The sequence below is a fragment of the Rhineura floridana genome, chromosome 1 (genome assembly GCF_030035675.1).
Source record: "Rhineura floridana isolate rRhiFlo1 chromosome 1, rRhiFlo1.hap2, whole genome shotgun sequence".
NCBI classification, from domain to species: Eukaryota; Metazoa; Chordata; class Lepidosauria; order Squamata; family Rhineuridae; genus Rhineura; species Rhineura floridana.
In genome coordinates this window covers 1813394-1955974 of record NC_084480.1, presented here as the reverse complement: position 1 = coordinate 1955974, position 142581 = coordinate 1813394, and the positions used below count along the sequence as shown (strand labels likewise).

The following is a 142581-nucleotide window of genomic DNA, read 5'->3' as shown; positions in this document are numbered from 1 at the left end:
CAATTTAGTGTCGTCAGCAAACTTGGCCACTTCACTGCTCACTCCTAATTCTAGGTCATTAATGAACAAGTTGAAAAGTACAGGTCCCAATACCGATCCTTGAGGGACTCCACTTTCTACAGCCCTCCATTGGGAGAACTGTCCGTTTATTCCTACTCTCTGCTTTCTGCTTCTTAACCAATTCCTTATCCACAAGAGGACCTCTCCTCTTATTCCATGACTGCTAAGCTTCCTCAGAAGCCTTTGGTGAGGTACCTTGTCAAACGCTTTTTGAAAGTCTAAGTACACTATGTCCACTGGATCACCTCTATCTATATGCTTGTTGACACTCTCAAAGAATTCTAATAGGTTACTGAGACAGGACTTTCCCTTGCAGAAGCCATGCTGGCTCTGCTTCAGCAAGGCTTGTTCTTCTATGTGCTTAGTTAATCTAGCTTTAATAATACTTTCTACCAGTTTTCCAGGGACAGAAGTTAAGCTAACTGGCCTGTAATTTCCGGGATCCCCTCTGGATCCCTTTTTGAAGATTGGCGTTACATTTGCCACTTTCCAGTCCTCAGGCACGGAGGAGGACCCAAGGGACAAGTTACATATTTTAGTTAGCAGATCAGCAATTTCACCTTTGAGTTCTTTGAGAACTCTCGGGTGGATGCCATCCGGGCCCAGTGATTTGTCAGTTTTTATATTGTCCATTAAGCTTAGAACTTCCTCTCTCGTTACCACTATTTGTCTCAGTTCCTCAGAATCCCTTCCTGCAAATGTTAGTTCAGGTTCAGGGATCTGCCCTATATCTTCCACTGTGAAGACAGATGCAAAAAATTCATTTAGCTTCTCTGCAATCTCCTGATCGTTCTTTAGTACACCTTTGACTCCCTTATCATCCAAGGGTCCAATTGTCTCCCTAGATGGTCTCCTGCTTTGAATGTATTTATAGAATTTTTTGTTGTTGGTTTTTATGTTCTTAGCAATGTGCTCCTCAAATTCTTTTTTAGCATCCCTTATTGTCTTCTTGCATTTATTTTGCCAGAGTTTGTGTTCTTTTTTATTTTCTTCATTCGGACAGATGACTGGATCCCTTTGTTAGATGCATCCCATGCTGTCTTGAACCCAGTGAGGCTCTTTGGTGTCCATTTAAAACTTTTCCACCTATTATTGTTGTTGTTGTTGTTTAGATATATTGTCCGCCCTTCACCCAAAGATCCCAAAGCGCATCACAACAGTTTTCAAATACATCATTGAAAACAGTTAAAAGCAAGCTAAAATCACAACGTCACAAAAAATAGGGTGGGTCCTAAAAACAGTCCCCTGCTTGTCTGCACAGCAGCATGTGTATGTGTGGAGGGGAGGATTGTGCTCTGTGCACAGGGAAGGGTACTGCCCATCCTCACAGGGAAGGAGAGCCAGTGTGCACCCTCATTGCCATGCTTCCCACACTGCAAGGACTGCAGGACTGGATTTTCCTCAAGAAAAAATCCTTGTAGTTTTATGATTACTAATAGTTAATTATACAAATGACAAGGATTTTTCCTTGAGGAATATTGGCAACCGGGGGAGGGGGGAGGTTAAGGGTTGGAGATACTGGAGCAGACAGCCTTAGCAGGAGGCAGACTGGAGAGACCCCCCTTTTGGTCCTGCATCGCCCACGTTCCACAGAGATCCCAGCAACCCCTTCACCCGCCTTCCTGTGCGCCAGGCAGGGATGATTATTTGACAGCCTGCTGAGGGTGGCGGACTGGCTCCTAATCACAGGCGCAATTAGAGGCTGTAATTTCAGGTTCATTAGAGGAATTCCTTAATCAACAATGCAATTACGTTGGCAGGCCTTAGAGGAGGGAAAGCACTGACTAAGTAGCAAGAGGAAAGCAGAAGAAAAGGATCCCTTGGCATCAGGCACTCTTCCCTTAGCATTACAGAGAGATGCCTCCAAAGGCTCTCATCCACTGTTTGTCCCCATCACCTGGTATTCAGAAACAGATTGTCGGGGAACATGGAGTTTCCATTAAGCCACAGATAGTGCACTCTCTCTTTCTCCCTCCCAGACTTTGTCTAATCCCTTTTCTTAAAAAGCCATCTAAACTAGTGCCTGTTGCCACATCTTGTCGCTGTTAATTGGCTTGCGCATTGTATGAAACAGGACCTCTGGATAACACACCACCTGGCCTGCAGGCAGGATAAGCCCTTTCCCACACACCCTTCCTCCCCCTGAGGCTCGCAGCTATACAGCCCAGGACCAAACAGCTCCCCATGGGATGCCTGGTTTATAGCCTGCTGGTGCTGTGCAGTTGCTAGTTCCAGTGTTAGCTGGGACCCTATGAGGACAGGAGGGGGAGGCAGTCATTTGGGCTCATAAGAGTCAGTGATGGCCACCAGCTTGGGTGGACTTAAAAGAGGATTAAACAAATTCATAGAGGACAAAGCTATCGATGGCTACTAGCCAGGATGGCTATGCTCTGCCTCCACCGTCAGAGGCAGTATGCTTTTGGATATGAGTTGCTGGAAACCGCAGGAAAAGAGAGTGCTCTGGCTCTCAGGCTGCCCGTGGGTATCTGGTTGGCCACTGTTGGAAGCCTAATGCTGGACTAGATTGGCCACTGGCCTGATCCAGCAGGCTCTTCTTATGTTCACCAATGACTGCTGTGGAAGGGCTCAATGTTTTTGGCAGGCATGACTCTTAGGATAGGATTCCGACCAAGGCCTGCTCCTCCACTACCGACTCCACCTGATTTCCACCTTTCCGAACATTAGAAGAGGCTGCTGGATCAGGCCCAAAGGGGCCATCCGGTCCAGTGTCTTGTTCTCACACTGGCCGGCCAGAAACCTGTGGGAAGCCCCAAAGCAAGGCCATGAGACCATGGAGGGAGAGCATAGTCATTCTGGTGAGCAGCCATTGATAGCCTTATCCTTCATGAATTGTCTAGTCCTCTTCTAAAGCCATCCAAGCTGGTGGTCGTCACTCCTCTTTGGGGAATGAATCCCACAGCTGAACTATGTGCTGTGTGGAGAAGCACTTTCTTTTGTCCGCTCTGAATCTTCCAGCATTCGTGTGCTGGTAGAATCCCACTAGCCTAAATGTTACATCAGTGAGAGGCTACTGCCTGTGCTGGCATAATTTTTGTTGGCAGCACAGCTTTTGAGGAGCAATTCTACCCACCCAGCAGATATAAGCCATGGTTAGGATTTCTCTGTAATTCACCCACCTTGGCTTTGAGGTTTCTGTTAACTAGCTTAGCATTGTTGGTTTCTGCTGCGGCCAGAGTTCTCACTGGGACAAAGAAATTTGACCATATAACACCTGTCCTGGCGCAGCTGCACTGGCTACCGATATGTTTCCGGGCCAGATTCAAAGTGTTGGTTCTTACCTATAAAGCCCTAAACGGCATCGGACCGCAATACCTGATGGAGCGCCTCTCTCGCTATGTACCTACCCGTTCAGTACGCTCGACGTCGAAGGCCCTTCTCCGGGTCCCAACCCATAAAGAGGCCCGGAGATCAACAACTAGATCTAGGGCCTTCTCGGTGGTGGCCCCCGAACTATGGAATGCCCTCCCAGACGAGATACGCCTGGCGCCTTCTCTGTTATCTTTTCGGCGCCAGGTAAAAACTTACCTTTTCGCCCAGGCTTTTTAAATTTTGTAAATTTTTAAATATTTTAAATTTAACATTCTAAACTTAATATGATCTTAATTTATAAATCTCAATGGCAATTTTATTAATGTTTTATAATTGTACTATATATATATATTTTTTCCACACTTGCTCATATTTTAATTGTGATTTTATTTGTTGTACACCGCCCTGAGAGCTTTCTGCTATAGGGCGGTCTAGAAATGTAATTAAATAAATAAATAAAATAAATAAATTTATGCCTCCCAAAGTAGATAGATAGATAGATTGAGTTTATTACGGTGCATAGACCAGTTTAAAATACAAGGTAAAAATACACAAAAGAATAGAGAAATTCAACCAGTCGTTTTCTCAGTTTTACAGTTAATACAAAATATAATGGTTAAAAGAAATTCAGGTTAAAATCAGTGCTGTGTTATTTGGCCAGTAGTCAAATTCCTTCTGGAGTGTATGGCAGCAGCACAAAGGCTAGCCTCCCAAAGTGTCTTTCTGGGTGTGTGATTTCCATGTGACTGCTTTTTTAATGGCTGTTTTTATTTGTTTGTGCACTGATTGTCAACCTCTGGCCTGTCTCCGTTTAGAGAGAGCCATCCCAGAGGGAAGTCTTTCCAAACCAGATGTTTGTCTGTTGCCTGGAGCTTTCTCCATGGAGCTGAGGCTCCTCTCATTGTCCTCCCCGAGGCATCTGGATTAGGGTTGCCAGGTTCATGGCCTGAGACTGATCCTGTATCTTTAGGAGTAGAGGAAGTCAACCAAGTGCAGGTGTTCTTGCAACCCTGTAATGGGAAAAACCACAAGGTGGAATTCTCCCTCCCCCATCCACAACTTCTAAAGATACAAAAGACCTCTTGGTTGCCAGGCCCGGCCTCCAAGAGGTCTTCTGCTGTGCAGGGGAAAGGGAGAATTCCACCTTGTGGTTTTTCCCATTACTGTGTGGCAAGAACACCTGCACTTGGTTGACTTTCTCTTCTCCCTAATCTGGATATTGGCCCAAGCACTCTATGCTGCAAGCAAGAAAACACCTCCTGCCCCTGCTTCTCTCCCCCCTTTTCCTGCTAGCTTCTCTTCTGTTTCCCAGGGAGCCACAGCAGGCCCCCTGCCTTGCACGCAGAAGGCCTTCAGTCCCCGCGGGCACCACCAGGGCCAGCTCCAGAGAGGCTCCCAATCTGACACCTTGGAGACCTGCTGCCAGTCAGTGTGGACAATACTGGGCCAAGGGACCAAAGGTCTGACTCAGTCTAAGGCAGCTTTGAACGCTTCTGCATTCTCGTTAACTCTTCGTTTCTGTGATTCTGTCAGATTTCGGCTGAACATTAAGAAAAACGTCCTAACAGTTAGAGTGGTACGACAGTGGAACCAATGACTTAGGGAGGTGGTGGGCTCTCCAACACTGGAGGCCTTAAGAGGCAGCTGGACAGCCGCCTGTTGGGGATGCTTTAATTTGGATTTCTATATTGAGCAGGAGGTTGGACTCATAGAATCGTAGAGTTGGAAGGGGCCTATAAGGCCATCAGGTCCAACTCCCTGCTCAATGCAGGAATCCAAATTAAAGCATCCCCGACAGGTAGATTTGATGGTCTAATAGACCCCTTCCAACTCTACAGTTCACTGATTCCCCCACCCTGATGCAGAGCCCTTCAAGCAGTTGGAATGAGCAAACTGACATGTTCCCCCTGTAAAAGGGAGATGTTCCTTCTGACTAGTATTTGGGGAATATCTCTATGTACCTGTTTACAGTGATGTAACTTCCTAATGGGTGGGTTAGTTACCTGGCTTCCTCCTCCTTTGTCTGGTTGTATTGTAGATTCCTGCACATTCCATTAAGCTTGAGAGAAGCATCCACATGCTTCTCTTCCAAGATGACCATTATGATGGACTAAGACTTCTACCTTTTCTAACTAAGCTAGAGCCTATGTTTCCTGAACATATGAAAGGTCGTGAGTAGATATTCTTTATACTTTTTACCAAAGAAGACCATCTCTGTTGTTTATTTTATTCAACTAGTGTGCATGAGGAATGGTGGGCTGGTTTATTCTCATTCTGCTCTTTGTGTTTATATCTCTGCTAAGAAGTAAAACTACAAAACTATTCCTATTTCATTTAAAAACCAAACACAAGCTAAGCAAGAAGATTCAAGAAAAGGCCAGCATTTGTAGCGTTAGGGCCACAAATCTGTGTAGCTTACAGCAGCCACACCAGCACCAGGTAGCCCCTGGTGCTGGTGGAGTCTTGGTCTGTTAGTGTAAAGGTTGCTAAGCTGGTGTTTTACTCACCACACCCCTACCTGATTTACAGAGCACTGCAGTTTACCAATAATAAAGGATTTTCAGAGCCATCGCATCTCCCCAGCTGACATAATTCAACAACAGCATTCCTTTGTTAATGAATGTTTTGATTAGTTAATAGTAAATGCACGCAAATTCTGGCTTATTCCAGAACTATGAATCCCAGCAACTTGAGTGGGGTTAAGCTAGGTTGTTGCATTAAAGGCTAAGAGCCTCTTTTGGAGATTACACAATAAAACAAGGAAGTATAGCCATAAAAGAAATGGCAATCTTAAAAGATTTAAAATGCAAAATGCAAATCATAAACAAAACCCACATGTGGGATGTGAAGCAAGGATGGCCAGCTCTTTGCATCAGAAATTCTGGTGCTGGGACAGGGTCTGGAACGGTGCCAAGAGCAGAGCTGGGAACAGCAGGGGGACGAGAGGGATAGCACAGCCAGAAACCCTCATTCACAGACGTAGAGCTGTTTTAAAAAGCCACCAGCTTGCAAGTGAACTGGCTTTTGGGGAAGGAGGGTAGCGCAGGGTCAGGCTGGATAGCATGTGGAAGAATGGCCATGGCCCAGTGGTAGAGCACCTGCTTTGCATGGAGAAGGTCCCAGGTTCAATCCCAAGTGCAGGAAAGACCCCTTCCCAAGGCCCTAGAGAGCCCCAGCCATTCAGTGCAGAGAGTGCTAGGAGGCCCAGTGGTCTGACTCACTATAAGATAGCTCACACTTGGACCTGGCTCTGCTGGAGACTCTGGTGTGAACCCAGCTTACACGGCTTGGGACCACAATACCTGATGGAACGCCTCTCCCAACACAAACCCACCCGTACACTATGCTCAACATCCAAGGCCCTCCTCCGGGTGCCTACTCCGAGGGAAGCTCAGAGGATGGCAACAAGGGAGAGGGCCTTCTCAGTGGTGGCCCCCAAATTATGGAACTATGGGGCAGTATACAAATGTAATAAATAATAATAATAACAACCCCCAGGATGGAAGCATCCTCTAAGTAATTTCAACCCACCATCAGCAAGAACAAAAGAGCCTGTTTGATCAGGCCAAGGAGGCCCACTTAGTCCAACATCCTGTTCTCACAGTGGCCAGCCAAATGCCCATTATGGGAAAAGGCCCCCAAGCAGGACCTGAGTGCAAGAGCTCTCTTCCCGCCTGCAGTCTCCAGCAACTGGTATTCAGATGCATGCCACCTCCGACTGTAGAGGCAGAGTACAGCTTAACTATGCACTGTGTGTGTGTGTGTGTTTTGGCACATGAGCCCTTGGCTCTCTGTGTACACTTTCTCTACAGAACAAATGCATGTTGAGTGACGCCACCAGCCATGCAGCAAAAGTCTCTGGGGATTTGGCGTCTCCTCCCTCCTTTCCCTCTCCCCATCCAGGCCTTTCATTCCAGCCATGTGTACAGCCATCATTCAGTGCCTCTGTAAGCCCCACCTGTGTCTGTTCAAGGCCTTCACCGAATGGGAAGAGACGGAAAGCAAAGCCAGGCTTCCCTGCACCTTCCCAAATGAAGGTCCTCCAATCTCCGTTCTGCCATTCAAGTCTGCTCCAAACAGACATTTGAAAAGGGTTGCCATGGAAACATCAGGACAAGGCCTTTTGCATAAAAATCCTGAAAAGTGGGGTGTGGGGGGGAGGCAGAGAGAGACACTAAAATAAAGCAAATCTTTTGTGGGCTGCTTAAATGAGAGAAGGAAGTAATAAGGAGCTCCATTAGCAAACATAAAGTCCTGCCCCCAATCTTACACCCCCTTTCCCATCCTTAACAGCAAAAACTGTTCCCCCATCAATGAACCATGACCCCCAGATTCCCAGCTTTCCCAGATATGAAGCAAAATGTTCAAGTGCTATTCTCCTCATTTGTTTTGTGAGAAACTAGCGTTCATTTGTTGATTTGGAGGTATTTACTTGCCCCACCCCAGAAGAATCTCTGTGTACACCCATGAGCTGCTGCTGGCCTATAAACAGAACTCCCTTTCCTGGGGTGTTCTGCAAAACCAGCTTCCCAGAGCAACTCATTTAGCTTGACCATTCCTACAGCCGGAAACAGTCCCCACATTTTGGAGCTTATGAAAGAAGCTTCCCTAGGAGGCTTAAAGACTTCTGGAACAGTAAGAGCTTAAAAACGTAAGAAGAGCCTGCTGGGTTAGGGCAGTGGCTCATCTCATCCATCATCCTGTTCTCACTGTGACCAACCAGATGCTGCAAAATGAAGCCCACAAGCAGGTCCTCAGCACAAAAGCACTCTCCCTTCCTGCAGTTTGCAGGAACTGGGATGCAGAAACATACTGCCTGCAACTGTGGAGGAAAAGCGTAGCCATCTTGCCTAGCAGCCATTGATCGTCTTATCCTCAGTGAATCTGTCTAACCCTCTTTCAAAGCCATCCAAGTTGGTGGTCATCACTGCCTCTTCTGGGAGTGAGTTCCACAGTTTAACTATGCTCTGACTGTGTGAAGGACTTTCTTTCGTCTGTCCTGAATATTCGACATTCAGCTTCATTGTATGTCCAGGGCTTCTTGTGTTATGAGAGAGGGAGAAAAACCTTTTCTCTATCCACCTTCTCTGTGCCATGCATCATTTTTAGATGCTTCCATCTCCTCACCCCAAATGCTGCAACCCTTCCTTACAGGGGTCGCTCCATCCCCGTTGATCATTCTGGTTGTCCTTTTCTGAACCTTTTCCCGCTCTACAATATCCTTTCTGAGCTGAGGTGACCAGAACTGTGCACAGTATTCCAAATGCAGCCCCAACATAGATTTATACAACAGCATTATGATATCAGAAGTTTTATTTTCAGTACCATCCCTAGCATGGAATCTGCCTTCTTCACAGCTGCCGCATGCTGGGTCAACATCTTCACTTAGCTATCCACTGCGACCCCGAGGTCTCGTCCCTGGTCAGCCACAGCCACTTCAGACCCCAGGAGTGCATATGTGAGTGTGCATATGCGCTGTGCACAGCTGTGCCCCTCTGTGGCACTTTCCCTTCATGGCACTGGTTGCACTTACATGAAGATCCTGGATGGCTTCTCTATCCAAGCACTAACCAGGCTGCTCCAAGGCAGCCTTCCCCAGTCTGGCACCCTCCACTTGTTTTGGACTACAACGCCCCTCAGTCACAGCCAGCACAACCATATTTTCTACTCCAGCCCTGGTGGCTGGAGCTGATGGTCCAAACATCTGGAGGACACCAAGTTGGGAAAGGCTGCACAGGCCATGATCTGGCTGGAAGCAGTAGCCCCTGTCTCAAAATGGGTCTCTGCTGAGCTGGGGAGCTTCTCATAAGGGCAGTTCAAAATGGGAGATCTTCCTTGTCACTAAAGAGTTAGGATGTTAAAGGGCCCTTTTCCTTTTTTTCTTCTTTTAAAAATTCGCAGTTAAGGTAAGGAGGGAATAGAGGTTGTCGAAGTGATGAGTGGTGTGGGAAAACCAAATACAGAGACTCTCCCAAAATACCAAAACTCGGAGAATGTCACTCAGTGGAATTGACTGGCAAAGTGTTCCAACATACAGAAAAGAATACTTCTTCATGCATTGGATGGTCAACGTCCAGAATTCCCTGTCACAGAAAGTGGTGACAGCCTTTAAAACTGGATTCAAAAGATTGATGGAGGAGGAGGAGGAAGCAGACGACGAATAGGGGATGGCTTTGTCCCCCATGCTGAAGGCCTAGAAAGGACTCACCTGAGGAGCAGGCAGACAGACATGTTGTGCTGGGAGCAGTCCATTCATCACAGGGTTTGCTCCTTTATTTGATTGATTTCTCCTTGACCCCTTCCTCCGAAAGGAGCCCAGGGTGGTGAATAACAAAGCAGGAAAAATGGGTTTAAAACAATCAAGACCTTCTAGAAATATTTAAGAACATCCAAGAGCATCTCAGAACAGCTCTTCCTTGATGGAGGGGGAGCTGGCTGTGCCCCCTTTGGGAAGGACTACCACAAGCCAAGTGGGCTGTTTACAGGCAGGCAGACTCCCCATTTGGAGGGCCATCCCACAACTTACGTGCTCCCTCAACTGCTGGCTTCCTCCTCCTCCTCCTCCGCCTCTCTTTAATGCTTCCATTACCAGAGCAAGGTACATGGCTGCCACCTTAAAGCCTCTTTTTGCAGCATGTCAGGGATGACTAGTGCTCCTCTGAGTGCTTTGGGTGGGTGAGGAGCAGTCAGTGCTAGAAAAGCAGCCATAGGGCTCCACCCAGGGTTGCATGACCCTGTGGACCACCCCATTTGTGTTCCCAGATGGGGAAACCTGCCCCAATATGCCGTTCACCTGCCCCACATTGATTTGCATTACTGTCCGCTGGGGGTCAGCTGAAGAACTGGAAAAAGAAGCCATGGGGAGGAAAGTGTGGGTCTGGCCTGGCTAAACAGGAATGATTTGTCACCCCATCACTCTCCCCATCCTACAGAAAAGCAGCTATCCACACTCCATTCTGGGTGGAATCTAGGGAAAGGAGGGGGGTCCTCTTCCCAGGGAGCCAAGGGCTGAGGTGCATCTTCCCACTGGTCCTCCTTGCCAGACATATGTTCAGGCAGGAGCTAATTTGGGCTCAGGAACCCCAAAAGGGTCAGCAGTGCCCCATTTCCCTAGGATAAGAGCTGCCGGGACATTCCTCAATAACCTGGGAGAAGAACATGAGAACATAAGAACATAAGAAGAGCCTGCTGGATCAGGCCAGTGGCCCATCTAGTCCAGCATCCTGTTCTCACAGTGGCCAACCAGGTGCCTGGGGGAAGCCCGCAAGCAGGACCCGAGTGCAAGAACACTCTCCCCTCCTGAGGCTTCCGGCAACTGGTTTTCAGAAGCATGCTGCCTCTGACTAGGGTGGCAGAGCACAGCCATCATGGCTAGTAGCCATTGATAGCCCTGTCCTCCATGAATTTGTCTAATCTTCTTTTAAAGCCGTCCAAGCTGGTGGCCATTACTGCATCTTGTGGGAGCAAATTCCATAGTTTAACTATGCACTGAGTAAAGAAGTACTTCCTTTTGTCTGTCCTGAATCTTCCAACATTCAGCTTCTTTGAATGTCCACGAGTTCTAGTATTCTGAGAGAGGGAGAAGAACTTTTCTCTATCCACTTTCTCAATGCCGTGCATAATTTTATACACTTCTATCATGTCTCCTCTGACCCGCCTTTTCTCTAAACTGAAAAGCCCCAAATGCTGCAACCTTTCCTCGTAAGGGAGTCGCTCCATCCCCTTGATCATTCTGGTTGCCCTCTTCTGAACCTTCTCCAACTCTAGAATATCCTTTCTGAGATGAGGCGACCAAAGCCAGCATTTTGACCGTGAACATGTTGGAAACCAAGGGCACTCCAGAGCGATGGTGTTTTTGAGCTGAAGTAAGAATCCCTGGGAATATGGAGTATCTGTCTGGACCTGGCCTTAACCTGAGGAGAGGAACCAGCAGCTAATCAAGGAGGGAGTCTGGCTAGGTATGGTTTTTAGGAGCCCCAGAGCTAATGATACAACATTCCTGATTTCCTCTTCACATTGTGGTTTGCTTATGATGTGTTTGATTCTAAAATATTGCTGCTCCTCAGGGTAGTTGAGTGGCCACTTGCCAAAGATCTGCCAGGAATAATAATCTTAGACTCCTACAGACAAGAAACGCCGTGCCACCTGGGAAGGCCCTGCTCAGGGGGACCAAGCACTGGAGCTTGTGCAGCTTCATTTCCCTGCAGAGGAAGCTGCATTGGGCTTTTGCTTGCTCTGTTCCACTGACAGAGGGGCTGCCAGGCTTTTATTTGTCTCAGGGCAGCCCAGAGTCCATAGCCTCCATTAGGATTATTGTTATTAGCCTAAGTAAAGAAGAATCGAAGGCTGACAATCTAATTAATTGGCAGGGGAAATGATGGACGATAGATCAAGGAGCTGGCAGCCAGATGGGCCAGCTGATTGGCTGTTGATTTATCTGACGGATCACATCATCGGATCCATATGTCTGGCCTGCAGCAGTAGCTAAGGGTTTACTGTGCCTGCCCAGAGCCCAGGCTGCTGGAGAACCTCACACTCCTGTGCAGGCCACAGGGCTGCACATGGGAAGCAAAGGCACAAGGCAAAGCTACATCCCAGGGCAAGGCCAGCTAGAGGCCAGGTGGCAGCAGCAGCGCCCAGAGGGGGGCAAGTCACTCAAGGGCAGGACTCAGGGCTTGCATGCAATCCCCAGCATTTCAGGTCAAAAGAACCAGGTAGGAAGACACTTCGCTCTCTGTCTCGGAAAGCGCTTGGTGAGTCTGCCTTCTCACTGCAGCAGGTCCGGGGGATCTTTCCAGCAGCCCCCCTGCAGGGGTGTGGGTCCTTGGCAGATGCCTCACCATGCCACCCCTTGATGCTGGGCCTGCCTCCTCTGCCTGAGAGCCGCAGGTGGTCAAAGTGGCCAATGCGCAGCTGGGCTGGGCAAGAGTCTGGCCTGCCATAGGGCAGCTTCTCAGTGGAGACTGGTGGCTCAGATGTCAGTGGGGCAGCGAAGCCTTGGACAGCTGCTTGAATGTTTGGACTAAAATTCAGAGCGGCCTTACTGCCCTGTTGACATCAGAGCCACCCGCCTCCACTGCAGCATCCTGTGTCGTCCCATCAGCGATCATACCTCGTGCGAGTGTCATTAAATGCTGCTTGTTACCATGTCTCAGAGCTAGAAAGAGCCCCTTGGCTCTGACTCCAGGTTACAGCTGAAGACACACCCAGGGCTGGGCCTTAGAGCTGACAGAACAGGGCTGAGAAACAACAAGCGCATCAGATCCAAGGTGACCTCATTCCAGTCCACCAAAACTCAGACCAGAGCTTTCTGCGGCCCTCTGTCTCACATCCTCCCATCGTCAGAGTGGGCAGCCCTCTTTCTCCTCCAAGGCAGATGTGACTCATGAGGCATTCCAAAATTGTTGCAGACCAGCTTTTCCCAACCTGGTGCCCTCCAGATGTTTGGGGCTTTGATAGGAGTTGTAGCCCGAAACATTATTATTTTATTTGGGGAAAAAGGAATTATTTGTCACCTTTGTGGATTTTGCGTCCGCATTCGATCTTATTGACAGAGATCGATTATGGTTTAAACTCTCCTTGACTAACATAGATAGAAGACTTCTTTGCTTATTACGTATATTACATACGAATACTTCACTTTGGGTCAGAGTTGGCACCAGTGGCTTTCTATCTGAGCCGGTGCTAACGACTAAAGGGGTGAGACATAGCTGCCTTTTGGCACCCTTTCTTTTTAATTTCTATGTTAACAATATTGTGCAAGACGAGTGGCCCAAATTTCTTCCCTGTTTCCATCCTGGGCACTAAACTCTCAGTTTTACTTTATGCCGACAACCTGGCCTTGGTCTCTGTTACCTTGGTTGGAATGAGGAGGCTACTGAGAGCTCTGGGAGAATTTTGTGATAAAGAACATCTCTTAATTAACTATTCAAAAACCAATGTAGTGGCATTCGGAAAGAAAAGGAAATTCCACAGCTGGAAATTGAACAACCAGGTTATCGCTCAACGTCATCATGCCAGATATTTAGGTGTTAACTTTATGGCCAACCAATCTTGGAAATTCCATCTGGAGGCAGTGAAATTAAAAGCATTTCCCTCGGTCCACTCCCTTCTTCGTTTTTTTAAATTTAACGGGGGCAGTTTAGTTTCCCCGTCGATTGAGGCTTTTCGGGGAAAAGTGATCCCACAGCTCCTTTATGGATGCCAAATTTGGGGGCATGACAATTTTGCTGTCCTTGAGATAATACAGAATTCCTTCCTCGGCTCCTTGCTCTTCCAAGAGGCACGCCTGCTTCTTTCCTAAGGATGGAAACTGGACTCCAATCAATAGAATCCCTTGTGCATGCAGCCCTTGCCAGATACTGGCTGAAACTCTCATCCACGAATGATGTCCACCTTATTAAGAAATGCTTTCTGGAGCAGCTTCAGAGCCCCTCCCCTAACACCTGGGCTACGCGCTCTAAATTAGTGCTGTCCTCATATGAGATTAACACGGAAATTCTGCCCTCCTGTGTTTCCCCCCCCCCGAGTAAGATTTCTTTACAAGGACAGAATTCTGCTTTATTCGAGAAGGAAGGATGTGTTTACCTCTACACAGTCAGCCTTTTCCCTGTGGTATCCCCTAGTTAAAACAACCTTTGGTCCTGAACAATATTTCCTCCAGCTTACCTTCTCCGCTGTATGCCCTCCTCTTTTTTGGAGGGGAGATACGCAAAACGCCCTATTCATCAAAGACTCTGCATTTGTGAATCTCCTGAAGTGGAGGATATTGTGCACTATTTATTACGATGTGTGCTGTGTACTGCCCCTAGGAGGAAATTCCTCGCCGCCATTCTATATTCTTTGAGAAACAGACCACCCTTGGAGAAAACTTGTGTTCTTCTTGCTGCTTCCGATCCATGGGTAACCCTCCAAGTGGCGAAATTTGCCTTGGCGGCAGGGAAACTGAGAGCCAGACATGTAGCAACTGTGGGTGTATGCCCGGGGCCTGCCTCCGATTAGTCTATTTTAATTACAAGCCTTCTGGCTTTTCTTAATTTAGTTTAGACATTGTGTGATTCTTAGTAACAGGAGTCTTTTATAGTGTATTTGGCTCTATTTGCCTTCTGATATTTATTGTATTATATTGTGATGGTCATTGGCTACAAACAATAAAATTTATTTATTTATTTATTATTAATTAAATTTATTCGTCGCCCATCTGGCTGGCTGTCCAGCCACTCTGGGTGACGTACAAAATAAAAACATACAATACATTAAAACATTAAAAATCTCAACAATAATAATAAAACCTAGCCCACCCCAAAAGCCTGCCTGAACAGCCAGGTCTTCAAGGCCCGGCGGAAGCTCATCATAGAGGGAGCATGGTGGAGATCATTTGGTGGGCACCAGGTTGGGGAAGGCTGTTGAAGACAAAAGGCAGCCAAAATAGCCAGCTGGGGTCAAGCATCATTCCCCACCCCATCGATAGCCTGGTGATGCCAAAAAGTCTCTTTCTCATGCTTTTCTTCAGAAACCTCGATCCCGCCTTTCTCAAGCACAGATGAAGTCAGCTTACAATGTAGTGAAGTCAGGAGCACAGAACAACTAATAAATGCCTTGAAAGGCAATTAGATGCTGAAACGCCATATTTAACTGCACAACAGATCTCTAAATACTTGCCTGGCTTGTTTGTTTTATTTTTGCTCGTTTTCTAAAATAAAAAGTAAAAAAACAGCCTGCAGAGCTAGACTGTTCTGAGATTATTTCAAGAGGGAATATCCTGTGACTGGGATCTGAAGGGTTTATGGACTGGTACAATTTGAAGGGAAGAGGACATTCCTAAGCTATGGTCCCAGGCTATGGTCTGAAGGCACCTAAGGCCATCTCAGGGTCAGGTCTGGTCAGTGCCTGGATGGGAGACTGCCAGGGAGCCATATGTAAGCCGCCTTGGGTTTCTAGCATGGAAAGAAAGGCGGGGTATAAATGTAATAAATAAATTAATAAATAACTCCCCAGGCCTTTAGGGACTTTATAAATTGACAATGCCAGCAGCACGAATTGTAGCTAAACTAATGGGTAGGCTAGTGTTAACCCAGGAGCAGGCAATGTGGTGCCCTCTACAGATGCTCTCATCATCTCTGAACATTGGCCATGCTGGCTGGGGGGTGGCAGGAGTTGCACTCCAGTGACATCCAAAGGGCACCACGTTGGCTCCTGCTGTTTCAGTCTCTCCTTTGCATTTCCCTAGCAAGAGAGAGAGAGAGACAGAGAGCGCTCTGCTTTGCCCATGACAACGGCTTGCCTCTCTTCAATATGTTAAGGGGGAGGGTGGCTCCATCACTGATTTCTCCTGCTCAGCAGAGTCACTGTCTGTACATCAGCAGCTCTCACCTCCCTCAGACAAACATACAACGCAATTCCTCTGAACAACAACAGCAGCAACAGCAACAGCCTTAGTGGCTGTTTCTCCAGACCCCTGGGGAGAGAGAGAGAGGTTCAGAAGCATCCCTGAAGGGCCTGTCTAGCACCCCTGGTGCGTTTGGCACATCACACTCTGGGTTTCAGTTGTGGATTGCTTTTTGGGCCCAGGTTTGTGTTGCATGCTTGGGTGCTTCAGGCAGGGGCAACCCAATTTCTCTCTGTAGACCTTTCCACCCTCCAGTTCAGACAAGAACATTAATGACATTCATTGTTAGGAGTTCATTTCCACATCTTCCAGTTGGGGAGCGAAAGCTCAAATGTGTCGTTACAAATGTGCCATTTACAAACAGGACCATAAGCGACTCCATCCCAGGCATGTAGGGAAAGGTAGGTGAAAAGTGTGTAATACGTATCCACACGCACCTGGCTCCAGCAACAACCAGCCAAGGCCGGGTGTGTTTTGCAAGTGCAGAAAAAGCAGGAACTGAGCACAGGATTCAGGATTTGAAGTTCAACTCTTTTCCTTTTCTTTTTTTTTAAAGCTAAGTTTCTAGCCCTTATGACAAGGAAGATATTCTTGAATGTGTATGGGTAATACATGGTAAAAAAAAACCCAAAGCTGGCACTCAGTGGCATTTCCAGGGGGCAAGGGGCCAGACCCCCATTCCTTCCATTCTTTGCCATGCAGAAACAGAATAACTATCATCATCATCATCATCTGCCCTTCACCAGAAGGTCCCAGGGCAGGTCACAACAATGTAAAATACAGCATTAAAAACAGCTCAGAACTATTTACTAGGCCCTAAACATCTCTCTCAAGTGTCAAAGGCCAGGGTGAAGAAGTGTGTCTTCAACATATGAGGAAAGCCAGGCACACCTCGGTGAGGAGGGAATTCCACAACGTAGGGGCTGCCCCAGAGAAGGCCCTCTCCTGGGCATCCACCCCTCTGAGCTTCTGAGGGTGGAGGAACTACCAAGTGGACCCCCTCTGCTGTTGTCAACGCCTGAGAAGGTCTGTAGCAGTCTCTCAGATATTAGGGTCCTATCAAACCCTAATGCAGAATGAGCATATTATGTAATCTGCACGATACCTGTGGTTTGCATGGTTTATTTATTTTATTTATTTCGATTTCTATACCGCCCACAGCCAAAAGGCTCTCAGGGCGGTGCACAACATAGAGTAAAATACAATAGAATTACAAAGGTCAGTAAAAAGCATACATATTAAACAGTAAAACAGCCTGGTATAAATTGAAAGCTAAAAAATAAATTGTTAAAATGCCTGGGAGAATAAAAAGGTTTTAACCTGACGCCGAAAAGATAAAAGTGTAGGCGCCAGGTGTACCTCATCGGGGAGACTGTTCCATAATTCGGGGGCCACTACTGAAAAGGCCCTGGATCTTGTTACAACCCTCCAAGCCTCTCTGTGGGTCGGGACTCGGAGGAGGGCCTTTGATGTTGAACATAGTGAGCGGGTAGGTTCATATCAGGAGAGGCGTTCCGCTAGGTATTGTGGTCCCACGCCGTGTAAGACTTTATAAGTCAAAACTAGCACTTTGAATTTAGCCCAGAAACAAATAGGTAGCCAGTGCAAACGAGCCAGGACAAGTGTTATATGTGCAGACCGCCTGGTCCTCGTCAACAGTCTAGCAGCTGCGTTTTGCACTAGCTGTAGTTTCCGAACTGTCTTCAAAGGCAGCCCCACATAGAGCGCATTGCAGTAATCCAATCTAGAGGTTACCAGAGCACGCACGACTGAAGTGAGGTCATCGCTTTCCAGATAGGGGCATAGCTGGGCTACCCAACGAAGGTGGTAGAATGCATTCCGTGCCACCGAGGCCACCTGAGCCTCGAGAGATAGGAATGGATCGAAAAGAACCCCCAAGCTACGAACCTGTTCCTTCAGGGGGAGTGTAACCCCATCCAGAACAGGTTGAACATCCACCATCTGGGCGGAGAAGGCACTCACCAACAGCGTCTCAGTCTTGTCAGGATTGAGCCTCAGTTTATTAGCTCTCATCCAGTCCATTATCACGGCCAGGCAACGGTTCAGCACATGAACAGCCTCACCTGATGAAGATGAAAAGGAGAAATAGAGTTGCGTGTCATCAGCATACTGGTGACAACGCACTCCAAAACTCCTGATGACCGCACCCAGCGGCTTCATGTAGATGTTAAAAAGCATAGGGGACAGAACCGATCCCTGCGGGACTCCACAATGGAGAGTCCAGGGTATCGAACAATGTTCCCCAAGCCCTACCTTCTGAAGACGGTCTGCCAAGTAGGAGTGGAACCACTGCCAAGCAGTACCTCCAACTCCCAACTCCATGAGTCTCCCCAGAAGGATACCATGGTCGATGGTATCAAACGCCGCTGAGAGATCAAGGAGAATCAACAGAGTTACACTCCCCCTGTCCCTCTCCCGACATAGGTCATCATACAGGGCGACCAAGGCTGTTTCAGTGCCAAAACCGGGCCTAAAACCGGATTGAAACTGATCTAGATAATCGGTTTCATCCAAGAGCACCTGGAGCTGGCTGGCCACCACCCGTTCTAAGACCTTGCCCAGGAATGGAACATTCGCTACCGGTCTATAGTTGTTCAAATTATCTGGATCCAGGGAAGGTTTCTTCAGGAGTGGTCTCACTACCGCCTCTTTCAAACAACTAGGGACCACTCCCTCTCTCAAGGAGGCATTTATCACTTCCCTGGCCCAGCCAGCTGTTCCAGTCCTGCCAGCTTTCACTAGCCAAGAGGGGCAAGGATCCAGTACAGAAGTGGTTGCACGCACCAGTCCAAGCACCTTGTCAACGTCCTCGAGCTGTACCAACTGAAACTCATCCAATAAATAAGGACAAGACCGTGCTCCGGATACCTCATTAGGTTCAACTGCCATAATATTGGAGTCTAAGTCCCGGCGGATGCATGAGATTTTGTCTTGGAAGTGCCCAGCGAACTCGTTACAGCGGGTTTCCGAAGAAATGGTTCAGCATTTGGGGTCCATGGTTTGGGGATTATCTTGGGTGGGGCAGGAAAAATGACTTTATTGCAGAGGTACCCCTGCATTACCATGACATCACCACAGAGCACCCCTCTCAGAAGTAGCTCACATGAAGTTTGCTTCTCTGCTGGGAAAAGTGTGCCACAAAGAATCACAGAGTCCATGAGGTCGGGGTCTCCTTCATTCCTGAAAGGCTCGCAGTGTGGATTTGCCCCCCTTACGTGTATGGCTTCAACCCACTGTTGTTTCTCGTCCTTTCCCAGCAGTGAACTATTCCTGGGATGTGAGAGCAAGCACCCCGCTTGATCAGGCTGCAGTCCAAGTAGCTTTGTTTCCAACAGCAGCCAACCAGACGCTTCCCTCCCCAGCTTTCCCAGGGGTAACAGCCACCCGTTGGGCTTTGCCGCCATGATCAGGTGAGTACAGAAAAGATTGCAGCACAGTAGCAGAGCACCTCCTTTGTGAGCAAAAGGCCCCAGGTCCAGCTACCTGACATTCCCCCTTTACAAGTGGGACTGGCAACAAAACTGCCGCGGGGAGAGCTCCTGTTCAGGGTTCCAACCTGCCAGCCATTCCTTCTTCCAGGAGACTCCATTCCATTCCCCTCCCTACCACTGTCTGTTATCCCACATCTGACACACGCTCAGTCTTCATGGGCCTGTTTTCTTTGTTTGTGTGTGTGTGTGTGTGTGTGTGTGTGTGTGTGGGTCATCCTTATGGATTTTTTCCCCCTGAAGGTTTGTTTGCACTTCTGCAAACCTTGGAGTTTCCTCAAGCCCTTCTTTCTTGTGCCTTGAGGGTGCTATTTTGACTGTGAAAGGATCCGCATTCCGAGGATGACTTTGCTGTTAGCATATAGGAGAGGCAGCCTCAGAAAGATTCTGTCCGAGACCCTGGGAAGCAGCTGCCAGTCAGAGTAGACAGTCCCATGCTAGAAAGACCAGTGGTCTGGCTCAGTGTAGACTAGCTATTCATCGAGGCAAAGGAATTCAGAGGTTCCATGTTTATTTATTATTTATTTGATTTATTATTTGATTTATATCCCACCCTTCCTCCCAGCAGGAGCCCAGGGTGGCATGTGCCTATACAGCATGCGCGCGCGTGCACACACACACACACACACACGCCTTGTTGTCTCTAGGCCAAACATGCCAGTCCCTTCAGCATCCCCACACAAGACTGTCCTCTTAGGCCTTTGCTCATCTTCATAGCTCTGTTCTGGATCCTGTCCAGCTGGTGCCAACATCCCGCCTGAGTGCTCCCAGCAAGACTGAAGAGAGGGATTTCTGCATCTCATGCCCATTGGCTCACTGTGGAGCAGTTGTGCAGCTGGACACTAAGAAGCTTGTGGCTTTAATGCATTAGACGCAATTGCAGAAACATCCACATCATGCAATGAATTGACACTGCTCTTCCTCACCACCTACTGCCTGCAGGCGTTTCCATGGCACTCGCTGCCCAAGTACCAAGAGGCTTTGGCAGGCTGAAGCTGTTAGGGTGGGAGATGCAGGGTGCTGGGGCCCACAACATCACCAGGCCCAACTTTCTGCCCAAAGGTCCAAATCATTCCTGGCAGTCACCTGCCCAACCACTTCTTCTTCGGAATATCTCCAAAAGAAGGCAATCCCACCATGACCCCCAAGCAATTGCCGAATTGGTCCAGTGGGAAGGTCTTCCTAAAATTTAACACCAGTCCCTCTCCCTGGAGCAGTTCAACTCCGTTTGTCCCGTCTCCACCACCACCATCTAACCCACTACCCCTTTTTCCTGCCCAGAAGAATGGGTCTGCAAGTAGCAGCCCCATCTCAGCAAGGGAACAGGCAGGATGGCTCTTGGCAAGCAAAAGGAAGGTGAACTGGCAGTCTTCCTGTCCTCATCAGTGCCAGTCATGCTACCACTGGGTGCTGCTCCACTTAGGAAAGGAGGTGCTAGCAGGGTCTGTGGAGGAGAGAGGAGGGCTCTTCCGGCAGCAGATTCAGCTTCTCATACCTCCAGGCAGACTTGAACCCCATCACATTCAGCGGAGACTGCCTCTGAAGGGCCAGCCTGGTATGCATGATATGGAGGACATGCATGGTATGGAGGGAGGGGGTTGACCTGGGAACAGAGAGGAGGAGGAACAACAGGTAGGCAAAGCTGCAAAGAGAAGGAGACTAGGCTGTTTAAAAAATAATAATGCAGAGGCATCATTCTGTGCAGAAAGGATTGTAACATTGCAGATGTGATCACTCTCACTGGATGTTTTACTGTGGCAGATTTTGACAAGCCTGTGCAGATACACAACAGTCACTCTGTAGAGAAATCTTGGTTAGGTGCTGGGTTTGTATTTTGAGGGTTTGGAGTGGGGGAATTGGTGGCCTGTCAGGTGTGCCTGGGATGTTGTATATGTCATAGGAGTTCAAGCCCTGAGCCACGTTCCTCAGCCAGATGGTTTTCCTAGAAAGAGAGATGTGTCCACTTTTTCCCTTCTAGGGAATCGAGGAGGAGGAGCTCTCCATGGTGCTAGAAAGAAAGGCAATGGATGCGTGGCTTGCAGGAAGGGTGAGAGCATGCCCAGGGATCTGGGTTCATAGAATCACAGAATCCTAGAGTTGGAAGGGGCTTGTAGGCCATCGAGTCCAACCCCCTGCTCACAGCAGGAAATCCACAGCTAGAGCATCTCCCGCAGATAGCTGTCCAGCCTCTGCTTGAAGACATCCAGCGAAGGGGATCCCACCACCTCCCTAGGCAGTCGGTTCCATTGCCGAACTGCCCTTACGTCAAGAAGTTCCTTCTAATGTCCAATCTGAAGCTACGCTCCTGCAACTTAAAACCATTAGACCTAGTCGTACCCTCTGGGGCAGCAGAGAACAAATCTGTACCCTCCTCTATGTGACAGCCCTTCAGGTACTTAAAGAGTGTAATCATGTCGCCCCTCAGCCTTCTCTTCACCAGACTGAACATGCCAAGTTCCTTCAACCTTTCCTCATAAGACTTGTTCTCCATACCGGCTATCATCCTCGTCGCCCTCTTCTGAACCCACTCTAACTTGTCTATATCTTTCTTAAAATGAGGCGCCCAGAACTGAACGCAGTATTCCAGATGAGGCCTGACCAATGCAGAATATAGTGGGACTATTACTTCCCTCGACCTGGAAACTATGGCTCTGTTTATGCATCCCAAAACCGTGTTTGCCTTTTTTGCCGCAGCATCACACTGCTGGGTCATGTTCAACTTGCGATCCACTACAATTCCAAGGTCCTTCTCACACGCACTACTGCTAAGCCGGGTATTTCCCATCCTGTACCCGTGCATTTTGTTTTTGTGGCCTAATGCAGAATCCTGCATTTGTCTTTATTGAATGTCATTTTATTAATTTCAGCCCAATTTCCTAGTCTATCCAGGTCCCTTAGGATTTTATTCCTGTCTTCCATTGTGTTAGCTATCCCTCCCAGTTTCGTATCATCCGCAAACTTCATAAGGCTTCCCTCCACTCCATCATCTAAGTCATTGATAAAAATGTTGAAGAGTATCGGCCCTAGGACAGAACCCTGTGGCACTCCACTCGAAACCTCCTTCCAGTCCGAAGCAGAGCCACCGACGACCACTCTTTGAGTACGGTTTTCCAACCAGTTGTGAATCCACCTGACAGTATTTCCATGTAGTCCGCATTTGACTAGTTTGCTAATCAAAAGGTCGTGGGGGACTTTGTCAAACGCCTTGCTGAAATCTAGATAGATGACATCTACAGCATTTCCACCATCTACTAAGCTAGTGACCCGATCAAAAAAAGAGATGAGATTAGTTTGACAGGATTTTTTCTTGACAAACCCATGCTGGCTCCTTCTAATCACAGCATTGTCATCTAGATAGCTGCCAATGGACTCTTTTATTATCCGTTCTAATATCTTTCCCGGTATTGAAGTCAGACTGACCGGCCTGTAATTCCCCGGATCTTCTTTTGTACCCTTTTTAAAGAGCGAGACGACGTTTGCTCATCTCCAATCCTCCGACACCTCTCCCGTTCTCCAGGATTTCTCAAAGATGATGGCAAGAGGTTCCGAGAGTACATCCACAAGTTCCTGCAATACTCTGGGATGCAGTTCATCAGGCCCTGGAGATTTGAACTCATTTAGGTTAACTAGGTATTTCCTGACTATCTCCTTATCAATCTTGAACTGCAGTCCCGAACCCTTACTGAGATTGCTACCGATGCAAGGTTGCACACTGTTCCCTTTTTGGGAGAAAACGGAGGCAAAATAGGTTTGCCATGGATATTGAGTTGCGCTGTAAATAAAAGGGGAATTCACAGAACTTGACAATCCAAAGCAAACTCAATCATGCTTTCATGGCTAAGTGAGGTGGACAGCTATCTGGAATGCATATGGTGTGTGACTCCTTCATCCCCAACTTAAAGTGTGCATCTTTAAGCCTAACTTCTTTACAGTTATCATCTCCTGCACTGGGAGAGGGCCTGCCTTAGAACTCCGCACGTCACTGTGCAGCATAGGTGAGTCAGGTGGCAGTTGACATACTACCTAGTAGTTTGCTGTCTTTATGCAGTTACAAAAAGGTTAGTATAAATTAGAATTGTTAACAAGCACAGGGAAACTGCTAATCTGTGCCTCACTAGCCTCAAGGTCTACTGGAAACCAAGACTTCATCTTAGAGGGAACCTCTTACAGCCAATGGCCTAGCCCCAGAAGACAGCCTCCACCACAGCCTTCCATCCCATGTGGCTGTAATAAGTCCCCAGACACACCTTCTGTTCTGGGGAAACCATCAATGCCCTCCCATTCAGCACTTCCCTCAGAATGCTTACCTATCCCTTTGAACTTCAAAGTCATTTCAGACTGACCTGGAACACTTCCAGATCCATACACATGATGGGCATGAATTCATAAATTCATTTTGTTGTTGTTATGTGCCTTCAAGTTGATTACAACTTATGACAACCCTATGAATCAGCAACCTCCAAGAGCATCTGTTATAAACCACCCTGTTCAGATCGATGAGTGCCTTCTGACTTTGGGGTCCCATCTTCCAGCACTATCTTGTGTTGCATTTTGGATACTCTGTTCATAGGGTCTTTGTGGCAAGAGGTATTCAGAGGTGGTTTACCACTGCCTTCCTCTGAGTCTGGATGCATCTTAGTCTGGTGTCTCAGCTTTGACCATTCCACCTTAGGTGCCCCTGCTGGGAGCCTAGCCTCTTGGTCTAGACTCCTGACGGCATTGCTCTCAGCATAGCAAAGCTGCACACAATTCATTGTGTAAATTGAACTTTTATATCCTAAGGGGGACTACTATACTTTTGCTAAATAATAATGGATCATTTGTATCATCCTTTCAGCTCTTCAGAGTTCTGCATGTTGGTTATATAGTTCAGAGCTTGGAAAAGTTACTTTTTTGAACTACAACTCCTATCAGCACCAGCCAGCATCGCCACTGGATTGGGCTGATGGGAGTTGTAGTTCAAAAAGGTAACTTTTTCCAAGCTCTGATATAGTTGTAATTCCTACAACAGCCCTGTAAGTGACTATTATTATTCTCCATGTTGCAGATGGGAAAAATGAGGGTGAGAGGCAATGGCTTGGCCAAGGCCACCTAGTCAGTTAACGGCAGAGGCTTCCTAATTCTTAGTCCCAGTCTCTGAGCAGCAATGTGCTGTAGCAGGTATTATAATTTTCAGTGTGGTTTTCTATGCAGAGATAAGCTGTGTGACTTAATACATTTGCAACTGAAGATTTTATCTGGTGATTGAAAATATTTGGGTCTCTCTATTGTGCGGTGAGGGGATTCTTTCTTTGATCTGTTTCTGGATGAGGGCCAATAAATTGGCCTGTGAATCCTAGCAAAACGGAGGTGCTGTGGGTTGGTGGTTCCCAAGTTTTGATAATTGGTTGATTGCCTGCTTTGGATGGGGTCGTACTCCCTCTGAAAGGGAATGCTCCTGGATCCATCTTTGTCATTAGAGGCCCAGGTCACCTCAGTGGCTAGGAGTGCCTTTTAACAGCTTTGGCTGGTAAGACAGCTGCAGCCGTTTCTGGACTGCATAGCTTGACCACTGTTGTCCACTCACTGGTAACCTCCAGGCTGCATTTCTGTAATGCACTCTATGTGGGGCTGCCCTTGAGGTTGGTCAATTTGGCAGCGTGTCTGCTCACTGGGCTAGGATATTGCCAGTATGTTACCCCACTGCTGAAAGAATTGCACTGGCTGAGCATTTGCTACCGGGCCAAGTTCAAGGTGCTGCTTTGGTGTATAAAACCTTATACAGCTTGGGACCACGATACCTAAAAGACCATCTTTATCCCTTATATACCCAGTCGATCACTGTGCTCCACAGGTGAGGGCTTCTCCAGATACCATCTTATCCAGAGGTCTGTTCCGCCCAACACAGGAAGTGGACCTTTAGTGTTGTGGCATCTAACGTTCAGAATTCCCTCCTCTAAAATATTACACAGGTGCCGTCTCTGTTATCTTTTTAGTGACTGCTGGTGCCTCCTGAAGACCTTCCTCTTTCAACAAGCCTTTTAAGTAGAGACCTTATCGCAGTCTGTGTCTGCATTAGAATGTCTTTTTAAGACGTTTTAAACTAATTTCTAAGATGTTTTCATGTTTTATCATGTGTTTGCCACCCTGGGAGGAAGGGTAGGATATCAATCTCAATAATAATAACAATAATAATGAGAATGATTATAATATTGCACTTCCCCATTCTTGGTGTAAATCATGCCTCCTATGGCAAATAATCCACAACAAATTGCTTCCCCAAACCTGCCTCTTCCACAGAGTCTGTGACTGTTTGTAGCTTTATTTTTCCTTGCTGACCGAGAGGCAGGCCTGATTGTCAGTTCATGGGGTCTGCTGAGCCAGCAAGCTTTGGAGCTAAATCTGCATTCATTAGGTACATTCTGCTGGCTGGAAGCTTTTCAGGGTATAAAGATTTCAGAAAGGGCAGGGGGAAGGGAGGAGAGAGAGAAAGAGGCCCACAGCCATGAACCAGATCCCAAACTATGCCCTCCTGCACTGGTCACTTCAAAGCAAGAAGCTACAGATGGAAGGGTGGTTGGTTGTGAGGAAGAGATGGCTGGGCGGGGAAGGGGGCTGTCTCTAAGCAGGCATGATGCAGCTGCTAAAATGTACAAAGGCTCATCCCCACACTGGAGGATTTCTGGTTTAACTGAATTCAGGCACCAAATAGTCAGTAGAGCTATAAGAAAAAGTGTCCAGGAAACAAGGAGCAGCTTGAAGGCCACAAGAAGGTTGTCTCAGACCCAGATCTTGGCCACATGATGGAAAGTAGCACAAAGGGATTCGTGGAAACTAATGTAAGCCCAAAATGAGACTGCATGGAAATGTTTGCAAACTGTAAGCCAAGAGAGTTAAATGGATACACATTCCCTAATTTGCAAGTTGCCCCTTTGGCCTAGCCCACTTTGCAAGGCCCTTGGAATCCATCTCTCACCAGGCAGCTGGAGCTCTCTGCAATTCACACTCCTTGTTTAATCCAAGATGTCCAGGCGTATCCTATTTTGTGGTTTTAGGTTGTTTTTAATTGCTATTAATGCTGTATTTTAAAATTGTTGTAACCCACCCTGGGACCTTTGGGTGAAGGGCAGGTAATAAATGTTAATGACAATAATGCCCAGTTGCAAGAAAAGGCACACACATTATATGCTCAAAGGCATGTTCTTTGTCAGGCTGGCCCTGTGCTGAAGGTCTCAGTTTAAGGCTGTGCGCACACGAGGTGCCTACAGCAAAGAGTTTCCATGAGCCACACCTGGAAGGGCAACAGGTTCATCTGCTGATCAGTTGCAAAATCTCTTTGAGGTTATTTTTTAAAAACAGAAATGCACTTGAACTGCTCCCACCAGGTTTTAGAGTAAAAAGGGGCAGGGTTTGACTCACGTCATCGCCCTGTTTTCAGAAGCGAGAGGTGGAGCCGGCAGAAGAGTGAGTCTGGGAGAACCACAGCAAATCCTCAAGCTGTATTTTACCCAAATTCAGAGTGGCAATGAGCACAGTGGACCCCTGCCTCCCCTCCAGCAGATGTTTTAGTAAGCAAACAGGCAGCAGACCGGGCATGTGCCAGTAACCTCGCCACTCCTCACCCTCCCCACAGCCCCTAGGGTCAGCTGGATCCGCCCCCAGCTGGTCCTAGCACAAAAGTTAATGAGCTGGGCCACAACGCTGCCTAAGGCTACCTGCATGGCATCTATGCAGCTCTCAGGATCCCCATAATACTGATATGCTGGTGAGCCAGTAAGCATATTGTTGCGCATCCCCAATCTCTGAGCGGTGAGATTTCAGGGGTCCCTGCGCTCGTCCTGGGCTTGGTTTCCTTGGGAAGAAGTTCAGCGGAGACTGTGGTGTCTTTATGAAATATGGTTTATTTAGTTACACACATTCCAACCTGAGCTTAGGATGGAGGGGTTCAAGGCATCAGCAGTCCAATATCCAGCTTTTCCATCAGGGTTGCAAGAGGCATCCTAAAGCCATGGTGCAGAGAGACAGCCTCTCTGCCTGCCTCCAGTCCCCAGCCATTCTCTAGACTAGCCTTTCCCAACCAGTGGGCCTCCTGATGTTGTTGGACCACAATTCCCATCTTTCCTGACCATTGGCAATGCTGGCTGAGGCTGATGGGAGTTGTGGTCCAACAACATCTGGAGGCACACTGGTTGGGAAAGGCTGCTCTAGACACACTCTCTACACAAGCCTCTCCTAGGTGCCAGGAGGGGGGGGGCTCTCCTGAAGAGTTTCAATGACAAAAGCGTCTTCCTGGCCCATTCACCAGTTGCTGGGCACCTGAAAGACCCATTAGCAAACTGGCCACTCTATTAGCTTAACAAAAGAAACTCCAGCAGAGCCAGCCCCTCACCCCAAGGCACAGGATTCCAAATCAGAGGCTGGAAGGGGACCCACAGGGATCATCCACTCCAACCCCCAAACTCACAACAATATAAACTCATAAGACATCGCTGCTGGATCAGGCCAGTGTCCCATCCAGTCCCTCTCACACACACACACACACACACACACACACAACACACACACACACCTTGCAGACCCAGACATTTTGGGAGCTGCAATTCCTAAAGACTGGTAAGTCTTGATTTGCAGGACGGCGTGGGAGGTGGCCATTTGCTCACTCTCTGTGATTTCCTTAGGTGATTTCTATCCTCCTTTTCATCTTAAAGAGTCCTAAAGGCAGCTGACAACAGATTAACAGAAGACAGTAAGAATCCTTTTTTAAAAAAAAAATAGAAGGCAGCAGATGACAGCAATAAATGCAGGAAAACAATAAACCAGTAATAAATAAAAGCAGCTAAGATGTGATAAGGTAAAGAGAAAAGCAAGGGATGCTAATTGGTCTAGATAAACAGGATGGCCTTATCACTGGCACATAAAAGGTAACAAAAGTGCTCAACGCATCTCAGGAGGGGATTCCATCTGCCTCAGAAAAGGGCATCCATCTCCCCCCCCCAACCACCTACCGAACCACAGAATGCATAAAGCAGGGCCTTCGAAGATAACCTCATACCTGACTGCGCAGGTCCATGGAGTGGGCAGTTCAGGAACCAAAGCACGAAGCTGTTTAGGGCATTAACGGCCAAGACCAGCACCTTGCTTTGGACACAGAAACAAATGGAAAGCTGGTAAAGACCTTTATAACTCTGGGGCAAAGTGTTTTCATAACAAAGTGAACCTCAGTGCTCAACAGTCTTGATGATGGGCAACACCTCTCTTGGGAAAAAGCAACAAACTCCCTCCCTCCCTTCAAATTGCACTCTGTTGGTGTTTTTGGTGACCTCATGCCATAATGTTGCCCTTATCACTGTGATGAGGGATTTGCCAAGCTAGGGCAATCATTCAAAGATGCTTCTTGAAGGAGGATTTCATCCAGGATTGCTGGGCACTGCACTTTAAGAAGGATGCAGACAAACTGGAACAGGATCAGAGGAGGGCAACAAGGATGATCAGGGGGCTCATTTCAGTGCACTGACACCTGCATGTTGCATGCAGAGCCCACAGCCAATGCTTTGGATCTAAGGTCCCATCTTTGGCGCCTCCAGTTTTAAAGAAAGGGGCCTCAGGACTGGGAAAGGCCTATCAGGAGGGTGACTGAGCTGGTTAGATCTCGGCATTTGTAACCACTGTGGTCTTTGCACTTGTGACCTCAAGACTGCATTGCTGCAATGCGCTCTGTGTGGGCCTTCCCTGGGCTTAACCCAAAAGCTGCAGCTGGTGCAGAATGCAGAAGCTAGATTGCTGACGGGGGCATCCCATTGACACCTCTGTTGAGGGGACTGCACTGGCTGCCAATAGGCTACAGGGCACAGTTCAAGGTTTTTCAGTTAGCATTTAAAGCCCTAAACAACATGGGATAAGGATATCTAAGGGGCTGCGTCACTCGCTACATTCCTGCTTGGCACCTGCACTCCTCACATGGGGCACTGCTGAGAGCACCACATGCCCCTGAGATGCGCTTAGCCTGCACTAGAAACTGGGCTTTTAGTGTTGCAGCCCCAGCTCTCTGGAACCACTTGCCAGATGAAACCAGACAGGCACCTCACGTGATGAGGTTTAGGTGCCTACTGAAGACATTTCTGTTTAGGAAAACTTTCCCTGAGGTATGATCCAGTCATTTATGGAATATCAGTTTTATATCCGATGAAACTGTTTTGTTGGTTTTGGGATTCGTATGGATGGTTTTGTTCTTAGGGTTTGTTGAATTTATTGTATTGTTCTTAGAGCTTAGAACCATAGAACAGTAAAGTTGGGTGGGGCCGATAAGACCATCAAGTCCAACCCCCTACTCAATGCAGGAATCCAGCTTAGAAGCATACCCGACAGGTGGCTGTCCAGCTGCCTCTTGAAGGCCTCTAGTGTTGGAGACCCCACCACCTCCCTAGGTCATTGGTTCCATTGTTGTACCACTCTCACAGTTAGGAAGTTTTCCTGATGTTCAGTTGAAATCTGGCTTCCTGCAACTTGAGCCCGTTATTCCATGTCCTGCACTCTGGGACGATCGAGAAGAGATCCTGGCCCTCCTCTATGTGACAACCTTTCATGTACTTGAAGAGTACGATCATATCTCCCCTCAGGCTTCTCTTCTCAAGGCTAAACATGCCCAGTTCTTTCAGTCTCTCCTCATAGGGCTTTGTTTCCAGTCCCCTGATCATCCTTGTTGCCCTCCTCTGATCCTGTTCCAGTTTGTCCACATCCTTCTTAAAGTGCCGTGTCCAGAACTGGACGCAGTACTCAAGATCAGGCCTAACCAGTGCCAAACAGAGGGGAACTAGTACTAGGGGAACTATACTTCTGTTAATGCAACCTAAGATAGCATTTGCCCTTTTTGAAGCCACATCACACTGTTGGTTCATATTCAGCTTGTGATGAACAACATTTCCAAGACCCTTCTCATATGTAGTATTGCTGAGCCAAGTGTCTCTCATCTTATGACTGTTCATTTGGTTTCTTTTTCCTAGGTGTAGAACTTTGCACTTATCCCTCTTAAATTTCATTCTGTTGTTTTCAGCCCAATGCTTCAGCCTATCAAGATCCCTTTGAATTTTGATTCTGTCCTCCAGGGTAGTAGCTATCCCTCCCAAGTTTGTATCATCTGCAAATTTGATAAGCATTCCCTGCACATCCAAGTCATTAATAAAATGTTGAAGAGCACTGAGCCCAGGACTGAGCCCTGTGGTATCCCACTCATTACCTCCCCTCAGTTTGAGAAGGAATCATTGATCAGCACTCTTTGTGTACGATTCTGTAGTCAATTGTGGATCCACCTGATAGTTGTTCCATCCAGCCCACATTCAGCTAGCTTGTTAATCAGAGTATCATGGGGCATTTTGTCAAAAGCTTTGCTAAAGTTGAGATATATTATATCCACAGCATTCCCACAGTCTACCAAGAGGTTACCCAATCAAAAAATGAGATATGATTAGTCTGGCATGATTATTTCTTGATAAATCCATGTTGGCTTCTAGTAATCACTGCATTGTTTCCAAGGTGGTTACAGACTGACCACTTTATAATCTGCTCCAGAATTTCTCCAGGGATCAATGTCAGGCTGACTGGTCTGTAGTTCCCAGGTTCCTCCTTTTTACCCTTTTTGAAGATAGGGACATTAGCCCTCCTCCAATCGTTTGGCACTTCACTCATCCTCCACGATTTCACAACGATAATAGACAGTGGTTCAGAGAGGTCTTCAGACAGTTCTTTCAATACACCAGGATGCAGTTCATCGGGCCCTGCAAATTTGAACTCGTTCAAAATGATTAGGTATTCCTTGAACATTTGTCTATCAACTGCAAGCTGCAATCCTGCCCCTTCAGCTTGTACTTCGCATTTGCCAGGAGGGTCATAGACCATCGGGGGTGTGGGTGTTTGTACGTTTCACTGGTTTTTACTTGGAACTCCTTTAATGGCTTTATGCTGTGAAGCGGTCTGTACATTGGAATAACAACAACAGTAACAGTAGCAATGGATGAGCCAATGGTCTGATTCGGTCAGGGCAAGGTTTATCCCTCTGCTGACCCCCACTAGTCCAAATGGGGGGGGAGGCAAGAAGGGATTATCAGGTCCAGGATGGCACAGGGGGACCTAATAAAAATGAGGGACTGTCTGGAAACCTATGTGCAAAGCCCTGAGTGATAGGAACCTGGGAAGCAGCCTTAAACAGAGACAGACCACTGGGGTTCAGCAGTGGCTCTCCAGGGTTTCAGGCTGCGAAGAGTACATGTCCTAGTCCACGTTTCATCTACAGCCTGAGTGAGCTCTGTGTGTGTGTGTGTGTGTGTGTGTGTGTGTGTGTTGGGTGGGGAGATTGCATCAGCAAGGCCGGTTTTCACCCACAGTCTGCCTTCATCTTTAGCCACCCGCCTGCCTGGATGCCCTGATGTTGGACAGCAAGCTGGAGTGGAGATTCTGTGAAGGAGACAAGCGTCACCCAGCTGTGCCAAGAGAGGATGGCTGCTTCCCTGCCATCAACTTAATTAAATGCCAAAAAGGCAGGAGGCTTTTGAAAACATTTTTGGGGATAAAGGAAGCAAAGCAATGGCAAGGGAAATGTTGCTGATAAGGGTCTCCAGAGAACCGTCAGCAAGGCACTACAGCTGCGTCATGAACAGAGAGCAGAAATCAATGGTAATAGTTATAACCCTAAAACTACACCGCACTTCACATGGCCATTTTGCTAGCATGGAACTTGCTTTCCTTTGAGAGAGGGACCATCTCTGCTACCATCACCACCCATCCTGGGAATGGAGGCATCAGACATGCCCATGAGTGGACTGGTCCATTCTTCAAAGCCCATCAAGAGCTTTCCACTGCTAAATGCTGTAGGAATCATTAAAGCAGCCTCCTCTTTGCATCTGCTAAAATCTTTGGTAACCAACTCCCACAAGAAATGCTTTTTCTGAGCTTTCCTTGTGTATGACTTACTACCAAGAGATCAGGTGTTGTTGCTGTCCAATTGAACTAGTCCAAATTAGCCAGGAATGTCCTAGTCCCCGTGAAGGACCATAACTCATTGGTCCTATGTCCAATTCCTGGCATCTCCAAGTAGCGCTGGGAATGTTCCCTGCCTGAAATCCTGGAGAGCTGCTGCCACTCAGTGTGGACAACACTAGGCTAGATGGACCAATGGCAGATTCCTATGTTTCCTATGAGGTTATAGCCCCAAATCCTGGCCTCCCCACCCCGCCCTAAGAAAGGGGTAGAAATTTCTTCCTTCTGAAGAGGGGCTTCTTGATTTTGGAGCTATCTGACTTGTCCAGCCTCCATGATACCTTCAGGCTGCCCTCTGGAGAACGTGTGAGACTCTTCTTCTTGATTTCTGAGAGAAGTGGAGGCTGAAAACCAGCCTCTCCATGTGCACGACTAAGCTCCACTGCAACTAGGAAGTGATGCTTTCCCTTGAAAGCTCATTCTGGCAAAGGGCACATCTGTGTAGGTGTGCAGGCAGTCTGTGATCGGAGGTGAAAAGCATTGGGATTTACTCCTTAAAAATGACCTCTGTGCTTGAGCTTGTTTAGACAGGCCATTGGCCTAATCCAGCAGCCAGGCTCCTCATGTACTGGTTCAAGTGACATTTTCATGCCTCATCCCCGAGGCTCAGAGGACATTCTCTCTCTCTCTCTCTCTCTCTCTCTCTCTCTCTTGAATGTACACAACTGCTGTTTGCTATTGCCCTTGAAGTCTAACCCTGCTGCAAGGCATCACTTTAGCCCTGAGCTCCTGATAAGCCCCCTCTGGCTTCTCTCTGAGACTGCTCGACACAGACAGGACCTATAAATGCAGCCCTAAAGCTATCCTTGCAGGGAACAGAAGAGAGAATGTGATGAAACTGGCCTAAAAGTTGCAAGGGAACCAACCACAAGGAAGGTTTCTTGCACACAGCCAGCAAGCAGCATCCTTCCAAATGATATCAGGGCGGGGCTCTTTGGAGGCTTTAGGGGCTTATCAGAATGTGGTCTTTTAAAGATGCCGCATGGATGTGGCTGGGGTAGGCTGAGAGGTGCAGCTCTTGGAGTGGAGGAGGAATGTGGCGTCCCCATGTCATGCTAGGACTCTGCCATGAGGACCCAGAGCTGCGGCAAGGAAGCTATACAAAATGCTGCCATATCCTTTTACATGTTGATTTCATTCTTTATAAGCAGCTGACATAATTATCACCATTATAGATCACTCATATTCTTTCAACATTTGTTACATTTCATATCAGATGCAAAAAAATTTAAATGATTGTATTCTGCTCACTAGAAAAGACCATAATGCTGGGGAAAACAGAAGGGAGTAGAAAAAGAGGAAGGCCAAACAAGAGATGGATTGATTCCCTAAAGGAAGCCACAGATCTGAACTTACAAGATCTGAACAGGGTGGTTCACAACAGATACTCTTGGAGGTTGCTGATTCATAGGGTCGCCATAAGTCGCAGTTGACTTGGAGGCACATAACAACAAATTCTGCCCCATAGCTTTAGAACTCCAGCTACTTTATCCTGCTGCCCAAGGAAGAGTTCTGTGTGATCAGAAAGCTGTGCAGTTTTTCACCAACAGAATGCAGCCTACATTGTCTTAAGTGTTATGTAAATTTGTATAGATATTAGCAGAGATTGTCAACGGTCAGAGATGCGTGTGTGCCAGTGTGTGCATTTACCTAACAAAGCAGGCTTTTAATAATAATAATAAACTTTATTTCTACCCCGCCCTTTTTCCAATAGGACTCAGAGCGGCTTACAACTAAAAACAACACCATTAAAACATACAGAAATATACAATTAAAAATAGAATTAAACTTTGAGAAAAATTAAAACCATAAAACATACGTTAAAAACAGCAGGCAATTTAAAATAAGAAGACCATATAATGTAATCACCAATCCTAGGACACTTAATCCTAGTCGTTCTCTATCCCAAAAGCCCGTTGCTTTTACCCTGCATTGAGTTTACTGAGACTTAAGACTTAGTAAAATAAGAAAAGTTACTTTATTTATAGAAATACATAGTAGATAGGAAAGGCATACCTAATTCTAACTAACTAAGTTGGAGGCGCAATGCCCAGATGTGGGTCTTGCCCTCATGGCTCAGGAGAGAGAGAGCAGAGACAAAGGTGTCTCCTCTGGACACTCGAAGAAGAGATGAAGGAAAGGGCGGAAAGAGGAGGGGCAGATAAGTTTCCCTGAGCATATCAGTCTGGGACAGAAGGAAGTCAGAGCATCACAGGTAAAGGTTGACCAGCCTAGCCAGCTGGAGGACCCAAACTCTATCTCTCTTCTGGAACATCAACAAAAGAACAAATCAGGAGATGCTCTTGCCCCACTGCCAACATTAAGAATTAAAATTAAAAAGGTAGCAGAGCAGCTTTTAAACTGACTGAGGGGGGAAACCCGACAGGAGCTGAGAAAGGTCCGGTTCGGAATAAACCTCCCCCCTGGGATAAAAACCAAAGAAAATATGAAATTTTAAAAGGGGTAGGCCTAGAAGTAGGCATTGTGAGAGCAGGGGCACAGGATATAAATTCAGAAGAGCAAAATTACCACAGGCCTAACCACAAGTGCCAAAGACACTTGAAGAGAGACACTGCTTACAAGTGCCTGTACGCTAATGCTAGGAGCCTCCGAACCAAGATGGGAGAACTGGAGTGCTTGGTCTTAGAGGAGAGCATTGATATAGTGAGCATAACGGAGACCTGGTGGAATGGAGAAAACCAGTGGGATACGGTTATCCCTGGATATAAACTATATCGGAAGGACAGGGAAGGACGTATTGGTGGCGGAGTCGCTCTATACGTGAAAGAAGGCATTGAATCCAGCAAGCTCGAAACCCCAAAAGAGGCAGACTCCTCCACAGAATTGTTGTGGGTGGTGATACCGTGCCCCAGGAGGGACTTAATACTGGGAACGATCTATCGTCCCCCTGATCAAAATGCTCAGGGAGACCTTGAGATGAGATATGAAATTGAGGAAGCATCCAAACTAGGAAATGTGGTAGTAATGGGTGACTTCAACTACCCGGACTTAGACTGGCTGCATATGTGTTCCAGTCATGACAAAGAAGCAAAGTTTCTAGATATTCTAAATGACTATTCCCTAGATCAGTTGGTCATGGAACCGACCAGAGGGACGGCAACCCTGGACTTAATCCTCAGTGGGGACCGGGACCTGGTGCAAAATGTAAGTGTTGTTGAACCGATTGGGAGCAGTGACCACAGTGCTATTAAATTAAACATACATGTAACTGGCCAATTGCCACGAAAATCCAACACGGTCACATTTGACTTCAAAAGAGGAAACTTCACAAAAATGAGGGGATTGGTAAAAAGAAAGCTGAAAAACAAAGTCCAGAGGGTCACATCACTCAAAAATGCTTGGAAGTTGTTTAAAAACACTATATTAGAAGCTCAACTGGAGTGCATACCGCAGATCAGAAAAGGTACCGCCAGGGCCAAGAAGATGCCAGCATGGTTAACGAGCAAAGTCAAGGAAGCTCTTAGAGGCAAAAAGTCTTCCTTCAGAAAATGGAAGTCTTGTCCGAATGAAGAAAATAAAAAAGAACACAAACTCTGGCAAAAGAAATGCAAGAAGACAATAAGGGATGCTAAAAAAGAATTGGAGGAGCACATTGCTAAGAACATAAAAACCAACAACAAAAAATTCTATAAATACATTCAAAGCAGGAGACCATCTAGGGAGACAACTGGACCCTTGGATGATAAGGGAGTCAAAGGTGTACTAAAGAAAGATAAGGAGATTGCAGAGAAGCTAAATGAATTCTTTGCATCTGTCTTCACAGTGGAAGATATAGGGCAGATCCCTGAACCTGAACTAACATTTGCAGGAAGGGATTCTGAGGAACTAAGACAAATAGTGGTAACGAGAGAGGAAGTTCTAAGCTTAATGGACAATATAAAAACTGACAAATCACCGGGCCCGGATGGCATCCACCCGAGAGTTCTCAAAGAACTCAAATGTGAAATTGCTGATCTGCTAACTAAAATATGTAACTTGTCCCTTGGGTCCTCCTCCGTGCCTGAGGACTGGAAAGTGGCAAATGTAACGCCAATCTTCAAAAAGGGATCCAGAGGGGATCCCGGAAATTACAGGCCAGTTAGCTTAACTTCTGTCCCTGGAAAACTGGTAGAAAGTATTATTAAAGCTAGATTAACTAAGCACATAGAAGAACAAGCCTTGCTGAAGCAGAGCCAGCATGGCTTCTGCAAGGGAAAGTCCTGTCTCAGTAACCTATTAGAATTCTTTGAGAGTGTCAACAAGCATATAGATAGAGGTGATCCAGTGGACATAGTGTACTTAGACTTTCAAAAAGCGTTTGACACGGTACCTCACCAAAGGCTTCTGAGGAAGTTTAGCAGTCATGGAATAAGAGGAGAGGTCCTCTTGTGGATAAGGAATTGGTTAAGAAGCAGAAAGCAGAGAGTAGGAATAAACGGACAGTTCTCCCAATGGAGGGCTGTAGAAAGTGGAGTCCCTCAAGGATCGGTATTGGGACCTGTACTTTTCAACTTGTTCATTAATGACCTAGAATTAGGAGTGAGCAGTGAAGTGGCCAAGTTTGCTGACGACACTAAATTGTTCAGCGTTGTTAAAACAAAAAGGGATTGCGAAGAGCTCCAAAAAGACCTCTCCAAACTGAGTGAATGGGCGGAAAAATGGCAAATGCAATTCAATATAAACAAGTGTAAAATTATGCATATTGGAGCAAAAAATCTGAATTTCACATATACGCTCATGGGGTCTGAACTGGCGGTGACCGACCAGGAGAGAGACCTTGGGGTTGTAGTGGACAGCACGATGAAAATGTCGACCCAGTGTGCGGCAGCTGTGAAAAAGGCAAATTCCATGCTAGCAATAATTAGGAAAGGTATTGAAAATAAAACAGCCGATATCATAATGCCGTTGTATAAATCTATGGTGCGGCCGCATTTGGAATACTGTGTACAGTTCTGGTCGCCTCATCTCAAAAAGGATATTATAGAGTTGGAAAAGGTTCAGAAGAGGGCAACCAGAATGATCAAGGGGATGGAGCGACTCCCTTACGAGGAAAGGTTGCAGCATTTGGGGCTTTTTAGTTTAGAGAAAAGGCGGGTCAGAGGAGACATGATAGAAGTCTATAAAATTATGCATGGCATTGAGAAAGTGGATAGAGAAAAGTTCTTCTCCCTCTCTCATAATACTAGAACTCATGGACATTCAAAGAAGCTGAATGTTGGAAGATTCAGGACAGACAAAAGGAAGTACTTCTTTACTCAGCGCATAGTTAAACTATGGAATTTGCTCCCACAAGATGCTGTAATGGCCACCAGCTTGGATGGCTTTAAAAGAAGATTAGACAAATTCATGGAGGACAGGGCTATCAATGGCTACTAGCTGTGATGGCTGTGCTCTGCCACCCTAGTCAGAGGCAGCATGCTTCTGAAAACCAGTTGCCGGAAGCCTCAGGAGGGGAGAGTGTTCTTGCACTCGGGTCCTGCTTGCAGGCTTCCCCCAGGCACCTGGTTGGCCACTGTGAGAACAGGATGCTGGACTAGATGGGCCACTGGCCTGATCCAGCAGGCTCTTCTTATGTTCTTATGTTTTTATGTTCTTAAGAAGGTAAGAAGGGCCTTGCTGCTGGATCAGCCAATGGCCCAGCTAGTGCAGCAGTGACCCAGTGGCCAACCAGAATGGGGGAAAGCCCACAAGCAAGGCCAGAGCACCAAGGCCTCTGCTCCCCTTCTGTGGCTTCCAGTCCTCCAGGCAAAAGCAAAGCTGTCTTCAGTCTGAACGCAAAGTGATGTGGGGGTTAATGTGCCGAGATCTGAGTTCGTGTCCTCCCTTAGCAATGAAGCTCACTCGGTGTTCTTGGGCCAGGCACACTCTCTCAGTCTATCCTACCTCACTGAGCTGCTGTGAGGATAAGGGGGGGGGCAGGCAGAACCCTTAGATCCTTGGAGAAAAAGAGAGTTATTACAAACAAAAATCTCATGACACACAAGACAAGGTCAAGGCAGAGCCAGAGGGAAAGGGCTTGACCACAGCCAAGCATCCCTCCTGAAACTGGTTCCAGGGCTTCGTTTGGGCTAATAAGTCCTAATAAAAACACCAGCTGACCGAACACGCAGGAATCTGCCTTAATCCGAGTGAGGCCCTTGGTCCATCTAGCGCGTACTGTTGACACTGACCCGCAGCTATTCTCCCGGGTTTCACGCACGAGCCTCTTCTGCCTGCCCTACTCGGAGGTGCCATCCGGGACCGAGCTGGGGCCTTCTGCATGCGCCTCTCCCCCTACCTGCGGCCAGAGCCTGAGTCCCTCGCCGCTGGAGTTAGAGGGCCGGGGCCCCTAGCAGAGGGATGGGGGGCCGGGGCCCTCCAGCTCCGATTGGACTGCACGTCCCCTCCTCTCCTGCCCGCCGGCCATCCCGGTTGCTGGGGATGAGGCGCCTGGAGCCGAGGGGGCCACAGATCCCCCCCCGCGCCGCTTTGTAACCGCTGGAGGGAAGGAGCCCCTTCCCTGGGGCCTCGCGTTCCCCTTGCCAAAAACGCAGAGGGCGCCGCCCCGAGGTCCTGGCCGCCGAGAGGGCCCCTCCAGCCGCGCCCCGTGCCTGCCAGCAGCGGGGCCTTCCGAGGGGGCGGCGGCCTGCCCCCCCCCCGCTGCCCGTGAATGCCGAGATGGGGGATGCGGCTGCAGCCCCCTCCCCTCAGGAGCCCCCTCCAGGCTGGGGCACCGGGACAGGCAGATCAGGGGCCGGCGAGCGGGCAGGAGGGGGAAGCGGAGGCTGCCGGCCCTCCGGAGCTGGCGCAGAGCGCGCAGTCGGCGGCGAAGGTGGGAGGGGCTGGGGCGAGGGGGCGTCGCGGGTCTTTCCCAGCTGGCGTCGGGCTGGGCAAAGGCGGCTTCCTTCCAAGGCGGGGAGGAGCGGCGGCAGGGTGGCCGGGCGGGGACTGGCGCAGGCAGCGAGGAGCCCGCCGCCGCCGCAGCAGCGGGGAGCGCTCCCCTCCCCTCCCGTCCTTGTGACTCTGCGCATCCCTCGCTCCGCGTCTGCCTCCTTCCTGCCTCCTTGGAGAGCGCGAGGCTGGGGACCAGCACCAGCCGCCGCCGCCGCCGCATCCCTGGCGTGGGCTTTCGTTTGCCGCGCGCGGGTTCTTCCGGGCACCCGCTCTCCGGCTCCTCTCCTCGGAGAGAGCGCCGGCCTCTTCCTCGGCGGGTGCCGCCCTCTCGTCTCTCGCCGCGCCCTGCCGCCTTTGGCGAGGCGCCGCCTCCCTTCGCCCGGTGCCAGCCTGCGCCCGGAGAGTGCCGGGCCACCAGCCTCTCCGCCCTGCCGCCTCGCCCTCTTCCGCGCTCGCTGCCACCCCATGCCCGCGAGGCAAAGGCGACGGCCCTGATGGGCTCCGAGCAGGCACCTTGCTAGGTGGGGAACCCGGACCGTCTCAGGTAAGGCGCGCTCTCCAGGGCAAGGGGAGCCTCCGAGTGGGCGTGCGGCTTTGAGGCGCCCTGGACGCCTCTTCTGCAGGCAGGGTGGGAAAGGGCTCTTCCAGGGATGTCTGGAAGGCCAGTTGGGATCCCTCGGGAGAATCTTGGCCAGGGATAACCCGCGGATTCTTCTGCTGAGAGATGAGCTCCGGTGTGACAGGCGCCGGAGACTGGCCTGGATTGTGGCCTTTTGGGCAGGAAACAATTTGTCATTCTGCTTTTGCACATCCCCCCCCAGCTGACCTTCAACATGATAAATGGCAGTTGAAAGGGGGTGCTCGCAGGTTGGGCTGATTGTGTCAGCAGAAAGCCCTCGGAAGGGGCCCTGCGGAGCAGCAAGGGGGAGAGCGCCGTGGCTGCGTTTCGGCCGGTGGGCTGCACCACCGTGGTGCATCTCTGCTCTGAGGCTGGGCCGATACTGGCAGGCAGTGCCGAGGGGCAGCGGGGCACGCATGCCCCCTGCAGTGTGTCGGGCAAGGGGGTGGAGGAGGGCCCGTTGTTGTGACGCAAGAGATGGGCAAAATGAGAGGAGCAGTTCCACCGGACGGCTCATGGGGACGGAGGAAGCCGCCTTGCCCTGAGGCAGACCGTTGATCCATCTGCCTCAGCATTACCTACACGGACTGGCAGCCGCTCTCCAGGATTCCCTCCTAGTCCTTCCTGGGGATGCAGGTAAGGACTGAGCTTGGGGCCTTCTACATGCAGGGCAGATGCTCCGCCAGTGAGCTGCGGGCCTTCTTCCCTCTGGGCTCAGTTGGCCCACAGGATCCTGCAGCACTAGGAGGTGTGGGCAGAGAGGATGAGCTGGAGCTCTTCTCACCTAGAAAAGCACCACATCTGCCCTGCACCGCTGCTGCTGCCACCAGCACTACCCCTCAGCAACTCCCCCCCCAAAGCCTTCCTCTTCATGCATCTACTTGGTTGAAAACGAGCCAGGGCACTCACTGTGGCTGGTGCCATCTGGGCAGCCCCCCATGGCAGATGCCTCAAGCATCCGGAGCGCAAGAGAGTGGTGGAGCAGAGGCATGTGGACTCCCAGAGTGGGGCATGGGGGGGAGCAACAGCCGCATCCTAAATTTGTGCATGCCTCTGACAGCTAAATTCTCTGTCTGGTCCACATTGAAGTTTTTTTAAAAAAACAATTTTTAAAAATTTAATCCTGGGTGTAATCTGTGGGATTTGTAGAATTGGGATGTGAATGGGCGCAATACCTTAACTCTGCTCTTTGATACTCAGAATACGCAGAGCCCCAGTTGTGATCACGAACCCTGCCAAGCAACCCCTTCTGGCCTGATGTTGCAGCACTTTGTGTTTATCCTCCTCACCCCATAGCTCATGCTTGCGGCCAAAAAACATCCACAATTATACTTTGAAGGAGCAGTTACTTGTTTTGAGAAACGAAACACAGAACACACACACACACACCATACACACAAGGATCCCTCTGAAATGCAAACTCCCCAGAGGGCACGTCTCTCATAGTCTGGTAAATGAAGGATTCTGTGAGATGGAAAGAATATTGTTCCACATCCAATAAGCACAGGGATCCAAATATATTGGCGCCTTGAGAAAAGCACCTTAAGAATGATGTATTGGTGACAGGGCAGAGGGGGGCTGGCAGAGGAGGCAAAACAGGGTCTCCTGAATGCCAGTGAAGGTAGCAATGTCACCAGGAGATCAGGAAGAGATAACTGGAGGCTGAATATGTATGGATAAATACGATACAATAAGGTTAGCCTGATGGAGCAAACCAAAGCTCTGTAACAGAATGTTGAAGGAGAAAGCACTATATCGATCCATAGATGGTTTGTGTGGGATGCCTATATTAGCAGAGATGATATCACCAGACCGTCGGACAGCTGTGCAGATGACACAACATAGCACGCACCAGGGACATTTCTGAAGGGCGTTACGGAGGAGAGCCAGGTCCCCAAGTATAGCATGGGAGATCATTGTCTGTGCAGCAGCACTTGCAAGAAAGGCAAAAGGGGCTTGATGCATAACTAGCCAAACAGGAGCGATAGGCACGAGACTGCAGCTCCAAAGGCCAAGGGCATTTTAAGTTGCACTCACAGAAACAGATGTTTCCAAGGGTTAGAAGCAGCTGTGATGATCCACCCAGCGCAAGTGCAATCCCTTTTGCTGTTTGTGTTCACTAGTTCTAGGCAAGGCAGACTGGCAGAGACAATAGAAAGGGTTGCTTATAAAAAGGTGTTAAAAGAACATGTTGCAGGTCCCAAAGTTTATTCATCTCGGTGCATTTCCTGCACGAGGGAACCTTGGCTCCAGAGGGCTTTTTCTGGAAGGGCATAATTTGAGCCAGGATTTATCAGAGTGACACTCACAGCCAGTTTTTAATGTCAGGCTTGGAATGGATGAAATAAAAACAGAAGGAATGAAGAAGGGGAGTTATTTTTAAAGACGGAGAAAAAAACATGAGAGCATGTGCAGAGTGCCTTTTGCTTCCCATACTCTGGGGCAGGGCTGCTGGGTCACAAGACTGAGGTGTTTATATTTATTGACAGCAAAGAGTCTTATAGCACTTTAAAAGCTAACAATTTTTTTGCGGATTTATTATGATTTTTGCCATCATGCATTCATTAATCTTTAAGGTTTCAAAGGAGTTTTTGCTGTTTTTTACTACAACCAACTGCCATGGCTACTCCCCAAAACACCTGCTGATCTGGGAGACAATAATCATCTCAAACACACTCAGAAAGGCCTGGAAGAGGCCTGCTTTGAGGTTCCACGTTCAAGCCTTACCATGGGATCTCCAGCCCAGCACCCACAGATGCTGCCCATCAGAGCAGACCATAATGGGAGAGGCAGGCAAAGAGCCTGGCCTGGTATTTTTTTGTTTTGCTTAATTTATTGAACTGTTTCTATGCCGCTTTTCATTTATTAAAAAAAACAATGTCAAAGCAGTTCATACAATAACAAAACACCTGCAGAATCTGTAAACTCATCACGATGGTCAAGGCCATCAGGAACCACGACTAACCAGACGCAAAGGCCTTCAAGAGGCAGCTGGACAGCCACCTGTTGGGGACGCTTTGATTTGGATTCCTGCATCGAGCAGGGGGTTGGACTTGATGGCCTCATAGGCCCCTTCCAACTCTACTATTCTATGATTCTCTGAGATTGAGGGCCAGGGAAAGTCTGGGTTAACAGGTGAGGTCTTCCACTGATGGCAGTTGGTGCTCACTGGATTTCATTGGGGGAGAGAGGAGCTCTCCACGGGGTGAGCATCAAGGGTGAAAGAAGGCAACATATGAGGAAGGCAGTTTCCTAGGTAAGGTGCTCCTGATATCTTTGGTGCCCCAGGTGAACATGACTCCTTTTCTGGGTCATAGAATAGTAGAGTTGGAAGGGGCCTATAAGGCCATCAAGTCCAACCCCCTGCTCAATGCAGGAATCCAAATCAAAGCATTCCTGGCAGATGGCTGTCCAGCTGCCTCTTGAAGGCCTCCAGTGTCGGAGAGCCCACTGCCTCGCTAGGTAATTGATTCCATTGTCATATGGCTCTAACAGGAAGTTTTTCATGATGTTGTCAAAATCTGGCTTCCTGCAACTTGAGCCCATTATTCCGTGTTCTGCACTCTGGGAACAAAGAAGGGAAGTCAAGGAAAATGTCAAGGAAAGTATCTTCTGGTCATGCTTAAGCTCAGCATTTCTACCAGATGCAATCCAGAGACTGAGAAGTCTTCTTTTAGCTTCCAGTGGGTGCTGGCAGGAGGGGAGGGAGAGAAAGCTTGCAGTCCATTTCAAGGGAATATTTGAAATGTCATCCAATTCTACTGTGAACCTGACAGTGTCCATCCCAGCAGCAGAGTCTGAGACAAGGATTCCTCCTCCCACTTCCCGCCCCCCCCTCCATTCTTCTCAATAGGCGTGTGGAGCAATCAGAGAGAGAGACCATGGCTCAGTTGTGCCTGGTAGCCACATCATTAGACCCACAAGCCCACCATCTTAATCTCAGGTGTAGTGGCTTCTCAGTAGTGAGAGGAAAGGGCTTTGCTCTTGCACAGAGGCATTCTGTTCTTTACCATCATGGTACATTAACTGCACATGTTCTGGATTCCAACCCCTGTCTCAGATTAAATGGGGTATCCCCACGTGCCTCCCAGTCCTGAACAGATGTAAGTTTTTCTTTTGTCTCTGTGGATTGCCTCATTTGCATTCCAAGTTACCTAGTGGCTTGTTGATGCACAATGTTACTCAAGCAACAGAAAATGGGTAGGGCAAGGCGAAAACTCTTCTCCTGCCATGCTGGGCAAACATGAAAATACTGGCTCCCAACAGACCCCACAACTGCAGCCTCAATCCCAGCAAAAGATGTGTTACCACCATGGATCTGCAGATAATGCCGTCCATCAGCTGAGGGCCCAAGTTGCCGAGTGATGCACAAGCATTGTTGTGAGGGGAATCTGGATTGCATCTGGTGGAAAAGGGGCTTCTGAAATGAAGCCGCTCCACAACCAGGGATGACTCAGACGGCTTTATTCCCAAGTCACCACCCAGAAAACATGCCATCTTCTCTGTAAGTCTGCCAAATGATCTATGCTTCGAACAGCTCTGCCGTGGGCAAAATCCAACAGGTACAGCTTTCATCAGTGCACCTGCATGGCTTGGAAACTGCCCCTGTCGAATGTCTGCCTGGGCTTCAGCTGCTGCCAGCACAGAGCCAAGGGGAGAGTGCCAGCCCTATCCCATAGGTGTTGCAGAGAAGTGAAATTGGGAATGGAGCGTCTCAGTGAGCCTCTGTGTGTTTGAATCGTTGCTAAAGATTGCACCTTCCCTGCAAATTAGTCAGACAGAGACTTTAAGCTTTAAAATAAGAAATAACTATTCTGGAAGTACATGCTTGATAGGAAAGAGTTCTACATCTAGCTAACTAGCTAAGTTGGAGATGCAAACACTAAGCTTAGTGTTTGCCCTCATGCTTGGAGGAGAGGGAGAGACAAAGAGAAAATGTCTGCTTACCCTCTCAAGAGAAGGAGGAAGGAGATGTGGTCAACATCCTGAGAATATCAGTCTAGCAGGAAGGGAGAGACAGCAGGAGATTAAAGGATAGGTATTAGGCTAGCAATCATGAGGTCTCCTCTCTAGCTACCCTTTTTAACCCCATGCAGCCTCAACCCACAAATTGGAGTTGAACCACATATTCCAACAATAGGTAGGCAGAGACATAGAATTGTTTTGCATGAGATACTGATATTGGGTTTCTCTGATGTGTCAGGAACCAGATTTCAGGGGGGTTGCCCCTTTGTAGGCCAGCTGGGTTGCTGCAGCAAATGTCAGTTTGCAAAGAAAATAGAATCCTTGCCTGAGATTAACAGTCCAATCATTTCCAGAATCCTGGTAGACAACTCATGGGGGAATCCCCTCCACCCTGTCTCCGTTTTTGCCCTAATGTTTCTCAAATGTGTGCTGTAAATTAAATGTGGTTCCCAAGTGACTGACCCCTGAAGTGCGCTTTCATTATTATTTATCGAGCCCCATCAGAGTGTCTGGCACATGGCAGAGCCCAAGGAAGGCAGTTCCCTGCCCCAAGGGGCTTACAATCCAACATCCAATGCTTGGTGAGCCCACAGAGGAAAAGGAAAGAAGGGGAAGTGCCAGTAAATAAAATATGGGTTTATGTCAGCTCCATGTACTTTGTCTTGGTTACAGGCAATAGAGTTTGGGGACTCAGAATGCGAGGCAAAGGTGTCCCTGAGAAGGAGGGTTGTGAGAAGGGACTCGGAGGGAGGAAGGGAGGAGAAGGCATCACAGAGGCACCCAGGGAGGCAATTCCAGGCATCCTGGGCAGCAAGAGAGAGAGGGTGGGGTCATTTGAACGAGAGGGAGATCTTTGCAAGGGTCAGGGTGGTGGACCTCAAGGAGTGAAGGCCAAGAATGCTGCCCGGTTGGCTTGAAGGCCCCTGGGTTCCTCAAGTTCTCTTTCTCTCAAGCGTGAGCAACTCTGCTCTGTTGTTGTTGTTATGTGCCTTCAAGTTGATTGCGACTTACGGCAACCCTGTGACTCAGTGACCTCCGCAAGCATCTCTCTGTACTTTTAAAAAATGCCTTCCTCTTGAAGGAGATGTGATGGGAGTGGCCGTTGACGCAGGGCCAGATTTCATTCAGCTCCTTGACAACTTATTCCCAGTCCGCTCACCCACTCCTTTTCACCATGTTAGGCAATGAGCCGTTTTAAGGAGTTGTGGCCCTTGGAGTTGCAATCTGGTGCTCGAGTGGGAGGGAAGGGTGCTGTTTGCCTTCCTTTTAAACTACCACAGACAGCTGTTGCTCAAACTAGGGGAAAAATCCGTTAATCTTTTTCTTCATTGTCATTTGCATACATTTGCATACATTGGCCTATAGGTTTGGTTGCTGCTGTTTTGAAATGCTGGTCTGCTCTGTAACTTCAGGGAAAGGTGGATTGGCAACTGAAACAGATCTATGCAAAAACACATGCTTGTTACAGAAATATATATATTAGAGTGGAATGGGACCGGTGGCATTGCCCCCTTGCCCTCTGCTTGTGGGCTTCACCTGGCACCACCTGGTTAGCCACTGCAAAAACAGGAAACTGGATGCAATGGGTCTGATCCAACAACCAGGATCTTTTTATGTTCTTGTGCTTTTTCCAAATGTTCTGATGCTGGGATGCAGAACCTGTGGCTGCCCTCCAGATGAGGTCGGACTACAACTCCCCACTCTGGCTGTGCTAGCTGGGGATGATGGGGATTGCAACATCTGGAGGGCAGCCCCAGGTTCCTCATCTGATGGAAGTAGGATGCAGGGCTGGGTCAACGAACGCTTAGCCTGATCTAGCGAGACTCGTCTTCCCTTCTGATGATTCATCACCTGCGTGTGAGCCAGATGGTTTTCCTATGGAAGAGAGAACAATACTTTTCTTGGGATAGTTGTCAGGCCAGTAGGAAAATGTTGGGGGTTATAATTAGGGGAAGGTGGGGAGGGCAGTCTAGGCAATATTCTGGACTGAGGTCCAAGATTTTGCCACAAGGGGCCTGATCCTTAGGCCCTCTTTTCAGTGGTTTTCTTGACTTCTTTTTCTTTCCTCCCTGGGACAATGAAGATGTGTGGCATCCTCTGCTAGATGGACATCCTTAGGACTGAAGTTATATGGAGGAAATTGTAGTTTGGAAGTACATGAATACCCAGTCACCTGAGATCACTAAATCTGTCCATAGGTATGCATACATTCCTTTATGAACCTGTGGATGCCCTACCTCCGAGGGGCATTCCAAGTGACGCAGCTCCGGCAGCTCTAAAGTGGTGCCCGCTCTCCTATACTTAGGCATGTACAATTATGCAGACTAGCTTCACCTTGGAGGCTGCAGCCCAGATCCATCTGCCTGTATCACTAAAGGCTGTATCTGCCTTTAATATTTTTCAGTCTCTAACAAAATGTCTATTGCTATTGGAATTTCTGTTGGAGGTCTCTGATTACCTACTGGGTATGCTAAGGCATGATGGGAAGGTACAGAGGAATACCTCTGAGGATGTGCAAAATGTCTATCCTTCTTCTCCAGACCAGTCTAGGATGCAATTGTCTTTCCTGTCAATCAGGTTTCAGACTGTGGAGCCAAGGGAGGGGCTACAGTTGTGTCTCTGGACACGGACACGGACACACCCTTTTAATGATAGCCCAGCAGTGTCCACACTGGCACTCCAGACTTCTAGGCAGGGAGCCTTCCCCCCAGCTCTACCTGGAGATTGCTGCATCTCACATCCCAGCCTAGAGGGGCCATCTACTGGCAACCCCTCATTTTGCAGTTCACACAACATGTCTCACATCCAGCCCCTCCCCATATGTACTGCAGGGAATAGGCTAAGAGGAACTCAGCTCCTCACAGCCAGGAAGCAGCATCCAGAATTGTTGCAACCATGGGTAGACGTAAAAGGCATACTACGTTGGAATGCAACACAACAAACCTGCCTCCTGCCTGGATTCCCCCTTTCAGTAGATGGCTGGCTGGCTGTAGGAAGGAGGGAGGGGAGTGTGCCCATCTGTTTGAGCTTCTGTGTATGCATGCTCCTGTTTGTGTGTCAACACACACCCGCACAATCACACGCCATCCCCTAAGGAACTTGCCCTGGCTGGCACGCCTTTCGCCAGTCACAGTATTTTATGAATTAAGGAGTGCAGGCACACACACAATGCACAACACGGCTGGCAGCCTCCCAACATGGCTCTCAGCTGCTTTAATTGGATGGGGGTTGTGTCGCTGCAGTTATTCGTAATAATACTTCTAGGCAAAAAATCTGCACAGCCTCACAGGGACTGTGAAACCAAAACCATCTCAGCAGCTGGTACAACATCCATGCCCTCCTGTCTATCCATCCCAAAAATCTGACCATGTGAAAACATGTTCGTTTTTACTAGCAGTTACTTTTTAGCAGCAGCAGTAATAGTAGCAGTATATTCAGAGATATCAGTGTGCATGGCACTTTAAACCACTACTACTACTGCCACCTGAATTTATATTCCACTCTTCCTCCCAGGGGAGCCTCGGGCGGCAAATAAATCAACAAAACGTTTTTTAAAGCATTCTAAAAATAGTTAAAACCTTCTAAAAATGGTTACAGTTCAGATCATTCTAAAGACCATTACAGTTAAAAATATTCACCACCTTGAGCTACTTGGAGGAAAGGTGGGATATAAATATAATGTAATAACATTTAATTCAGTGATTTCCAGGTTGCCAGGAATAGTCTCCTTCAGCCTCAAATGCCAGGGTAAACAGGAAGGTTTTCAAATCCCTCCTGAAACCCAATAATGATGGAGGCAAATGCACCTCACCGGGGAGGGCATTCCACTGCCAGGGGGCCATCACTGGAAAGGCCCTGTCACAGGCCAATGACAACAATGACAGGCCACTGCCCCCCAAGGTGCTTACAGTCTACAATAAGACACAGCTGCCTCTCTTTACTTCAGACGCTGAAGAGCTGCTGTCTGTCAGAGTAGATGATACTGGGCTAGATGGACTAGTGGTCTGATTCTCAGTAGAAGGCAGCTTATGTTGTCTGCTCTGGCTGGCAGAGGGTCTTTCCCAGTCTGGCTACCAGAGATCCTTTTAACAAAGGGGAAGGAGCCTCAGGGCTTAGGCCAAATCCAACCCTCTAGGCTTCTCCGTTCGACCCTTGGGACTCCCCCCCCCGGCCCTCCTCCAGAACTTCTGCCTGGCTGGACTGTGTGTCCTTGCACTGTGATCTTGGCATAACCATCTGCATGCAAAGCATAAGAAGATCCCTACTGGATCAGACCAAAAGGGGCCCCATCTAACCCTGCATCTTGTTTCCCCCAGTGGCCAACAGATGCCCTCGTAGAAAGCCCCAAACATGCAGCTGCCCTGCCCTAGTGCCATTACTCAGAGCTGGCATGTTGAGGCATCCCATCTCCCCTACTGGAGCCATCGCAATGAGTAGCCATTGAGAGCCGTATCCTCTATTGATTGATCTAATTGCCTTTTAAAGCAGTCCGACTTGGCAGGCATCGACACAGCTTGTGGTAGGGAATGAGAGCTTGGAAAAGTTACTTTTCCAAGCTCTATGTCAGCGATGTGCTGCGTGAAAAGGTCCTTCCTTTCCCTTGTACTGAATCTTCCAACATTGATCAGCTTCAACGGATGGTCCCAAGTTTTAGTATTATGAGAGAAGGAGACAAGCTTTCTGCATCCCAGGCATTATGTTATGCAGCTCTATCATGTTCCCCCAGAGTTGCCTTTTCTCCCAACGAAAATCTGCAAACCTTTCCTCATAGGGGCGTTGCTCCAGCCCCTTGATCATTTTAGTTACTCGTCCCTGAAGCTTTTGCTGCTCGACAGTCTCCTCTTAGACATGGAGCAGCCAGAACTCCGCTTAGTAAGCCAAGTGCAGTCAGACCATGGGTTTGTATAAAGGCATGATGATCCTGGCAGTTCTATTTTTGATCCCATTCTGATCCCTAGCATGGAATTTGCCGTTGAGGTCTCCTGCACAAACCCAAGATCCGTCTCCTGGTCAGTTGCTGCCGCCTCAGACCTCATCAGTGTATAAGTGAAGTCGGGATGTTCTGCCCCAATGTGCATCACTTCGGAGTTACTTATGCTGAACTGCATTTGCCCAGTCACTCAGCTTGAGAGTCTGTTGTACAACCAATGTCCTGAGTCCTCCCCCTTGCCCTAGTTTATGCCCCTCCCCTTCTTTCCCAGGGGTCTCTTGGGGTGGCAGAATGTCAAGGACTGCTGGGAAGAATCATGCCCAGGATCCTTTGCCATGTCTCAGCGGCAGCTGGGGAGTACCTCATGGGGCACCAGCGAGTCTTCGCCCAGACCTGGTTTCCAACTCACACAGGAACATGGAAAGCTGCCTTAAGCAGAGTCAGAGCAAAAGTCCGTGTAGCTCCGGATTGCCCACAATGCCCGACAGGCAAAGGCTCTCCGGAGTTTCAGACAGGAGGAGACTGAACTGCTCTGCCCCTGAGCTACGGCCCCTTCCCCCTCACTGTACCTTCCCCTACCCTTTGAGTGTATCTCTGCCTGTACAAAGCCTTTGCCTCTCTGATCTGGCTTTACACAGAGAGCGAGCCCCTTTGCTCTCTTCCCACGCTGTAACCCTCGCCCCAACACCCCACAGGTGTCTGATGTCATCATCATCGGTGACTCAGCCAAGCTGGCTGTGCCTGGGGACTTATCGCCGTTATGAATTCATATGGCGCCACTGCTGACTTGAAACTGATTTCACCACCAGATGGCCCGCGGCATTTCCTTGGCATGCCCTCAGGCACTTAGAGACCTGCACCCACCTGGCATCCTCTGGTTCTCAAAAGCAGCACAAGAGAGCTCTGCTTCAGTTTCCTTTGAGCAACTGCATATTGCAAGGAAGGCAATCCCTTAACCAGTTCTGCCTTGGGTATTTTTTGCATGATCAGAGACACGCTAATGGGATTTCTAATTCATGCACTGGATCAGCCAGTGAAATGGATTAGCAGCTGATTTAGGATAAGCAAAAGAAAGGCCAACTTCACACCCTGCACAATTAACCGCTGCTTCGAACTGGCTCAGAAGGTTTTAAAAGGGCTTTAGACAAATTTATGGAACAAGAGAGGTCTATCAATGGCTGCAAAACATGGTGGCTAGATGGAACCTCCATGTTCATAGACAGTATACCTCTGAGTACCAGTTGCTGGGGGCCGTGAGGAGGAGTGTGCTGTTCTTTTCCTTCAAGCTTGTGGGCATCAGCATCTGCCCAGCTGGCATGACGGCGCCTTTGCAGTGGTGGCTTCCCGTTGGTTGATTGTCCTCCCCAGTAAGGTGTGTTGGTCTCCATTTTTACTGACTTTTAGGAGGGGATTGAAAACATTCCTGTTTAGGCAGGCATTTTATTTATTTATTTATTTTATTCCCGCCCTTCCTCCCAGCAGGAGCCTAGGGCGGCAAACAAAAGCACTAAAAACACTTTAAAACATCATAAAAACAGACTTTAAAATACATTAAAATAAAATATCTTTACAAACATTTTTTAAAAGCTTTCAAAACACCTTTTTTTTTTAAAAAAAGGTTAAAAACATTGTTTAAAACAAAAAAGGTTTTAAAATGTATTAAAAAACAATTCCAACAGAGAAGCAGACTGGGATAAGGTCTCAACTTAAAAGGCTTGTTGAAAGAGGAAGGTCTTCAGTAGGCACCAAAAAGATAACAGAGATGGCGCCTGCCTAATATTTAAGGGGAGGGAATGCCACAGGGCAGGTGCTGCCACCCTAAAGGTCCGTTTCCTATTTTGTACAGAACAAACCTCCTCATACGATGGTATCTGCAGGAGGCCCTCACCTGCAGAGCGCAATGATAAACTGGGTATGTCAGGGATAAGACGGTCTTTCAGGTATCCTGGTCCCAAGCTGTATAGGGCTTTGTACACCAAGACTAGAACCTTGAACTTGGCTCGGTATTTTATAACTGAAGGAAACTCTTCCTGGCAACCCAGAGATCACTGGGTGGAAGAATGTTTGTATGTGTAACTGTTTTTACAATGTTTTAAATTGTTTTTAGAATGTGTTGCTGTTGTTTTTGTTAAATTTGTTGATGTGTTTTTGCACCCTGAGTTTCTTCAGGAGGAAGGGCAGGACATAAATTCAATTAATAAATCATCATCATCATATGGCTATCTAACCCAGCAGGGCTCCCCTGATCTTCCTATATCCTGAACTTACAAATCCCCCAACTTTGTCCAAACTTTTTTTTTATAAAGAGGAAAGGGTGCAGATGAGAAACAGCCCCTTAGCCAGCCTTCCTTTTTAGGAGGGGCAGCCACATTTCTAGGTAGGACATTGGAGGGATTGGAGGGGGAGGCACGTATCGCCAGCCAATCCCCACACACACACACACACACACACTGGTGGAGAGAGTGTGAGGGCCAGGCCAGGGGAGGGAAAGACAGTGACCTTCCCTATCACTCCTCCCCCTCCATCCAGAGAGTCTGTTAACTTACAGGAATGAACTTTAATGTGTTGAACTGTCTCACCCTTTTTTGTGATATCCCAAGGAATATCAGACTCAAAACCTTGACTTTGCCTGTAGCTCAAATCCCTTTTCACCTGTGGTCTGTCCCCATGTTCTGATTCTTCATGAAATGAACTACTTTGGAAACTGTGAGCTCCTGAGCTTGGCTTTGATGCTGCATTAGGTATCTCAGTTTTAGATTCCACCTGAAAAACAAACTTGTCCATACTACAAGTTCAGGGAAAGGCAGAGAAAAAATAAATGCCATAGGGTATGGTTGTTAACTCCTCCTTGAGAGTCCCTCCTGATGGTCTCGTTCCTGGCCTTTAGACTTTTCTTCTTGTTGGACAATCAAGGGAAAACTTTTTAACTGGCTGCAATATAAAGGACATACTAAGCAATTGGAAACTAATTGCCGAAAGCAGTTGGATATTTTTTTTTATTGGTTGCAGGGCTGAACTGCACATATTAGGAAAATCAGAAATAAGGCCTGAGTTACAGCCTAGGTGTCCAGCCAGCCAGCCAGCTAACTGTAGGGTACACAGCAATATTTCGATGCCTCTAGGGCTGTTTTCATCCCTTTCCATCAAGAAAAAGAAGAAAAAGATAGCCACTGTGATTGTGAGTATAGCAAGTGCTTTAAAAGAGTAAAGGGCAGCCATTTTTTCATATCACTTTAAGTCATCTCTTTATTTCACCCTTTCGCAACAAGCACCCAATCCTGCTCTACTCATTATAATGACAGAATAAACAAATTATTACTTCTTTCTGCAGGCGGACAAACAAGCTTCTTTATTGCTGAAAATGAAAAGCAGAGCAAAGGAAAGTCTAAGTGGTGGAGTCTAACTATGGGCTTATCCAATTCCGATTCCAATGTACGGCCTTCAAGTCGATTCCAACTTATGGCAACCCTATGAATAGGGTTTTCATGAGGCTGAGAGGCAGTGACTGGCCCAAGGTCACCCAGTGAGCTTCATGGCTGTGTGGGGATTCGAACCCTGGTCTCCCAGGTCGTAGTCCAACACCTTAACCACTACACCACACTGGCTCTCATGGGCTTATCCACATGGGAGTATTACTTTGTACTAAAGATGCTGTTTTTATCTCCGTTTTCTATTTGCACTGTCCACAATAAGGGCTCAATGCCAGCTGCAAACACAGTGTTTTCTATTCACACTGAGGGGAAGGATCAAGCACACAGCTTCCTAATGACCATACCCTCTAATTTAACATTTCCACTCCCTCTGGTTACCTGGCAAACAAGCATGCTCAGGTTGTTCTGCAGTAGGTTTCACTTAAAACAACAACAACCCTGAAATGTGATTATTTGTATTTTCACTGGTACAATACAACTGAAATATAAACCTTTGTTTGAGCTGTGTTATGCTTTTGCCCACAAGTTAGGGGGGAAAGAAAAATAAGGCACTGTTTGGAGTAACATTAAAGAGGCTTGCAGAACGTGGGAGAGTAGTCAGAAGTTGATTGTCAGCCCACAGGAAACGAAATGAAAGAAAGGAGAGGAGGGAGTGGGCATGGAGAGGGGAATGATTTACACTCTCACTTAAAAGCATCGGAGCAAAGCACCTGCAAGCACTAGAGATACAGAGTGGAGACATTTTTTCCTTCCATTTTCATATTATCAGAAGATCGGGTTAGTACGGATTTACAGTACTAACTGTAAATTGCGTGATAGCTTCTGTTTGCCAGTAATGCCATGTGAACCATGCAAATTTAAAGGGGATGTGAGTAGCACCAAACACACAGTAAACCACTGTGTAAATGAGCCCAGCTGATAATACAAAGTTCCAATATTTTACTCTTCAAGGGTCATGTTCCTATACAGGCTGTTTTTTTCAGGGTCACACGTAATTATAGGGTGATTGTGATCATTAAAACTCCACCCTCAGTCAGAGAAAGTCTTGAGTGAGCAGACTTTTGGGGGCTCTTGTTGTGCACTCACCCTGCCTTATTTACTGATTTTTTCAGAGGGTCCTATTCTTAAATCGCTCCTGTTCTTAAAACAAGCTATCATTCTTTAAATGGAGGTTGTCATTGTCTGTCGTGTCACAAATTAAAAAGACAAATTAGTCCAAAAATCCGTGGGGGGGGGCAAAGCACAGCTCTGGCGTGTATTCCTCCCCCCAGCTACAGAAAATTGATTTCTTAGAACTCTGTTATAAATAATTGCCTTCCTTGCTTTGTTCTGACTTCATTCGTGCTTTTGAGATACTAGATTAAGCTTCCAGCTCGAGTTTCATTGAAGTGCAAGAACTGCATTAATTAGGAAAGGAAGAGATGTCAGGCAATCCCACATCTCAGTGGGTGATCGACTTATTCAGTTCACAGTAGCCTCTGTGATGATGTTTCCATCAGGACAGCTGCAAAATCTGGATAAATCTGGTAGCGTTAACTCCTTGCGCTTTCCCCCTTCTAATATTTAAATTAAGATCCCTTTCCTTTCCCATTCTATATTCTTCTCTGGACCAAGCTGCTTACAATGGTGGGGGGAAATCTTGTTAAGAAATTAGATTTACATTCTATATGAACCAGTCAGCAAAGTTCAAAATGAACTTTTGAACTAATATGAGTGGAACACATGGTTTTGTTGTGAGTAGAGAGCGCAAAGAGCAACAACCACACTGGAACTTGGATCATACCAGGTCAGACTGTTTGTTCATCCAGCCCAATATTGTCTACTCTGACTGGCAGCAGCTCTCCAGGTATCAGGCAGAGAAGGGTCCCTATGCTTGAACCTGGGGCGTTCTGCTGGCAAGGCAGGGGCTCCACCACTGACCCCCCCCTTGTTTGTGGTTGGGCTCCTTGTAAGAAAGAGCAGTTTGTGCCCCAGGCCTGATCCAGCAGGGAGTTAGGCACATTTAATCTACACCCATCGAAATCAATAGGATTCAATGTGCACAACCTTGTGCTTGACTGTGGGCTTTGTTCTTTGCTTCTCAACTCATCCACCAGTGTGAAGCCCACTTTGTGCTAATGAATCGAGATGAAGCAGAGTTAGCAAGAGAAGGGAAATCTCAGGAAGGCGTACAGGCCTTGGGAGCAACTGCGTCGGCAACAGGTCACCAAGGGAAAAGAGATGTAGAGGCAACGTAGTCCCTTATGGCTGCCTATCTGCTTGATTTACATTGTCTTCTGTGCTGCCATCAAAGTGGTGTGAACTTGTTCCACACTCCGCAACCAGCATTGTCCCCAGCATAGGAAGTGATCAGATGCTACCCAAGCGGCCAGCGGCATTTCTGAACAGTTGCCTGCGAAGCTTCTCTGTGAAGTTCCCACTTAAGAACTTAAGAAGAGCCTGCTGGATCAGGCCAGTGGCCCAGCTAGTCCAGCATCCTGTTCTCACAGCGACCAACCAGGTGCCTGAATGGGTAGTCTGAACGCAGGGCCTGAGCACAGCAGTGGCCTTTCCACTTGTGATTCCCAGCAACTGGTATCCAGAGGATTACTGCCTCGACAGTTGAGGCAGAACATAGCCATCATGGCTAATGGCCAGTGGTAGCCTTTTCCTTCTCCACTGACTTGTCTCATCCTCTTTCAAAGCCATCCAAGTTGGTGGCCATCACTGCCTCTTGTGGGAGCGAATCCCATCGTTTAACTATGAACTGCTGTGTGAAGAAGGGCTTTCTTTGGTCTGGCCTGAATCTTCCAACATTCAGCTTCGTTGGATGTCCACGAGTTCTACTGTTATGAGAGAGGGAATAAAACGTTTCTCTGTTCACTTTCTCCATGCCATGCATAGTTTTATAAACATCTATCGTGTCCCCTCTCTTGCCTTTTCTCTAAACTAAGAAGCCCCAAACTGTTGGAATATAAGAGGTTCAACTCCAACTTGTGGGTTGAGGCTGCACGGGGTTAAAAAGGGTAGCTAGAGAGGAGACCTCTTGGTTGCTAGGCTACACCTGTCCTTTGATCTCCTGCTGTCTCTTCCTTCCTGCTAGACTGATATGCAAAGGATGTTGATCCCAGTTCCTTCCCTCCTTCTTACTTCTTCTTTCTCTCGTGAGGGAGAGCAGACATATTCCTTTCTCTCTCCCTCTCCTCCAAGCATGAGTGCAAGCACTGGGCTCAGTGTTTCTAGCTCCAACTTAGCAAGTTAGCCAGATATAGGACTCTTTCCTATCAAGCATGTACTTCCAGAATAAAGTAGTTATTTCATTTTAAAGCTTAAAGTCTCTGTCTAATTTGCAGAGAAGGTATAATCTTTAGCAAGGATTCAAACGCACACATGTAAGCTCGCTCAGAACTCTCCGTTCCCAGCATCGCGACTCTCTGACACAAACTTTGTAACCTTTTCTCAAATTCTATTCCAGAAGTTATTTTTTAAAAATGCAAAACATTTGCCTGTCAAAGTGGCACTTGAGGAAAGTCCAAACCAGGGGTGTAGTCATCCAGGGTCTCGAGGGGTCTTAGACCCTTTACTTTTTTGGGAGCAGGGTCCCCATGCTTCCAGCATCCTACAAACCAATCAGCATGAAAGGGAAGTGTGTTGGTCACTGAGAAGAGTCTTCTAATATGCTTCCTTACTTTCCTGTTGATTGCAGCCAATCAGAATGAAAAGAGATGAGTCAGCCACTGAGAAGAATCTTTTCAGTAGCTAACACTCCTTCCTTTCATGTTGATTGGCTCCTAGAGACGTCTGCTGTTGTGGGAGAAGGCTACAACTTAGTAGCTTAAAAGGGTGTGTGTGGATGTGACTATCATGAAGAGACCCTGCACTTCTAAATTTGCTACTACACTACTGGTCCAAACCAGCAAAGAGCGCTGATGAAATCGGGGGGAGCCATTGCTTACATACAGTGGCGTCACTAGCGGGAGTGCGGGGGGGGCATGCGGACCTCTGGTGCGCGCCCTCCCAGGGGCATGGACAAGGTGGCTGGGCTTGCGCGCGCGCACTCGAGGCCAGCCACCCTGTCTATGCCCCTGGGAGGACGCGCGCCGGAGGGGCACCCAGCCGCAGGCCTGGGAACGCCGGCGCGCCTCCCTCGCCCCGCCAACGCTGCTCCCACTCTCGTCCGCCCGCCTCCGAGGAGGAGTTGGCGCAGCCTTGCCGGGCAACAGCGTGGGGCGGGGTGGCTCTGGGTGTCACCCCCCTCATGGTGACACCCGGGTGCGGGCCGCACCCTCCACACCCCTGTAGGGACACCCCTGCTTACATACCTTCCATTTGTTTGATTTTAAATTGATTGATTGATTGATACCACACCCTTCCTCCCAGCAGGGAGATTGGCAGGCAGCACAATCAGTCACAAGCAGGGCCCACCAGATTCCAGCTTGTCCTATCCTCAGCCCGCCCTTTTATGCTTTTGATATTGTTTGCAGACCCTCCTAATTTTGGTCCTCTTGCATTCCATGTAATGGCAGCCCTCCAGTTGCTCCTCTGTGGCTGGAATCCTACATGTCTTTACTGGGGAGTAAATCCCATTGAACATAGTCTGTTGACATCTGAGTAAGGGTTGCTGTACACATAATTCGGAGCTGGGGTGGGAGGCTGCCTACCTATTCACGTCATTAATCCAGGCTTGGCCGTGGCTGCAGGCAACGTTGCCGGATGAGAATGCCAAAGAGAAGGGCCTGTACAACTTGCACTTCAGTCCTCTGGGAATTTAGGGCTCTGAAATAAGATACTGCTGTTGGATGAAGGATTTTTACAGAACATCATGCAGCCTCTGGTGCTTTCCACGGTAGACTCCCCCAAAGAGATCCCAAGCTATGTGCTTTCACCTACAGCCTCATTCTCAATTCCCATGACATTTTGGAATAAGGCAGTGAGCTTTTCGAAAATCTGCTGCGTTCCAGACAAGATGGGGGGGACACCAGACAGCGGACCACAGCTGACTCAGGCTTTGCTCCGCCAGCGATCAATAATGAGCATCGACATGGGGAGGAGGCCCAGTTTTTAGCAGATATGAGTGCTTGCATATGGTTCACCTGCCAACTCCTGGGGGTGGGATCCTGGGTTTCCCTGGCAACAGGAGACAGAATCAGTAACACCCAAATGCTTCACAGCTAGTAAAGAAGGAGGGGGATGTCTGGGAATACTAAATGCAGGAAGGCCCTGAGGGGCAGTCTGTGCAGGCTGTTTGCATGGCTGCAAATGAACTGAGCATTCCAGAACTGAAGGGAAACTGTCAGTGTTTGTGTGTGAACACCTCGGGATGGGGGAGAAATTCGATTCAGTTCACATTTAAAGCTGAATCTGTCAAATTTGCACTTTCTGAAACAATATGGGAACTGAAATACTGCCAGCCTTCAAAATTCACACATATCCAAAATTTGTGATGTATTCTTTGTAAACAAAGAATGTTTACAAAAATGCATATATTAGGGAAAAGTGTGCATAAAAATCAATATATTGGTGAAAATAACATAGAAGAATTTATTATATTAGGAGGAATTGCTTGCAAAAATGTGTACATTAGTCAAAACTGTACAGAAAAATGATTTTATTTTGGAGAAATTCACACTGAAGAAATTTCATGAGGATTTTTTTTAAAAAATTGCAAGTTGATGAAGAAATGTGAAAAACTGAACTTAAGGTGGGAAAATGAGAAAGGAGGGAGCTGAAATGGACAGATTCTTCCATCCCTCCTGTATGCATGAATTCCACAAGTGTTTGCATATCAGCAGGTGATTATGAGTCAATAACCAGTACAATAGCTGAGCTGCTTCCTAGCATTTAGTTTTGTTTTCTCTGGCTCTCTTTTTGTGAGATTTTTGCTCTTTCCTATAGCAACAGTTTCCAGAGGTAGAACTGTGTCCGTCTGTTGCAGGAAAAGCAACAGGTGCAGCCCTATAGCATAAGGCTGACTGCATTTCATTCCCTTCTGACCTCCCAGCTTACACCCTCCCACTCCCACCTCAAGCATGCACACCTAAAAGTTAGGATAACTCAGCATGTATCTGAGGAACTGGACTCGCGTCTATAGCATTGATTATTGTCTTTCTATACTGGATTTGGGTTTTAATTCTTGCAAGCTGCCTGTGGGCCTTTTGGGGCTGAAATGCAGGGGAGAGAGAGAGAGAGTATAGTCTGGGGATTATGGAGCCTGTGTTAAGAACATAAGAACATAAGAAGAGCCTGCTGGATCAGGCCAGTGGCCCATCTAGTCCAGCATCCTGTTCTCACAGTGGCCAACCAGGTGCCTGGGGGAAGCCTGCAAGCAGGACCCGAGTGCAAGAACACTCTCCCCTCCTGAGGCTTCCGGCAACTGGTTTTCAGAAGCATGCTGCCTCTGACTAGGGTGGCAGAGCACAGCCATCATGGCTAGTAGCCATTGATAGCCCCATCCTCCATGAATTTGTCTAATCTTCTTTTAAAGCCATCCAAGCTGGTGGCCATTACTGCATCTTGTGGGAGCAAATTCCATAGTTTAACTATGCGCTGAGTAAAGAAGTACTTCCTTTTGTCTGTCCTGAATCTTCCAACATTCAGCTTCTTTGAATGTCCACGAGTTCTAGTATTATGAGAGAGGGAGAAGAACTTTTCTCTATCCACTTTCTCAATGCCATGCATAATTTTATACACTTCTATCATGTCTCCTCTGACCCACCTTTTCTCTAAACTAAAAAGCCCCAAATGCTGCAACCTTTCCTCGTAAGGGAGTCGCTCCATCCCCTTGATCATTCTGGTTGCCCTCTTCTGAACCTTTTCCAACTCTAGAATATCCTTTTTGAGATGAGGCGACCAGAACTGTACACAGTATTCCAAATGCGGCCGCATCATAGATTTATACAACGGCATTATGATATCGGCTGTTTTATTTTCAATACCTTTCCTAATTATCGCTAGCATGGAATTTGCCTTTTTCACAGCTGGCGCACACTGGGTCGACATTTTCATCGTGCTGTCCATTACAACCCCGAGGTCTCTCTCCTGGTCGGTCACCGCCAGTTCAGACCCCATGACCGTATATGTGAAATTAAGATTTTTTGCTCCAATATGCATAATTTTACACTTGTTTATATTGAATTGCATTTGCCATTTTTCCGCCCATTCACTCAGTTTGGAGAGGTCTTTTTGGAGCTCTTCGCAATCCCTTTTTGTTTTAACAACCCTGAACAATTTAGTGTCGTCAGCAAACTTGGCCACTTCACTGCTCACTCCTAATTCTAGGTCATTAATGAACAAGTTGAAAAGTACAGGTCCCAATACCGATCCTTGAGGGACTCCACTTTCTACAGCCCTCCATTGGGAGAACTGTCCGTTTATTCCTACTCTCTGCTTTCTGCTTCTTAACCAATTCCTTATCCACAAGAGGACCTCTCCTCTTATTCCATGACTGCTAAGCTTCCTCAGAAGCCTTTGGTGAGGTACCTTGTCAAACGCTTTTTGAAAGTCTAAGTACACTATGTCCACTGGATCACCTCTATCTATATGCTTGTTGACACTCTCAAGGAATTCTAATAGGTTATTGAGACAGGACTTTCCCTTGCAGAAGCCATGCTGGCTCTGCTTCAGCAAGGCTTGTTCTTCTATGTGCTTAGTTAATCTAGCTTTAATCATACTTTCTACCAGTTTTCCAGGGACAGAAGTTAAGCTAACCGGCCTGTAATTTCCGGGATCCCCTCTGGATCCCTTTTTGAAGATTGGCGTTACATTTGCCACTTTCCAGTCCTCAGGCACGGAGGAGGACCCAAGGGACAAGTTACATATTTTAGTTAGCAGATCAGCAATTTCACCTTTGAGTTCTTTGAGAACTCTCGGGTGGATGCCATCCGGGCCCGGTGATTTGTCAGTTTTTATATTGTCCATTTAGCCTAGAACTTCCTCTCTCGTTACCACTATTTGTCTTAGTTCCTCAGAATCCCTTCCTGCAAATGTTAGTTCAGGTTCAGGGATCTGCCCTATATCTTCCACTGTGAAGACAGATGCAAAGAATTCATTTAGCTTCTCTGCAATCTCCTTATCGTTCTTTAGTACACCTTTGACTCCCTTATCATCCAAGGGTCCAATCGTCTCCCTAGATGGTCTCCTGCTTTGAATGTATTTATAGAATTTTTTGTTGTTGGTTTTTATGTTCTTAGCAATGTGCTCCTCAAATTCTTTTTTAGCATCCCTTATTGTCTTCTTGCATTTCTTTTGCCAGAGTTTATGTTCTTTTTTATTTTCTTCATTCGGACAAGACTTCCATTTTCTGAAGGAAGACTTTTTGCCTCTAAGAGCTTCCTTGACTTTGCTCGTTAGCCATGCTGGCATCTTCTTGGCCTGGCGGTACCTTTTCTGATCTGCGGTATGCACTCCAGTTGAGCTTCTAATATTGTGTTTTTAAACAACTTCCAAGCATTTTCGAGTGATGTGACCCTCTGGACTTTGTTTTTGAGCTTTCTTTTTACCAATCCCCTCATTTTTGTGAAGTTTCCTCTTTTGAAGTCAAATGTGACCGTGCTGGATTTTCTTGGCAATTGGCCAGTTACATGTATGTTTAATTTAATAGCACTGTGGTCACTGCTCCCAATCGGTTCAACAACACTTACATCTCGCACCAGGTCCCGGTCCCCACTGAGGATTAAGTCCAGGGTTGCCGTCCCTCTGGTCGGTTCCATGACCAACTGGTCTAGGGAATAGTCATTTAGAATATCTAGAAACTTTGCTTCTTTGTCATGACTGGAACACATATGAAGCCAGTCTATGTCCGGGTAGTTGAAGTCACCCATTACTACCACATTTCCTAGTTTGGATGCTTCCTCAATTTCATATCTCATCTCAAGGTCTCCCTGAGCATTTTGATCAGGGGGACGATAGATCGTTCCCAGTATTAAGTCCCTCCTGGGGCACGGTATCACCACCCACAACGATTCTGTAGAGGAGTCTGCCTCTTTTGGGGTTTCGAGCTTGCTGGATTCAATGCCTTCTTTCACGTATAGAGCGACTCCGCCACCAATACGTTGTTTGTGCCTGTATACAAGACGTTCATACTTAGGCTAAAACTCTTTGATTCATGGCTGTCGACCAGGGAGGGTGAGCCTCCGGTCCAAGGGCCAAGCGTAGCTGTCCAAGCCTAACTGTCCTTTGGGACTCTGCCCAGGCTGCCGCCACCGGCCTGGGCCACATTTTGCATCCCACCCTCTCCACTTGGCGTGCTTTGTGTGTTCTTGGGTGTCTAGCTTGAGAGATGAGCGCACGGGAAAGCGAAGAGAAACCTCTGACCGAATGTCACCTCTTGCGCTAAAGTAGGAATCGCACATGTTGTACCACCCACTTTGCCCTCCGGCCTCGCCCACTGCTGGCACGTGGACCCCCCCCCCCGAAGGCTACCTAAGAGGGCCTGTGGCCGGCTGGCTATAAAAAGTTCCCCCGCCCCGGCTTGAGCCACAGGCCGAGTACACTTCTAGGTTAACCGGCTCTGCCTGCCGGACACCCCCTGCCCGCAGCGCAGCAGCTGCTGTGCTGGAACCGGGCGACGCCTTCATCCCCGGGCCTGGGAGGTTATGGTTACGGCCTCCTCCTGTCCTCCTCTCCCAGAAGGAGCTTGCGCGCTCCCCCCCCCACCGCCTCTCCCCACAGAGGCCTGCCTGCGTCCCCGCTGGCCCCCTCACCCCTCTCTTCCCACTCCCACAGAGCCATGGGGGTGCTGGTGTCCAAGCGGCAGACGGTGGAGCAGGTCCAGAGGGTCAGCCTGGCGGTGTCCGCCTTCAAGGACGGGCTGCGGGAGCGCCCTGCTGCCAAGCGCAAGCCGGAGGGAGCCGCCAGCCGGCGAGGGACCATCGAGGACGCGGTGCAAGAGCTCCAGGAGGAGGCGGCAGCGGAAGGGGGGTCTCCGGCAGGACCCTCGCGGCAGGAGGGCGGCAGCAGGCGGAGGGCAGCCTGGGAGAGGCTGCGGGACGGGCGAGGTGTGGAGCCCGAGGAGCTCGGCCCCGCCACCAGCCTCACGCCGCCAGCCTCTGCCCGCCCCACGCGGGGGCAACACGACGACGAGCCCATCGAGATCAGCCTGGCGCAGCGGGAGCAGGTAGGCGCTGGGGGCGTCGCTGGCCTGGGCAGAGGGGAAGGGAGGCGAGAGGCGGGGACAGACGGGCATGGCAAAGGCCTGGGCGACTAGAGGACCAGGGCAAGACCTCGATCATACCCCTGGTCCTACTGAACTGGGGAGGGCATCCCCCCCCCAAAGTGGGCAGACATGCAACTTCCCTTCTCTGTTGTTGTTTTATCTGCAACTAATTTAAAAGTCACCAGCTCCGCCACCTGCAAATAGGAGTGCAACAATGGGGCAGCTGTTTTGGTTATCTGTGCCCTTATTCATGCTCTGGTATTTCCTGGATAGAAAACGGCCATTGGCTAGCGGACTCTGAAGCTGCAGTTGGTGCAAAATGGTGCAGTTAGCTGCTGACTGGGACTGGGCATTGTCTCACTGGGGCTTAAAGAACTCCGGTGGGACTTATTTTTTAATTAATTATTTATTACATTTGTATACCGCCCCATAGCCGAAGCTCTCTGGGCGGTTTACAACAATTAAAAACATTAAAAACAAATATACATATATACAAATTTAAAAACAATTTTAAAAAACAATTTAAAAACACATGCTAAAATGCCTGGGAGAAGAGGAAAGTCTTGACCTGGCGCTGAAAAGATAACAGTGTTGGCACCAGGCACACCTCATCAGGAAAATCATTCCATAATTGGGGGGCCACCACTGAGAAAGCCGTCTCCCTTGTTGCCAGCCTCCCAGCTTCCCTTGGAGTAGGCACCCAGAGGAGGGCCTTGGATGCTGAGCATAGCGTACAGGTGGGTTCGTGTCGGGAGAGGCGTTTCATCAGGTATTGTGGTCCCAAGCCTTGTACTCTGACGATTTCTGAGCAAAACTGCTTAGCTTTACTGCTTGGGACGTGGATACGCTGGGGGAACAGCTCCTTCCACTTTAACCCATCTGCATATTTTGGTCAACCTTTGCCAACCTGGCGCCCTCCAGATGTTTTGGACTACAGTTTCCATCAGCCCCAGCCAGCACAGCTGGAGGGCACCAGTTTGGAGAAGGCTGGTTTAGATAATGGGAAGGCTCTCCTATGTATCCTCATATGAGTGGAAGTGGGTGGTATCCAGGGAAAAGGCCTTCTCAGTTGGGGCACTTTAAACTGGCTAAAGGCACTCCTAGCCACTGGTCACCTGGGCCTCTAGGAGCACCCCTAGACAACGAACTTGCTCTTTCAGAGGGAGCGCGGCTCCATTCGAAGCAGGCAACTGACTAATTATCCAGACATGGGAACCACCAGCACCTCCATCTTGCTAGGATTCAGATTCAGTTTTTTGGCCCTCATCCAGCCCACCACCAAATCAAGACACTGTCCCGGGGCTTGCATGGCCTCTCTCAGATCAGATGTTACGGAGAAATTGAGCTGGGTATCATCAGCATACTGCAGACACCTTGCCCCAAATCTCCTGATGACCATCCCCAAGGGCTTCATATAGATGTTAAACAGCATGGGGGACAAGATGGTACCCTGTGGCACCCCACAGCACAGCTGCCAGGGGGCCAAAAGAGTCACAAAGTGGCAAAATTGGGAATGGAGAGACTGAGTGAGCCTTTATGCGTTTGAATCTTTGCTAAAGATTACACCTTCCCTGCAAATTAGTCAGACAGATACTTTAAGCTTTAAAATAAGAAATAACTGCTTTATTCTGGAAGTACATGTACTTGATAGGAAAGAGTTCTACACCTAGCTAACTAGCTAAGTTGGAGATGCAAACACTAAGCCTAGTGTTTGCCCTCATGCTTGGAGGAGAGGGAGAGACAAAGAGAAGATGTCTGCTCTCCCTCTCAAGAGAAAGGAGGAGGAAGGAGATGTGGTCAACATCCTGAGAATATCAGTCTAGCAGGAAGGGGAGTCAGCAGGAGATCAAAGGAGAGAGGTATAGCTTAGCAATCAGGAGGTCTCCTCTGTTGGAATGTATGTGGTTCAACTCCAACTTGTGGATTGAGGCTGTATGGGGTTAAAAAGGGTAGCTAGAGAGGAGACCTCTTGGTTGCTAGGCTATACCTATCCCTTTGATCTCCTGCTGTCTCTCCCCTTCCTGCTAGACTGATATGCAAGGAATGTTGATCCCAGTTCCTTCCCGCCTTCCCAGTCTCTTTCTTCTTTCTCTCGAGAGGGGAGCAGACATCTTTCCTTTGTCTCTCCTCTCAACCAGCGTGAGGGCTAGCACTGAGACCAGTGCCGGCTGCTCCAACATAGCTAGTTAGCTAGATATAGAACTCTTTCCTATCAAGTATGTACTTCCAGAATAAAGTAGTTATTTCTTATTTTAAAGCTTAAAGTCTCTGTCTGACTAATTTTCAGGGAAGGTAGAATCTTAGCAAAGATTCAGACACACACACATAAGCTCACTCAAAACTCTCCATTCTGCTACGCAACTGTGCAGGGTCCTACAGGACATTGGGCCCATCATCCTATATCCTCTCTAGCTACCCTTTTTAACCCCATGCAGCCTCAACCCACAAGTTGGAGTTGAACCACATATTCCAACAAAAAGACAGTCACCCAATGCTATTCTCTGAAAACGACCCTGGAGATAGGATCAGAACCACTAAAACAGTGCCTCCAATACCCATCTCACCAAGTCGACCCAGAAGGATACCATGGTGAATGGTATCAAAAGCCGCTGAGAGATCAAGTAGGAATAACAGGGTCACACTCCCCCTGTCCTTCTCCCGATAAAGATCATCCATCAGGGCAACCAATTCAGTCCCATAACCAGGCCTGAACCCAGACATGAACGGGTCAAGATAATTTATAGAGGTCAGTTCCCTCTTTGGAGGCCTGTCCAGTCAAAGTCTGGCTTAAAGATAAAGAGCCATGAGAAGGGGGAACTGAGGAGGGTCTTGACGTTGCCCATGGATGGTGAACAGCCCTCGGACAGCAGACTCAGCAGGCACCCAAGTCACCCAGTCATAGTCTTCCCCACCAGAGTGAGATATCTCATACTTCTGCTTATATTATCGTAATTTATTTAAGAACATAAGAACATAAGAAGAGGCTGCTGGATCAGGCCAGTGGCCCATCTAGTCCAGCATCCTGTTCTCACAGTGGCCTACCAGGTGCCTGGGGGAAGCCCGCAAGCAGGACCCGAGTGCAAGAACACTCTCCCCTCCTGAGGCTTCCGGCAACTGGTTTTCAGAAGCATGCTGCCTCTGACTAGGGTGGCACAGCACAGCCATCATGGCTAGTAGCCATTGATAGCCCTGTCCTCCATGAATTTGTCTAATCTTCTTTTAAAGCCGTCCAAGCTGGTGGCCATTACTGCATCTGGTGGGAGCAAATTCCATAGTTTAACTATGCGCTGAGTAAAGAAGTACTTCCTTTTGTCTGTCCTGAATCTTCCAACATTCAGCTTCTTTGAATGTCCACGAGTTCTAGTATTCTGAGAGAGGGAGAAGAACTTTTCTCTATCCACTTTCTCAATGCCATGCATAGTTTTATACACTTCTATCATGTCTCCTCTGACCCGCCTATTCTCTAAACTAAAAAGCCCCAAATGCTGCAACCTTTCCTCATAAGGGAGTCGCTCCATCCCCTTGATCATTCTGGTTGCCCTCTTCTGAACCTTTTCCAACTCTAGAATATCCTTTTTGAGATGAGGCGACCAGAACTGTACACAGTATTCCAAATGCGGCCGCACCATAGATTTATACAACGGCATTATGATATCGGCTGTTTTATTTTCAATACCTTTCCTAATTATCGCTAGCATGGAATTTGCCTTTTTCACAGCTGCCGCACACTGGGTCGACATTTTCATCGTGCTGTCCACTACAACTCCGAGGTCTCTCTCCTGGTCGGTCACCGCCAGTTCAGACCCCATGAGCGTATATGTGAAATGAAGATTTTTTGCTCCAATATGCATAATTTTACACTTGTTTATATTGAATTGCATTTGCCATTTTTCCGCCCATTCACTCAGTTTGGAGAGGTCTTTTTGGAGCTCTTCGCAATCCCTTTTTGTTTTAACAACCCTGAACAATTTAGTGTCATCAGCAAACTTGGCCACTTCACTGCTCAGTCCTAATTCTAGGTCATTAATGAACAAGTTGAAAAGTACAGGTCCCAATACCGATCCTTGAGGGACTCCACTTTCTACAGCCCTCCATTGGGAGAACTGTCCGTTTATTCCTACTCTCTGCTTTCTGCTTCTTAACCAATTCCTTATCCACAAGAGGACCTCTCCTCTTATTCCATGACTGCTAAGCTTCCTCAGAAGCCTTTGGTGAGGTACCTTGTCAAACGCTTTTTGAAAGTCTAAGTACACTATGTCCACTGGATCACCTCTATCTATATGCTTGTTGACACTCTCAAGGAATTCTAATAGGTTATTGAGACAGGACTTTCCCTTGCAGAAGCCATGCTGGCTCTGCTTCAGCAAGGCTTGTTCTTCTATGTGCTTAGTTAATCTAGCTTTAATAATACTTTCTACCAGTTTTCCAGGGACAGAAGTTAAGCTAACTGGCCTGTAATTTCCGGGATCCCCTCTGGATCCCTTTTTGAAGATTGGCGTTACATTTGCCACTTTCCAGTCCTCAGGCACGGAGGAGGACCCAAGGGACAAGTTACATATTTTAGTTAGCAGATCAGCAATTTCACCTTTGAGTTCTTTGAGAACTCTCGGGTGGATGCCATCCGGGCCCAGTGATTTGTCTGTTTTTATATTGTCCATTAAGCTTAGAACTTCCTCTCTCGTTACCACTATTTGTCTTAGTTCCTCAGAATCCCTTCCTGCAAATGTTAGTTCAGGTTCAGGGATCTGCCCTATATCTTCCACTGTGAAGACAGATGCAAAGAATTCATTTAGCTTCTCTGCAATCTCCTTATCGTTCTTTAGTACACCTTTGACTCCCTTATCATCCAAGGGTCCAATCGTCTCCCTAGATGGTCTCCTGCTTTGAATGTATTTATAGAATTTTTTGTTGTTGGTTTTTATGTTCTTAGCAATGTGCTCCTCAAATTCTTTTTTAGCATCCCTTATTGTCTTCTTGCATTTCTTTTGCCAGAGTTTGTGTTCTTTTTTATTTTCTTCATTCGGACAAGACTTCCATTTTCTGAAGGAAGACTTTTTGCCTCTAAGAGCTTCCTTGACTTTGCTCGTTAACCATGCTGGCATCTTCTTGGCCCTGGCGGTACCTTTTCTGATCTGCGGTATGCTCTCCAGTTGAGCTTCTAATATTGTGTTTTTAAACAACTTCCAAGCATTTTCGAGTGATGTGACCCTCTGGACTTTGTTTTTCAGCTTTCTTTTTACCAATCCCCTCATTTTTCTGAAGTTTCCTCTTTTGAAGTCAAATGTGACCGTGTTGGATTTTCTTGGCAATTGGCCAGTTACATGTATGTTTAATTTAATAGCACTGTGGTCACTGCTCCCAATCGGTTCAACAACGCTTATATTTTGCACCAGGTCCCGGTCCCCACTGAGGATTAAGTCCAGGGTTGCCGTCCCTCTGGTCGGTTCCATGACCAACTGGTCTAGGGAATAGTCATTTAGAATATCTAGAAACTTTGCTTCTTTGTCATGACTGGAACACATATGCAGCCGGTCTATGTCCGGGTAGTTGAAGTCACCCATTACTACCACATTTCCTAGTTTGGATGCTTCCTCAATTTCATATCTCATCTCCAGGTCTCCCTGAGCATTTTGATCAGGGGGACGATAGATCGTTCCCAGTATTAAGTCCCTCTTGGGGCATGGTATCACCACCCACAACGATTCTGTGGAGGAGTCTGCCTCTTTTGGGGTTTCGAGCTTGCTGGATTCAATGCCTTCTTTCACGTATAGAGCGACTCCGCCACCAATACGTCCTTCCCTGTCCTTCCGATATAGTTTATATCCAGGGATAACCATATCCCACTGGTTTTCTCCATTCCACCAGGTCTCCGTTATGCTCACTATATCAATGCTCTCCTCTAAGACCAAGCACTCCAGTTCTCCCATCTTGGTTCGCAGGCTCCTAGCATTAGCGTACAGGCACTTGTAAGCAGTGTCTCTCTTCAAGTGTCTTTGGCACTTGTGGTTTGGCCTGTGGTAATTTTGCTCTTCTGAATTTATATCCTGTGCCCCTGCTTTCACAATGCCTACTTCTAGGCCTACCCCTTTTAAAATTTCATCATTTCTTTGGTTTTTATCCCAGGGGGGAGGTTTATTCCAAATCGGACCTTTCTCAGCTCCTGTCGGGTTTTCCCCCTCAGTCAGTTTAAAAGCTGCTCTGCCACCTTTTTAATTTTAAGTGCCAGCAGTCTGGTTCCATTCTGGTTCAAGTGGAGCCCGTCCCTTTTGTACAGGCCCGGCTTGTCCCAAAATGTTCCCCAGTGCCTAACAAATCCAAATTTCTAAATGTGTATGTTTGCATCTATATTACCATGTGCCCATTTTATGAAAATCGGTGTCCTCTTTTTTCGTCTTCTTTTGGCAATGCATAGCTGGGGCACCCTGTTTGGTACTCACTCCCCCAGGGGTGGTTCACCTGCCGCAAACGCTCTCTGGCCTTTTCAGTGCCGGGTGAAGACCTGCTTATTCTGCCAGGCTTTGGGTGAAATGTTTTACCACTGCTTTTTAAGTACTGTTTATTACTGATTGATTGATAATAAATTATAAATATATACTGCTTTTCAGTCATGCTCATGGGGAAGTTTACATTAAAAGTTTATTTTTATGACTTTTTGTAAAAAACCCAGAATATTATGATGTTGTTATATTATTTCATAAACTGCTGTGAAATGTTCTGTTGAAAGGCAGGATAAAATCTATGAATTGTTGTTGTTGTTAAAAATACCAACAACTGGGACAGTAATAGTAATATATTATTGTTATTATTGTTGTTTATTAAATTTATATCCTGCTTTTCCTCCCAGAAGGAGCCCAGGGTGGCAAACAAAAACACTAAAACCAACCAAAAACATCTTAAAAACAGACTTTAAAATATATGAAAACAAAACATCTCTTGAAACGTATCATACATATCATATGTCATGCTCATGGCAGGGATAGCCAAGTCTAGAATTCAGGCTCTTTAGGATTAGGCTGCCCTAGCATCCATTTCCAGCCCCCCACAATGGCCCTCCTAGCCATGAGGAGGTAGCCGCTGTTTAGAGCGGGCACGAAAAGCCCCACAGGGAATGATTCCAGCACCTTTATCCTGCCACAGGCAGACAAAAGAGGCGGGGCTAGAACCCTCCACGAGGGCCTGGGCCTTGCGGTGCTCACTGCTCAGGGCCTGAACCATCCCTCCCCCTCCCCATGCCTTCCCTGGCAGGTGACCAACGACGAGATGTGTGAGGTGTGCGAGGTCTGGACGGCAGAGAGCCTCCTACCGTGCCGTGTGTGCACGCGGGTCTACCACGACGGCTGCCTGCACCGGATGGGCTTCCTGCCCCAGGACAGCGCCGCTGAGGTCACTGAGGCTGCCCATTCGGAGGCCGGCTGGAGCTGCTACTCATGTGTAAGCAGTGGGCGTTGTGGGATGCTGGGGGAGGGGCGGAGACAGAAGTCTGCCCAAGAAGCAGGTGCCCTCCAGCCATGTTCCAGCTCCCATCAGTCCCAGCCGCTATAGCCATGAGGGTTGCAGTCCAAACATCTGGAAGGCACCAGCTTGATAAGGCATGATTTATGCAATGCTACAAACAGTCATTTGTAATGTGGAATGATTGATTGATTGATTATTTGATTTATATCCCACCCTTCCTCCCAGCAGGAGCCCAGGGTGGCATAGGTTAGTCCTAAACAATGATAGTCCTTACTGTGGCTACTGAACATAGATGTTATGCACAACAAATTTATGCTGTTTCCACTGAAGGGATGTGGTCTTGAAATGTGTCCAAATCCACAAGCACCACGTTTTTGCCACCGAGCACTGCAGTAGTACCGGTGCAGTCCTCCTGAAGAGGGCTGGCCTTTGGCTAGAAAAATAACAAGGGAGGGTATAATAATTAGGAGTGTGTTCAAACACTGACATTCAAAGATGCATGAAAGGGGGTCACCACAAAGGACCTCTTCAAATGCCAGCATTTGATGGCAGCAAATGGCAGAGATCAAAAGGGACTTACGAAAGGGTCTCAGAGAGCAGCCCTGTCCTAGCCAGCAGCATCCTCTTCTGCATGCCTTTCTCCCTGGTGGGGAGCACTGTTTGAGAGCCAGCGGGGGAGAGGTAGTTCCCCCTCAGCTTCCTACAAGTGCTCTGAAGCAGCTTTCCCCAACTTGCTGCCCTCCAGATGTTTTACACTACAAACCCCAATTTCCAAGAGTTTTAGCACAAAACATCTGGAAGGCATCAGGTTGGGGAAGGGTGCTTGAAAGGGATGAGAAGAGAAACCTCCCTTCCCAGTCAAGCCAGTGAGCAGGAAGTGGGATGCAAACTCAGGTGTGGGTTGTCTCCCGCTGAGGTTAAGCCGCCACTCTGAAAACAAAGCAAGACATTTACAGCTCTCCGTGATGTAGAGTATAAGCAAGAAATGTCTGAGAAGTGGCCAGAGTTGGCTTGAAACCAGAACTAGCCATGCCTCCAGATCCTCACTGTTTTGCAGGAGGGATTCATGTGCATACTAGAACGTTAGGCTTGTGCAGCTAAAGTGGTTTAAAGGGTTCTGTCGCTGTAGTGGAACAGATCCACTTTTTAAAAAATAAAAACCGGACTTTTTTGCATTTAGGAAATGACGAGGAAATGCATCAAAAAGTGTGGAATGAATGAATGATTAATAGGAAGACGTGTAAGCACCCCACAGGCAAATGAGGATGTATGCTCTTTGTCATATAACCACCCTGGAAACAAATCAGAACGAATGCTCAGTAAAGACCAGATATAATCTAACTTCCCTGTAAACAAATCAGGATGAAAGCTCAATAAGCTGGTTGTCTGGAGGGGCTTTGGGGCAGGCCAGGTTTCCAGTGGATTGTGGAAGGGAGGTGGACAGAATGTCCTATGCAGCAGTTTCTCTCCACTGCAAGGTTACTGTTCCCAGCCCCCCACCAGCCACCAGTGGCACTTCCAGACTGTCGCTACTTTCAGGTGGGATTGAGTCACATACCAGCAACGTCTGGTATGTACAGTTATAGTTGATTGGGAGGTCTTGTGCAACAATCCTGCTCCCCCAAAATACTGGACTTTTTGCAATACAGCAAGTGATTGGAAGTGTGGAATAACATTTGCTTTGGCACAATGTCATCCACAAACAAATCAGAATGTATGTTCATTAAATAGCCAACATCGTCTAATGTCCCTGCAAACAAATCAGGATGCATGCTCAATAAACTGGTTGTTGGGAACCACCCCAAGTCTCCATCAGACTTTAAAGAGCAGAATCCTCCTGTGCAAGTCTACTTGAAAGGAAGTCTCATTGTGTTGCTGTTATTATTATAATTATAATTATAATTATAATTATTATTATTTATACCCCGCCTTTTGGCCAAAGGCCCTCAAGGCGGCTTACAAAGAAAAATAAACACAGGTATAAAAATACAATATAAAATACAATAAAAATACAATAAAAGCAATACAATTTACCAAAATTAAATTAAATAACAAATAACATTATAATAACAAATAAAATTAAATAACAAGTAACATTATCATGATCGGCACCGCCAAGAAAGAGGAGGTGGTGTTAGCGGGGGTGGCAGCTCCCGAGAGGCAGAAGGGCGACAGGCATTTGTTACAGCGCAGCTGTTGGCTGTCTCAATGTGGTCTTCCTCTCCATGTCCCCGGGCTTGCTCAGCTGCTGCTGCCCCGGCTGCTTCTGCTGATGGTGGTGGGGATGGTTTATGTCAGGGGGCGGCTGCTGCAGGAGCTCGGTCTCAGGGACCTGGGCCTTGCCTGGAGGAGGAGGACACGGCAGCAGCAGCTGTTGCTGAGCAGGAGGCCCCGTGTTGGGAGGCCCCATGCTGGGAGGCTCCACACCAGGCTGTTGTTGGGCAGGAGGCACCGGGCTCAAAAATGGCTGCCTCCAAGAATTACTCCCTAATTACTCCAAGAATTGCACCCTAAAATTGATGAGTAAGAGGTGGATTTTCAAGCAGATTCTTACAACTCAGATTTCCTTGCAATCATATGAGTTTGTGTTCTTTGAATTTGAATGTTCTAAAACATGCTCAGTTTAGGATGCTGTTGAGTTTAAGGGGTTAGGAGCAATGAGGTATTTACATGCTTCCCATATTTTTAATTAATAGTTTTGTAGTTTGCTTCAAACATCAATTACAAAAACTTGGTTTGACACTTTGGAAGCAGGCTAAATGATACAAAGTTTGTACCTGCGTGTAAATGTATTTAATTTACAGTTTGGGGGGGGGGGAGAGAAATTCTGTTTGGTTTACATTTAAAGCCAAGTCTATCTAATTAGCACTTTCTGAAATCTTTCCATCCCTACTTGCAGTGGTGGGTAGAGAGGAGAGAGAAACAGAATCTGCAGATAAGAACAACATGAGAACCAAAAACAACCATCCTTCAAAATTCACACTTATCTGAATTTTGCGATGTAATTTTCCAACCAACCAGTTTTTACAAAAATGCATATATTAGGGGGAAATGTGCATAAAAATGAATATATTAGTGAAAATATCATATTTATTCATGTATTTATTTATTTGTTATTTGATTTATATCCTGCCCTTCCTCCCAGCAGGAGCCCAGGGTAGCAGACATAAAGGATACAAAATTATTAGGAGAAATTGCTTGTACAAATGTGTACATTAGTCAAAACTGCGTATAAAAATGTGTGTTAGGACAAATTTGCACTAAAATGCTGAATAATCCTCATGGGATCTTTTTTTTAAAAAATCAGAAATTGCTGCAGAGATGTGGAGAACTGAATTAAAGATCTGAAAAATGAGAATCGGAGACCACCAAAATGGGCAGATCTTTCCATCCCTACTTGCAGGGGGGGGGGGAGGGAGCGGCTGAATCTGCAAAGTGCTCAGCAGCGTAGCTGGAGCCTCCCAGCAAACAACTCACCCTGTGCTCCTCTCCTCTTTTTGCACCCCCCATCAACTTCTACCCCAGGACAACCTCAACTTGTTACTCACAGAAGAAGAGATGAGGAGCCTATCCCAATCCTTCCGACAATGCAAGGTCACCCCTGGTAAGCCTTCCACGCTGTGGAGATGCACTTTGCTACACACGGACATGGTAGGTGATGTGTTCATCCATACAAACATGAACAGATGGAAGGAGGAGATCACACCAGCTGGTCTTGCCCCCTCCCCTTCCATGCATTCACCTGAACCACATGAACAAATTGAAGTTTGGGTGAGCGATGTGTGGAAGCAAGAGGGTGGGCCAGTGGGCACAACCTCTCCCCCCATCATGCATTGACTTTGACTTGGACAGATGTCCTCAGAACTTTCTCCTTTAACTGTGTGGACAGGAGGCCAATCCAGAGCTGTGACCTGCCCCTTGGGGGAAGGTGGAATGATGATGAGGGGACACCATGGCACTGGGCAGGAAGTGGAAGAGAGGACTATCCTGGGGGTCTTCAGTGGGGCTGGAATCGTCACTGGGTTCAAAGCTGAGGCTTCCCCTTAACTGAGGGCCCTCCTTCTGAGGAGGAGGAGAGCATGCCGAACTGGCAGTTGAAGGAGTGAAAGAAGCATCCGCGCGCACACACGTACACACACACTGATCCTGCTCTTGTGGTGGCTCTGCAGAGAGTGCGCTGACCTTGGATGACTTCTTGAACTACAAGCGCCTGTCGAGGCAGCAAGAGGGCGAGCAGCCCACCAGTGAAGAACAGGAAGAACGTGATACTCTGCAATTTGCTGCCCTGGACCCTGAGAAGTCGGGCCACATTGAATGGGTGGATTTCCTCTCCCACGAGTCCATCCTGCTGCTGCAGAGGACACGCACACAGGTTGGTGGTGCCTCTCACTGCAGAGTAACACTGGTGAGGCCAGCTAGGAACCCAGGAAGCTGCCTTAAACTGAGCCACACAGGCCACTGGTGCACCCAGGGTAGTATTGTCTCCTCTGACTGGCTGCAGCTCTGCAAGGCCTCCTCTCCAGGATGGTGAGATGGTGAGGGTTGGGCCCGGGACTTTCTGCAGGCAAAGGAGGGGCGCTGCCCCCGGGCTACAGCCCTTAAGCTGCCTTCTGCTGAGTCAGGCCATTGGTCCACCTAGTCCAGTACCATCTGCTCTGGCTGGCAGCAGCCTCCAAGGTCTTGGGCAAAGACAGAACTGTCCCTGATTTAGAGATTAAGCTAGGGACCTTCAGTGTGCAAAGGTCTTGTTACTAACACAAAATATTCAGAGCAACTCAGGACCTGCTAATCTGAAAGACTGCCGGACCCTCTGTAGGCCTGTAAAATCACTTACATAATCTGGGGGGGTTGACTTGTACAGTACAGAATATCACAGGGTGGTGACCCCAAAAGACAGTCCTTTTCTGCCATTGCCTCCACACCTTGGAATGCCGTTCCTGCTGTCATACGTGAAGCAGGAATCGCCCGTCCTTTTGCCCAGGGCTTTCTCTGACCCATAAGACTGGACCCTGTTATTACTGAATTCCTGTTTTTATCATGCTGTTTTACTAGTTTTTATGCTGTATCTGTTTTCATGACACTGTTCTATTGTTTTCATGTTGTACTTTTGTATACCACTTAGATCTTTAGATTGTAAGTGGTTTAGAAGTACTTTTAAATAAATACAAGGTTGTAGATGTAGAGGTACTGCCCTCAAGTCGATTCCAACTTATGGTGACCCTGTGAATAGGGCTTTCATGAGGCTGAGAGGCAGTGACTGGCCCAAGGTCACCCAGTGTGCTTCATGGCTATGTCGGGATTCGAACCCTGGTCTCCCAGGTTATAGTCCAACACTTTAACCACTACACCACACTGGCTCTCTGACAAGGTTGTACTGTGCCACTAAACCATCTCCCCTCCCAAGACATGAATGTGAGGAGCTACCTTGCTTTATCCCAGGTTTCATGCCTGAAACAAGAGACATCAGCCAAGAAAGCTTCATCCAAGATGCATTCTGAGGGGGGGAGGAGTGGAGTTTGCTAAGTAGTGAAAGGAAATGCACCCTTCACAAGCTCAGAGGCAGCCTTTTCTTATGACTACTTGTAAAAGCCTTCCGGGGTCCAGGAAGTCTCACATGCCACCCTGGCTTCCCTCCACAGAATGCCCTGCTACGCCTGCTGACAGGCAAAGAGCGAGAGAGGGTGCGAGCCATGTTCCTGGCCCTGGGTCAGCATGGGGATGGGCTCATCAGCGAGGCAGAGAGTCGGCGCACCCAACACACCTGGTTCTGTAAGCGGCACAAGGAGACGCCCTCCTGCAATGTCAGGTAATAGCCCCAGCAGAGCCACAGACATCTGGCCTGGGCCTCCCCCCTCCTCCTCCCCACACTGGGCACATTGGCACATGTGGCAAGCAAAGTCTCTCCGCTTGCCCCAAGAATCCTGGGCAGGTGCGCTGGTTTTACTGCAGCCTGTCCAGGCAGTTGGGAGTTTGGGGCACCTTTGCAAAGTCTGCTCCCCCTTGAGGGGAGACCAGGCGCTCCACCCCCATGCGGCTGCACAATCTGAGTGAGACAGCCTTGCAAGACTCCTTTGCAATAATATCACAGATGATGTTGGGGCGCAACCCTTGGAGCATGTGTGGCCTTCACGAGGCCTGCCCTTAGCGCGATCTAATCCTGGAGGTGCACATTGCTCTCTTTCAGCATCAGCCATGTGGGCCCCATCTCCGAGAGCAGCCCGGCCAGCAGCACAAGCCAGGACCAGGCTCTGTTGCACAGAGAACCAGAGGAGCCAAGGTAAGTGGGCAGGGAGGGCCTGTCCTTACAGGATGCCAGGCAGTGGCCTCTAAGAAGCCGTCTGCAAGTTCAGCATAACGATGTGGCAGAGACTAGCTGAGACTGTACCACTTTATTTATTTTACTTATTTATTATTTGATTTATATGCCGTCTTCCAGCAGGAGCCCAGGGCAGCAGACAAAAGCACTAAAAACACTATAAAGCATCATAAAAAAAGACTTTAAAATACATTAAAACAAAACATCTTTAAAAATGTTCTTTAAAAAAGCTTTCAAAACATCGTCTAAGATTAAAAACATTTTTAAAAAAGAAGGTTTAAGAACATATTAAAAAGAAATTCCAACACAGACACAGACTGGGATAGGTCTCAACTTAAAAGGCTTGTTGAAAGAGGAAAGTCTTCAGTAGGCGCCGAAAAGATAACAGAAATGACGACTGTCTAATATTCAAAGGGAGGGAGTTCCACAGGGTCGGTGCCGCCACACTAAAGGTCCGTTCCCTATGTTGTGTGGAATGGACCTCCTCATATGGTGGTATTTGCAGGAGGCCCTCACCTGCAGAGCGCAGTGATCAACTGGGTATACAAGGGGCAAGATGGTCTTTCAGGTATCCTGGTCCCAAGCTGCATAGGGCTTTGAATAGAAATTGAGCACCTTGAGAACACTGCTAGGTGAAAATGCTAGAAGACCTGCATTGGCTAGGACAGACTTTTGGAAAATTAATCATACACTCAACAAATAGGGACTTGCTCCGTTGTGTGCTACTGTTCAGGGAGGCTGTTGTTTTGGTTGTTTGTCTCTGTGACATGAAGGAGCATTGAAACGTGTGATGCCCCACTCCTGCCTGACATGGAATGGGCCCCACAGGAGAACACCCACTGATTATTCTGTGTACATGGTGAGGAGGGGGGTCAGGGTGTCTGGGGTCAGTTCTCCAGTCTATGTGTGATTATCTGCAGACACCCAGAGTAGGTTCCTCCCCCACCCACTCCTGCCTCAGTTTCCAGTGCTGTAATGTCAGTTCTGACTTTCCCAAATGTTGGAGAGGTGTGTCAACACTTGCAATGAGCTCAGCCTCATTAAGAGCCGAGCTCAGACAACTGGGTTTCCATAGCAACACTTGGCATTAAGGCAGACCCTCAGAATCTTCCCTGGCAGGCAGCCGACTCCCGGTTCAGCTAGGGAGTGGTGGGCGAGAGGGAGAAACATGGCTGGGAGGGGGCGCTGGAGGGGACCTTGGTGGGATCCAAAAGAGATGGGGAGCCATCCTGCAACAACACTTTTCTTCAGCCATCTGCTCTGCCATCACTGTCGCTCTCGCCTGGCCTCCCTGCCAACTAACCGTCACTCAGGCAGGCCTGGAGCAGATTGGCATAAGAGTAAAGACGGGCATCCCAGTCCGCTCCCCAATTCTTCTGGCTCCTTGGCCAGCCGAGAGGGTAGCAAAAGAAACCGTAGGCAAAGCTCCTTGAAGACTGGCTTCTCCCTGGCATAAGGAGATGTGGTCAGGTGATGAGCCAGTGTGGTGTAGTGGTCAGAGTGTTGGACTGGGAGCTGGGAGACCTGGGTTCAAATCCCCACTCCGCCATGAAGCTTCCTGGGTCACTTCGGGCTAGTCACCATCTCTCAGCCTAACCTACCTTATAGGGTTGTTGGGAGGATAAAATGGAGAGGAAAAGACAACCATGTGTGTCACCTTGAGCTCCTTGGAGAAAAGGTGGGATGTAAATGTAGTAGTAGTGGTAGTAGTAGTAACTCTCTGCTCTATCAGGAAAGGCCTTGGGGGAGGAAATGGGGGGAGCTGAGGAGGCAGATGGCAGGCAAGGACTGATTGAGAGGCCTGTGTCCAAGCAGCAGGGTTCCATCATGGAATTCCCTCCCCAGTGAGGTCAGAGTGGCCCCATGGCCAGGGACTTTGGGGGAGGCAGCAAAATCATTTTTATTCCCCTGCTTTTTAACTGTTTTTAATTTGCCACTGAAGGTTCTAGCCTTTTACCAGTTTTGTTTAAATCCTATTATTGATCATAGGTGGGGAAGAAGAGGTTTCAGTGGCTGGGAATCAGTAAACATATGGCCACTTTTACCTTTTCATTAGTGTTATTGCATGTAATTTTGATATTTTTCCTCCTTTGTATTTGTTGCAAGTCACCTTGAGACCTTTGTGGTAGAAGTCAGTGGAAAAGAAATAAAACGAAGAATATATTGTTTAAATTTGTTTTCGACTTGGGGACCTTTGTTAGGGGCCGAAAGGCATTATTAAATAGGTTTTAATTAATTAGTGTCTGTGAGTACAAATGCACTGATGGAGAGGGTGAGTTCAGAGAGGTTTGGATGAGCCCCCTTTGTGGTTAGGATTCCTCTCAGCAGCCATTCATCCACCACAGATATGTCATGCAGGCAAGACTTTGGTCGTCCACAAACAATTTAACCCGCAGGTCCAGAGTGGACTTTTCATCCTGGGACTTGGGCTGCCTTATGTCCAACTCCTTTTCATTCTATGCTAACAAATCCCTTAGCTCAGTCTTCCCCAATCTGGTGCCCCCCAGATGCTTTGGACTACAGTTCTCACCAGCTCTAGCAACATATAGCCATGATGGCTGGGGCGGATGGCAGTTGTAGTGGAAAACATCCGGAGACCACCAGTCTGGGGAATTCTAACCCTCTTGGGCTAGAATCTTCTGGGGACTCCATTCTGCTAACCTGTTGCCTCCCTCCTCTGGTTTCCTTCCACAGCCGCACTATCGACTGGCCGGCTTTCCTGCGAGAGAGCGCCATCTACATCCTTGCTGCCCGGCCCAACAGTCCCGCTGTTCACCTCAAGCCATCGGCATAATAAGGGCTTGCTTGGCAAGGAGGGGGGGTCGCAGACAAACAGACTTGCCTTGCTGGGAAGAGAGGGGACATGTCCATGAGCCTGCCTTGCCATCTTGATTTGTGCAGGCAATGCCTCTTTCTTGCTGGAGACCCACAAGACGCTCTGCCTACCGGCCAGAGCACTACCAGGGGTGGTTATGGAGGGCAAAACGTTTGGCATTTCTAAATCTCTCCCCACATGCTGTAAATGCATACACACACACACACAGAGAGAGAGAGAGAGAGAGAGAGAGAGAGAGAGAGGCAGGGCCTGGGTTGGATGGGATCAGATCATACCTTTTTTACCAATAGCTTTAAAATGTTGACATTGTACTTTCTGGTTGGCCGACGGATAAAGCAGCATCGATGCTTCTCTCCCTCCCCTTTCAGTTTGGCCCTTTTCATTTTGACTGGCTGAGAGGGACAGGATTCAAATCTTCCAGCAGCCCCTCAGTTTCTGCTTAGCTAAAAAATAAGAAAAGAAATCAAGTGCTCCTCAACCATCTCTTTAGCCACAAGGTTAATCTGCTTATACATCACAGCCAATTTCTTGTGTTTCTGACCAGCCAAGCTCGGAGCATCTGCACATCTCAGCCGCTTCCTAATTTTCTGAATGGCCAAGAGAGGACAAAATGTCAGCCTCACTGTGGCCTTCTTGTTTTGCATAGCCACGAAAGTAAAGGTAATCAAGCCTATCCATCTGGAGGACCCTCACTCTGTCTCCCTTCTGGAACATCGACAAAAGAACAAAACAGGAGTTGCTCTTGCCCCACTTCCAACAAGCACCGTGCTCACGCGCTGCAGTTGCATTCTAGTTTGTGAATTGGCTGTGAAGGGAGAGGACCAAGCACAGGTACCCCAGGGGGGCATGCTCATTTTTGACGGGCTGAGAGCAGGGGTGGGGGAGAATGTCCCTTCACATTTAGAGGCAACCCCCCCCAATTCGCATTTTCCAAAACAATCCAAGAACCAAAAAACCTGCAGCCGTTCAAAATCCATGGGTCTGAATTTTGCAATGCAGTTCCCTGGCCACACGTGTACAGACATGTATATTTGGGGGAAAGTGTGCATGAAAATGCATATATTAGTTAAGGTACCATATACTGGGGAAAATTGCTTTGCAAAATTGCATTCAAAAATGTGTTTAGTAGGAGGAATTCACACTAAAATGCTGTTGAATTTTCATGAGGACTTTTTAAAGAAGAAAATCACAAACTGGTGTTGATATGAAAGATGTGTTGATATGGAAATTTAAGACTGGGAAAAAAGTGAGACTGACAGATGGGCCCATCCTTCACTGAGTGACAGCCAAGCTCATGAGTTGTCTGCAAGACCTTGCGTGTTCACATGGCCTTAATATCCATTTTCAGGTGGTGGTGGGGGGAGAAGGGCAGAATCCTTTGCTAGCCCAAAATAAGCTCTTTATTTCCCAAATGAGATGCCTGTTTGCAACTACTGGAGTGGATCCTGGCTGCTAATGACCTGCAACCCTGCAAGAGGAACTCTAGACGTATTATTGCCTCTCCTCCATTTGAGGGATACAGGAGGAGATGATCCCAGCATGCTCGGGCATCAATTTCCAGCAAGACATAGAGCAGCTAGCACTTAACCAGGGCTGGGAGTGCCCCACTTGCCCTTTGTGGAGAGATTTCCACTCCCAAGAAGGTTCCCAATAGCTCACCTATGAGAACAAAATAAGACTATGTGAACCTCCTACACTGTTGGACCAGAGGCTGAGGGTCCATCTAGCAGTGGTGGCTGGTGCCCATTGGCAGAAGGCAGGAAGACCAACAGCAGGGGAAGCTGGAGCCAAGGACTGGCAGAACCAGCGGATTCTTCTTTTGTCCGCATCCTCCCTGCACAGTTCTACAAGGGCAAAACTGAGACTAGGAGGGAGGAAGCTGACCCCCCTCTGGACTGGTTGTAAGTAAGAAGGCAGGCAGGTAGGGGGCTGACTGAGGGCACACCGAGGGTGTGGGGCAGTGCCCCTTCAGCACTAATGGAGCAGCCTCCAATACTATCAAGTGTTCTACTTGGTTACTAAGAGTGGCCAGCTAGTTCCCTTGGGGAAAGCTTATAAACCCTGACCTCCCCGCCAAAAAATATCCTGGATTGTTCTAGCAATAGCTGCCAAAACAGAAAATCAGGAGGATGACTAGAGAAGCAGCAACTGATGTTGCAAATGCCTCATTCAAGAAAAGTATCCATGTTGCAGCACGGGGAAGGGGTGGAAGCACCCTCTACACATGGCACCACATCTCTTCCAGTCATTGCTCTCCTGATACAGAATCCGTCCCCGCCATATCCTGCAACTGTAACTGAACCAACCATCTCTCTCTCCTCTATGTAAGTACAAAGTGGGGGCCCTTGAGGACCCCGAGTCCTTGCCTAGGATGGCTGTCAGTGGCTCGCCTTGGCCTTGGCCATGTCCCTTAACTTGGCCTCGAAGCTACATTGTGGGCAATGTTAACAACACCGGAAGAGCTCTGCTGGATCAGCCAACTGCAAAGTCTATAGTTCACGTGTGCTGAGCTTCAGGGGCCAATCAGGTGAGCTGGACTTTCCCCTCCTCCCCCAGCTATGTCACACTTAGAAGCGTGGACAGAACATGACCACATAGGCACACAGAAAAAGCACAGCACCGCTTGCAGCTTCCAATGGGAGAGCAACGACTGGATAGCCTAAGAGCCACCCGTCTGGAGGCAGCTTTGGAGATGGAAAATACGAGGACAATGTCACACAAAGGCCTTACATCAATTCAGTCTCCCCCCATCCCTGGAGAAGTGTCAGGTGCCGTGGAGAAAGGCTGGGCATTATATTGGGGGGGGTCAAGAAAACATGTCTGCACTGGCAGCCCAATCCACATTCATCTACCAAACTGGCCACTACCACTGGCAGATCACCCTCCTCATCTACCCTCATCTACACAGACACAGAGGCCAGGACTTTTCATCGTTTTGCAGCTGACCTGTATTTGGTGAAGCTTCTTCATGCTCTCACCAACCAACTCAACTAGATCTACCAGAGCCCAGACACAGGACTGATTCCCCTTAAGATGTTGGCCTCACTCCCTGCTGTGTCATCTTAGTTCAGACTCCTAAGAAGAGCTTGACTGCTGGATCAGACCAAAGGCTGAGATCCTGTTTCCCACAGTGGCCAACCAGATGCCTTTGGGACACCACAAGAAGAGACGGGCATATTGCCTCTAACCCTGGAGATACATATCCATCATGACTAGTAGCCATTAATTGCCTTATCTGCCATGCATTTGTTCAACCTGCTTTTAAAGCCATCCAGGCTGGTGGCCATCGCTCCATCTTGTGGCAGTCAGTTGCATGTGCACTATGCGAAGAAGTGCTTCCTTTTGTCTGTCCTGAATTTACTACCCTTCAGCTTCGTTGAATGAAAGTTCTAATATTTCCGGAGAGGGAGAAAAACTTCTGCGCTGCAGAGGAGAGCCTGTTACACTTGGTGAAGACCAAGCAAGCAATTCAGACTTTGCCACTGTTGCCCCACAGAAACACCCCACATCACAGCAGGCCAATACAACTGGAGGGGGCAGCTGGACACCCATGAAGAATGTTGCCTGTTCTTAAGACAGGAGTTGACCAGGTTCCAAATAACATATCCCAGACAAATAGCCATATTAGTCCTTTAAAATACAATCCATAGGGGCAGTAAAGGACTGTCCCACAGTAACAGTGCAGCATACGGCTTTCAAGATGCACAGGATGTATTTCTGAAACTCTCGTTCGGTGATCTTTACGTGGCCTTTTTCATAGGACTCTGTAGAGATGCATAAACACACACGCAGGACTGCGGGGACTCTAAACCTCTTCCTTTGCTCTTCCACTGCGCTGCTCAATCCCGTACCAAGGCATCCCCAGTTCTGTGATCTGAATAAATGATGTGAATTGAGCACTTTGGGGCTTTGCACAATTTTTCCTGAGTTTAGCAATGTTATTCTGGAGCTTGAATAATTACGCCTGAGAAGTTTTGCATGATTTATTCTGGATGTGCTAGCCAGAGGCGGTGGGGTGGGTGAGGAAGGAGCTGTACAAAGCTTTGCACTACCCCTGGCCTTTCCTCCTCTAGCTTCTGGGACTGCATTAGGCATAGCCCCAGACATGGTCACCTCCTTGCCATAAGGCCTAGAAACTCGTGCTAGGGATAGAGTGAAAGTTAGCTTTCAGGGTTCTTGGCCTGGATATCCATTTCCACACCTGCACAGTGCAATTGTGGACAGGGTGTGGATCTACGCACTTTGTGGAGGGTAGAATATGCACCTCGATGTCTGAGCCATGGAGCGTGCCAGATGAGTGGCCCAGCCCCTCCTCAGCCCCCTGGGTCTTCCAAAGAGAGCCCCATCTGTAGGCTGAATTCACAGATTTGGGCCAACTCCCAGCCAGCAGCAAAAAGCCTCCTGAAGGCAGCCGCTTTGTGCCTAGACGCACATCCCGCTACATTGCTCATCTCGTGATGACTCACAGTTGAATGTGTGAACTGGTCCCCATGGGGCAGCGTTCTTGCATTTGAAGTGATGATGGGTGCCAAGGAAGCTCTATCTGCGGCACTGGAGTTGTCGTGATTCATTCACACATTCATGTCATTGCCTTTGTCCACTGGTGAGGAATATACATGTGCAAGACTAATCCCTCACGAAATATAAATATCTGCTCTCCTCTCCACCAGCAGACACGCTCACAGGCAGAGCTGGGAACAGTCCTGGACTCAGCAAAGCCAGCCCAAGGTACTTGGCAGCCTGGAGAGAAAGGGACAGAATCCCAAGAGTCAAAGTCATAAGAACATAAGAAGAGCCTGCTGGATCAGGCCAGTGGCCCATCTAGTCCAGCATCCTGTTCTCACAGTGGCCTACCAGGTGCCTGGGGGAAGCCCGCAAGCAGGACCCGAGTGCAAGAACACTCTCCCCTCCTGAGGCTTCCGGCAACTGGTTTTCAGAAGCATGCTGCCTCTGACTAGGGTGGCACAGCACAGCCATCATGGCTAGTAGCCATTGATAGCCCTGTCCTCCATGAATTTGTCTAATCTTCTTTTAAAGCCGTCCAAGCTGGTGGCCATTACTGCATCTTGTGGGAGCAAATTCCATAGTTTAACTATGCGCTGAGTAAAGAAGTACTTCCTTTTGTCTGTCCTGAATCTTCCCACATTCAGCTTCTTTGAATGTCCCCGAGTTCTAGTATTCTGAGAGAGGGAGAAGAACTTTTCTCTATCCACTTTCTCAATGCCATGCATAATTTGATACAACCCAGAGGGGTGGCTGGATCTTACTTGAAGGTGGGCAGTGGAACAGCAGCACCATCGACATCACATTAGGGCAGCAGGCTGACTTAGGGGGTGCAGGGCAAGCTTCTAGCAAACACCCCTGTCTCTGCTCACCAGCCATCGGCATCCGCCACCTGAAGTGGCTGCCAAATAGTAGGGCCGGTCCTGGGAACTGGCCTGCTACACCTGCTGTATGGACTGAAAGCATCCAAAGCAGGGGCAGCAAAACTCAGACCCGGGGGCAAATGTGGCCCTCTGGGCCTCTCTATGTGGCCCTTGGGATTCTCATCAGGCCACACTCCCTCATAACCTGCTTGAGTGTTTTTGCCAGTCCTTAAGCTCTACTGAGCATCTCTTGCTTGCCCAGATGGAGGACAGAGCAGGGTGGGTGTAGGAACTAACCCAATGCACTGTTGCTCCACCCACGTTTGCCTTTATTTATTTATTTATTAAATTAATGTTCTGCCCTTCCTCCCAGAACAACCCACCCCCATCACTAGCATGCAGCCCCAAGAAGGTTGCTGGGATGAGAATGCAGCCCCCCAGCTGAAAGAGGCTGCCCACCCCGATCTAAAGAAAGTGCCTTCATGGGGATGGAGGGGGGGTATGACGGGGATCCCTCTTTGCCTCAGGAACAGCCATGGACCTACATGCATGCAGTAGCTGACCGGTCCTTTCCTCGCCTGTCTGCTGGCAGGAAGAGCCCCACATCCGTGCCTGATTCTTCCATCAAATGGTCCGAGGCTGTTGCTGCAGTGCGTTGTGACCCTTGTCTAGGCAGGAGACATGAGCTTCAGACCATCAGCAACATCCAGGCTCTCTGTGCTGTGGGCAACATTTGCCTACCAAACTGAGAGGGAAATGTGGGTCAAGGTCAACAGCAAGGAATCCACTCAGGGCAGTTTTGCTGAATCCTCTTCCAAGGGCCAGCAGGCAGGCAGCAACACTTGGGTCACAAAACCACAGAAATAGAAGCACAATCCTCTCACATCACCTGGTCACTCAACCACTGAAGTCTTTGTGACATGTTTATGCAAAGACAGACACTACTTAGGAAGCGGCCTTGTGCTGAGTCAGAGCATTGGTCCATTTAGTCCAGTATTGTCTACACTGAGTGGCAGCTGCTGTCCAGGATTACAGGCAGGGGACATTTCCAGCCCTACCTGGATTGAACCTGGAACCTCTTGGATGCAAAGCAGATGATCTGCCGCTGAACTGCAGCCTTTTCCTAGCATGCTCCTGGACAAAACTAAAAGAAAATGAATAAAAACCAGGCCGTTCTTATCCTAGCTGAATCTACAGCCCTTTTGGGGCAAAGAGCAAAAAGATTTAAACAGGAGCTACGTGGATTAGAATTTCCAGAGAAGTAACCACTGCTGCAGCAGAAACAAATATACTTGTGTCACCTTAAACACTTGCAACAAAATGTATTAACCTTTAAGGTGCCACAAGACTCTTTGCTGGATTGCAAGACAACTGGTTTAACAGGATGATTCACACATTATAAGATTCCTATTAAGGGATGTCTGTCTGTTGCTCCAGGAAACTGTTCGGTGGAAACTGTTCATCATGTTTTATTGTCTTGTAATTTGTACAGTGATTGCAGGAAGAAGAAAATGTCCCCGTTATTAACAATTTTGCCTAGGGGTATTTCTGCAGATTTGGTATTGTTCTGTTTAAGGGATGTTTCACGCTCTGTTACTGAAAGTGTTGCAAAGTTCTTTTTTTCCCCAATGCAAATTAGGAAAAAATGCTGCCAGTCCTCTGACCAACAAACTACTTAATCTGTATTTACTTGGTTTGCAGTAATTACCAGTAATTGTGTTTTATATGTATTTTCATTTTTGTGGCTTTTAAAACTGATTTTAATCTTTTGGCCTGTGACCGTAATAAATGATTAATTCATTCAAGCCTGCAGCAGACCCCAGCCAGTCACAAGCACGGATCATGGGAGCTACTGGCAGGGGAAGGAAGCTGCGCGGCACAGCGGAGCAAGCACTGGCCAGGAGTCAACAGGGCACAAATCAACCGTCAAAGGACAGTTGCAAGCAAGAGCGGGTTAAGGCATTTGCTGGGAATGATTACGAACTGAGTGATGGGGTTTGTGTCTACTGCTGTGTCCTGTAATACACATTTATTTCTTGTTTTTCGATGATGATGATGATTGATTGATTGATTGCATTTATATACTGCCCCATAGCCAAAGCTCTCTGGGGAGTTTACAGCAATTAAAAACAATAAAAACAAATATACAAATTTTAAAACACAAAAAATAATTAAAAAACAATTAAAAACAATTAAACACATGCTAAAATGCCTGGGAGAAGAGGAAAGTCTTGACCTGGCGCCAAAAGATAACAGTGTTGGCGCCAGGCGCACCTCGTTAATCATTCCATAATTTGGGCGCCACCACTGAGAAGGCCCTCTCCCTTGTTGCCAGACTCCCAGCTTCCCTTGGAGTAGGCACCTGGAGGAGGGCCTTGGATGTTGAGCGTAGTGTACGGGTGGGTTCATGTCGGAAGAGACGTTCCATCAGGTATTGTGGTCCCAAGCCGTGTAAGGCTTTATAGGTTAAAACCCGCACTTTGAATCAAGCTCGGAAACATACAGGCAGCCAATGCAAGCGGGCCAGAATCGGTTTTATGTGTTCGAACTGTCTGGTCCCTGCCTTCAAAGGCAGCCCCATGTAAAGCGCATTGCAGTAATCTAGCCTGGAGGTTACCAGAGCATGGACAACTGAAGCCAGGTTATCCCTGTCCAGATAGGGAGGTAGTTGGGCCACCAACCGAAGTTGGTAGAAGGCACTCCGTGCCACCGAGGCTACCTGAGCCTCAAGTGACCGAGATGGTTCTAGAAGGACCCCCAAGCTATGAACTTGCTCCTTCAGGGGGAGTGTAACCCCATCCAGGACAGGTTGGACATCCACCATCCAACCTCCATCCGATGATGATGATGATAAAGCTGCCCTGGAATCTATTGGATAAGTGCAGTCCGTCAAATACCAGCCCAAAAGGCCCGTTGAGTCAGGCCTCCTGTTTCTCACCATGTCCAAGCAGATGCTCCCAATGGCAGCCCCAAGGCGGTCATGAGCACAGCTGCCCACCCTCCTGACCATGACCACTAGCACCTGACCTTCAGAGGCATCTGCACCATTTTGTTTTGTTTAAGATGGCCAGACTTCTGGCTCCAAACTCTTTAAAAAGGCAGAACCTGCTAGACATAAGACTATAAACATAGGACTTGTTTCCTGCTGCTGATTGGTTTTGGCCGCTTCTAACAGCATTTGCTCTCCAGCTCTTAAAGAGACAGTGAATTACTTCCACAGTATGATCCTGGAGGGAGTGCCCAGCCATCATGACTTGCAGCAGCCAATGGACTTGTCCTCCATGAACTTGTCTAACCCTCTGTTAAAGCCGTCACTGCCTCTTGTGGGAGCCAATTCCATAGTTTCACTGTCTGCTGCTGTGCAAAGTCCTTCCTGTTATGGGTCCTGAATCTTCCATCATTTCAGCTTCACTGGAAGCCCCCACTGGGCTCTAGCACTATACAAGAGAGAGGAAAGTGTATCCCTTCCCACTTCCTCCAAACAACAGATATCTGCATACGCATCTAAGCTTGTACACCTCTTAACTTCTTTTTTTCCCTCAGCTAAAAAGGCCCAAATGTTGTAACCTTTTCTCACGGGGAAGCTTTTCTCCTCTCACGGACATTCAGTGAAGCGGAATGTTGGAAGATTCTTTTCTCTGTCCTGAAAGGACTTCTGCACACAGTGCATAGTTAAACTATGGAATTCACTCCCATAAGAGGCAGTGAGCATAGCCATCATGGCTAGTAGCCACTGGCCTAATGATCCCCCATGAATTTGTCTAATCCTCTTTTAGATTAGGCAAATTCGCAGAGGATAATTAGGCCTTTAATGGATCCTAGCCATAATGGCGATGCTCTGCCTAAATAATCAGAGGCGGTATGCTTCCAAATACCAGTTGCTGGAAATGACAGGAGGGGAAATGACAGGTCCTGCTTGTGGGCTTCTCATAGGCCCATCAGATGGGCCACTGGCCTGATCCAGCAGGTTCTTCCTATGTTCTTATGAGAATCTAAAAGGGTGTGGCAGACTGCTAAATTCCAGAACAGAAAAGCTCCGGTGAGTTGCTAAGACTGAAGGGCAGAAAAGTTCAGGAAACTCTATCAAGGAAGTGGCATGTACTTGCCACTTAATGGCAGTTGATGCTCTGAGGAAGCCAATCTGCTCACCAAGGATGGCTTCTGGCTAGGTTGAAATGCTTGCCATTCCTTCCTTTGGCCTCGACCAAATCTGATATCTGAGGGATCAAGGCCCAAGGGCTGCACTGCAGCCAGGGTGCCACTGATTACATCGGCTGCATCTGATGCAGGCACAATGAGAAGCCAGGAGCTCCTCTGCCAGCTCCTCGCCTTCTTCCAGACAAAGGCAGGTCCTCCCTGGCATCTAGTATCACATGCTCAGGACTGAAAGAGAGCTGCTGGCTTGGCAGCTGGCACCAAGCTTCCAGGCAAGAAGCAGGGGCACTGAAGGCAGAAGGAAGCAGCCTGTTCCATCACTGCCCGCCAGCGACTCACAAGCACTGCTGAATACATTGCAATATTTCAATGGTGGCTTTAATGAGAAGGCACTTCACAGAGGCAGGATTATAGGGCAGCTCCTCCTCCCAGAGAAAGGTTTTGCAGCAGACTGGAGGCAGAGGTGCACAGCATGGAAAAAAGCAGATGGGGGTCTGAGGAGGGTGCCCTCCAGCCCCACTCCAGAGTCCCCCGCCATGTCTCCCTTGCTCATACCCAGCTCAGTCATCTCTTCCTTACCTTTCAGCGGCTGCACAGAGGTGGCATCTAGGAGCCAAGCAACAAGCAAGACGGGTGGGGGTAAATGCATAGGCATTTCTCACGGCTTTGTCACCCACTGATGTGCAAGGGGTATTTTTTTCTCTTGTTTTACACTTTGAACTCTTGATTCTCTCTGACTGTTTTGTGTCTTGCCATGAAAAAAGAGGGTGGTTAAGCAAGCATTTCTGAGTTCAGGGCTATAAATTTTGTAAGGTTTTGTTTTGAAATGAGCTTATAGGAAGCAGCAGAATTGCATGGAGATATTTTCAATTTAACATTGGGGCTATAATATACAGCCACTCTCATGGCTGCATATGAGTTCTAAATGGAACCTCAGCCATTAATCTGGCTGCTACATTTTGGACCAGGTGAAGTTTCTGAGTAATCTTCAAGGGCAGCCCTGCATAGAGCACATGTAATGATCCAGAGTATGGAACACTGGCCAACTCTTCTCTGTCCAAAAGGGGCCAATGCTGGCAAACCAGCCAGAGCTGGAAAAAGGCACCCCTGGCCACTGAGGCCACCTCCAGTGACAGTGTCGGATTAAGGAGTACCCCCAGGCTGCAAACCTACTCCTTCAAGGGGAGTGCAACCCCATCCAGAGCAGGCCATCTTCCCTCCTCCCAGACATGAGAACTCTGGACACATAACACCTCTGTCTTTTCAGGATTCAGCCTCAATGTATTGGCCCACATCCAGTCCATCACTGCCTCCAAGCACCGGTTCAGCACCTCACTCTTAGAACAGCTGCCTCTAATGGAGCTCCCTGTCATCTTTGGGCACTGATGTGGAACTCAGCATAAGACAGTGCATGCTCCTTCCTGTATGGATTTCTGCAGTATGTGCAGCAGATACAAGCAAAACTGTGGAATTGACTCCCAGAGGAGGCAGTGATGGCCACCAACATGGATGGCTTTAAAAGAGGACTAGACAAATGCATGGAGGAAAAGGCCATCAGTGGCTACTAACCACAATGGCTATGCTCTCCCCCGACAGTCGCAGGCAGTGTGTTTCTGAATCCCAGTTGCTGGAAACCCTAGGAAGGGAGGGCGCTTTTGTGCTCAGGACCTGCTTGCAGGCTTCCCTCGGGCACCTGGTTGGCCACTGTGAGAAGAGAAAGCTGGACTAGATTGGCCCCCTTGGGCCTGATCCTAAAGGGAAAATTCTTATGATCATGCCAGTTGGGGAAGGCCCATGGCTCAGCAGCAGAGCATTTGCTTTGCATGCCGAAGGTCCCAGGTAAATCTCTCAGCATCTCCAGGTAGGGCCAGGAGAGACTTTCTGCCTCAAACACCAGAGAGCTGGCGCCAGTCCGTATAGACAATATGAACCAATGGTCTGGCTCTATATAAGGCAGTTTCCTATGCTTCAATGTTCTTAAGAAGCGCTGAAGACCAGCCATGACTGCCACTGCTCTCACACACATGCCACTGAGCTTGTTGCTCATTCATTGTTATACTTCGGTCCCACTTTGCCATCCAGCAGAATGCTCACAGCAGCTCCCAATCTGAAAGCCAACACTTCACACGATTTGGAAACAATACGTCTGTTAATGCCCCCTAAAACAGCATTTGCCTTTTTTGTGGTACTGCTGGTTGTTTGGTAGCTGAACTGTGAGAGAATTTAGAAAAGGTCCTGTAAGCAGGAATGGTCATATTATGCTTTGTTAGAACAGCAAACTGTGCATGTAGTGACAAAATTGAATCATATAGTGTCTTTGAATGCGTCTTTCATATCTGGCCTGAATTTGTAATGTTTTCTTTTAATATTTTGTGATGTTTTGCTTAATGTTCTAATCTAGGTTGTAAACCGCTTTGAGATTTGTCTCCCAAATAATAAAGTGGTATAGAAATTACTTAAATAAATAAAACAGCACTTGGAGGACCCTGAAACTCAAACAGCCAGGAGAGCAGCTCAAATAGGAAAAGGCAACATCCTCTCCGTGACATCTTGCTAAGCTAATCATAAGCCATTTATTGCATGGGGCAGTCAGGTACAGCAAGAAAGGGGCAGAATTCAGGGCTCAGCAAGTAATAAGAATGTGAGAACTGCAGCAGCAGCAGGTGGATCAAGAGGGCTCGTCTAGTCCAGCTTCCTGTTCTGACAGTGGCCAACCAGATGTCTCAAGGGGAAGAAGACGGCAAGCAGGACCTGTTCCCCACTTGTGATTCCCAGCAACTGGTGTGCAAGGGCACACGGCCTCCCCCAAGTCACCTGAGTGGTGGAGCCTAACCCAAGGGAAGCAGCGCTCTCCCAAGGCAAGGTCAGGATCTGCACGTGCATTTCACTATTTCCTTAAAGTGGTTAGTCCTGGGCAAGGCCATCTTGTCCAAGATGGGACCACCCAAAATCATCTAAGAAACCTGCATGCCATGTGTATTCCTGGAATCATTTTAAATTATAAATAGCCCTGCTAGATCGGACCAAATTTACTGTTCTCATAGCAGCCAACCAGATCCCTATAGGAATCTCCAGTGGGCTACAATGACCAGAGGAGGAGAACGTACAGGAGCCAGCTGTGGAAGAAACAGGGCTTCATGTTGTGTTTGAATCAGATCTGCCAGAGGTGCTTTGTTAAAAGAAAGCAAGCAGCTGCTTGGAGAGAAGTTCAGACAAACATGGAGACCCCACATAAGTCTGAGTTCTCGCCCTCCAAGCAGTTTTCAGCACATACTTACAGTGATTTTCAAGAGCACACAGACAGCTGCCTCCTTATCATCACACAAACATCTTTATCTACTTGCAATTAAATGGTTGAGCATCAGCAGTTTCTCAGAACATTCTGTGACATATCCTTCAAGTACTTTTACAATGCCACCCTTCTCATCGCCGCTTTTGCACTTACATAGTCTGAACCAAAGTTTGAGGCCTACAAATTTTTATTCCACATTCCCTCCTTTTGAGCTTCTACAGTTCAACCTTGCCTCAAACTTCCATTTGCATTAAACCATTTAGTTCACTCGTCTCATATTCTTTTAGTTCTATAATCTCCACATACATGGTTATGTACTTTTTGTTTTTGTTCTGGGTTCAAAGGCTTTTGCATCTGTTTCATGGTACAGCATCATTGCACAAGCATTGTGACAGCATAAATTCCAATTAATATAGCAAATAATATTAATATTATGGTAGAGCCAAGTGATTCAAAAATAAAACTGAATCATGACCATAAATCCCAATTGTCTGTTTCATGGAGGTTAGCAGCTTCTCTTGTAATATGATTTGTTAAATTGTGAATGGTCTCAGAATTACCCAGGATATAGGTGCAACATTCTTCTCCAGTGAGGGCACACGTCCCTCCTTTACAAACTATTATGAAATCTATAGCCTCTCTATTTTGGAGGGCCATAGTTCTCATGGCCAATAATTCAGTAGTCAATTAATCAAGGGGATGAGCTGTGTCGTTCCTCACTTGTTAACAACCAGACCTCTTTAATGGCTTGGGCAACACCATAGACAGGAAACAATATAGCCTCAAATTGCTCCTCTCCAGTGATCTCCTTTTTATTTCAAGGTTGGCCCTTCGGTAGAGCAGGAAGATGTTTTATGGGAGGCAGAATATATCCCACATAGCAGGTCCTGGACCAATCTGCAGGAAGCCATCAGTATGTGTGATTCCCACATAAATAATAAGTGATGCTGTATGTATTCAAACCTTGGTGTTTAAAACTGCATTTGGAGGGGGAAACCATGGTCTGCTGCTTCTTACTGTGAGGATGGTCACCAGATCTTGCTCCACTGCAATGTGTGTGGAAGAGAAAGCCAGCCTCCTCTTATCAGCCTTGTGGGCTATATTTGCTTTTTGTTGCTTGGGCCCTCTCCACTGAAGTCCCAGACCTATTTTGCAACCACCCAACTGGAGAAGCAAACAGAGCAGGGCCTGTAGACAACTGGTTAGCAGTTCCCCTGGTCCCAGCTGCAAAGTGTGAAGCCACAGCAAGTGGAAAAGACAAGGCTACAGCTAGAGGAGGATGGGCTTTGTGATGTGTGGCTTCAAGTGGAGTCGGAGCCAAGCAGATGGTTGCAAGTGGTTCCTAAAGGGAGGAACTAGGGGCAGGTCGCCAGGAGAAGCAAAGGGTGATCTAGACTTCTAAAGCATATGATAGGGATTGGCTAAAGAAGGGCCAAGCTAGAAAGGACTCCAGAAATCCTGGCATTTACTGCTCCCCCCAAAATGGGTCACTACTTCCCTACTGAAAGCATGGGGTGGCATAACATGTAGGTACCGCAAGAGGCACACAAACTCTTCCTGCACATATAGGCAAACAGCAAAAAGGTTCAGTATCAGTTTTGCAGCCCAACAGAACAGCATCCTACCCCTGCTGGGCTTAGCTGCCAAGTACTCCTGGTGTCTTCCAAATTCAGGCTGGGGGGCACTTCACTTATATCCTTTTCTTTCTCTTCATTATCATATTGGTACAAAGGGTGCAGGCTGCCATGCTAGCATGCAACCATTTTAGGATCTTTTCACCTTGAACCTGAACACCCACTAGAATGTGGCATCACAAAGGATTACAAGGACATCAAAGATGAATCTCAAGTAATGTTGCTGTGTCCAGAGAGAATTGGTGTTATTTAAATGATGCAAACAAAATCAGTTGACAGAGACTTTCATATGCAACACGTCAAGAATGGGCTAAATTTAAAAGGGTTAAAAGTCATCCAGTCTAGAAGAATACATGAAAACACAGAAAAAAGGATGCAGTAAAATTGGTCAGGGAAAGAGGAGTGGGATGTGTTGCTGGCTGAAACTAGGAGAAGGGGGGTGCTTGGCTGAAGGAATAAAGGTGGTGTCAGGAGAAAAATGGGTACCGACTAGGGCCACTTGCTTTAGAAAGAGAGGGGATGTTGACCAGTGATTTTTCAGGGCTTTGAGGAAGTTCTTAGGACAAGAATTCAGAAGAAAGCAGATGGACATTTTGGGGTGATACTAGAGGGTGGTCTAGTCTGGCAGCAGTCAGGAAAGGCAAGTGTGAGGATGAAACAGACAGGAATGAAGAGAACAGATCAGCCTGTAGAAGAGTGACATGATCAGCCTTCAAAACAGAAGGGGGGGGAAGGAGAGTGTGAGGGTTTGACCAACTGACAAGGATTTGAACTCACAGACTCTGGACTCCCAGCCAGGCTCTCCTCCCCACTGTGCTATACCAGCCGTTAAAACAAATAGAGAAGGGAAGACAAAGAGAAAGGAGAAGGAGTTGGGGGGGTAATGCAATCTCCCTAGATACCTTGTTGCCAAGGTGAAAAGCATCAACTTTTAGGCTTAACTTTATCTTTATTTTTAAGCCCAAGACTACAGATCTTGTTTGTCAGGATCCTGATAGTGGGATCAATAGCTTAACAGGTGCCAGTCATGGGTATGTTGCCAGTGGCCATTCTTCTTCCCAATAGGAAAAAGGAGGGTAAAAAAATAACATTCATCTGGAGCAATACTTCTGGGTAATGTGGGGGAAGGAGCCTTTGGAAGGGCATGATGTCTCAGTTTTGAAGGCGGCTTTCCAGAGGGGCACAGAACCCCAAGGGTTAAGTTTTGCAGAGTAATTGGCCTGCCAAGGGGGGTATTGTTTGAGATGCAGCCTTTCTGCCCTTGGATAATGGCAGAAGAGCTTTCCTTGTACCTTTTATGCTTGGGATGAAAAGTTACCCAACCCATGTCAAAGTGTACTTGATTTCATAATATAGTATCTATTATCTATAGTGTGCATATGATAATGACAATTTAATAATGAAGTCTTGCTGCACCTTAAAGTTTGTTGTTGTGATGTGCCTCCAAGTCGATTATGACTTAGGGCGACCCTATGAATCAGTGACCTCCAAGAGCATCTGTCATGAACCACCCTGTTCAGATCTTGTAAGTTCAGGGCTGTGGCTTCATGCTTCTCACATTCCTATTGTGTGCCTCGTACAACTCCGGACTAACAACTATTATGGCATAAGGTTTTGTGGGCTGCAGTGTGAGGGAGCCACCTGTAGCCCATTAAAGCTCACGCCACAATACATTTATTAGTCTTTAAGGTGCCACAAGATTCTTTTGTCATCTTTGCTGCAAGACTAAGACACCTCTCCTCCTCTGCATGCAATGATTCTAAAACATCTCCTTTGTAGTCTGACCATGCACGCACTCTCAAGTTGACCATTGCAATATTCTACTTAAAGTCATTCTCTAATCTGTTCTCTTCTGCTCGCTTAATTATTTGTGCTTTTATCATGTTACTCCTGCATCTGCTTCTCTGCCCCTTTCTGCTATTGTTGCATATTAATACATTTAAACACTTCTAACCTTTAACTTTCTTCACTCTTACTTCTGTCTCTGCCCTCTACTCAGTCCTTCCGTTCATCCAACAGGAACCTATGCTACTGACAGTGGGGGACCACATGCTTTGCAGGCAGGCTGGCCCAGGGCTCAAGTCTCAGCATGGAGCCCCAGGCAGAGGTGAGAAAAAAGAGTCATAAGAACATAAGAAGAGCCTGCTGGATCAGGCCAGTGGCCCATCTAGTCCAGCATCCTGTTCTCACAGTGGCCAACCAGGTGCCTGGGGGAAGCCCGCAAGCAGGACCCGAGTGCACGAACACTCTCCCCTCCTGAGGCTTCCGGCAATCGAATCCCTGGAAAGCCACTGCAATTCTCTCTCCATCCTTCTTCCAGAGTCAGGTTAATTATCATCATAACAAGTTTTACTTTAACTCTTTGGCTTCCTTCGAGTCTCTCCTAGTTCGTGCGTGCTTTCTTTCCCTTGCCACATCCCATCCCCTCTTATCTCTTGGGTGTTGTTTTTTTTAAGGGAGCCTCCAGGCAAAGATCTGCTTATTCTGCTTGTTCTACAGCACCTCGGGAAAGTTAGGCAAAGTGATAATTCTGTTCCCTTAGAAGGCATAGTTTGTAGCACTTTTATGTAAAGGGTTGCTGCACCATCTAGTGGCCAATCACAGAAGGAATGATCACAAAAGAGGGTCATTCTAATTACTTAAACCCCTATAGCAATTTTAAACATGCAATATTCATTAAAGTTCTTATTTCGTGCACCCTTACAACCACCCTGGGAGGATGGCCACTACCATTTCCACATTTCACATTAGAAACTCTGGCCAGGTGGAATTTGCCTCAAGGGCTACCCTGTAATTCCTGAGGGCACTGGAATCTGAACCCTCTACCTGTTCAGTCTAAGCCCAACACATTATCCCCCCCCAAATCCACTTCCACCAGGTCTTGCCCTCTATGAGTGACAGGTGAGCACAGGCGAAGGCTCAACAGCTGTCACGTCAAGAGAGATCTGGCTAAGGTCTATGGAAGGATAAGCTGCACCCCACATCCCCTTCAGGATTGTTCCCTGGTGAAGAGGGCCTGCCCGACAGAATGAGGGCAGCCAAAAGATACCAAGGAGAAGGCTAAACTCTCCCGGACCTCTAGGCCACACTGGGTTGCTCTGCAATGCAACACGGGGCTCATCCAAGGTTCTTGTATCACTAAAACAGTTGTGAGTGGTAGACAAGTGCTAGGGCTTGCACGGACCATGCAACAAGTCTTGCACTGGCATGAATGCTATACTTCCACCCGCCCTGCTTGCATGCCCTGCTTGCTTCACACCTGCTCAGCCTGTAAACAAGGTATTTCCAACAACAGCACCACCAAAGGCCACTCTCCATCTTCAGGACGCTTCACAAGAAAACTGGCATGGTGCTGTGGCGACAGTGCCTGACTCAGTCATAGAACAACTCGCTACATGATCTTAGCTAGTCACTCCCTCAATAGTCAACCTCACAGGCTTGTTGGGGGGATAAAATGGAGGGGTGAATCATGTATCCTTCTTGGAGGAAGGGAGGAATAAAAATGTAGTCTTTTAAAAAATAAAAAAGCTTCCTGAACTCAAGAAACTTGGAAGCATGAAACATAGCTGATCCACCAAGACTGTGCCTGCAGCCCAGGAACTGGCTCATAGCACCAGAGTTACCAGCAGTGCCTCCTTGGCACACTGCCCACAGCTAGGATCACAACCTTGTCATAATGGCTGCCTGATGCTCAAAGCAGCTGTGCGCTCCCACTACTGGCCATTGTGAAACAGACAAAGAGGAAGCCGTGGGGGTGGGCACTTGACCCCCCTCTGCTCCAAGACCTTGATGGTCACCCACTCATAGCAGACGCTGCAATTATTTCCCCAGAACTGTCTGCAGCAAAGGATTCCAGGAGGCAATCATTAGGAAAAATGTGTTTATTATTACAAAAGATTAAAAAGCGAGAACATTGCCTCAAGGAGGGCCGCTTCATATTGAAAGGCCCTCAGGTTACGACTTCCCATCATCTCACATGGACCCATCGAGGCCAAGGGCGTGGAGGGAAGAGCCATGGGGACCTGCCCCACAAACTACCAGCCAGCCATGAAGCAGCAAGTAGGCAAGGGGGTGGTGGAGGAGACCTTTACTCGGAGGCCCAACCAGAGAGCAGAGTGAAGGGATCCCATTCGGGTGGACTCCCTAGAGGAGTTGGGGAGGGGCAGCTGCCTCTGGGGGCCTGGGCCAGCCAGTCAAGCCTGTGCTTAGGGAGAGGAAGATGAGGAAAATGAGGGGGGGGACGGGGACGGAAGCGTGAAAGGGCTCTGTGGCAGGGACCAAGGCAGGCGGGGTGCAGCCAGTGGAGGGTTGCCAGGGAGGGAGGTGGGCCCTGACGTCTGCTGCAGAGGCAGGGCTGCCGCATCACCAGGCCACATGGAAGTGGCCAGTGGGGGCTGCAGGGAAGGCAGGTTGCTCAGGGGGGACGCGGGGGATGAGATCACCTGCAGAGGCAGCACTGCAGGGTCAGAGGGCCAGACGGAAGGTGCCGGGGGCAGCTGGAGGGAAGGCCTGCTGCCCGGAGGAGCACCAGGCAGCCTCGAAAAGGGTGGAAGAGTAGATATCGGTGGCAGCATGGCAGCAGGAGATTGGAAAGGGTGCTGTGGCGGTGACTGGGGTGGCTGCGCTGCTGTTGGCCGGGGGCTCCTGGGTTGGGACGCAGGCGCTGAACCCCCCGGGAGAGGCTGGGCTGCCCGGTCAGAGGGCAAGGAGGAGGCAACCGACGGTGGGGCCTGGGGGGAAGGCCCGCTGGCCTGATTGCCGGCCCTGTTGGGCACCCGGATGGGCGAAAGAGGAGACAGGAGGGGCAGTGTGAAAGGAGAGGATGGGGGAAGACTCTCTGGCCAGGACTGAAGGGGCTGGGAGGCAGGTGCAGGGGGGGCCCACTGCAAGGGCACCAGGGCAGCCTGGCTGGAGGGTGTGAAGGAAGCTCCCGCCGCCGCCGCCGCAGCAGCAGCAGCAGCAGCAGGCGGAGGATGCTGGCGGGCCGGCCTGTTGCCCGGAGGAGCCTGAACACTGGTCTTCTCAGGCCCTGGCGAGGGTGGGAGAGGGGACAGGAGGGGTAGCGTGAAAGGGGAACGTGGGGGAGGACTCTCTGGCCCCTGCTGGAGGGCCTGGGAAGTCGGAGGGGGGAGGCTGCTGGGCCGGGGCATTGGGACCCACTGCAAGGGCCCCACAGCAGCCTGGCTGGAGGGCAAGGAGGGATCGGAGGGATCGGGCGCAGCAACAGCAGCAGCTGGAGGAGGAGCCTGCGCACTGGCCCCGTCGGGCTCCGGGGAGGGTGAGAGAGGAGACAAGGAGGGCACCATGAAAGGGGGAGAGTGGAAAGGGCCCTCCGGCTGGGCAAACCCTGATGGCAGGGGCCAGCTTGGCTGGGACGGGGTCTGGAGGGAAGGCCCGTTGCCCCCAGGGGCCCAAGCACCACCAGCGGCATCAGGCAGCTGGAAGGAAGTGGGCCAGGGCCAGGTGGGCTGGGCAGGAGGAAGGGGCTGGTGGGTGTTGGGCAGTGGGCCCAGAGGCCCCGGGGGGGCTTGAGCACAGGGTGGCGGGGGAAAGGCAAGGTGTCCCTCCGACCCCGGCAGAACATAAAAGGGACCATCAGAGGAGGGAACGGGCTGCAAGTCCGCTTGGGCCTGCCAGGCAGCAGAGAATTGCACCGTAGCGTAGGGAGGGAGGTAATGGGGGCTAGGAGGCAGAGACTGCCCGCGGGAGCTCTGGAAGGGAGCGGAAGCGGGGACAGACTGGAAAGGGGAAGGTGTGGAGGCTGAGGGAGGGGGCCAGGAAGCCCCCCAAAGTGGCTGCAGCTGATAGGAGGAAGGCAGCGAAGGGTAGGACAGCTGTTGTTGGAACTGGGCTGCAGGAAGGGCGTATGGGAGGCAGAGTGGTGAAAAACCAGACTGAGAGGGGAGGCGCAGAGGGGGTGCAGAGGGGGGAGGTTGTGGCTGGGAGGGGCTATTTAGGTACGCCCAGGGGCTCAGGGCCAGCGGAGGCTGGTTTGGAGTGGCCCCGATACAGGTTGCCTTCCCCACTACCAATTGCTTCCCACCCTCTAGCAGAGTTCTCCCTCCGGCTCCTTCTGCCTCCCCTCTCCCAACCACTGGGGGGCCGAGAGGGGATGGAGAGTCCCGCCAGCGCTGCCTCCTTTTCAGCCCAGAGAGAGGCGAGTTGTGTCCCGAGCTGCTCGAGGGGCCCAGGTGCAGGTGGTGTCCTGAATTGCTCAAGGGCCCCAGGCCCCTGGGCCAGGCGGAGAGGTCCAGGGAATCCAGTGGGCTTGACTCAGAGGCGCTCTCGGTACTCTCAGAGTCATGGCCCTGGCCTGAGCAAGGGAGGCAGAAAGAGAAGAAGGGGAGGGGGTTAGTAGTGGCTGGCGAGGCCCGTGGCACCGCAAGACAGCGGCACATCCCCAAGCACCAACCCAGCCTCACTGCACCATCCCAACCCAAGAGGTCCTACGCTGTCTATTCCCCCTGCTGTTTCCAGCCCTGAGGCAACGCTGACCATCCCCCTCACCCCAGCTAGAAGCCTTGAACTCCCAGGGATGGGGGCCATCTGTGGCCCTCCGGATGTTGCTGGAATCCCAACTCTTTCACCAGCTCCAGCCACCGTGGCCAGTGGTCCTGGGTGATTATTACGGAAGCTGCAGTCCCTGGAGAGCCACCCAGGTGCCCCAGCCCCGATCTATTGAGAGACAAGGGTTCCTCTGCCCCCTCCCCATTCAAAACTCCTCACCTGCCAAGTCCTCACGATGCTCGGGTGGTTCTGGGAGGGCTCCTTCCTCCTCCGGGAGGACAGCCACTCCGCCCTCTCCTTCCTCCTCTGGGAGGGCAGCCTCTCCTTGACCAGAAGGCCCTGGAATGGCAAGCTCTTCCTCTTCTGGGAGGGCAGCCTCTCCTTGACCAGAAGGCCCTGGAATGGCAAGCTCTTCCTCTTCTGGGAGGGCAGCCTCTCCTTGACCAGAAGGCCCTGGAATGGCAAGCTCTTCCTCTTCTGGGAGGGCAGCCTCTCCTTGACCAGAAGGCCCTGGAATGGCAAGCTCTTCCTCTTCTGGGAGGGCAGCCTCTCCTTGACCAGAAGGCCCTGGAATGGCAAGCTGTTCTTCTTCCTCCTCCTCCTCAAGGACAAGCAGCTCTCCTTGACCAGAAGGCCCTGGGATGGCCTCCTCTCCTTCCACTTCCTCCTCCTCCGGAGTCGCCAGGCTGCCAGCCCAATCTAGGTCAGGCTCGGGGGTGCCGCCTGATCTTGGCCACGGTTTCCGCTTGAAGTGCCTCAACTCAAAGGCAGCAGCAGAAGCATCATACTGCATGATGTCATGCAACTCCCGGTAGAAAGGGCAGCTGCCTATTCCTCCCCGCAGGATAATGGCCATGTAGTGTCTCCGCAGGATATCGATCTTGCAGCGACACTGCTCTGTGGAGCGCCAGACTCCTGCCTGCCTGAGGGCTGCAGACACCTTGGAAGGACTGGGGAGGTCACCTGATGGCTGAGGGGCAAGGCTCTTCCACGCTGACAAGAGGGCCTTCTCTTCCTTCTTGGTCCATCCTGGAAGACAACAGCATCGTAGAAGGAGTGAGGAAGAGCAATGAGCAAGAGGAAACAGGCAGCAGGCAACCTCGCTGCTTCCTCTGCTGGTTCCCTTCACCCTCCGTGACCTGCAGCTGTGGGTTGTCTCCAACACCACTCCTACCCAAAATCAGAGATGTAGTTGTCCATGGTCTCAGGGGGGAGAGGGTCTTAGACCCCTTACTTTTTGGGAAGCCATGTCCCTCAGGGTCCCTACATCTCCCGCATCCTGTGAGCCAATCAGCATGAAAGGGGAGTGTGTTAGCCGCTGGGAAGAGTCTTCTAATATGCTCCCTTGTCCTTTTGTGCTGATTGGTGCCAATACAATTGAAAGGAGGTGAGTCAGCCACAGAGAAGGTGCTGCCACTCCATGCAGATTGTCTTCTAGGGATGTCTGTTGTGGTGGGAGAAGGTGCTTAAAGTATCTCGTTCTGAACCCAGCAGCAAACAAAGGGGGAGAGTGTCGTTTTGTGCCAACCCAAAGCTGAGAGAAGGGGGGGAAGAGGAAAAGAGACAGAAAAAATACATTCAAGGGGGGAGGCGGAGAAAGTGTGTGAGAGTGAGAGAGAGATGGTGTTTCAACTTCTGATGATGATGTGTATGCGTACACATGTGTGTGTGTGTGTTTTACACATGGTAAGGTGGAATGCAAATGAATGTGCCTAAGCATGTGTGTGGTGCAGCCAACAGCAGAGATTAGGACCAGGTTGTAGAATCGTAGAAGGGGCCCAGCTGGTTGGCCCCTGTGAGAACAGGATGCTGGACTAGATGGGCCCCTTTGGCCTGACCCAGCTTCATGGCTCTCCTTATGGCTGGGGCTATCGTGAAGGGACCCTGCACTTCTGAATGCACCACTACACGACTGCTCAGAATAGACCCAGTGGAATTAATATAATCAGAATGGTTAACATGCATCCATTAATTTCAGTGGGTCTGCTCTGAGTAAAAAATTGTTGGACACCACCCTTTGTTTTCTTATCATTTTTTTTAAAAAATGTGTCTAGAGAGATGTACAGTTTACACCAATGAATACAGCATAGGCCAGAAGAACTTTGTACACCTTTTCTTCTACAGCATCTTTCAACATCCCATGGCACGGAGCTCTGTCTGCAAGAGACACTGGAAGGACGTGTCAATTGCACCCTGGAAGCTGTCTGGCTTCAGCAGGGAGAGGCATGCAATTTACAAGAAACATTGACAAGAAACCTTCTCCCTTTGCAGTAGCGATATAAGGGAGGGATTAAACATCTAAATTTGGGGGCGGGGGCACGAAACAGCGACACTAATCCTTCCCAGAGGAACGCCAACTAGTGTGAATGGAAAACAGCAGATTTGAAGGTAGGAAGTGTGAACCTTGCAAATCTATCTCAATGGCAAAAGCTGCGTCTTTACTACGTCTTTTAGATCCCGTCTGAACAAGCCCTTCTAAATAACAGGATCAAACAAAACCAGTTGCCCACATTGCAACAGACCCTTCACTCACACACAACCTGAAAGATCAGCTTGGGACCAGGATACCTGAAAGACTGTCTTACCCCTTATATACCCAGTCGATCACTGCGTTGTGCAGGTGAGGGCCTCCTGCAGATATCATCTTATCAGGAGGTCCATTCCTCACAACGTAGGGAACGGACCTTTAATGTGGCAGCACCTACCCTGTGGAATTCCCTCCCCTTAAATATTAGGCAGGCGCCATCTCTGTTATCTTTTCGGCGCCTATTGAAAACCTTCCTCTTTCAACAAGCCTTTTAAGTAGAGACCGTATCCTAGTCTGTGTCTGTGCTGGCATTGCCATTTAAGATGTTTTCAAAGTTGCTTTTAAAATATGTTTAAGATATTCTGTTTTAATATGTTTTAAAGTCTTTTGTTTAAGATGTTTTAAAGTGATCTTAGTGGTTGTTTGCTGCCCTGGGCTTGTACTGGGAGGATGGGTGGGATATAAATTTAATAAATAAAAACAAGGGCCGTGTAAATAAGCTTTTGCCTAGTCCTGAAAAGAAATAACAAACCTTTCTGGGAAGACTGGGACTATTCCACGTCAAGAGTAATCTTCTCCCACCACCACCTCACTCCCTTCAGAAGGAAGAGGGAGGCCACAGCAGGTCCTCTGAGAGCAACCTGAATGGGTGGGCAGTTCATGCAGGAGAAGGTGGTCCTTAAGATAGCCTAGGCCCCAAACCATTAGGGGCTTTGTGGGTGAAAACCAGCCCTTCGAACTAGGTTTGGAAATGGATGGTACTATCACTGTAGGAATCGGCTGTTCAGATGCCCATTGGAATCAATCCTCTCCCTACTCTAGCCATGTGGGAGTTTGGCCATGCTGCCTTCATAATTGCTATGGCCCAAACACAGGCTTCAAGGTCAGGCCAACTCACCCTGTATTCAGCAAAGGAGGGCTAGCCATGTGGCAGCTATCTTGGAATTTCCCACTGAGGGAAAGTTCTTCAGAGCTACTTTAAAACTCTTGCATCTCACAATACATGGGGAGAGTGGCCAGCTCACTGTACAGCCACGGAGAGCCCACCCAGGAGAAGTAACAAGCTACACTCGTTATCTTCTGCAGTATGAAAAGAGGCCAAGAGACAGAGGTGACCATGAAGGCGAGGGAAAATATGTTTGCACCTGGTGCGCTTGTGCGAGAGGGAACCCAGTGTTGCCAAATGAAACACTGTGGTCTAAATTAGAAATGCCCAGAGGGTGGGGGGAAGAGAACAGATTTCCTCCAGATGAAAACAGCAGCTTTAGAAGAACTATTTCATTAGGTCCCACAGCAAGGGAAGAAAGGGTTAAACTCCCCTCTCCCTGCCTGTTGCAATCCTGGTAACTGTCAGCCTCCCATCCCTATTGGCTACTATTTGCATTTTTTTTAGAATGTGCATATTAAATGACATTAATGTCAGGTCTAGTTTGGCCCAAAAATTGGAGGGCCCACAAATGAAGTATCATAGTAGAGTTGGAAGGGGCCTCTAAGGCCATCAAGTCCAACCTCCTGCTCAATGCAGGAATCCAAATCAAAGCATCCCCAACAGGTGGCTGTCCAGCTGCCTCTTGAAGGCCTCCAGTATTGGAGAGCCCACCACATCCCTAGGTCATTGGTTCTACTGTCATACCGCTCTAACAGTTAGGAGGTTTTTCCTGATGTTCAGTTGAAATATGGCATTCTGCAACTTGAGCCCATTATTCTGAGTCCTGCACTCTGGGACGATCAAGAAAAGATCCTGGCCCTCCTCTGTGTGGCAACCTTTTAAGGACTTGAAGAGTGTTCTCATGTCTCACCTCAGCCTTCTCTTCGTCAAGATGCTTACCTGGATTTTGCCACATGCTCATACTGTAGTTCAACAGGCCACCACAGAAGTCCTGCACAGGCTCTGCCCCAAAGATAGATCCCTCTCACACACATCACTCGTACACACACCTCCAAGGAGGGGTGTTCAGCCACTCTTGGAACTGCACAAAGCCAAGAGCACCACCCACCTGAATGCGTATACATGGGGTCCCGCCTAGGCTCACAAGTCGGGATGGAATCCAGGAGCTGCTCCAGAGTGGCACCCATGACAGCTCTTCCTGCCTGCCTCATGATCTCCCACCTCTTGAACCAGAGCATCTGCAAGGGACACACCTTTTTCAGATCCCTGTCCAGTCTGGAGCAGAGTTGCATCACGTCAGTATGCACTCTGCCCGGGAAACAGAGCTTAGTCCAAACATGAGCATGATGTTTTTGTCTCAGGGCTGAGTAATCCTAGCAGATAATCCTTCCCATTTAAGGTACATGAATCTAAGGCAAGGCCTGGGCCCTCCTGGACAGGAGATGCAACGCAAGGGCTGCCCGGAAGGATGGAAGGATCGGTTCAGTTTGGTTTGCTTCATTTCTCATTTCCCACCTCCATCTTAATTTCGGTTACATTGTGCGGCAATTTGCAATTTATTTAAAGTAAATCCTCAGGAAAACACATCATGCACACATTTCTGCAAGCAGTTTCTCTACTGTAATGCATTTTTGCAGGTTATTTTCACCAATAGATTCATCTTTCCCCTAATATATGCATTTTTGTAAACATTGCTTGGTTGAAGAACTGCCTGGCAAGACCTGTTGAAGGAGGGCTGTGGTTCAGTTCGCATATTATTGCAGAAGCGCAAATTTTGAAAGATGCTCCTATAAATGTGACCTGAATCAAATTCCTTCCCCCTCTCTACTGCCATCAACTCCATGGCGCTTTCCAGAGCCCCCAACCCTTGCCGTTCCTCAGAATATCAAGAAGTGAATTGGGGAGGTGAATAGGCAGCAGCATGGCAGCACGGCTGCTTCTGCCACACTCCGCTCCCAAAGAGACAAGTTGCCTACCGCAACACTGGGTTCCTTCAGGTTGTCTCCATATAGGGCAGAGATGGGGAGAACAGCCACAGTGGCCGGATCCTTCTTCAAAGCCTGGAGCATGTCCCACATTTTCCCAATGATGTCTTCATAGCGGTAGCGGTTGTAAGGCACCAGCGTGGAGTCCATCTTGTTCACACACACCACAATCTGCTTCACCTGAAGCTTGCAAGCCAAGTGGAGCTGCTTCTGGATAAGGTGCCGATCCGTTTCAAACTCTTCTTCCCCTGCAGAGACTAGCAGCAGCACACAGTCAACCTAAAGGAGGATAGGAGAAGGGTAACGGCTGTCAAACCTCCAGGAAGGCAAAACACTTTAGGCCCAACCAGATGCCCAGCCCTGCCCTTCAACCAGGGAAGGGGTGCCCCATATGAACAGCCCTGCTGGATAGATACAGACCAGTGTATAGAGCAGCCTTTCCCAACCTTTGTGACCCCAGATGTTCCTGGACTACAATTCCCATCATTCCTGACCATTGGCCATGCTGGATGGGGCTGATGGGAATTGTGGTTCATCAACATCTGGGGGCACAAAAGTTGGGAAAGGCTGGTATAGAGGGTCCAGGGCCAAGGAAGGTGTTTAACTGAGTCTACAGACTGGGGACCGGTGGGACCGGTGGGGCAGAAGGCAGGGAGCCCAGAGAACAGGTGGCACCAAAGTCAATGACGGGCAGAGCCAACTAGTTCTAGCTTGGCCCCTCTCCTCCTCCTCCCTGCTGAGTTCTACAAGGGGCAACCCTGAGACTGCAGAGGAGGAAGCCAACAGGCTTGGCCATCTCTTGGAGTGGTTATAAGTAGGAAGGTAGGCAGGTGGGGACTGGCTGAGGGCAGACCAAGGTTGATGGGCAATGGACCAGCCTCCATTGAGGCAGCAGCATCCATACAGCCTGGTTTCTACTCATCCTTTCTGTTTAAGGCAGGGGTGGGGAACCTCTGTGGCCCTCTAGATGTTGCTGAACTCCAACGACCCTCATTCTTGACCACCGGCCATGCTGGCTGCTGAGAGTTGGACTCCAACCACATCTGGAGGAGCGCAACTGTCCCCTTTCCTTAGGACGGTCATGCCATAGACATTCCAAATATGAAACAAGAGTCACATCTAGTATCCCCACTACATTATTACTCTTACGAATGGCACACCCAGACATTGGAGGTAGAGTCACACACACACAAATATAGCAGCTCCACACCATACATGAAAACACATATAACACGTTCAAATCACATGGCTTCCCCCAAAGAATCCAGGGAACTGTGGTTTCTTCATCACAGAGCTAGAAATTCCCAGCCACCTTGACAAACGACCGTTTCCATTATTCTTTGGGAGAAGACATGTGCTTTAAAAGAATGGCGTAGATCCGCCCAGTCTGCTGTCTGAAGTATTGCCTCCGTGTTGCATCTTAGGAATACCAGCCACATTTGCTAAATGCAGCCCAGGTAGTTTCTCCTTTGAACAATCCCAGTCTGGCTCTTCCATGATGTATCCAGTCCCCCTCAGGGAGGCTCTACACCACCCTTCCCTAGAGATGTGAAGGCCCAGAAAAATTTGGGGGGAAATGGGTTTTTTCCCCCATTTTTCTCTGAAGCCTTTTTTGTTGTTGTTTTTCCAAAAAATTGGAAAAATTGAAAAAAAATGAAGAAAAAATGGATTATGGAATGTTTCATTTTAGCATGATGAATAAAATGTTTCATTGAATCTTGGTCCCCCCCCCTTTTCTCAGTTCTTTTTATGGGGATGGGTGCTTTATATCTGCTTGACACTCTGGAGGACTAGCAGAGACAAATAATTTTCTTTCTTGTTAATGTTGATGGTTTCTTCTGGTTTTTTTAAATTGATTTTTGCCTGCTCCTCATTAACTGGCAAAACAAAAGAGGTTCCTTACAGTTCAGGATCTTATAGATCCATTTGTTACCAAAAAAAGTAAAAATTTAAAAAAAGTAAATTCAATTTGTAACAATTGTTTGAATAAAATGTACTTTTAATATACCAAATGTGATAATTTTATGCCAAACCAACTTGTACATAATTACATTTGATGTTCCTGAAGTAACAAAGTGACTTTCAATCTGTAAAAAGTGCTAATATTGCATTTTTTCCATTTTTCCAAACATATCCAGGGTTTTTTGGGGGGAAATGGGGAAAAAACAGGTTTTTTCCATGGCTTCAAAATCTCCAGAAAATTTACATCTCTACCCTTCCCCAAGCTGCTATGCCTTTCTGAACAGCATTTTCAACCGCACAGAGGTGGCACCTGGCTGCCGGATCAAGCCAAAAGCTCTTCTAGTCCGAAGCTCTTTCCTGCCCACAGTGGCCATCCAGATGTCCCAATGGGAAGCTCACAAATGGGGAACCTATGGCCCTCCAGATGTTGCTGGACTATGGCTCCCACCATCCCTGACCATTGGCAAACCTGGGTTGGTGGGGCAGTGCCCCCTTGGCCCTAGCAGGCCAGCCCCCACTATTATGGGGCCAAATAGACATGACCCCAGTAAAGAGCACAGCTGCTGGGCCCCTAAGCTCCTTGCTGGAGTCCCCAGTCTCTCAAAAAACCCCCTACCCTGATGAGAAGGGGGGACTCTTACCCGTTCCCCACCGGGGAAGAAGCTGCCACCAGCTATCCCTCCCCGGCTTGGGGTGTCGGCAATGGTGACCTCAAACTTGGGAGTGCGGTAGTGGCGCCTCCTGGGAGCGGGATCAGTATCCTCGGTGCTTCGGAGGCTCTCCAGCAACTGCCTGCATGTCTTGGCTTCCTCCTCTTTCTGCATGGAAGACAACGGCAGGCAGAGCAAGTGACACAAGGTGGCTGGCGGGTGTGTTGCCGTGAACAGCACCCCCATCCCAGTTTGCCGGACAGCAAGGCTAGTTGCACAGAGAGCGAGCACTCCACAACAGCATTGCCACAGGGAGGGGGTCCCAGTGAGCACCCCCCCCCAACATCTGGAGAGAAGCGGAAAGAAACTGCTGTGGCTGCAGCTAGAGAATCCAAGAAGAGGCCAGTGGACAGAGGGACACTTTGGAAAGGCCACAAGGCAGGTGGCTGGAGAGGCAGGCAGGGCTGCGCCCAGGTAAAAACGGGCCCTGCTCTTAGAGGAAGAGCTCCTATGACCAACCACTAACACTTGATATTTAAAGTCTGGTTGCAGGGACCCTGGACATCATGATTTCCCTCCATTTGTCAGCAGTGAGCCTTCCCATTCTACTAAATGCATTAACAGTTCCTGTCCCCTTCTATGTGCACCCCAATCCTATGCAGAGGTAGGCATGCATAAGCCCAGATAAATCAACTCTGCATAGGACCAAGCTATTCAGCTCCTCTTGCCTTCCTCCTCCAGGGCTGAGGAACCTTTAAGACAAGCAGGTGGCGGAGTCAAAATGCATGCATTATTTTAAGCACAGGACGCTTTCAAGGAGAGGGTGCTTATAGCTGGGAACTCTCTCTTCAGCCAAAACAGGCAGGGAAGGATGATCTCAGTTGGGGCTGCAACACAAGGAGAGGAGCTTTTTTTAAAACCTTGTCTCTGCGGCTTCCCTGCCAAAAAAATACGCCCCTCAAAGCTGCTGTTTGTCTCCAAAATTTCTGCAGTGTGATCCTGCTAAAATACACCTTCAGGAGTTATTGTTGGGAGCAGCAGCAGCAGCTGAGGAAAATGTGGACTTTTGGAAGCCAATTATTTATTAAATTCATATCCTGCCCTTTCTCCCTAAATATTATTATTATTATTAATTACATTTGTATACCGCCCCATAGCCGAAGCTCTCTGGACAGTTTAAAAAAAACAATTTAAAAACACATGCTAAAATGCCTGGGAGAAGAGGAAAGTATTGACCTGGTGCCAAAAAGATAACAGTATTGGCTAAGGAGCCCAAGGCAGCAAACAAAACAATTTAACAACAGCATGGACCAAACCATGGAGATGAAAGTAAGATGGGCCAGAAACGAGGCTGTGGTTGGGAGTGAGTGAGTGAGTGAGTGAGTGAGTGTGAGTGAGTGAGTGAGAGAGAGAGAGATCTGGTTGGATCAGAAGCTGATGTACCAGCCTACTAAAATGACCACTAAAATTAGAGAAGCACCTAGCATTGCGATTGCCACCCTGATCTCCTTTGGGGAGGAAGGGAGGAAGAGAAATGTAAATAAATGGATGGCTACTGAAGACATTTTTGTTTAAGAAGGCTTGCCCTGAAGTGTAACCCAGTCATTCTACACAGTAATAATTGTACAATTTTAATACATTTAGTTCACTGAACTTGCAATCTTTTGCACTTTATGTTTTATCTTATTTTATTGTACACCACTTTGGTAACTTTTGGTTGTAAATCGGTTTATACATCAGCAAATAAAATACTCTTTTAAAGAACAAGCAGAGAAGTTGTTATGGCAAGGAGCTGTGTGTCTCAGTCTGAAGTGCCCTCCCAATGCTGTGGACTCAACTCCCATCATCCCTGACCATTGGCCATGCTGGCTACAGGAGCTGATGAAGGCTGAGGACCCTACCACATCTGGACGCCACCAGCTTGGAGAAGACTGGAGTGGAGAAGATTATGAAGGTGGATTAAATGTCCTTTTGTGGTTATTTGAGGTTGCCAGCAAATCTGTTCCACTGGTCAGCTCTGCTGTGAGAAACACTCTGGTTAAAAGAGCAACCACCTTAGCAATGCGGGTGGGGGAAGCAGTTACAGCCAACTGATGTGGGATGTGCACTTCATGGTGGCAGGCAGCATTTGCCCCACTGATCTGCCTACGCAAAAGGTCTGGGCTTCACGAGAAACTGTTTTGAGGAGCCCACGTCGCAGTTCCTGCTCCTGCCCCATCCCCTCAGATAAGCCTCCCCACACAAGAACCCCCTAGGAGTGCCTGGAGAAGTCGAGGGCCCAGAGGGCCCATGGGCTCCAAGAGCTCTCAGGCCTGCGCACGCAGACACTGATGGGCACAGCTGTGGCCTCAGGGCATTCTGCTAGCAGCCAAGGATTTCATTCAGACAGGCCTATGGCCTGATCAGCCAATTTGTGTAGAGCTACTGTCTATGTTATCATTTGTTCAACTGGCTGCTAGTTTTATTGGGCTGTTTTATTTGCATTGACTTTCTGTTATTTTTTCCACTGATATTTTTTATTTTTTATTTTACTTTCGTTGCCATGAGCCACCTTGAGCGCCATTTGGTGGAAAGGCAAGCTACAAACTTACACATTAGCAAGTAACTACCTGTTTCCGGAGTATCGTCATCATTTCTGGACTAAGGTGCCCACATTTGTAGAGAAGGTGGCCAATGAGCGTCGCTTTCCCAGATTCATTTGGACCCAAGACCAGGATCCGGAGTGGTGGCTTGTCCATCCTCTCTCTCCCCTCAGTTGCCAACTCCTATATAGGGTGGGGGGGGCAAAGAGAGGGCGAGAAATGAGCATGGGCCTTTGGGAGAGGCACTGACGGAGCTGGAGGAAAGCCAAAAAAGCCTGTGGCACCTTTAGAGACCAACTGGGCTCTTGTGATGTGGCTTTTTCCACCTGGTGCCTTCTTGCTCTCTCTCCCACACACAGCGTAACTAAGAGGCACTGTTCCAACAGAGGATGCCATTCTGCAGAGAATGGATGAAAGGCTTGCGATGGCTGTAGAAGCAACTCTGGCCCTGTAAGCCACCAATGGACCAGCCACACAAGGCACAGATCGGGGGAGCATTTAAATATGCCACCATCAAAGCAGCCAGCTGCTAGCCTTGACGTGCAAGAACAGCTACAGAATTTGTATTGTTGTTCTGAAAGCCTAAGATAGCAACAGTTCAAAACTTTAAGCACTCTTATTATAGAGAGATGCTTCACTGATGAGGCCCAATTTCATCAGCACGACCAAGAGACGTTCTAACCAGTGCTAATGGAACGCAAGTGCATACACTGAAAGTATCCTGAACATGGCAAAATTTGGATGCTGTGCAGGTCAGCATAAGCAACTGCCACAGCAGGTCAGACTAGCCCAATATGACTCTCTTCCCTGACTGGCTCCCCAAAATCTCAGGAAGAACCTTCTCTCAGCACCTGCTCCTGGGGTCCAAGGCTTCAGAGTGAAGCTGGAACCAGCTGAATGCAAAGTTGGGCTCCATCACCGAGCATAGTCCTTCCCATAAGCAAAGCAGCCAAGCAGGCCGCTCTTCTGTTTTTAAGATTCACTCTCCGTCAACTACACTGAAGCCGGCCCCGATACCTACACATGCACTTCCATCTATCATGACATCTGTAAGTTCCTGGTTCCCACCTGCATTGGGACACCCTCCTTTTCCCTACATCTTCATACCAGCTGCGTAACAGCCAACAACTCAACAGATGATGCTTGTCATAGCATTTAGCAGATGCAGTGAGGGAGAAACTTCCTGCCTCTTGTGCAGCTGTTAAAGGCACAGGTACTCTGTCAGAAAAAGAGGGGGAGAAGGAACTGGCAGCCCCAGTTTGCCCTGACAGCACCCTGGGGTAGTTTCATCAGCATCTCTTCATCACCCGCCATGCCAAGGACCTGCTCTGGTACCCCCAAAGTAGAGGCACATCAAACCGTATCGACACAAAACACACAGACATCCAATTCAAAGAAAGCCACACCCCCAAGATAAGTACCCCTGCAATCACTGCAGCACTGAGTTCAACTCTGAAGCTACAGAATGCCTTCCTGCTCATCCCACTTGACTCAGTATTTCCACCAGAACAGAAACACTTTCAGCGAGCAAATGGCACCTCTGTTTCCAAACACCTGCAGTGCCCCAGAGAAGAGGCTCAAAACCCCAGCAGTGAGCAGACACTAAGGCAAGGGGGGGAAGACCAGGCAAGCCTCACACACCCCCCTGCATTTTCACACACACTCTTCTCCCTCTCTCACACACTCAGGCACACCTCAGCACCCTTAAGGCAAAAAGAAAAGGCAGATTTGGTCCTTGAAGGAACACTTAGGCATACCTACAAAAGGGAGTAACAGTTACCATCAAGACAGGGAAGGAGCCACTTCCCAAACATTGCAGCAATGCCATTTTTAGAAGCAATGCCCACTTAATTGTCTGCTAATTGGGGACAAGTTGAAAGGGAAAGATCAAGTCAAACCATCCCCTCCTGCAAACTTCAGAACATAAGAACATAAGAAGAGCCTGCTGGATCAGGCCAGTGGCCCATCTAGTCCAGCATCCTGTTCTCACAGTGGCCAACCAGGTGCCAAAAAAAGAAAAAGAAAAAAGAAAAGCCAAATGGCCCAGCCAACCCCTCCCTGCACCTCCCACAAACCTACCAGCCTCCAGAGCACACCTCCCCAACCTCTGCCCTCCGTTTCCCCTTACAATATGCCTCCATCTCCCAGAGGAGGCTTTAAATCCTGGGCGGAGAGTAAGACCACACCCACATGGCACCAGGGGAACTCACTGAGCAGAGATTAACCCCACCTTGCACCCAGCTGAGCCATCGCAGGCTCCAGGCAACCAGGATCCAAGTGACAGAGATTGCCACTGGCCAGAGGGCCACCCGTTCTCTGGAATGCCCTGCCACGTCCTGGTTGTGAGACAGAAACCGGTGCAAGTTTTACACACTTCCCGAAGACCCATCTGTTTAAACAGACTGTCCCTGGCTCCTAAGATTAATCACACTGCTGTTTTATTATTTATTGATATTTAACAATGTTTTATTGATGGAATCTCTGTTTTTATTGACGTATTTCTTTATATAATGTTGTATGCATATTCTTTTTCTGTGACATTATGGTATTTTATGTAAACCACTTAGGGATTTTGTATATTGAGTGGTACATAAATATGAATGAATGAATGCTCCTGGGGCCCATGATCTGTGGCTGCAAAAGGTCCCCCCACAGCCTGCAAGAGGGAGTAGAGTCTTCCCCAACCTGGTGCCCTCCAGACATTTTGGACTACAATTCCCATCAGCCAGCGCAGGCTCCAGGCAGGGGAGGCTGCTATACATGCATGTGAAATGGCAGCCTTAGCTAGTCCTGCACGGCTTTGCGTAGGCCCCTCTCTCCGCCTGCCTTCCCCATCTGGAGGAGAGAGTTGCTGCTGGTGAGGCCGGGAGGAGGAAGCAGCAAGAGGTCTTGATCTTCTGCACCTGTCCTACAGTCTTGGTTAGCCTTTGGCAGCTCAGTGGACCAGTGCCTCACCTGCAGTAACAAGCCCCAGCTGGACAGAGAAGTGGGGCTGGCTTGGTGGGAATCTCCTGGGACTGAAACAACTTAAAGGGCAGAGAGTAGCAACATGGCAGATTGCTGCTGGACTGATTCTCAGCGGCCTGACACCAGAGGGGCATTGTCCCTTTGGCAGGGAGAGTCACATGAAAATGCTTCTTCCTCCCCCCCCTTGAAATTTTGCTTTTGGTCCCCAACCTGGGTGAATGGATGCTGACTGGTGGGGGAGGGTAGAAGGATGTTTTGGGATACTGACTGTGGTGAGAGGCCCCTCTGTTGTTATGCTTCAGTTGTTTGTGAATAGGTGCCTTGCAAATGTTTCTGCTGGGGGACAGGAGGCAGGTTGCCCCATTCTGGTGATCATAGGCAGTGGGGGAGTGAGCAAAAGGGGAGGGAGACACACATAAACACAAACAAAACAAACTCTTCCCTGGCCACAATTTCCTACTTGGCAATGCCAAGTCGGTCCTGAATGAATGAATGAGTCTTTATTGCTTAAAGCCAGAGGCCACCACAATACAAATACAACATGCAAACATTCATTTTGACGTATTCAAAACAGACAGATGCAGCTATAAACACAAAAGAAAACATAAAAGCAGTAAAAGAAACAACCCCAGATGCCGCGGTGGGTCAGGGGACTGATGTGGGGTGTGCTGCAGAGACCGGGGGAGGGGCCCAACTGGGCAGGTCAGCTCTAACCTCAGGTTGCCCACCTGGATACTCTATGCAGCATCCACATGGGCTGGGGGGAGGGGTTGCCGTGGTCCACAGGATGACCCTCCCTCTCACCAGGAAGTCCCTTTGTCTAGGAATGGGGCCTGGGAGGCATCTGGTTTTGGGATATAAAGACAGCAGGGGGGCGGGAGCAATAGATGTACCATCCAGCCTTCTGCCCCACAACCTCCCTAGCCAAGCTGGCTGAGGAGGTCTAACAGTCCCCTTGCAAGGGCAGGAGACCTATATGGATGATCTACTCTTGGAGACCAGGGTAATCCGGTGGCTGTTTCCAGAGCTGGCAATCCTGTCAGTGCTCTAATCTTGCTATGGAATGGCAAGGTGAGGCAGGCTATTGCCACGATTGCTCCTGAACACCTCCTCAAATGCTATGGAGCCTGTTCAGCACCCAGCTATTCCAGGGAACAAAGGGCTATGAAGCAGGTTAGATGACAGCTAGGGTGCAAATGGCGCAAGTCTCAGAGTGAAGCTGACCAAACACGCGTACAAGCCCCTAATGGCACCTACTGCTCTGCAACTTCTTAATCAGGTGAGCCCATGCAAATTCTGGGCTAGCGTCCGGAGTCGGTGATGGGCTGGATGAGGGCCAATAAACTGAAGCTGAACCCTGTTAAGATGCAAGCCCTGTGCGTGAGCAGCTCCCAGCTTTGGGAAACTGGCAGGTTGGCTTTTCTTGATGGGGCTGCCCCTTCCATGAAGGAGCAGGAAAGTAGCCTGGGAGACCTTTTAGATCAGTCTGTGTCACTGGAGGAACAGGTGTCCTCAGCGGCTAAGAGTGCTTGCTTCCAGCTCCTGTAGATCCTGGACAGAAGTTTGGTCCCAGTGGCACAGGCCTCGGCAACCTCTAGACTGGATTGTTGCAATGCACTCTGTGTGGGGCTCCCCAGGAGGCTGGTTCAGATTGCCGCAGCTTGGCTTTTGGCTGGAAAAAACTCAGTATCTGCATATTACAACCATGCTGAGCGCTCTGAGCAGGCTGCCAGTATAATACCGACCAAGCAAAGTTCCCGGTGTGACTGCTAGTGTATAAAGACCGAAGAAGTGCACTTGGCGCCGACATTGCTATCCTTTCGGCGCCAAGTCAAAACCTTCCTATTTTATCAGGCATTTTAGCTTTTCTTAAACATGTCTTAACTGGTTTTAGATTGTGGATTTGCATTTATATTTTTTGTATTGTTCTGTGTGATTCTATTGTATTTATTGTAATGGTTGTATACCGCCCAGAGAGCTATGCTAGTGGGGCGGTATAAAAATTCAATAAATAATAAAATAATAATTAGTGGCCTACTGTAGGTAGGATAGCTGGATCGTCACCTTGTAGCGGTGAGTGGGCTTGCGTGTTCCAATGAACCCTGTGACCGATGCCGTCGGGAGTCATGTGCTCCCAGCAGGGTCACCCATGGCGGTCAGGTCAAGGGAGAGGAACCAGACAAAGAACGAACCATGAAAGTCCTTAACGGCAGAACAGGCGGAGGATAACAATGTGCATGTTACAACGGCTGTGAAGGTGGATGAAGGCTGCAGCAGATAAAAGACTTCCAATCATCATGGTACCCATGCCATTGGATCCCAGCCTTTTTCTGTCAAGATTGTGCGTTGATTGTCATGTGCCGATCTCCCCACATAAAACAAATTCATGCACAGGCGTCTTCCAACCAAATTATCTTGGACGACAGTCTTACTCGGCCACAAGTGATTGCCAACCACTGTAGGACCAGCTTACCCCAAGGAGCACCTTGCCCCTTATACATCAGCCAGATCTAGGGTTGCCAGGTTCATGGCCTGAGACTGATCCTGTATCTTTAGGAGAAGAGGAAGTCAGCCAAGTGCAGGTGTTCTTGCAACCCTGTAATGGGAAAAACCACAAGGTGGAATTCTCCCTTTCACCTGCACAACTTTTAAATATACAGAAGACCTCTTGGTTGCCAGGCCCAGCCTCCAAGAGGTCTTCTGTATCTTTAAAAGTTGTGCAGGGGGAAGGGAAAATTCCTCCTTGAGGTTTTTCCCATTACAGTGTTGTAAGAACACCTGCCATTGGCTGAATTTTCTCTTCTCCTAAAGATACAGGATCAGTCTCAAGCCCTGAGCCTGGCAACCCTACTTCTGCCCCACCAAAATCAACCACACTCGCCCTCCACAAAGCAGCGAAATCAGAGAATTCCACACCCCTTTGAGCAGGAGGGTTTATCAAAACCTTCTTACAAACAGAGCTTGGAAGATTATTTTTAAAAAGTAATAAATTACAGTTACAGTTACATGGCCCCAAAAAATAGTAATTACCATTACAATTGCTCTGAAAGTAACTGATTACTTTACTTTTCCTCCAAAGTAATCACTACAATTACATTTCAGTTACTTTAAAAAAAAACCACCTACAAGGTGCTGGCCTTGACTGCTGCACATCTAAGTAGCCTAAAACAACATTAAAAATAAACAAACATATACAGAGGTAGTAGAATAATTCTTTTTATTCATAAGATAACAATGGTGGTCTCTCCGCTGGTAAGGGTGGTGGGGAGGGAGGCTGAGGCCACTACTCAGATCTTTGCATGTCAAACCAAGTGCAACCCCCCCCCACTCACCCAGCCAGCATAATCTCTCCCACTTAACCACCTCCCAGACCCTGCCCTGCCACCAATTCAGGGACACCCACTCAAGCAAACATTTTCCCCTGAGATGCAAAAAAAAAATACTGCAAATGCAGCTCAGTAGCCAGAGAGGGTGGTGGAGGCCACTTTGTGTGCCAAGTGCAAACACAGTACTCTCTCTCTCTCTCTCACACACACACACACACACACACACCACACACCACACACCACACACACGCTTTGTCATCTTTCACCTCCACAGTTCTTTATCTCCATTCTGCTGCTGTCTCCTTCTCCTCCTTTATTCATGTTCTTGACCTCCGGCTCATTTTTCCCTCCACTTCATTATTCACCACCACCGTCCATTTTTAAAAACAATTGTTTTCTCCACTCCACTCCGTCTCACTCTCCGCCTCGTCCCTCATCGCCTCCTACCCATCCACAGAGCATGAGGAAAGAGCGACGCTGCACAGAAGCCCAGTTTGAGGCACATGATTTTCATCCACAAATCAGAGAAGCAGAAGAGTTTCCCTCCTCCCCCCCCCAAAAGTAATGCCCAAAAGTAATGCTGGAAATGTTACAATTACTCCACAAAAGAAGTAAAATTACTCCTACTTCTAGTACAATCAAAATGTAAAGGAATTACCCACTTGTTACTCAAAAAGTAATGAATTACAAGTAATTTGTTACTTGTAACTAGTTACTTCCAAGCTCTGCTTACAAAGCTGTTATAAGAACCTGGTATGACCCTGACACTCTCTCTCTCTCTCTCTCTCTCTCTCTCTCTCTCTCTCTCTCTCTCTCTCTCTCTCTCTCTCTCTCTCTCTCTCTCTCTCTCTCTCTCTCTCTCTCTCTCTCTCTCTCTCTCTCTCTCTCTCTCTCACACACACACACACACACACACACACACACACACACACACACACACACACACACACACACACACACACACACACACATTTCAAATTGTGCTATTTCTATTTTCTGTATTGAGTATGTTAGTCACCTTCAGTGCTTCATCTTGAATACAAATATTATCATAGATTTTAACACTGTGCTTTATTAATCTCCTTAAACATGTCCCTTTGGGTTTTCTCAGTTGCACAATCAGAGAAGAATTATGTTTCTTTCACACCTGGAGTGCTCACATCATTCCTCGCTGCAACCACCAGAGGGCATGCCGACCCCACAAGAAAGTCAGTCACAGCTTTTGCAGGGCTTCCACACTCCAATCCACAACGCTGAAGTTGGTTCCTTGTTCCCAGTTCCTTATTTGGTTGAAAGTTCAAAACACTAAAAAAAAGGAGAAAAATTGACAGCTACAGCAACTTCAAGCCAAACTTAACATGTCTCTGAACCCCAAAATATATGTTGGGGTACCCTGTATGATATATCACTGTGACGGGGGACTCTCCCCGTCAAGCATAATAATACATTTATGCAATCAAAATCATCAGGCTTCTGATATTATCATAAATACATAATGATGTCATAAAATCATAAAAAATAAGTAACTGGGGGTGCCCACCCCAAATTCTGCTCTGGAACAGGACAAATCATATACCCCAGGAAAGGGGAGGGTGTCCTCTATGAGATGCCACTGCGTGCCGCCTGGCCCAGAGCTTCTGCTGGTCGCAGGGCACAGAGAAGGACATCTATCCAAAACCAAAGCAGACAAAAACATACAGGAAAAAATAAGTAACTGGGGGTACCCACCTCCAAAACCTGCTCTGAGCCAGGACAAATCATATACCCGAGAAAAGGGGAGGGTGTCCGCAATGAGATGGCAGTACGTCCCATCCGACTCAGCTTCTGCTGGGCGCAGGGCACGCATGAGGGCATCTATGCAAAATCAAACTGGACAAAAACACAAAGAAAAAATAAGTAACTGGGGGTACACACCCCAAAACTGCTCTGGACCAGGACAAATCATATATCCCAGGAAAGGGGAGGGTGTCGTCTATGAGATGCCACTGTGTCCTGCCTGGCCCAGACCTTCTGCTGGGCGCAGGGCACGGAGAAGGACACCTATGCAAAACCAAAGCAGACAAAAACATACAGGAAGAAATAAGTAACACCCCAAAAACTGCTCTGGGCCTGGACAAATCATATACGCAGTGGCATCTCAAAATCAAAATCATTTTAAAACCATTTTGTTGATCTATTTTTACAGATTCTTGATTGCATTGTGGATATCTTTGCTTCCTGTCCTTTCCAAATCATCATCATCTTGAATTCATCATCATAATGATGTGTACAATTTTGGAAACTGTTGGAGAGGCCCGGTGATTTGAAAGCCGTGCAAACCCTAAAAGGGAGCCTCAGATCCAGCCCTCTTTTTGCATTTGATCTCTTACTAATGAAGACTGAATTGCATTTAATTCCGGTGGCTCCCAGGATCTGCAATTGAAACCCGGCAGTGATGGCCCAGTGAGAACACTCAGGTGTTTTTCCCTAGCTCTTTGTGGTGAAATTCTTCTCTACCTGCAACGCAAAACCGGCTCATTTCTATATGCAGAGCCCGCCTGCCTTCCCCTGCTGCATTGCAGAAGGCTTTTCCCCTGTTTAGTTTCCTGCGATATTTTGCTAATATTTCTTCCAAACATGACTGTAGGAAACTCCCAGCTATTTCCTTTAAGCCAAACAATCAAATAAGACTTTCCAAGAGGAATAATAGAGTTGTTTTGGCTAGTGTTCACCATATTCTCATAAATTCTCATAAATTCTCATAATAAGAGGTTTAAATAGCAACTGTGTGGGCCGGTAGTTTGTGCTCGCTTTGGCAGCACATATACTAAAATTGGAAGGATACAGAGAAGATTAGCATGGCCTCTGTGCAAGGATGACTCGTGAAGCGGTCCGGATTTTGGCCACACAGGTTTGCGGCAAAACGCCCGTCTCAGCCCGAAGCATTTAAAATCGCCTTGGACTGCCTTCAAGTCAATTCCGAATCGGGTTGCATACAGATTAAACAAACAGGGTGATAAAATACACCCATCTCACACCCTTTCCAATGGGAAACCAACTGGTTTCTCCATATTCTGTCCTTACAGTAGCCTCTTGTGCATATATTACATTTATATTTTTGTTTATATTACATTTTCATTATTTTTTCTTTATCTTCTTTTTTGGCTTTTTGTTTTCTTTATATTTTCTTTACCTTTTTCTTTTCTGTTTTGTTTATTCATCTTTTTTTCATATCTTTTTTATACTTTTTAGCTAGATATTTAGGGTTAGGGTTAGGCGTAGGGCGAGGGGTACAGTTAGGGGGGGTGGGAGGGCTAGCTTAGGTGGGTTAGGTAGGCAGTTTAGTCAGGGGCTTGTCTGTTTTTAACCAGGCACATCTCACCATGCTCAAAATGTAAGTAGGACTTCTTCCGCCTCCGTTTCTGCCCCGGGGTCCCCCCCCCCGGCCCCTTGGAGGTCACTTCTGCAGTCGCTTCCCTGCGCAACACTGGAAGCCCTCCATGTGATGTAGCACGGCAATGAAGCAGCTTCACACAGAGACACAGACACACAAAAGACGCGACACAGGCCATGTCCCTGCGGAGAACAGGTTGGGTCTGTGTGTGCCTTAAAAGAGCATAGAAAGAGCCCTATTGCTGCATCAGAGCAAAGGCCGTCTAGTCTGGCGGCCAAGCAGATATCTGCAGAAAGCCCACAAATGAGAGCCCACTCCTGTTGCTTGTCCTCTAGCGGGTGGCATTCACTGGTAGACTGCCTCTGAACCTGGAGGTTCTACAACCCTATCATGGATCGTAGCCAGAGATATCCTCCTCCTCCTCTTCTCTGTGAAGTAGGGTCATCCCCATGCCAGTAGCCAGCCCTCCAAGGTAGTAGTCCTGGTCACATCTTGTGCCTGTGTCAATTCCACAGCACGGGAAGGAGTCCCCAGCAATGTTTTTGGATGACCCAAGGGGCCGTGCTGGATGATGCCCTCTCCCTCCAAGCCCCTGCTCATCTAGGCTGCCTCTTTCCTGCGCCTTTCCCAGCTGTTAGGATGCCCCCTAATTCAAGGAACTGCATGAAATGGGAGGGACGTGCCTGTAGTTATAGACTGGGCCACCCACATTTCGGTTCCAGCTATTCTGAAACGATCCCGTCTTCTCCAGAGCCCCCCCCCACATCAAAGAACAACATTTCTGGTTCTCTGTCTCACTTTTGCTCCCCCTCATTCCAGGTTCAGGCAATCACGGGGGTTCCTGAGGCGGAGGCATAATAAAGTGCCCCCCCTCAAAGAAGACAGGCCCGCTGAGGTTGCAGGTGAGCAGGTGCCCTGTTTTCGGGGGGGAGGGAACAGGGCTTTTTTTTGTAACAGCCACCTCTTTTTTACCTCCCCCCCAAAAAGCACTGGGAGGGAGTGGATTAGGATGGCCCCCTGCGGATAGGATGGGGGCATCTAGTGCGCCTGTACCCCACACGCATAAGAATATCCAAAGGGCCAGACTTCTCAATTAGACCTAAGAGCCACCTAGGCCAGCATCTTGAAAGTCACAGCAGTCAGCCAGGTATATTGAGGACTTGTGGGTGAAGGACCCCAGAACAGGACAGGAGTCCTGAGCCCTCTCCTGTCTGACTGAACACCCCACCCAAATTGGTATTGTTCAGAGGCTCACGGAGGTCAATACAAAGCCACCATCAGTAGCCTTATGCTCCGCAAATCCATGTGGCCCAATGAAGGATCCTACGCGGGAAAGCATTTCTGGAATGGGGTGAAAGACAGTTTTCAGCCAGAGGGCTGCATTTCCTTGCGGGCAACAATCCGGGGGCCGCATGCCCGTGGTGGTTGAGGCCAGAGGCCAACGCAGGCAGAGCAATTCATGTGACTCTTAACCTTGGTACACTGGGTTACCTTCCAGGCACGCAAAAGTCACAAATTTCTACACCCACATAAATCCACCCAGGGATGCAAGTGGCTTTATCCGAGGTCAAGGACACGCTCCAGCCACACAAAAGCACTCGAGGAAATTGTGGAGCAGGGGCAGTGATGGGTGTGGCCTGTGGGAGAGGCGGTGTGGTCAGGATAGGGGGCCAAGGACCAGACAGAGAGGCCTGGGGGCCTGTATTTGGCCACTGGGCTTGAGGTTCCCCACCCCCTGTAGGACGACTTAGAAAACAATAGAAGGAGGAAGAACTGGAAGATGAGGGTGATAATCATCTGCCGTGGCAAACACTCCAAGATGAACTAATCCATCTCCGTCTCCTTTCCTGCTTCTCTCCTTGCAGCTTCCCGGCGGATCAGCGGAGGTTCCCCGTTGCCTGAGGTTAGTATTTGAGAAGGGAGAAGTAGCAGATAGTTTAATAAATAAATAAATAAATCCCTCCCCCGCCTGCAGCCCAAGACCCCCTCATGGCGTTTGGCCCCTGGGGTCCCGCAAGACCCCCAGTGCTGCAGTCTCAGACGCAGAGGAGCCCTTCCCCAAATTCCCTCACAGCCTGACTCTGGCTGACTTCCAGCAACTGCCTCCGGACGAGTCTTTCCTGCACTTTGTTCGTGAGACGTGCACCCAGGCTCGCCGGAGAGAGGAGGAGACCCTGTCCAGGACTCCACCGGGCAGGCCATTGTGGTGAGTCGGATGCCGCATGAAAGATCCAGGGAAGGCACTTGGAGAAAGGCCTGTGGGTCTGGCCCAGAGGGGGACCGTGCAGGCACTTGGCCTGGAATGGCCAGTTCCACTCGGCATCAAACGCTGAGCCCTGAGTTTGGGGCTGGAGCGTTCCTCCTCCTGTCCACGATGGAGAACTGACTTCTTTTCTCTTCTGCTCTTTTCTCTAATCCGTACTCTGGGCCTGGAGATGCCCTTGGCAAAGCGCCACGATGGGTCCCCCTCGCACCAAGCTGGGCCCCCATTCCCATCCTACCCACCCACCCCCTGCTCACACATTGGCGCTTTTTCTCTGGGGTGGGCGTGCATGCCTGGGGGGCTGGGGGTGATTGAGCGAGTGGTGGCCAAACAATTGCAGGCACACTTGGATGAAACAAATTATTTGGATCCATTCCAGTCGGGTTTCAGGACTGGACATGGAACTGAAACAGCCTTGGTCGCCCTGGTGGATAATATGAGGAGGGCGTTGGATAGGGGAGAACATACCCTCCTCATCCTCCTGGACCTCTCAGCGGCTTTCGATACTGTTGACCACAGTATCCTTTTAGATCGCCTGGAAGGATTAGGAAAAGGGGGCACCGTTTTACAGTGGCTTCGTTCCTATCTCTCTGACAGGCACCAACGGGTGGCTTTGGGGGATGAGGTCTCAGACCCTTGGCCTCTCAATTGTGGAGTGCCACAGGGCTCTATCCTCTCCCCCATGCTATTCAACATCTATGTAAAACCACTGGGGGCCATAATCAGGAGAGTTGGGCTGCAGTGTCACCAATATGCGGATGACACTCAGCTCTATCTCTCGTTTAAGTCCTCACCAAGGTTGGCTGTGGAGACCTTGTCCAAGTGCCTGGAATCCGTTAGTGAATGGATGGGCAAGAACAGGCTGAAACTAAACCCTGATAAGACCGAGGTGTTGGTCGTCGGAGATAAGAATAAGTTGGGAGATATAGACCTGGTACTTAATGGAGTAAAATTACCCCTGAAAGACCAGGTCCGCAGCCTCGGGGTCATTCTCAACTCCCAACTGTCGATGGAGGCCCAGGTTTTGGCAGTGAGCCAGGCAGCTTCATCTGATACAGAAGCTGCGTCCCTACCTTCCTGTCCACCTGCTCCCACGAGTGGTACATGCCCTGGTCTCCTCTCGCTTAGACTACTGTAATGCGCTCTACATGGGGCTGCCCTTGAAGACGATCCGGAAATTACAGCTGATACAGAATGCGGCGGCTCGTTTTATTGGGAACTGTCGTCGCCGTGATCACATCACACCAGTGTTAATAGATCTACACTGGTTACCAGATGTTTACCGGGCCCAATTCAAGGTGCTGGTACTGACCTTTAAAGCCCTATACGGTTTCGGCCCAGTTTATCTTAAGGAGCGCCTCCAGCATCACCAATTAGGCCGCCTAACCAGATCAGCCACACAAGAACTTCTCTCGATTCCCCCAGCTGAAAAAGCTAGGCTGGTGCGAACCAGAGAGAGGGCATTTTCAATTGTGGCTTCCACCCTCTGGAACTCCCTTCCTTTCGATCTCCGCCATGCCCCCTCCTTGATAGGCTTTCGCCGAGCCTTGAAGACCTGGCTGTTCAGACAGGCCTATGGCACTTCTGGGGAGGGTTAGGTTTTTTATGTTGCTGACCACTTGAAAGAGTGGTGCTTTTAATGGTTGAGTATGTTTTTATTGGTTTTATATGGTATTTTATTGGAAATGTACGTCGCCTAGAGTGGCCGTTAATTCGGCCAGATAGGCGACTAACAAATAAAATATTATTATTATTATTTCCCAAAATGCATCAGCATCAGGCATTGCATCTTGGGAAACCAAAGATGGTGGCTGCTTGCCTGGGCTGCCTGTTGCTCACCTGAAAGCACCACTGAGGCCACGTAAGCGGGAGAGGGGGGTCTTGGGGGGGTGACTGTCAGGTGAGGTGCTCTTGCTGGCCCCAAATTGTAGGGACTGGCGGCCATCCCTGGGGAGCACCTGAGGGACCAGCGGCAGTGATGGTGGGGGTAGGGGGCAGCCCCAGTGGGGCCATGTCAAACCCAGCGGCTGCCTGAGTCTGGGATTGCTGAGGCCAAATACTGAGTTGCGTAGCAGAGCAGAGAGTTTTGAGCGAGCTTATGTGTCTGTGTTTGAATCTTTGCTAAGATTCTACCTTCCCTGCAAATTAGTCAGACAGGCTTTAAGCTTTAAAATAAGAAGAACTACTTTATTCTGGAAGTACATGCTTGATAGGAAAGAGTTCTACATCCAGCTAACTAGCTAAGTTGGAGGAGCCTGCACTGGTCCCAGTGCAGCTCTCATGCTGGTTGAGAGGGAGAGACGAAGGAAAGATGTCTGCTCCCCTCTCGAGAGAGAAGAAGAAGAGAGACTTTCAAAGGCTGGATGGTTTGGAAGCTTCAGTTGGTGCAGAATGCAGCCACTCGCCTGTTGATGGATTTGACAGGCACTTACACTGGCTGCCTGTAGGCTCTTGACGGCTCAGGACCCCAATACCTCCTGGAATGCCTCTCCCAATATGAACCTACCCAGACTCTTATGTCTTCCTCCGAGGCCCCTCTCCAGGTTCCTCCTCTGAGGGAGGCTCAGAGGGTGGTAACCAAGGAGAGGGCCTTTTCAGTTGTGGAATATGCTGCCCAGTGAGGTCCGCCTGGCACCTTCATTAACATCTTTTCAGCACCACTTGGAAAAATGGAAATGGGCTGCCTTCAAGTCAATCCCGACTTATGGCTACCCTATGAATAGGGTGTTCATGGTAAGTGGTATTCAGAGGGGGTTTCCCATTGCCTTCCTCGGAGGCTAGTCCTCCCCAGCTGGCCAGGGCCTGCTCAGCTTGCCACAGCTGCACAAGCCAGCCCCTTCCTTGTCCGCAACTGCCAGCTGGGGGGCAACTGGGCTCCTTGGGACTATGCCGCTTGCCCACGGCTGCACAGGGGGCAGGGCACATAACCCCTGAGCCATTCCCTGTGAGGGTGATCTTTAGCTGGCTCTTGATGCCCAGGAGACACGAACGGGGAGTTGAACTCGCATCCTATGGACTGCCAGCCAGGCTCTCCTCCCCACTGGGTATACCAGCTGTTTCAGCTCCACTTAAAGACTTAACTTTTTCCCCCCAGACATTTGATAGACTGAGATGCTGCTGCCTGTATTAGTGGGCTCCCAAAGTTTTCTGTGGCTGTGTGGGGATGGCGCTTGTTTTACTGTTCTGCTTTTCATAGTGTTGTAAGTCACTTGGAAACCTTTGGGTAACAAGCGACTAATAATTCTAATAAATAATAATGCACCTCTCAGCCTAACCTACCTCATAGGGTTGTTGTGAGGATTAGAAAGGGGGAGAACTACGTGCACCACCTTGAGCTCCTTGAAGGAAAGGCGAGATATAAATGTAAACAATAAACAGGCAGAAAAATCATTACATGGCCTGCCAAGGCCATCAGTAATTTTCAGCTGGTCGGCGGGTGGGTGGGTGGGGGGTTTGGGAACCCCTGCTCAAATCCATTGACCAACAGTATCAGGCATATGGGGAATGGAACGATAGTGGGAGAGGGGAGGGAGCTCCAGAGGTGGGGAGTTGGTAGTTTTGCCCATCTTTTAGTATGGCCTTAAGGTGGGGAGAGAGAGCGGCAGAAGTGAATGCCTTCCTGGTGCTGCCTAGAAATTCTTGCTTGCAAATTTTGTTGGTATGGCAGGCAGGCAGGTGAGGTGTCTCTGCTGCTTTAATTCATACTGAGGTTAAGTGGATTATACAGCCACAAGAGGGGCTGTATACTGTAGCCAGCATGGAGTCTTCACATTCTACCATATTAAATTGAAAATACCCCCATGCCATTCTGCTGCTTCCCATAAGCTTATTTCAAAATCTGACAAAACGTATAACCCTGAACTCAGAAATGCTTAACAACCCTCTACTTTTTCATGGTGATAAACAAAACACTCAGAGAGAATCGAAAGTTTAAAGTGTAAAACAAAAGGGGGGAAATCCAGACCCTTGTTGGACTTTTTTCTGTCAGTGGTCTCATAATTTGTTGAAATTAATTAAAAATCAGCCATGTGCACAGAGTACCTGTAGTCCCATTACTGATCTTGCCCCATACTCTGACCTTCATCTTCTGCAATCTAATTTTTTTTAAAAAATGCATGGCTGATTTTTAATTAATTTAAGAAAATTAACATTGGAGTCAATGACAGCGCAGGCATGCTCAGTAAGAACCAACTGTCAGTGTTCTAAAGGCCACACTCACAGCTGTTTGGATTAGCAAATTGGGGTCACACATACATCAGACAATTTTTCCACTTTAGACAGTCCTGGCTTTCCCCAGAGAATCCTGATAAGTATAGTTTGTGAAGGATGCCGAGAGTTGTGAGGAGACTCCTATTCCCCTGACAGAGATTCAGTGGCCAGAGTGGTTGAACAGTCATCCCCTCTTCTGGGGATTGTAGCTCTGGGAGGGGAACAGGGCATATCCTGGCAACTCTCAGCACCCTTCAGAAACTACACTTCCCAGGATTCTTTGGGCGAAGCCATGACTGTTTAAAGTGGAATAAAGGTCTGCTGTGGATGTGGCCAGGGATAGCTTTGGTTTAAATTTGGGTGGGAGTTTACGTGTCTACTGTAGCATAACGTGGGGGGAATCCCCCAAAATAATGGTAGTCAGCCATGTTTTCCTTTTGGAAAGGAAAGGGGCTTTCCCGCCGCACAGTCCGCACCCACCCAATCTCCTCCCCCCTCCCCCATATGCTCAGAGGGACATTACCAAATTCTTCCAAGGTACACAGGAAGTGGATTGGACTGTGCAAGACCAACCCAAATTGTGTTTGCATTTTTACAAATTTGTAGGGCAGTGCAATCTCTCTGAGATGAGGTCAGGTCTCCTGCTCCCCTGGTACATTCATATAGTTGCCCAATTTTACTGCTTTTTGAAGTTTCATAGAAATATCTGTTGGTTATAGGTACGTTCTTAAACCGCAAAGGGTTTTTGCCTATTATTTATTTGTTATTTGATTTATATCCCTCCCTTCCTCCCAGCAGGAGCCCAGTGAATATATTATCTAATTGCTGCTTGTGCTGCTTAAAATGTGGGTTTTTTGTATTAAGACTTATTTGTGATATGGAATTAATAAATTCATAAATGTTTTAAAAAATACCCTAATGCAGTTTTAGTCAGAGGACAGCCCCGGTGTGTGTAAATGGGATTTATTCCCAGTAAAGCATGCACAGGCTTGCAGTCTAAATGTTGTGGCCCAAATTGTAGACATTTCTCAGACAGAGATGCCTTTTGAAAGTACACGAAGCACAACTTAAAGGTCACCCAGTAACAAGAATGAAGGCAGAACAAGTGCAGTGCAAAGACTCTGTAGAAGGGGGCATGAGACAAATTTATTCAGAATGTTGAAAAGAGAACATGCAACAGATCTTTATCCATGTGGATAAGCCAGCATATATTGCCTGATTTTGAACTCCAATTACTCTGCCCTTTAAAGGTCTGCATGTATAGGTTCTCTATAGGCTAGTCTGCCAATTGTTCTTGTACAACACTGAAGGTGTGTAGTACTGCAAAGAAGAATTTTCATAGCTTTCTTTCTCCTTTGGAGAATTCCAGGCTAGAGAAAGTTTCATCTATGCAGGTCATTGATGTGTTCAGTGCCCTGATGAAGAATTCCTTCATTCTAAACGCAATGGGCACAACATTTTGGCAAGTCAAGAATGTGTTGTCTTGGGGGTGAGGGAGAAGAAAGATTCTTCCTGAATTACAGTTCCAATCATCCCTGGCCACTGGCCAACATTATAGTCCAACATAATCTAGAGCGGCCTTTCCCACCTTTGGGTCTCCAGATGTTGCTGGCCTAGTTCCCATCATTCCTTACCACTGGCCATGTTGGCTGGGGCTGATGGGAGTTGTAGTCCAACAACATCTGGAGACCCAAAGGTTGGGAAAGGCTTATCTAGAAGGTCGCCACTGGCTTAATGGAAACTGCAAGATTTTCAAGGAAGTAGCACACTTGCACTCACTACCTTTTGTCTCAGATCACCTGTACCAAACTTTAACGCTTACAGCGTGGCCCCTATTCCAACATAATATAACATCTTTTCTGCCTTCTTTCCTTCAAGCTGGAGCTGAAGAAGTCTGCAAATATGAATAGCTGGCTGTTTGAAATCTCTGCCCAAGTATAGAATTGTTTCAAATATCCAGCTTGAAGAGTCCCGTGTGGCCTCAGCGACTGCATCCTATGGCACCACCACACCAGCTGTCCCAGATCAGTTCACTGCCCCTCTCGTTCTGTAGAGGCAATCAGAGCCGAGCCCAGCCCAGCCCAGTGGTCTCCCAGAGTGACAATGCTGAGAGGACAGGACAGCCTGGTCATCTCTCTGCCAGGCACAGTCACCACAGAAGTGGCCTCAGGTGGGTCCCGCTGCCAAGCAAGGTTTCTAAGCAGGTCTCGCATCTCTGCCAAGTGGGATCAACCCTTCTTGCACCCGACAAAGAGAGCCTGAGCCTGGGAAAGCTTCTGCCAAAGGACTCTGCTGGTTTTGCGTCCCCTTGGGCATGATAAGAATATCACTCAGGACACATCGACCACACCAAGCAACTATTTTTAAAATACTTTATTTTTAAATATTAATACAGGACATTACAAAAGAAAGACATAAAAAAAAACGCTATAAAACCACTCGGGGGTCTCCCTGAAACGGAGAAAAACCCCAAAGGCGCCAGCACGCCCATCCTCCGCTTGCACCCCCACCTGCCCCAACATCACCACCAGCCTGAGTTTTTTTGTATTTAAAAAACACACACATTGGAGGGGAGGGGGCAAAAAAAGGCATTGTCTTAACCATTCAAACTGGTTGATAAGTTCAACACTGCGTAACAGTTTTAATCTTTTCAAAAAAAATTGCACATTAAAAGGACCAAAGTGTCAGATTCTGTACAGCTATACAGGAAGCGGCAGGTGCCCCGTGCACCTGGACGCTCCACCCTACCGCAGGTCCAAGTAAGAGATGTCCGAGTGTCATGACTCAAAAGACCAGCCACTGCCACAGCGGCAGCAAGAGGACCCATGGCACATGGCTCCCTCCGCTGGTCACCCTGGGCCAAGGCGGCAGCAGCACTCCTTCCCCCTTTCAAGTCAGAATTAAGCGCATTGTAACACAGTCAGGAATCCAAGAAGGGAGTTTTGGCACCACATTTTATCGGGTGGGATTTTTTTGGGGGGGAGAGAAAGGGTGTTTTTGCAAAGCAGCTTTAGAACCCCATTGAAGTCAGGCCCAGCAACTCTTCCCTTCCCAGAGATGTCCCTGCAGATGGAGCAAAGTTCAGCTGAGAAGGGCAACAAATGCTTCTTTAAAAAATGTCCCTCTGAAAAGTTTAAAAATGCAGCCTTTAATACAGCACCACCCAAGCCGACCTCGCGCCCCTCTTCCCCACCCTCAGGCCTAGCCCTTTCTGCTCTCCCTGAAAAATGACACATGCACACACACACACGACACAGCCCTATCAAATCGCTATGCAGCCAAGGCCTCCCTCCCAGCCCTTGCCTCTGAACCGTTAAGGCCTACATCGCTTGTGCTTTCTGCAGCCTGCAAGGAGAGGCCTTATTTCTCCCACTCCCAGCCCCCCAAAGAGTTCACATGAGCCACACTGAAAACCCCAAAATGGACAGCAGAGACCAATCCTCACGAGGTTTCTATTAAGAGTAAAACCAGGAGCCATCAATTCAAAGAGGCCTGGGGTGCAAGTGCCCGTGAATGCAGCTGGCCCCCGCTCCATCTCCGGCCTCCCTGTGGCAGAACAGGGTCTCGGCTTGCTGCAGGAACAATAATCACCAGCAGAGCCGCCTGGCTTAGCTTTGCGGAGCCACGACATCTTGTATGCTCAGAAACTAGGGTGGTGGAACAGAGGACACTCCACCCGTGGCCCTGTGGGTCCAGCTGTCGATTGGCCCTGCTCCTGCCAAGCAGGATGGGCTGGCTTTTTGGCACCTGCCAGCTGCCCCAGCAGCAGCCAGAGCACAGAGCAATCTAAAGAGATCATCAGACCATGCGTAGGAAACACAAGTCCGGGTCCTATTTACACCAGTGGTTATGCCCCAGAGGTTTCCCAGCGTAAGATGGCCAGTGGTTCACAGGCCAAACTTTGCAAAGCAGAGACCCTCCAAAAGGTGGCAAAGGGGACCAGGGGCTCAGCCAGGAGGAGATACAGACCCAAAAGGGAACCACCTGCAGCGAGAGAGTCACACATACAGGCTGCTGAGAGGAAAGAGGGGAGCACGAGCCAGGCCAGAGCGTCTCTTGGGAAAGGAAGGTGTGGTTTGCAGGCAGGGGCGCCGCTCAGCCCCTGGGCATTGCGCAGGCCAAGTGCACCGCAGCACACGTGCATGAAGTATTGCTGCTTGGAAGGCAAGCTGGCCGGCAGGCAGGAGCCGCCAAGCCAAGGGGGGCTCTAGGAGCAGGGGAGGTGCTGCTTGAGGATCTGCCGGGTCTGAGGGGCTATTCTGTCTGGGAAGCGGACTTTGAACTCTACAATCAAGTCTCCACGTTGGGAGGGGACCTTGGGGAAAGGCAGCCCTTCGCCACGCAGTCTCTTCACAGTGCCTGGTTTGATGATGTCATTGCAGGGCAGGGGGATGACACGCCCGTCGACGGTGGGAATGTTCACGGTGCAGCCGCACAAGGCCTGTGAGACACAAGGAAGTAAGCAAAAGAGAGCATTAGACCAACTGCAGCATTAAGGCTCGCTAGACAGCCTCAGGGAACAATGATCAGGTGCATGGAAGACCTTCAAAAAACGCATCTTTTCCAGACCATTCCTATTATGTGCAAGAGGCCCCTTTTGCCCCTGAAACCCACCCAAGGGTCAGGAAAGGAAAGCATCTTGGGGGAGAATTATGCAACTCCAGCCTCCAAACCACAGCGCTTCCCAGCGAGAAAGCACAGGCTAAATTTAGACGGGCTTTATACTCTAATCCCGATGGCGGGAACCCAAACTGCAGGACACGGCCTTCCGCTGTTCCCAGCGCCCACACAGGCAGAGAGCCCATGGCTCTTGGCAGCCAACAGCCCCAGAAAGGTTATGAGAGCAGGAACCTGAGAGGGGATTCGGCCTTCAGTCATGCAGGGGGCGGGGCTGCTTCCAGCAAGTTGACTTTCCAGGATCCTCTCCTCTTAAAGGTGGCCTGGACTAGAGGCAGCGGCACAGCACTGAGCCAGGGCTATTTTCACCCAAGGCACAAAAAGAGTTGCCACAAGGTCCACCCTAACCCCGACCCATGTGGAGGAGGACAGATCAAGGCGGCAGATTTAGGGGGAAGGAGGAGGAGGGCTTCCCAGCTCCACTCTTTTGCATCCCTTTCCCCACCACCCTTAATTTTATAGGAGGGCACTCTGGGGAGGCAAATGGGCCGGCTGAGGCTCTCCATCTTGCTGTCAGTCTAGACTGCCATTCACTTCTCCACGAGGGAAACTCGAACACAGGTCTTGCCATTCTGGGAAGCTCACTCCCCTGACATTTCAGAGACTGGGCAGGCCTACTGTAGGCCACTTGGTTAGAACTCTTCAGGCCTACCCTAGCAGGCAACGAGAGGTTTGGCCACGAGGGTTAGCTATATTAGGCTGCATTAACAGAAGTATAGTTTCCAAATCACGTATTAGTTCCCCTCTATTCAGCGCTGGTTAGGCCTCATCTCGAGTACTGCATCCAGTTCTGGTCTCTGCACTTCAAGAAGGATGCAGACAAACTGGAACAGGTTCAGAGGAGGGCAACAAGGATGATCAGGGGACTGGAAACAAAGGCCTATGAGGAGAGACTGAAAGAACTGGGCATGTTTAGCCTGGAGAAGAGAAGACTGAGGGGAGATAGGATAGCACTCTTCAAATACATGAAAGGTTGTCACATAGAGGAGGGCTGGGATCTCTTCTCAATCGTCCCAGAGTGCAGGACACGGAATAATGGGCTCAAGTTGCAGGAAGCCAGATTTCAACTGGACATCAGGAAAAACCTCCTAACTGTTAGAGCCATACGACAATGGAACCAATTACTTAGAGAGGTAGTGGGCTCTCCGACACTGGAGGCATTCAAGAGGCAGCTGGACAGCCATCTGTCGGGAATGCTTTGATTTGGATTCCTGCATTGAGCAGGGAGTTGGACTTGATGGCCTCACAGGCCCCTTCCAACTCTACTATTCTATGATCGCGTCGAGCATTTAACGCCTGTCCTTGGGGCTCTAGGAGCAACAACAAACACCCAGGCAAGGCCCAGCCCCTGAAAGCCCTGCCCAGCTCCCCCTCTGCTTGCCAGAGAGCCACAGTGTCTAGCGGCCCAAACTATTTATACCGAGCAGGGGTGGGGAACTGGGGCAGGGCAGAGGAGATCTTGGTGGAGAGTGTAGCAGGGGAGGAAAGTGTTAACTCTCCCCCACAGCAACAGTGTGTGTGTGTGTGTGTGCGCGCGCATGTGCGTGTAGGAGACACAATGAAATGAATGCATGTTGTGCGCATGCACTGTGAGAGCACCTAGCACCCTGCCAACTGCTGGCACGCAAACTCCGCAGCCTGAAAAAGGCAGCTGAGGAAGCACAAGGGCTAGATCCGCCTTCCCTACCCTGGTGTCCTCCACATGCTTTGGGCTACAATTCCTCAGCTGTGCTGGCTGGGGCCAAAAAGGCCAGGAGAGGAAGGGGAGCAGGCTGGCAAAGGCTGGGCTGGATGAGGAGGTGGTTGTTAAGCTCAGCTGAGACCACAGAGCTGCTGTAGCCAGAGACTCGGCTGGACCGTCCAGAGCAGCAGGGAAGTTCCAGCCCCCCTCCCTCGGTGGTCCTCTGACCTCACCCGCCACTTCCAAGGCCCCCTGCCTACCAACCAACCAGCCCCCCTGCCACACACACAGCGCTCCTCCCGCCCTTAGCCTTCTTCCTGGGACAAAAGAGCCTCTGTTGGACTCTCCCTGCTCCACTCCTGAGTCAACACTCAGGCCTCCTGCTTGGCCAGTCCCCAGCCAAACTGGCGCTTGCCATCCTCAGCAGTCTATTTCGACAAGCTGCTGCCTCTCCACAGGTGGCACAGAGGTGGAGGGAGAGGCTTGAAGCCTGCCGTGCCCCGCCTCCACTACCTACTCAGCGTGAGCCCGGAGGCCACAGCTCAGGGCTTCAACCACACAGCGCGCCCTGCAGGCAGCCAGGCAGGCCCAAAGGCAAGCAGGGAGTCACAACAGCGCAGGACGTTCCCCTCTAAGGACACACAAATCGCCCCAATGCTGGCTTCAGCTGACTTGTACTGGCCGTGCGCCCACAATGAGGATCTAGAAAAAGCAAGTGCGCTCCGGAGAGGGTGACGGAAAAGCTGAGAAGCCAGGCGCCTCAAAAGAGCTGCTCGGAGAGGCACTCTCTCCGGGCCACCCGCAAGCAAGCACGCCGGACCCCTCTCTGAGAGAAAGCAGGTTAAGACACAAGCCTGCTAAGACGCAGGCCCAGCAAGAGGGCAGGAGGCAAGGGCGTCTCCAGCTGCCGCTACTGGCCTGACTGCCGGGAGAGGACTGGCCTGTCCTTACAGAGGGGCCAGACGGTCCTCGGGACCTACAGCTGCTTTAAACTGCCAAGCCTCCCACACCCCACTAAGGGCTTGGGAGGGGGTGCAAAGGGAAGTCCTATGTTTGCTAAGCTACTTTAAAACATCCGCAGGGAGACATCCGCTCTGGAAATAGCCATGCAGCCTCCAGCTCAATCAAGGCACTTCCCACTCGGTGACTAATTAGAGCATCATCTTTGCTCGGCCATAGCAGAAGATCCCTGGTCACGAGGCCACACTGTGATCCACATTCCCAAAATGGAAGTGGAGCAGAGGCCACACACGTACATTTAAAACACCCTTACGCACTTAAATAGGCGTGACTTCCCCCAAAGAATCCTGGGAACGGTAGTTTCTTAAGGGTGCTGAGAGTTGTCAGGAGACCCTTTGCAGAGCTCCGGTTCCCACTGCCCTCAACCAATGATGGTCCTCAGGATTCTTTGGGGGGAAGCCATGTGTGCAAAAGTGCTTTCAGGACGAGCGGTTCGCACGTGAGCAGAGTCAATCAACAAGGACTTGCAAGAAATGCAACTGGCTTCCCGTTGCTCCCTTGGAAGACCTGCTGGGCTTCGCCATGGCTCTGTGCAAAGGAAGGGGCCCTCCAGCGGAGCAGCAGCGGACCCCCCCGGCAAACTCCATCTTCTTTCTGCACCAGCCAGAAAAGGGAACTGGGAGGAGCACAGAAGCAAGAGCCGGCCAGAAAAAAAGCACCCTTCCTTCATTTTGCTCTCTGCACAGCAGGGTGAGGCAGCAGTAGGTGCATGGAGCCACATGTGCTGCACAGGTCAGCCGCGCAAAGTCTCTCTTGTGCTCTCAGGTGACTCTGCAGCTCCAGAGACGGACAAGCAATCAACAGAGATAACGACGAGGAATGCAGAGTCAAAGGCACCACGAGCCTGCACTGCTGGGAAGTGGGTTGAGGAAGGATTCAGGGTAGGAAAGCAGATGTAGGTCCCTGCAGGGAGTTTAACATTCTGGATCATCTCTGGGGGAACAGAAAACACCTTTCAGCTTCTGCTGAAAGGCAAATACGTTGAGGAAGATCTCTTACGGTGGATCAACTAGGGCCGAACCCATTGGTGTAGGACCGGCTTTTTTCTCCGCCATCCCAGAAGGGGTTGGGGTGGGGTGGCAAGGCTTCCACAGGCACATCAGAGGCAGCTACTACTAGGGAGAGGATGTTTAGCACTCACTTGCGCACCCTAATACAGCCTTTTTTTTTGGAAGACTGTGCTTGTGCTCACAGTGCGACTTAACGGCTAGATTACGCATCAGGAAGCAATTCTGCCTCTCCTCAGTTGCTTGAGCCACCTAGTCCTGTCAATTCTGCTGGCACCTTGTCCTTGTTGACGGTGGCCAAGAGGGCATGAGCAACTGAGAGGCTGCCTTCCCTCTTCTCCTGGCCTCAGTCTGCTCCAGTAATACCCATTCAAAGCTTTGCCTCAAGGTTTGTGGGCCCAGAGCGATGTGGCCCATGACCGCACACCTGGTGGCCTAGCACCCAACACGAGCATTTCAACTTGGAAGCCATTTTGGCTCGAGCTCCTTCCTCTCCGTGCTTCCCTACAGAGCCACCTGCAGACTTTTAAGGAGAGACCAATTTGCTTCAGCCCACATGGAAAAATCTACATGGTTGGTTCTAACTGTGGGCCGCTGGCTGCAATCAGCACAAAGCAAAAAGATTTTAAAGCAGATACTAAAATGGCCCAACTGCCTCCCCCCAATCCACGCAAGCAGAAAACAGGTGCTGAAGAACCAGGGAGAGAGGCCGAAATGGATTTGCTAGAAAGGACTAGCATCCCATTTATTGAGGCCTACAATCCTATCTTGAGTCCTCAAATTCTTGGGGCCTCACAAAAGCATTCAGGAGCTCTACCATTAAGCAGGGAGGAGAGAGTAGCTTTCTTTGAAAGTCCTTTCATGTCCTAGGCTGATGATCAATTATTGTAGGAAGTTCTTAATTGGTCTTATCTCCATATTTCAGAGGCCAGGAAGGAGCTATGGATCTGGAGCCTTAGGCTTTGATGAACAATCCAGCTTACTGGGAGGCTGGGGCAAATCCTCCTTTCTCTAAGCCTCTCCAGGCAACAGGGCGCTCGTCTTCCCCAATAACCTTGCAAGGCAGGTTAATGGAGAAGGATTTGTCCAAGGCCACTCCTTGGGCTTCTTTGCTGGGCATGCTCATTCACCTGTCATCAACTGTTCCCACCTTCACGGCCTGAACCCTGCACCAGCTTCTCAAACTGCATATGGGAAGAAAGATTTAAAAGGTGGACACTGGCCACCCCCACGCTGCCGCCGCCAGCTGCAGCAATTCGTGTGTGTGTGTGATGTATGCGTGGGGGAGGAGTGGAAAAAAGTGATAATTCTTGGATTGTAACAATTTAATTGTTATGCTTTTTCACTGCTCGTTTTGTTGCATATTTTAATTATTGTTCATAAATGCTTTTGCTGGAATTATCTATTGTGTAGCATATGATGTTTGGGTTTCTCAACTGATTTCATACTTATAAACTGCTTAGAAGCCATTTTGGCATGCAAGCAGTACATAAATTAATAAGATCACCACCCAGGGTGTGCCTCTAGGGGCACCACATGTGCCAGCTGAGTGGTACTCCATACGTAAGAGAAGCCATCAGCAGGCAGCCCAGACCTCCCAAGGTTGCTCTCACCCAGAAATACACCCAAGCAGGGCAACCAGAAGAAGCTTGTGGCAAAAGATTTATTTTCCTTGTTTCCTTCCGACAAAGGCCTACTCTCTGGGAAAGTGGTAAACTAGTCAATCTTATCCGTTTCCTCTACTGACTGTGACCTTGCAGCATCTTTAAAACAAAGGGGAGAATCTAGGAACTTTTAAAGATGTCTCAACTGCATTTTAACCATCTGACTTGGCAGGAAGCAGCTGCCTCCAGGCCCACCTGAAAGAAGAGGAACGTCTCCCACTCTGCCTCTCTTCACTCACTCCTCAACCCCTCACACCTGCCCCAAACCATTTGCCTGCCTACCCAACTTTTTCTTTCTTTGGGTAGCTTCAAATGCTTGATTATCTGCATGCCCCAGGGCCATAGGCTTTTTCGGGGGGGGGGGGGATAATGTTACTTTACCACATGTGAACATCTCTTTGATTCAAAAAGAACTGTTGTTATGTGCCTTCAAGTAGATTACGACTTACAGCGACCCTATGAATCAGTGACCTCCAATAGCATCTGTCATGAACCACCCCGTTCCAGACCAAAAAGAATTATATCCTCTTAAACAATGGAGGAAAGGAGCTACACACACACACCAAAACACACAAAAGGCAGCCTTTTCCAGAAGAGAGCAGGGGGGCGAGGTACACTGGGTGCAGACAGCAAGGGGGAGAGCCAGCAGAGTTGCTCCCAGCGTCTGCCCTCACTCCATCTCTCTCCCGCATCTGATGTAGCAAGAGGCTGCAGCACCCCCATCTCCAGCCCTACCCTACCCAATTTTTTTCAGGCCAAGAACGTACCTCTTTAAGGCTGATCATGGCCGTGTAGATGATGTTTGTCCCATCCCGCCTGAAGTGAGGATGAGGCTTGTCCTTCAAGATGAAGACAATGTCAGCTGGGATGTTGTCCGGTGTGGCGTCTCCCTCCTTCGGGAAGGTGATCTTGGTTCCCTCTTTCCACCCGCGCTTGATGACAATATTCAGGATCTTATCCTCCGTCCGCATCGTTCTCACCGTCTGGATTCAGCCGGCGGCGGGTGATCTTCATCCGCTTGGTAGCACCGTGGTAGATTTCCTCCAGAGAAACTTTGAGCTCATGGACTACAGGCGGATCCTGCACCTTCCGGCGCATGTGGATGGGCTCTGGGTGCCGCCGGTGCACGCCATTGATGCCATTGAAGCCAAACCGGCCAAAGGCACTGAACGGATCACTGCTGTCGTCGTCATCAATGTCCATGTCATCATGGTCAAAGCCGTTGAAGACCCGGGAGCGGCCGCTGCTGAAGAAGATGTCAAAGGGGTTGGAGCCCCCAAAGAAGGAAGCGAAGGTGGCGTGTGGGTCCCCATGGAAGGTATAGTGGAAAGTGTTCCCTGAGGTGCTGGAGGAGCCACCGCCCGTTTTGAGCCCTGAGACAGAACCAAGTAAGACACAGAGAGAGAGACGAGAGGGAGGCATCAGTCAGGTGATCCGGAGAGGAGTGCTAAAGTCACACCAAACACACGCGGAAAAGCAAGATTTTTGCTGATTTTCTCCCATGAGTGTGCCAGAGACAGTGCAGAACATTGAAGTCCCACGTGACCTCAGGGTGCCTGGCCCTTTGCCCTGCAGTGCAGCCCCCACTTACCCCCTGCAAGTGCCTCCAAGACCCCCCCCCCCAGTGGTGCAGCTCTCAGCAGCCCAGTGGTACAACTAGGCTTCACAGCTTGGCACGGTTTTGCACTGCAGACACCACAGCTGACAGCCAGGAAGCGGGGAGAGGGCCTGCCCAGAAATGATATTTGGTGTAATTTGGTGCTTCAGCAGAAAGCCAGACATTCAAGGAGGCACCCACCACTCATGTGCAAGTACAAGAGGGTGCCATGGCAAATCCACACACACACACACACACTTCCTGCAAAGCAGGATGCGTGTGCACAAGCCTGGCAAACACCTTCCCTTGGGAGGATGAAGAGCATAGACAGACCAACCACCACATTTGGAGTCCAGAAGACTTCGGCCAGATCAGATTGTCTAGAGACCAGCCGGAGTGGGGAAGGGGGCGAGGCAGAAAAGCTGCCCAGGGGCACACCTGGACCTCATATCTTGGAATGTTTTGCACTCCCTACGGCCTGAAGCATTTAAGTTAATTCTGTAGGGATGGGCGGAAGGGTAGCTGCACCTGCCTTGCGAAGGAGGATGGAAGGCGACATCACCACTCGCCACCCTCTCCGTGGCCACCTAACTGAACCCTCATTGGAAAAGAGCCCTTTTCTTCACACTTGGAAGTGGCTTCAAACGCCTTGGCCCAACAACAGGGGTGACCCCCACCTCCTTCCAGCTCCAGCCTAAGGGAGGATGAGGCCGGCTGGGTTGACTGCTTCAGCTGTGAGCAGCTGAGGGACTCTGAGCACCCGCCACACCATCACAATGAGGGCCAGCGGGCACTTCCAGCACTGCAGGCGGGCCAAAAGAAGCCCCCGTGCCGCCCCATTGCCCCACGGCGGGATTAAGGCTGCAGTTGCGTCCACACTTGCCTGGAAGGAAGGAAGGCCCACTGAAGACAACGAGACCTACTTTTGGATGTTGTTAAAAAGGAGGAGAAGGCAACAGGGTCTGGCAGCCACAAGTTTGGCCTAAGCTACCAGGACTAGCCCAAATGTGTGGAAGGGTGATATAAATAACGATCCAGTCTATGAAGACAGGCAAGGAAACACGTGCATCGCAGGGTATTATTTCTAATACTTCCACATTGTTTCCCCCCCCCCCCCCAATGATGTTCCGGGATCTGATATACCCTCATGAGAGTCTCCCTGGAGAAGCCGGGCAGCTACTCAGTTCCCAAGCATTTTTTTTTTTTAAATCAAACTAAGATCAAAAAGCAGCCGTGGAGGGAAATGGCTGCAACAGGATCAGCCCCGAGCTGGAGAACCTTGAGACTGATGAAGTCAGCCCCCCCCCCGGGAGTGCTTCAACCCCTGGATCCATCCAAGGGGCTTCGGCTGGGGCTTCCCCTCCTCCAGATCCAACAAGATGAGCAAGGGCTGCTGGGAGAGCAGAGATAAAGTGGGGAGAGCAGATGCGTTTGGCTCAGCAGGAGATTGGGCGGTGGGACAAATGACCCAGGGGAGAGAGAGAGACGCCCAGAAACTGGGAAGAGCGCTTGAGAGGCTGCAAAGAGGAGCAGAGCCAAGCCGGCACTTTCTGGGTCCCCATTTAGCAGCCAGCCTGCAGCTGCAAAGCTTTTAATAGTAAAAAGTTCAAGTGCTGCATCTTGGGCAGCTCCCGCTCTGCCAGGCAAGAGGAGAAAACTAGGCTAGCAGGGCTCTTTGGCCTCCTGAGGGGGTGGGGGTAGCTCTCTGGCCTCCAAGACCTCTGTCCACTCAGGGGCTGCAGCTTTTGCCTCACCCCCAGAAGCCAAACAGTCCCAAATCAACAGGCTCTTTCCATTTAATCCCATAACCCTCTCCAGTTCTTCCCAGTTGAACCCCAGAGAGAAAGTGTTTAGATGGGCTTGTTTGACTGGGTTCTTCCAGGGCCCTCCCTTGTGTCCTCAAGAAAGGGAATTGCAGCTTTTAGCTGAAGCTGCAGCAGGTACGGATTGCCAGGCGCAACCATGGCATAATGAGATGGCCCAGACCCAGGAGGCAGCGCACAGCAGATGCCCGCTTTTATCTTCAGACCAAAGCAGAACGACAGCGGCTCTTCCCTGTTATCTTGAAGATCCCCCCAAGAAGAGCCCTGTCTTCCCTTGTCCCTTCACCACAGTTTTGCCACATATTTTTCAAAAAACGTTTCTAGCCCTTAAGCTTGCAAGAGACATTTTGGAAGTGTCCATTGTGCGCTTCAAAAACGGTAAGAAGGTGGAGGAGGGGGGGGCTGGGAAGGAGGCTGCAAAAGGTTTCCAGTGGTCAAGGCACCAGCAATGCGCCTCTGCACACACTCCCTGCCAGCCCTCAAAGCCCAGGCTCCACGTCCCTCTCAAATATCCTCCCTCGGCTGCCCCACCAGCGATTTCAAAACTTACATTTCATAAGCCAAACACATGCAAAGCAGATGTGTGTGTGTTTGTGTGTATAGACAGGCAGACAGTTTTACTCCTTTTGCACTTTACTCAATTTGCATAACTTATTCTGGCCAAAAGACATGCCTCTCTGGGCCAGAATTTGGATGCACTATGCTGGTGAGTCTCCTGGGGGCTGTTTTTCCAAGATCTCTTCTTGCGCAGCAAGTCCTGGCCTGGCTGATGAACACAACAGCTATTCCCAGCCAGACCTTTCCTCCTGCAGAAGCTGGCGCGCTCCCTGCCAACAGCCTGGGTTTGCTTATGAAACAAGGGCCTATTACTAAAATTGGGAAAGGCTCTCTCACACACACACACAGGGCAGCATGTACTGAAAAGGAAGTGGAGAAGGAGAAAGCACAAGCCAAGCTCAGTGATGCCACAGGGGGAACGTTTTCACCCACATATCATCAGGCCAACGCCTTCCCACTCGGCCCAGCCCAGAAGGAATCAGCTGCTTGCAGCTGGTGCCCTGAACGGATGTCAACTTCTCTAGGAAACAAGTGCTTGGGGTGGGGCAGAGCCAGCGTTTCCCCCACAAGGGTGCTCTTCTTCCCACCTGTCTGCTTTTCCTGCCATTACGCACCCTTCAAAGCTTAGGACAGTAAGCAGGTCAAGACAATCTCGCCAGCACATCAGGCCAGGAGTTGTATAAGCAGCTGTGAACTGAGAACCACACCTGGGCTCCCACCTGACAAACGGCAAGCAAGCCTTTTGCCAACAGGCCTGGCCACTTCCTTACCTTCTTCCCCATACTGGTCATAAACGGCCCTTTTCTTGGGGTCGCTGAGTACATCGTAGGCCTCCGCAATTTCCTTGAACTTCTCCTCTGCGTTGGGGTCCTTGTTCTTATCAGGGTGATACTTTAGGGCCATTTTCCTATAGGCCTTCTTGATCTCATCTTCGTTGGCTCCAGACTGGATCCCCAGTGCCTTGTAGTAATCCTTTCCCATGGTGGAAACAGTCCCAGCCACCGACTCTTTATTC

General features: G+C 48.8%; 3 protein-coding genes and 1 pseudogene across 6 annotated transcripts in view; 2 read left to right on the top strand and 2 right to left on the bottom strand.

Annotated features, from left to right (window-relative positions):
- Positions 1-39629: 39629 nt before the first annotated feature.
- Positions 39630-83786, top strand: PHF24 (PHD finger protein 24). The gene is made up of 8 exons (XM_061607344.1): positions 39630-39712; positions 62816-63206; positions 70491-70676; positions 74226-74304; positions 74870-75072; positions 76340-76506; positions 76885-76977; positions 79711-83786. The coding sequence occupies exons 2-8, from the start codon at positions 62820-62822 to the stop codon at positions 79808-79810; spliced, it is 1215 nt and encodes a 404-aa protein (XP_061463328.1). The 5' UTR covers positions 39630-39712; positions 62816-62819; the 3' UTR covers positions 79811-83786.
- Positions 83787-98165: 14379 nt separating this feature from the next.
- On the bottom strand, positions 98166-113562 carry LOC133378160 (basic proline-rich protein-like). 4 transcript variants are annotated; one of them, XM_061612952.1, is made up of 7 exons: positions 113481-113562; positions 111429-111584; positions 108811-108987; positions 106199-106486; positions 105331-105460; positions 101026-101835; positions 98166-100612 (listed from the first exon to the last, which is right to left on the bottom strand). In XM_061612952.1, exons 2-7 carry the CDS (start codon positions 111555-111557, stop codon positions 98505-98507), a joined length of 3642 nt encoding a protein of 1213 aa, XP_061468936.1. In that variant the 5' UTR covers positions 111558-111584; positions 113481-113562; the 3' UTR covers positions 98166-98504. The 4 variants fall into 4 exon arrangements, with proteins under 4 accessions (XP_061468936.1, XP_061468940.1, XP_061468933.1 ...); XM_061612956.1 differs by lacking the exon at positions 113481-113562 and adding an exon at positions 113159-113237; XM_061612949.1 differs by lacking the exon at positions 113481-113562 and adding an exon at positions 112823-112898.
- A 6914-nt stretch (positions 113563-120476) lies between these two features.
- On the top strand, positions 120477-120575 carry LOC133375969 (U6 spliceosomal RNA; annotated as a pseudogene).
- Positions 120576-129897: 9322 nt separating this feature from the next.
- The window catches only part of DNAJB5 (DnaJ heat shock protein family (Hsp40) member B5), a 19644-nt gene continuing 6960 nt past the window's right edge, over positions 129898-142581 (bottom strand). The window contains 4 exon segments of the mRNA XM_061612948.1: positions 129898-131980; positions 138356-138565; positions 138567-138961; positions 142337-142581. Of these exon segments, the coding sequence (XP_061468932.1) occupies positions 131747-131980; positions 138356-138565; positions 138567-138961; positions 142337-142581 (1084 nt within the window). The 3' untranslated portion in view covers positions 129898-131746.

Bases quoted from the DNA above. Each gene is read 5' to 3' on its own strand.
- LOC133378160 (XM_061612949.1), bottom strand. From the start codon at position 112,882: ATGAGCAGGAAGGCATTCTGTAGCTTCAGAGTTGAACTCAGTGCTGCA. The intron at 111,585-112,822 runs GTACTTATCTTG...CACCCTATATAG, and splicing joins GTGCTGCAGTGATTGCAGGG to GAGTTGGCAACTGAGGGGAG. The intron at 106,487-108,810 runs GTAAGAGTCCCC...ATCCTCCTTTAG, and splicing joins TCTTCCCCGGTGGGGAACGG to GTTGACTGTGTGCTGCTGCT.
- PHF24 (XM_061607344.1), top strand. From the start codon at position 62,820: ATGGGGGTGCTGGTGTCCAAGCGGCAGACGGTGGAGCAGGTCCAGAGG. The intron at 74,305-74,869 runs GTAAGCCTTCCA...GTGGCTCTGCAG, and splicing joins ACAATGCAAGGTCACCCCTG to AGAGTGCGCTGACCTTGGAT. The intron at 76,978-79,710 runs GTAAGTGGGCAG...TTCCTTCCACAG, and splicing joins AGAGAACCAGAGGAGCCAAG to CCGCACTATCGACTGGCCGG.